Here is a 142,106-nt window from a genome sequence, read left to right on the forward strand (position 1 = left end):
TACAAATGGGACTGTATAACATTAATGACCACAGGTGTGAGTTCTTGAATTTGTGACTCTGCAATTATTCCTAAATCCCACAGGATTAATATTCCAGTTGATCAAGTGTTATTGGAATGCTTCTTCCTCTGGACTCTGTCAGCAGTTAGCTTGAAGATGAAGAGGAGATTCTGATGCGAAATCCCATCCTTTTATCATGCCCATGTTTAGGCAGTTTGTTGAGGTAAGACCAGGCTACCCACTCTTACAGGAATTCCTTTATGTTCTGCTGTTCTGTGAGGGGAGACCTACTTCCTACTCCATGTATTGTATGCTCTGTCACCCGTCTTGTGACCAAGGACTTTTTATGTAAAAGCTTGTTGATTCTGTGACATCCTGTTTCATTTTTCCCACAGCATAATGATCTTTGAGCTTCCAGGGGAAAAAACATTTCAGTAATGCTGGTGGTAGGGAACAAGGTAGTATGCAAAAAAACCAAAAGAGAAGGTGGCACCTCCATTTTAAGTTTCTTGCTGTTTCCGTGTAATTATGTTAGCTGTTGCACAATACCCATTGCTCCAGATACTCATACTACAGTGTCATCTTGTAATTAACCTGCTGTGCCTTTGGATCATTGTGCTCACAAAGCACTGTCAGGTTTTGAACTGAAAGCTCAGCATCCTGGTCAGATTGCATTCTGCTCATAGACACTATACAGTGCGGTGGCAGTCTGTATGACTGCATATACATACCTTTTGTGCCGTCTGACCAGCTGTAAAAATCAGTAGAGTCCTGTTTTAGTCAAACGGATTCCTAACTCTGCAAGGCTGCGGGTCAGGCGGGCTCCCGGTCTGAAAGGCGGGTGGCCTGTCAGGAGGTGGGTGGTCTGCAAGGCAGACGGACAGGCAGACAACAGGTTGCAAGGCGGCTGGTGAGGCGGGCAGTCGGTCTGCAAGGCAGCGGGTCAGTCGGGCAGCCAGTCTGCAAGGCAACCATTCTACAAGGTGGCTGGTCAGGCAGGTGGCTACTCAGGTAAGTTGGCCTGTCAGCAAAGTGGCTGGTCAGGCAAGGCAGCTGGTCAGGCAAGGCAGCCGGTCAGGCAAGGTGGCTCTCTCCCGGCTTCCCCCTGCCTTCTCCAGTTCTGCCAGTCTCCTGGCCTTCCGCTGGTTCCACTGCCCCCTCCTGACTTCCCACAGTTCCATTGGCCTCCCCCAGCCTCCCATGGCCTCCCCTGGTTCTGCCACTCTCACCCGGCCTTCTCCAGTTCTGCCAGCCTCTCCCAGCCTCCCAAAATTTCTGCCGACCTCCCCCAGTTCCTCCAGCCTGTCCTGACCTCCTGCCGGGTCTTCCATCCTCCCATGGCCTCCCACCGGTTTCTCCAATCTCCCCGGCCTCCCATGGCCTCCCCCAGGTCCGCAGGCCTTCCCGGCCTCCCTCAGCCTCTTGCTGGTTCTGCAGGCCTCCCCCAGCCTCCCCTTGTGCTGCCTGTCTCTACTGACCTCCCCCAGCTTGCCCCAGCTTTCTGCTGGTTCCACCGGCCTCTCCCAGCCTCCCCAGTTTGGCCAGTCTTCTCCGGCCTCCCCTGGTTCGTCAGACCACCCCTGGCTGCCCCCGGTTCTGACAGCCTGTTCCAGCCTCCCCCAGTTCCTCTGGCCTCTTCCAGCCTTCTGCCGGTTCCACCGGCCTCCCTTGGTCGCCCCCAGCCCCTCTGGCCTCCAACGGCCTCTGCCAGTTCTGCCAGCCTCCCTGGCATCCACTGGCCTCCCCCAACCTTTTCCGGTTCTGCCGGGCTCTCCTGGCCTCCAGCTGATTCCGCTGGCAAGAGGCTGGTCAGCAAGGCAGCCAGTCAGAAAGGTGGCTGGTCAGGCAAGGCAGCCGGTTGGGTAAGGCAGCCAGTCAGGCAACACAGCTGCTCAGGCAGTGGCGTCCAGTCAGGGCAGGCAGCCATCAACAAGGTGGCCGCACTGCAAGGCGGCCGGTCAGGCAAGGCCGGTCAGGCATGCAGCCGGACTGCAAGTTGGCTGGTCAGAGGTCCTGTCACAGGAGAGCTGTGAAGAAAGCAAACTCACAATTCAGGGACCTTCTGAGTTGTAGACATATCTTCATATTTTACAGCTTGTCTTCCATGAGTTTATCTAGCTGCTTTTTGAGAGAATTTATACTTTCCATAGAGTGTACTCGAGCATAATATAATTTCACACATAAACATGATACCTGGTTTACTTCAAAGCCATTTTCCCAAGGGTAGGGAACAATGCATAGCATTCCCTGTTAGCTTTTGCATACCAGCCATGATCTTCTACACCTCTGTTGCACATTCTCCATTATTGTCTTTTGTCCAAGCTGAAGATCCCAAATCTGTTTATCCTGTCTTCATCCAGAAATAATTTCATAACTTTGAGCTTTTTTTGCAGCCCTTCAGTGTACATCTCATACTGCTGCAACATCTCCTCTTGAGCTTCCTTTTTCCTACCTGGGGGTACCAGGTGTTCACTCAATACTAGCAGCTGGCTTCATAATACTTCTGGTTTATCAGGGCTTTGGGGATGGCGAAAATGTTTTTCTGAATGTTGCTTTCATGCAGAGAGAGATATTTGTTGATATTTTTTTTTCACATTTCAGCACATTCATCCCAGCCTTGGCAGTGCTTAGAGGTTCTAAATTATTTTCAGATGTTTACTATGCACATAGGACCACACAGCCTACACAAGGGCTGAAGAGACTGCAGATGGGTGTATGGGCCAACTAGCAGGGCAGAAAGCAATTTAGACTCCTTGTGCAGCTTGCTGACAAGGAGGAAGGGAAGGATATGATTCATAAGTATCCAGAAAATTACTATTTCTTGGAATGTTTTAATTTGAGGATGTGCCCAAAAGTAGAAGATGCTCCTGTTTAAACAGTGGACAGGGACTGCTGCTATTTTATGAGAAATCAGTAGAGATGCTACTAATGTAGACAAACCTGAGAAAACTATATTTGTATTCTCTATCTCTGTATTATCCACAGAGAAGTATTTTCCTCATCCCGAGATCGAGTTGTTGTGCCTTATTCTCTCATGATCCAGCATGTGGGAAGTGAGGTCCCTTCCCATGTTGTGGCACAAGTTTAGACTCTGTGCCTGTTCTCAGAAAAGCAGTTCTCCTGTTTGTGCCTTGCAGTAACTAGACAGCCCTGTGTGCACATTTCCCAGAGAGAACTGAAGTCCAGAAGGCACACCTTCTCACTAACCAGGAGCAGCTCACATGTATATGCTGCAACCACAAAGGCCACCAGCTGGCTGCAGATCAGAATTTAAATTGAGACATTTCACCACCAGCAAGGAGCAAGTAATGACCACCACAAAGGAACATCCCAGCAGGTAGGTGACATACTTGTTAAGGAACATGTTCCTACTGTGGAAGATAAACCTCTTCACCTACAACCCCACTCTGAAGCCAGCACTATAACCAGGGGTTAAGACAGTGGATGATTTGCATAGAAAGGCAATCAAGACACCTTGGCACAAAAGAAATTGTGTAACATGCAGCTGATCTTGAGAGAAATCTAAATACCTCATTACATGGAAACAGAGGATAAACTATTTGAAAAATGCTGTTACAGGTATTTGTTCTGTAATTTCTGTCAAACAAAAGCATCTCTTTTGGTTGTAACTCCTTTGATTACTGAGGAATGTGCTGCTCATGACAGGTGCAGAAGGCTGCAGATGAAGGCGTGTGTGCACCTAGCCCTGTGTTCAGCAGTGTAGGGTTACAGGGATCCCTTAGCCCAGGTCCCGGAAGGGCTGGCATCTGGAATGCTGAAGTCCACACCTGCACTCTGGCTCAGGGCCAGCTACCTCCAATGCACTGGACTCACCTCCCTGTTGGACCTTTGGTGCCAAGGCTTACGCTGTCACTCACACATTGAGTTGTGCTGGCTTTGTGCCTGTCACCAAAGGCTGTGTGGGATCCGAGTGCTTTCTGATCAGTCTGGTACCCGTTCCTGTGGCACTGCTAACAAACTGGGTGACTCCTGAGTTGCAGCTGTGGCGAGGAGAGGAGGACCGTGTCCGACTTCCATATAGCACTCTGGTTAGAGCACTCTCGAGAGGTGGGTACTGGAGAATGGGACCCAGGGGCCTCCAGTGGCTCCTGTGAGCCCTAACTCCCCTTTTCCACATCTTCGGGAGGGGGATGACTGACACGGTGCCCTGTCTGGGACCCTTCTCAAAGCCTCCCTCCCCAGCTGCACCCCCAACACCCAAAATTCCCGGGAGCAGAGGGGATGCTGCCCTGCATTGGGACCTCAGCGTCCTAAGGACGCTCGGGGACGGCATCCCACAGCGGCTTTGCCCGGCTTCACCCCGCGCGAGCAAATCGAGCACCTTGCTGTCGCAAGAGCCGGCGCGGGGGCGCGGGGTGCGCGGAGCGGGCAGCGGGGCGCCGCGCAGGACGCCGGCGAGGCTCCGCGCCCCGCTCCCGGCCCGCCCCCAGCGGGGCAGCCCGGCCCCTGCGGCCGCCCGCGGCCATGTGCGCGAGGGCGGAGCGGCGCCGCCGGCCAGAGAGAGCCGCAGTCAGCGGCAGCCGGCGGCCCGCGGGGATGCTGCGGTACAGCTCGGGGCTCACGGTCACCGCCACCACCCCCCGGAGGCCGTCCGGCGACGGCGGCCGCGCCCGGCGGAAGGTGTGCGGGGCAGCGCGGCGGGGGGGCTGGGGGGGGGGGGCGGCGGGGAGGTCAGCGGGCTGTGTCGGGGGGCGAGGCGGCGGCTTGACACACACACCCCACCGTGTAGTTGACCTGAGGAGGGATTTTGGGGTTTTTTTTTTTAGTATTGAATGTTTCCAGGTGAACGCTGGTGCGGTGAAAACGTCCTTTTGCGCGTTCGTACTCGCTGCTGGGGAAAGAAGAGCTGCTGGGGTGTCCTGCAAGGCTGGTGTTAGTGCTAGTCTGGCTGTGCCGGAAACTTGAGGGGCAGGTGTGCTTGTGGGGGAGGCTTCTCATCCCTGACCCCCCCTGAAACGCGCCTCGGTATTTATTTGCTACTGAGAACAACGTGCCTATCCAGGCGCGGAGAGGAAGCTCAGCGGGACGATTAGGTGGCAATAGTTGTTTATTTTTATAATCAGTTCCTCAAATACAGCAACGTTACCGTGTTTTTTATTGTTTTCCAGAAATCAGTTAAATCATAATGATGCATTAATCTGTTGGGAAATGTTTCTAAAAAGTTAAAGCTCTGGCAGATGTTAGAGGAACATCTCTACAGCCACCCTGCTTTAAATAGCCCTTTTTTGGCTGCTGTGACCATACTGCTATCACTGTGAGTGCACATTCCATGTGTGGTGAAGAAATGAATCAAAAAATGAGGGAGAAGCTTGTCCTTACAAAGAAATACAGTTGTGTAATCATGATGCTTTGTGAATTACTTAGTGATTGTTTCGATACTCAAAAAATGTGAGTTCTTAATTGAAACACTGAAGAATGTCATGTTGCCATGTTTTATATGACAACATGAGGGTCAAGCTCTTCTGTAGAGAAAAACCCCACTGGCCTTTATAAAAGTAAAATTGCAAATGGACGTAGAAAAATTAAGAGGACTTGAAAATCATAGTTGTTTTCCTTACATGTCTTGGGGATCCCATCGAGATTTTCCTATGTTAGTATTTCTTAAAGGACTTAAAGCTAAGAGAATTTTTGTTTAAGTGGTAATTTTCTTATTTTCACCCCCGTGATCTGTTTCCCTGGGATGATGTAAAACCAGATGTATTTGATACATTTTCCAAAGGAAACTGTTAAAAGTCTAGTTTGCAAGTAAAACCCTCTGGGAAGAGGCTGTTCCCTTTTTTTAGTGAAATGTGACTCCTTTACCATGAGTAGTCAGAAGAGGGGAGGAAGACAGTTAGAATAACTGCTAAATAAATGAAAGATGGGTGTCACATTCCTGTGTGCCTGTGGTCACAGGAAAACTGCCCTTTAATTGTGTGGGAAATCACAGCAGAGATCTCATAAATGGAGCGGGCCAATCAACAGATAAATGACCAAAGAAAGTAACTTTCTTCTTTGCTCTTTAGGACTGACCGAAACGAAACACCCACTCCCTTTCTGCTTTCACCTTCAAAAGTCTAAAACTAACATTGGGTCTTAAGCAAAGGGAATGACTTTTTGGCCACTGACCTGGTAGATGAGCAGATACAGCTACTCAACTAACATGTAATCCCCAACCCTTTTTATTATCAGACATTAGAAAGATGAACAATATTAAATTCTGGTGATGGTAATTCAAAAGTTGATTTGCAACTAAATCAATATTGAACAGCGTCTTTCCTGTGGGGCACTGTAAAAATTTCAGAGTGGGACTGCCAGTAGAACAGCTCATATTTTTCTATTGCTGTAGTAGTAACTTTGTTCATTATTTTAATGCTTGCCCTGCAGTTATTTCAATATAGAGTTAGCTATCATCACTGCCTTTCTGGGTGCCTTGGGTTTTAGAAGGGGGGAAGAAGAGGCTGAAGAACATTACTCAAGCTGAATCTGTCATCTGTATTTGTTTTAAGTTGCACCCTAGTGATTTGAGTAGGATGGTAAACATGGATGTGGATTGTGGATCTGGGCCATGAATTCTTAACATTTTTAACTAACCTAGATCAGCTTTTTCCTGAACTGCCCTATTGCAGTAGCTTCCACCTATGCCGTCCCACTAGCCTCTCAGAAATGTGCTTAAAGTGTGTTTTCACCTGATAAATTCCACTGCACTCAGTAAACTTCAGCTGTGTGGTGTTGTGCTGGCATGAACCTGCCTGTCTTTGTTTCCCTGTCTGCATATTTGTTTCACAAATTATGTCAGATGAACTTTGGAAATACCACTCCTGGGCTGTGGGTGTCAAAAAGCTAGGAGCAAACACAAGATGTTGGCACAGTTCAGGTTATTTATGTTGCTGGCTTGCTAAAGCTGCAGATGCTGTAAATATAAACTAAAATGTGATGGTCTGCAAAACCTGGTACCTGATATGTTTTTAAAGATCCTTATTTGTTTGAACAGTTAGGCTCCCAAAGTTAGTGCTGGAAAGGTAGGGTGGAAGCCATGTCTGTCCCTTGTTGTGCTCACTTGTTCTTACTGCCCGTCAGCAGTTGAAGGAAATGAAATCACAGCCTTTTCCCTGCTAGGGAAGTTCTGTTCATTCTTCTCTCTGCATAACCCAGTTTATGTCTGAAAATGACTCTTCACCCTCAGTTGCACATTATTCTGCCCCTGTTTGGCACCGAGTCGAGGCTCTTCCTGCTATTATCCCGTTTCCATTTTAAGGCATCAGTGCAGCAGTGTTTTGCTGTTGGAGGAGGGCTTGCTGTGATTGCCATCTGAGCCTGTTCATTTGTTTGGTCCAGTAAATGTGCTGACAAATGGTACTGCATGTTGTTTCTTGAGGAAACACTGCACAGCAAGAACACTATAGGTACAGTATTCATGAATGTTAAAGGTAAAAGTGGTGCCAGTCATTTTTTCCTTCCATCCTCTATAGAGTGTTCTTGAATTCTAAAAGATTGGTCTGTAGTTCTGTCTGTAGATAGAGTGCATCATCTCTGTCCTGGGAGGAGCAGGAGTGAATGGCCACTTTCTATATTTATTGCTGTTTCTCCAGGGATGCTGAGGAACTCCTGTTTTATAAACAATACCAAGAGTACAGCGTGTCTAACTTTGTCCTAGCAAGGAATTGGGAGGTACTTTACTACTTCTGTACAAGCCTCACTGGACTTTGAGGCTGGAATCCTTTAGACAATTGCTAATGCCACCCTCTGTTTGGCACTTGCAGGCAACAGGCTGCAAAGTAAAGCATTAAAACTTTATTTCACATCAGAAATACTGCCAGAAATACTGTGTTTTAAAAGTAAGGAGCTAGTGTGGAAATGAGGGAGTGGGGTGGAGGGTAGAGGTGATTCGGGGGTAGTAGTGAAGACAATGTGAAAAGGGCAAGAAAACCAGTTTAAATTATAACAGCCCTGTGATTGTACAGTGGTTTTAGTCTCCACTTATTACTGTTATTAATTTGCATTTCCAACCTAGTTATGATTTGACTGCCATCCGTACTGGGCTTTTATGATTTCCTTCATAGTAACCCAGTAACACACCAGTTGCTGTAATGGGACAGGCAGTCATGATTCACTAACCAGTATACAGGTACTGGGATAATTAATTAATTATTTGCAATCACTATTAATATGTTGGCTATAATTAATCCCATACTGACTAACAGGCAAGACATCTGCCAGCTTCAGAGAATCATACACAACTCTCTCTCACCTAAATTTGGGATGCCAGTCATTATCTGTTTCTATTTGAGGTATGTTACAGGTTTTCTTCTAACAATCTTTTCATTTCTTTTAGTCCAATTTTCCTTCATTTGAAATTACTATAAAGAGAAAGTTGGCCTCCTCTATCACTTCCTGCACAACACACATTCAGTCCTATTTCCTATGTATGGGTCTGGTCTTTTTTTTTGTTTGCCTGCATGTAGGATTGCCAGACTGTTTCCTTTCTTGTAAGCAGGTTTAAGGAGGGAAGAGCATTGCTAAGCTAACAGGGAGAGTGGAAATGAAATAGGTGAGAAAAAATGGGATTAACAAACTCCAAAGTTGAGTTTTATTACTATAACTTGATTACTAACTTGTAAGGAGGAAGCACCTCCAGCTTCTGCAATACATGGGGAGACTCTGGTGTTCTCAAGAAGAACACCCATAGCAGCCAATCAGTGCTGGAAGCTAATGTGGAAAGATTCATCATTTTAAAATGCATTTCATTGTTTCAGAGTTCTTTAGCAAGTATGAAAGCATCATCTGCTTTTATACTAAATTTTGAGAGGTTTATGTCACTTTTCCTGTGGCTTCTTGTTCTGGATTTGGTAGCATATGGGTGAATGATGAATTAATGTCAAGGAGCCCACTGCACAAAAAGTAGACTCCACAGATGTGTCTGAAGAGTAGGCTGTATTTCACCTTGATCTTATTGTAGGCTTTTTTTTCCCCTCCTCCCTTCTTTATAATACAGGTACAGCTCATACATTTTATGGGAACTTTATCTGTACCTCAGGACACTATTCCTTATTCTAGAAGGCACTGCAGACCCAGAAGACCAAGCTGAGAGGGGAAGATGGAAGGCACATTTTTAATACAGTTTCCAGCATACCAGTAGTCTAAACACCATTCACCTGTCCTCTCAGGGAAGTTAGAGAAGGGCTGAAAGGAAAATAGTAAAGCTGCTGCAGATATTTGCAGATAGTTCTTCCAACTGCTTTTGCTTGGGAAGAAGAAAAAGTTAAACCTGGTTTGAAAAGTTGAAAAAGGTCCAGTGTTTGAAAACGGGCATCTTTGTTGTGATTCTGAACAGCAGTGCTCTGAGGAGGTCATGTGGTGGAGGGCTTGAAAGTGAAAGTTAGCTTAATTGATAGGAGAAACAGTTGGATGAAGTGAAATATAAAATGGTAAAATCTGGGGGGGTCTATGAAAACCAGTTTGCTGCTGTGCTCTGAATGCCTGTGAGCAGAACACGACTGATGTTTGCAAGGCAAAGGAAGCGCTGTACTGACAGACACGAGCAGTGAGCTTGGGCAAGGGGAACAGAAAGGGGTATTTCAGAGAGAAGGTACACATCCAGCATGGAACTAGAGACAGCTAGATCAGGTGGGATGCTGGGCTGTAGAAGAACAGTGTGATGGCCCACATGAATAATGAAAAAGAGATTTTGGACATTTTGAGGAAGAGCTCTCAGGACCCTGTTTGTTGTCAACAGACAGCTGGGATTTCACAGGAAGGTATTGTGCAGCTTCAGGTTTGGATAGACAAATTTCTGGTGTCATCATTTGCAATGTTGTGGTTGGGGCTTAGAGTTATTGTCCACAAATAAACCTCATGAATAGGACTGAAAGTCTTAACCAAGTTCCTTGTATGAAATATGTTACATTGAATACATCATTACACCAAAGATCTCTCATCTGAAAGCAAGACAGACTGCAACTGGGGACAGAAAGGTATCAACCCTGTTGGTTTGTTTCCACAGCAAGGGAATAGCTTTTCTGAAATCAGATAGGAAAAAAAGGGCCTCTTAAAATTTATATGAAGCTTAATTTTTACAAAGAACTTGGATGTATGAGATTTAAACAATATTCCTATTCACATGCAGTGGAATTGCAGTACTGAGATATCCTTGGAGTAAAGACTTGGATATATACTGAACAAAAAAGAAGCACTCACTTCAGAATGCACTTTCTGTTTCTAAATAATCCCTTTTGAAGATAAAAGAATGCCAAATCTGCAAACAAAACTGAGAAAGTAGAAAATGATGTTCATTGTTCTGTTATCTCAGCTCTCAATGTCATTTATGAGTGCATAAGAACATGTTGATTGAAATGGATTTTTGCTATTTCAGGTATATAATAGTGGGGATGCCCTTGAATTATTTCTTGCCAGCTAAAAACCCTTCCAACCTTTAAAAAAGAATCTGTTGTCAGCTACGTGGTCAAAGTTAATTAATAGGAAACTAGAAGGTGCATCTTAGTGCAGCTCATTTTGTAAAGCAAGTTATTAAAATTAATTTTTGTAACACTTAAATCTAAAAGCAAGGCTTTGTTTTTATTTCAGATGAATGTCTGTAGGTTACGCTTAACGGTGCCACCTGATGAAGGCTCACAGTCTGACCCGGGGGCAAAGGAGCCAGAGAGAAAGAAAAACGTAAGTGTCGAGAATCAAAGTTAAATTCTGTATAAACTAGGAGTGAATCTTGCCATCCACAGAAGCTCTTATCAGTTGTTTTGGGAGCTCACAGCCCAGTCCTCTTGGAAGATTAAAGAACATATGGGAGCTGAAGAAATCAGCTGTGAGATTTGAGCCTGAGCCCTTTGGAGCTGGGGACAGCAAAACTGCGTGTAGAATAGGACAGTAGTGGAGAAACAGCACAGACATTGTAGATGATTTGTGACTGAGGTACCTTTAAGACTTGGGTATTTAACATTTATCTATTAAAGAGTAGGAAACTGCTATCAAGAGCAGCATCTTGCATTAAACAGCGTCCTGATCCTCACCCAAAGAGGATTTTATCTTTCATGTAGGCTTGACAGTGTGCAGGATTTGAGTATTAATGTGTATGGGAGCTGGCTTGCCAGGGACTTTGATGTTTTTCTGTGTTAGCTAATTCTGGTACCAGGTGATGTATCAATGAGAAATACACAAAGGAGAATTCAAGATTGTTCTGAAGTGGAAGTGATTCAAAGGTCATGTGTGTAGAAGGGTTTAGAAGGGCAACTTTTTTTTGGGAAGCAAGTAGCATATACAGACAAAATAATCTTACAGCTGCTTTGATGCAGGACTTCTTTAGGAGCTGTTTCAGAGTGGCACATGATGTTTAATTTGTCTTTAGGATGGAGTCTAGTAAGGAAGGCTGAGCAGGCTCTGCACCTTTACCACATTTACGTTTTGATAAACCAAAATCAAACAAGAAGTTGGCAGAGTTTACCAGACTCAATGTCTAGAGAGCAATATGACAATAGGAAGCAAAACAACAATAGGAAGTATTTGAAATCATTTCTTAGTGGTACTAAGAAGTAAAAGTAACTGTAAAATGACCCAGAAAGACAAACATTTTAAAGCAATAAAAATAAATGCAAACTAAAATGGTCAAGATAAAGATCCCTTATCAGAGATTTCTTGTACAGGAATCTTGTACACACTCAGCTTTTCATACACTGCTCTGGCAGAGTAATAGGTCCTTGAGCCTCTATAAATGTTACTTAAAGAATGGATTAAAGAGGCCTTAATGCAAGCTAAATTTTGGCCGCCATTGAATAGTAATTGTTCATTCCTTACAGAGGTATTTGGTAGCTTCCCCCACCGCTTTGTCAGTGTTTTGTCAGTTCATATCTGATCACAGAAACTCTCAGACTGGCCTAAGAGTACTGGAAGTTTGTTTTTGAGGAGGATAGATACTTGACTCATGGCTTACTCACTTTACTGTGCTGAGTGGTGTAATAATAATAAGTATGAATGATCAGGGCTTGGAAAATCTGTAGTGACTTTCTTACGTGGCTGGTTTTTTTCTCTGTGGGACCGACACTTTTAGCAGGCTTTTAGAGAGCATACATACAACCCTGAGAACTAGATGGAATCTAATTAGTCCATTTCACAACAATTAAGAAACACAGAGTAATTGTGCCATCTACTTCTTTTTTATGGTCTTTGTGTCATTAAACGAAATAGCCCTACAGATTGTATAGTCATAGTGGTTAGAAGCAGCTACAAAAAGTCACTGGTTGTGAACTGCTTTTTCCCCATGTCTCTGAAGACAGTAATCCATTATCTGTAGATTTTTACTGTCTCTCCAATGTATTGCTTTATGGGTGTGAATTTACTTATGCAGTAACTTAAGTGCACACAGGACTCTTGACTAGTTGTGATATTTTTGTCTTACTGCAAAATTTATTTTAAAAAAAGAAGCATCTCCTAAAAGAAGTGATCAGGTATCTATGCTGATCCCACCATGTTCAACTGACTCAATGAAATTGCTTGAAGCACCATGAGAATAACAGGTTTTACAGATGTTATATAATCTTTACACAACCCTGGGGGAGCTGTGCCACCTTGTTGGAAACAAGGATAACAGAACTTAGGGAACTGCTAGGATTTTTGCTTTGCACTTTACCATTTCAGGTCAAAACCCACAGCTTACAGCTTCACCAAGAATCCATTTTAGCAGCAGGTGTCTGGTTGGAACCTAGAGTTGTGTGTTTGGTATTTGAGATGTGTTGGTGTGATTTACAGGTTACCCTGTAGCTCACTGCTGTGGGGCTGTGCAGTTTCTGTTGGAGCACTCGGGCAGCTCAGGCGATCTGAGCGCGGCTGCCAGGCGCTCTCCTGTTCCCAAAGGACAAGTGCTGGAGAGACTCTTCTCTGCCTCTGCCCACTGCTGGTGAGGGAGGATAGCAGGGACCTTGCTCTGTCCAAGGGAATGCCAGAACACTATAAATACACCCTGGCATGACATTGGGTTGTAGTCTCCTCTCTCACATCTTTCATTGGAAGGAGGTGCTTCTGAGCTGTGCTAATGCCAGGCGGTGATGGCTCGCTGGCTGTTCGTTTTCTGTGGCTTTCTGTGGCTCGGCACCATTACGAGGTGTTTCAGTTGCACAATCAGCTGGTGAACTGCACAGAAGCTTCCACTAGCATAAATCCTTCCAATAACTTCTTTTGGAGATTGATATCAGATCAAAAATGACTATGTAGTAGCTGTTAGCTTAGTCTGTTTCATGTAGTTGAGCAGAAAACGTATGTTGTATTTAATTACCTCTGTAGCAATGCATTAAGTTTCTAGATTGATATGTTTGGGGTTTGGTGAGGGTTTTTTACTGCTCTACATCCATGAAATAAAAATGAACCGTTGTAAGAGATACAAAGTGATGGAGCTCCTCAGTTTTGTTGCAACAAAATTGCTGCAGGCATTACTGTGCCAGGGTGGCCTCTTACCATCCTTTGTGAAAGGCTGGCAGATGGTACACAGAAGTTGATCCCAAAAACTGAAGCAGGAGTGAGCTTGTGTTCCAGTGTGTCAGGTTGGATTTTTTATAATCATATTTAGGCTGTGATACCTTGAAGGAACTGTATGAGAACTGTGAGAACTGAAGTCAAGAAAAGGTTGGTTGTTTTGTTTGCTTTTTACACCCTAAAAGCCTACTGCAAAATATCTCTGAATTGCTAGGCAGAGAGAATCCCAAACTACCCTGGTAGTGTTCCATTACTTCTGTTAATGACAGACAATGGATGACAGCAGTGTGAGGCTGTTTACCATGAAGTACAAAGGAATACTGTGCTGGCAGATTGCATGCAAAATCTGCATGTCCTGAAGCCTGCCTCCTCTTGCATAATAAAGACCTACCAGACAATCGTATTGTCCCTGTTTGGGATGGGGTTTATTTTTATCCATCAGTCCCTTTCTTCACTGTCCTGGCCAACTCCAGAAGTGTCACTGGAAGCTGCAGCTGGGCATTTGAGGGCAGAATATGGAGACATGTACAGACAGATTTTTCTTTTTCATTTGGAGACATGGATAAGAAAATGAGATGACTTTCTAGAAATTTGTAGCTTTCAACAGAGATTAAGCAATATTTAGTCTTAAACTCTAATGGGTACTGTGGCTGTGTACATCCTCCAATCCTTCCATTTTCTTAGTTTTTCATGTGATGAAACTCTGTGCTTCCTAAACAGGAATAGATGTATAGCAAATATTTTTTCCTCCAGAAAAAAAGTAGGCTGCAAGGAAGCCAAAAGGGCAATTTGCTCATGCATGTGATAGAGAGAATCAAGCAGAAACTTCTGTCAGGTCTGGATCAAAGAATATGAGTGGAATGAACATGGGGCTGTTGTGCACATTGAATCTAGGACAGTGCCTATTTTCTCTGCTGATCTGCTGCTACCAGCCCACTCCCATCAACATAGCAGAAGTTGTGTCATAACAAATGTGGTTCACCTGCTACAGGTGGCTGATGTTACTCCTTCTCAGCCTCTCCAGTACACTATTTTTTTTTGATGTGTACTAATTAAGAGACATCTTCATTAAAAACTGAACTGCATAAAAACTACAGAAAGAATTCCACTGGCTTTTGTGGTTACTGCTGTATTTATTGTATCTTATTTTCTTAGTGTATAAATACTGGTGTTCTGTGTACAGATTTCACTGGTTAGATATAACTTTGTATATAATGCTTCTGATATTTGAGACAGGCACCTCAGTTCTACATTTCAAGGAGCTTAGAAGTTGGAATGTGTTAAATGATGCTTCTTATTTAGTGTCATGAATTTAAGAACACCTGTGTCTATGTCTTGGCATATTTCCCCTATTTTAATACTATTTATATATGAAACATCCCTAAATGTAGCATGAGTTTCTTGGGTTATAGAGGAATCTGAAAAAACCCCACCAAAACGAAGCTACCTTTTGTCAGAGCACAATAACTTTCCTTGCTGAGCTCAATATTACTAATTTGTCATTTTACTGAGCAGAAAATGTGTTACCTAATTAACAGTGTGAATGCTCTTGTTCCTGGTATAACTAGTGAAGAAGCAAAAGGTAACTGGGTATTTCAGAAACCTCAGGAATGTGGCTGTTGAGGGAAAGATAAAGCCTCACTGCACTGATACAGTTCTGGATGAAAGCAGTTTTGGGATGGTGGAGGTAAACAGAAGAATTTGCAAAATGTTAAGGCCCTAAGCCTAATCCAGGACAGGACTGAGCCCAGAATTGTGCCAATCATGACATAAGATACCTCTTCTGTACTTCTGTTTCCAGTTCTGGGGCAGGGAGAAGTATGAAGTGTGGGGGTATCTGACTCTCATTTCAAGAGCTGATGGAGATAGATTAGGAAGGAACTCATCCTTCAGTGTTATTTACATAATGGCAATTAAAACGTGGGCAGTAAAAAAGCACCTAACAACTATTTCAGGTTTGCTTTTATAGTCTCTGTGCTTCACCTGTTTCGTGCTACTTCCTTGGACAGAGGCATAAACAGGATGCATGGCAATTACCAAGACTTTTGCAACACTGGAGTGTAGGCTTCTGCTTTAAATATTTGTTAATTAAGTAAACACAGTCTGCTTTTCTTTGGTACATGCTGTGTGAACACACACCAAGTGAGACATGACTTTTGCTGCAACACAGTCAAAGCATGTTCCTGGAAGCTCCTGTAGTATTCATGTGCATCAGCATGACGTGTTCTTGCTGTTACCTTGGGCTGGCATATTATTGACTGCAGGTACAAAGAAATATTTGTAAATTGCTTAAGCAAAGTCTGTCTTTTTCAGATCAGCAGCTCACATGAGAAGGGATTTTGATGACAGTTGGGAGCAATAAGCAGGTGGGGAATGAGAACTGGGTGATATTTTAACCTTAAACAACAACAGTTAACTAGTCTAGCAAAACCTTCCATCTTCAAGCACTTTTCTGGTTAGCCTTACAATATTTACTTACTCTCTTATCACTGAGATGCCTCACTGCAGATCAGAAGGTGATGGCCTTCTCAGAAAACTGTGAGTTCTAGAGTGGCTGTATATGGGACATAGAGGAAAACAATGAAATGTATTTGACTTTAAAAAAAACATTCTGTAGTCCTTGGGGAGGTGGAAAATCCAGGATGTGTGGAAAAGGAAACATGGGAGAGAGGATGTGACACAGGAAGAACAGAGGACAAGGCAGAAAAGGAAAAAAACACTGCCAGGAGGAAAATAAACAAAGGTGGGTGGAAGTAGCTTAAGAGAGGAGACAAACTGACAGGAAGTATACTGATGCAGTTCTGTGGAGCAGTTTGAGAACTGGGCCATTTAGTAAGGCCTCTTTTAGAGGCCAAGGTGTATTAAGAAAGTAGTCAACAAGCAAAGCAACCCATCTTACCTCTCTAAACCCTGCACTGAGCAGTTCTGGTTGTAACCCTTCTTCTAAGAGGCAACTGCATCAGGTTAGCCCTTTTTTTGTCATGGCATATGCTGAACCCTGAAAGAAGGGGTCATTGAGTAGAAAACAGAGTTATCAACCTGAGAAAGGGAGGACTAGAAAGTAAGCATAGCTAGAATAGAACAGGGAATAAAAGAGAAACCAAAGAAATATGAGAGCAGTTATTTGTATAGCTGTTGGTTCACACAGCTTTTAATCAAGCAAGAACTGTACTGAAATTTTCACAGGTGCTTGCCAGGAGATTGTGATAGAGGAGGAGTAAGGAGGGGGTAAAGCCACGTCCTGTATTTAAAGTAGCATGCAGGAGAACTGGAACACTCAACAGATGATGGAGATCCTGCTAATCTGGGAGAGAAGTGACAAAGGTGTCTTGTGAGGCTTGTGCATATATAGACCACAGGCAAGTTTAGCATGGTTGCAAGAGGCATCAAACCAGGCTGGCTTTGTGCATACTCCATCCTGCCTGTGCTGCCCATTCGGATGTAAATTTAAGTCTGTTGGACTGTGAAATAATGTGCCATGGGTGATTCTCCAGCTGCAGACCCATTGCTGTGAGTTTGCAGCTCTGACATAGAGGGGGAAAAATTCCTTCAAAGCATTTCTTGTAATATTCTGTAAATAAGGGACTTGGTCATAATTTCAAACAATTCTGCTAATGTTTCCAAGGCACAGAGGAGCTTGTTAGTCAATGGCATTCAGCTGGTCATCTCATTAAAAAATGAGTGATGATGGGTAAAGGGTATGGATATATGAATGCAGTGCTTGGTGCCTTAGCAACCTTTAGACAATTCAAGTGATTATTCATTTGTTATCAGGAAGATGGAAACTTGTGTGTAATCTCTTTATCCAGATGCAGGGGAGGAGCACTGTCAGTGAAACTGTACAGCCCTAGAAGCAAACACACACCAAAATGTTTTGAGTCATTTTCTCTACTTGATTATTTTCTCTGCTCTAAAAAATCAGCTGTACACATCTAAAGAGCAAAATTATATCATGTATAAGTAAGACTGTTTGCCTGATGTTTTTTCTTAAGTGGTTTTAAGGCTTTGTTTTTAAATGTTTCTCAGAGCTTTGTTGTTCTTTACCTGAAATCTTCTTTATCAGGTGTCTGCTCCGTGTTTGTTCCCCTCCCAGCCCTGTACACACACACACAGAGCTTCAGCAAGATGGTTAGGCTATTACTGATACAGTTAAGGAAGATGTGTAAGATTTACAGTGTTGAGAGAAATCTGTCAGTGCCATGCAGGAGGAACACAATATACACCAACTCTCTTCACTCATTCTTCTTCATTCAAGTAGATTTTCCTGTTCATGTTTCCCTTACCCAAGGAAGTGTTTATCCTTACATTGCCACCAGAGTTGTGTTAGTTACGCTGCTAAAAACTGAACGTGCTACTGCTTTGGACTACAGATGCTGTCATTGCTCTTTATTGTCGTAAGGTCTGAAGACTCCAGGATACAGCTGCAGGTGAATACAAGATGCTGAGCATCACCTCTTTCAGCCTCTGGTGTCAGAGTGTTGAGACACTGCTTAATTTAGTGAAAAAAAAATCTCAAATGTTGTCAGTTTTCATACTGAACAACAAAACAAACCCAAACGTATTCTAAGGTCAATGTAGTAAACATTCTCAAATTTACCTGTATCCTCATATGTCTGGTGTGAGAAAGAAGGTTCAGTGAAATTACCAAGAACTGATCTGTCCTCAGCACTTGCCTTTCAAAAGCAGTGTGCAGAGCTAAGCAGGAACAGCTGTGTTTCCAAGACTATGTTTATCTAACTGTCCATTCAGAAAAAAATCACTAATTTTAGGTTCCTAGTTCCCAAATATTCAAAGTTAGGTAAGAATATTTTTTCCCTTCTTGCTAAAAAGTCTTCATCTAAGCTGGTTGTTGAAATTCTTTGTAATCAAGAAGAGAAATTAGTCCTTCTGGAGACTGACTCATTTGAGATGATTACTACAGAAGGATGTTTCTCTGGGCTGATTAGAAGGGATGCTGTGTGAGTAGTCAGGTCAGGTAGTTACATCTGACCTTGCAGATACTTATTTATACATGAAGGAAATGATTTCTGCTGTTCACATGAATATTTTGCTTACTAAGTGTAGTGATGAGGTGAATAAGAGTAGTCTGCTGCAGAGAGGGCCTTAAAGTAAAGCATGCAATTAATAGAAGTACATTTTATGAATTTCTGCAGCTCATTAACAAATGCAGGCACTTTATTTACCTATCAAGACCTGATGTCAAAGTTTTATCCTCCTACAATAGTTAATAAGACTGGAACACCCCCATGAATGCTGTTTCATAGCTTTGCTTTTGCTCTTAGAATACCACCTCTACAATTGCTTTTGAGGCCCTTAGTTAACTTTAAATGCAAACTGAAATTCTACCTTGCTTATCTCCAAGATAAACATACATTTTCTGAGCTCTGCTAAAGGACACTTTTGCCTAAAATGTTTTCATTTCAGTTTCTTCTGAGAAGTTCCTGAATTTTTTGATTAAACTTGTGAATTTTTATATTTCCTGCCAGAGGGAGCTTGGGGCTTGAGGGGCAATTCTGTGGTTGCAGAAGTTTAAAGGGAACTGTGAGAGCTAACAATGCTCTGGAAGAATGCAGAAGAGTAGCATATGTTGGTGAATGAAAATTAACCCAAATGACTTTTTCTTTACCTTTTCTTGCACAAATCCAGTCTGTTATCTCTAGCTGTGCCTGTATCACTTTCATTAAAGGTAGTGGAAAATAGACCTTTCTACCAATTCTATATCAATATATTAAACGTGAAGGTTGACAGTTTGGCCTCAAGCTATAGGGGATCCAGTGTTCTGGGGTACTGTTGGGCTCTCACACAGCTGTCTGTCCTGGCCCTGTGCTACTGGCTTTTGGTTTTTGATTCTAGTGCTGATTTTGAAATACCTTATTTTTTCCTTTCTTCCTTTTAAGGAGCTCTACCATGTCCCAAATGGCATGTCTCCAGGGAAGCTGTCTCATGGAATGGTGTATGGCGTCGTGCACAGAACTGACAACAACCATAAGAGAGAAATGGTGGTTTATGGCTGGTCAGCTGATCAACTGAAGGAGGAGATGAATTACATTAAAGAAGTGAGTTATGCTTTCACCTTAAAAATTTACCAGATATCCTTTCCATATATTCACGTAGAGCAGTGGAGTGTATATGAGATGACTGGTTTGTAGCTGAACACCTGAATTTGAACTGGGAACCCACTCTAAAGCTAAAGGCTTGCCTTCTTTAGTATTCAAGCTGGGGGAAAAAAGCATGCTATATACCTGGGAACTGCATGGTCCAGACTCAAGGCTTCTGTACCAAGTGGCACAGGTTAATGCTTGCTGACTGTGCTTGAGCTGGGCAAGCAAACTGCTGAGCAGATCTTGGGGTTCCTGTCATGAAGCCTTTGCCATTTCAAAGATGATAGAGAAGAAACTATGTAAGCAGACACTTGAGAGGATAAACTCTCTCCTCTCTTCCTCTGCTTCCCCTGTCCCCAAGCCCCCCAGTTTTGAACAGGCTCCTAAATTAGGTGACATAGTAAAATCACTTGGGTATATTTTGGGGCAGCCTTAAAATAGTCAGCCTAATAAGGATGACTTTGTACTACTTTCTGTGTGCGTGCTCATTTATCATAATTGGCAGAAGCTCTCCTGAAAAAAAAAGCATTTCTGAGGGAAAAAAAGCATTTCTGATGCTCCTGGTTTCTGTGCTTGAGACTCAGCATCTCTTTGCCTGTCAGTCCTTGGCACTCTGGCTTTGGCAATAACCTCCAACTCAGCCCAGAACAAATAATTTGACCTTCGATTTGCATCCAGCTTCACCACCCAGGAAGCTATTGGTCAACTGTTATCATGTTACACTGATTCAGTTGCAACCTGAGTTGATATGAAAGGGAGGAACGCTTGACTCAAGCAGGCAGTGTACCACACTGTAATTATGTGTCCTAACGTCTGTCTGGTCTCTAGCTATCAGCACTTGTGTCTCTCCTTTATTACTCACAGTTTGTTAGGCCCCAGCATTCGCCACACTCAAGTTCCTGCACTCAGACTTAGGGTTGGTATGCCATCACTGCAGTGGAGGTGAGGCACAGGAGCTGCCTCAGCTGCTGTCTTCCTGCCTGGGTAGGTTATCCACCCTGCTGGGGTGGTGTCAGGGGTGGATGGAGCATGGAGCAGTGTGTGGCAGGACCAGCTCCCTGGGTTGTGCTGTTTCTGGTAGCTGGCAGAGATTACTTGGACCAGGACCATTGCCTTGCCTTTTTCTGTTGTTCACAGCCACGTTGTGGTGTGGAGGGATGTGTGCTGCAGGTGTGCTGCATGTCCTGCACGTGTGTTTAGGGTACTGATCCTTTCAGTAAGCTGTGGGAAAGACATAGGAAGAGACACACTGGCCACTGCTGTCCCATCTTCTGGAAGCTGTACACAGCTGTGCCAATTTGTGAACCTTGGTCTGGCAGACACGTTTTGTCTTTAAAAGTAGAGTCATAGAAACAAGAGTCCTCAGCTTGTGCCACGATGTGTTGGCTTGAATAGCCCAGAAATGATGGGTAGGTTAGAACTGGATGGTTTCCTCTGCAGCTGAGTCAAGTTTGCACCTTGCAAAAGGGTGTGTGCGAGTGCCGGTGTGTGGGTAAGGACAGGGTGAGCAGGGCTTTCCTGAGGTGAATGAAGTGCAGGAGGCAGCTTCCTTATGTGTTTCTCAGCCTGAAAGGCGCACGTAATTTGGGGAAGGTGTATGCCTACTCCTGGCTTAGATTTGGTTGCCAGTGCCCCTCTTTCTGGGAAGGAGCGAGTATACTGCAGAGCTGCTAAAAACAACCCCTCTTGTGTAAGGCCCTAGTAATGTTTTCCCCTTGCTCCTTCCCCAAGCCACACAGAGATGAGGTAAGCTCACTCCCCTAGACTATCTGCTATCAGTCTTTATTTGACAGAGGTGTTTGAACTATGTAGCTGGCAGGTAGGCTGTGGGCAAACATTTAGGCAGTGTTTACAATGTGTGCTCTTGAGAAGATCGGTTCCATGCGTGACTGCCATGGCATGTAAACCTCAGCTGGCTTCCAGCATGCTTTTTCTTCTTCCACCTCCCCCCCTTTTTTTTTTAAAAGGCAAAGTATAATTTGCATCCATAGTTCTTAACTAAAACTGAGTGCTCTGTTCTTCAGATTTGAAATGACATTGGTAAATTTATGCCAGTATACCATTTAGCTTGATACGAGCCTAAAAGTCCAAAAGGGTTTATTCTCAAAAGATATTCAAAGAAAACTAATGAATCACTTTTAAAAGAATGAAAAAGTATTAAATTCATGTGTAGATGCTATTTTCCAGAAAGAAAACATCACGTGTTCAAATTAAATTACATTCCTTTAGTAATCAGGTTAGAATGATTTATAATTTAATAGAAACTAATCATTCAAATTATTAATTTACAAGCATTTAAGTTTGTACAGAGAAGCTTAGGATTACTCAGAGATGCTTATGTATATCATCCCTATGTCAACAAGCCTTGAGACTTAAGGTTTTGCTTTTTCTTAAGAGTAAGTTGCTGTTGATGAAAAGGTAGATTAATAGAAATTTCTGAAAGTAATAACAAAGAGTGTAAGAAAACAGAATCACATCCTTGTATAACCAGTATCATCAATAAGTTTGATAAAGGCATTTGACTTTTCTGACATCAGGTGAGAGCAACTCTGGAAAAAGTAAGAAAGAAAATGTATGGTGAATACGATGAAATGAAACGAAAAATCCAGCAGCTTACAAATGAGCTGAAGGTAAGTGTGTGCTCCTGTGTGGGGAAAGCCTGTGAGAACAACTCTGCCCATGTTATCTGGAAACTTTAGTTCCAGGAATAGAAATTCAAACCACTCCAGTCTGTTGGTTTAGATGACATCTGTATTTTTTGTTCGTTTATTTATATATTTACTCCCTGCCTCCCTTGCCCCTGAAGGTAAAGTAGGACAGGGATGCTTTTCATACACAGTTACTAATTGTCTGCTCCTTCCAAATAAGGGAATGATCTCAATAGCATTGTCTGTGCCTGTTGGTACCTAGCAGAGATGCTTTACCAGTAAGCTGCCAGGTGAACTGAATTAATAACTTGCATAATTAGCAGCAGTGTGCAACTTGGTTGCTGTCATCTCAACTTTGCTCTGTTTCACTGATTGAATTTTTCAAATGCTATAGTAGAAGAGGAAGCACTATTCATGAGTATTGAGGTGCATGTCAGTTCTAAAAACATCTTACCTTTCAATTCTTAAGTGAACCTTTCAATGATCATTCAGTGACCTCCCATTTCTTCAGACATGCTGCTTTAGCAGGAAAAGCTGCTGCAGTCTGTTGAAGTATCCTTCACATTGCCCTACAGAGTTCTTTGGTCCAAAAAATCTCCCAGAACACTTGCTGCAGATTTTATATTCAACATTGATTTTCACAGCCCTGGTTCAGATGGAGCTTTGGCAATTAAATGTATTCTGACTTAAAGTGACTGGGACCCTGACTGGTGCCCTTCTGCCATTCTCATTTGGAGACTGTCAGTTCCCTGCAGGCTGTGTTATGTGTAAAGATCAGAACATCTGTTAAGCTGTTACTTTTATTCAGTGGCACCTAGTCTCAAAAACAAACAACCCCCTCCCCAAACAAAAACCAGCCTGACTTGAAGGGGGAGAGAAAACTGAATTTCTGTGAGCTATTCAGTAGTCTTAATGAATCCAACAAAGTGAGTCCCTGCCCCAGTATGCATGTAGCTAAATGCTGATTCAGACACAGTTTTGTCATCTTTGCTGCTGATCCTTCCTGAATAGCAGTGGTGATATCCTGTATTTCCAGATCTTCTGTCAGACCAGTGGAAATCCTGCATGAGTCTAAACTTCAATCTTAGTTAAGGGTTTCTGCCCAGCTCCAACAAAATCTCTGGTTCTGAAGCGAATCAGCAGTTTATGAAGCACTGCACCTGGCATAAGTGGCACAGTATTAGGAAACGCCGTGGCCCCCACCCTCTTTTTGAGTACCTCAGACAGCCTGAACAAGTGTTCTCTGCCTAATAATGTATTTGCTTTTAGTTTGGTTGGTTGTGATTTGGTTTTGGTTTTCCATGTCTGCCACCACTCATGCTATTTGGGGATCCTTTACACATTCTTTGCTTCAGCTTTGAATCACTATGCTTTTTTCCCCCATCAACTTCTAGGACTGCTTTGTGTTTATAAAGTCGATCTGAAGTTTGTACTTCCAATGTCCCTCCCTGGGCAATACGCTTCTTCACACAATTCTTATCTTGACTTTCTTAATCCATCCAAAGCATTTCTGCTTTGTTTGTTTCTATATTAGCACATGTTTATATAGGGTTAACAGTAACTACTTGGCTTCTGCTTCCTATGCTGACCTAATCTCTGTATGACTTGGTTACTAAGCACTAATTGTTCTCTACATCAGTCCCTAGTGTTTTGATGTTTTTACCAGGAAACAAAGCTGGTCCATCTAAGAGTGTGTGTTGGGCTGGCCTCCACTAGTAACTCCATTTTTTTCTCTTTATCACTGGACAGTTCATAATAATTTATGCTGTTTGGGTTTTTATCTCTTCTTAAATTATGTCATTTTTCCTTTTTTTTTCCCCTCCAGTTTTAAGTGTCTGTTGGTACATAACAGAAGATGGCGAATTTTCACACACTGCTTTGAATTCTCCTACCTGCTTTGTATTGTTTCATCCTTAAGTCTTCTCAGTGCTGCTTCTTTACATACCTGATGAGTCAGTTCCTTCTTTAGGCTACTCTACAGTTCACTCAAACCTTTCTAGATTTCCTCATTTCTGGCATTCTTTTGCTTTTCACTCTTTTTACAGTTTGCCCACTCTGTGTATATAAACTTTCTGAACAGACATCTGTCAAGTGTCCTCTTGTCCTTTCAAAAAGAACAGCTTTTACAGTGATTGCAGAATACCAATAAACATAGATATTTGTGTCTTGTTTCTGTTAGCATATTTGGATTATAAGCTTTGTTTGTTTGTGAGGTGTGAGACTATGGTTTGAGGTCTGTGTCTTGTAAGCATCCGACTACTGTGGAAATTAACCGTGGAGTCTTTCCCTTCTGCAGCTCCCTTTGAAAGAATAGGTAAACTTGATCAATATTCTATATAAAACTTTCTTTTTTCTTCCTGCTCAGGTGACAAATGCTCATCAGGAATCCTTAGAGAATCATGTGCGAGTGCAGGCTGCAGCCTTAGATAGCTTTAGTGAAATGAACAGCTCCTTGACATCAGCATCAATAGACTTGCAGGTACATTTTAATAGCTGTTTCACAGCTGACAACTGCCTTTTCTGACATGGATTTAAAAACATACATAAAACATGGATGGCAAATACAGATTCTAACACTAAACAAGCCCTTGAAGTGCTGTCTTGGATATCTAAGGCAGCTAATTTAGGAAACTAAGAAAAAAATTCCAACCCTTTTTTGTTTTAAAAACCCTGTTAAAAATAGTGTGGAATACAGACATCTTGATCTGCAGCAAACTAATGCCACTAGTCATGTCCTAACAAAATATCTAAGGTGAAAATGTGATTTATTCTGTTTTTCTCTTTTATTGTGCAAAATGGTACATCTCCTGACTCATTCCTACCTTTGCTGGTTAACAGAAATGGAAGTGGCATGTTTGGATGCGAAGCACTTGTGAGACTGTGAAATGTAGGGGGAGGGAGAGAATGGGAATGAATTTTCTGTTTTAAAGACTTCCAAATGCACATGTATCTGAGCTGAACAGATTAATGTTCTGCTTTCATGCATGTCAGCTTTTCTCAGTCTGGTGCATTTATGTGTATAGCATGGCCCTTGGAGAGAAGAATGGAAGATTGTTGGGAGTAGCATTCATACTGAAATGTATCCATGTTCCTTTTTTTGGGGGGTGTTGTTTTGTTTTAATAGTGTTCCAGGACATTATTTCACTGAGCATGTTCCTCATGGAAATACCTTCTAGCAAACTAAATACAACAAAAGCCATAATTTTAATTATTAAGACTTGCAAAACTGTTGATACTGCATTGACACATCAGGAAACTTTTAAATGTTCTGTACATTCAGTAATCACTTCACTATGTTAATTCACCAAATTATTTGTGATTTTTAATATGTTGTTTACATCTTTCTTCTAGAAAACTCTAGTGGATGTTACATTGGAGAACACTGATATAAGGGAACAGATAAGGAATTTAAAACATACACATGAACAATCTATGGAAAAGCTGAGAGAGAAGCAAAAGCAACTGGAAACAGCACAAATTGAAAATCAGTTGCTGAAATTAAAGGTATGGTATATAAACTGCCCTAAAAATATTGCCCCTTAAGGGCATTAGGAGTATGTTAAATTAACTCCTTGACCCAGTTTGTAAAGGATTCCCTAGAGCTGACTTACTCCTTTGAATCAACACTGTCTTAATAATAACAAATCTCAGGTGGCAACAGTCAGTCTTCCCATGACATGGAATTACCATTCAGGGATGTGGCAAGTGAAAATTTAAACCATTAAATGCTTTATTAGTGTGCATGGCTGTAAGTAAAGGAATATTAAAACTCTGCAGGGTGCTGTAAGAGTTTCTTGATGTTGAATTTGTTTATTTGGTATTGCACAACTTTAAAAAGGTAATGTGTTAAGTCTTATGAGCACATGGTCAGCAGGTATGTGCTGTAATAGCAAGTGTCTTGGAAAGAGAATTAAGCTATTTCTTTCAAAGAAAAGCAAGTGATTAAAATGCAAACTGGAAGGGTATATATCTGCCAGAAAGCTTGACCGATTTCTCTTCTGCCAAATATATTCCTTTAATCTTATTAAAAAAGCCCCACACAACAAAACAACCAAAAAACCTCCTCTGGAAACTTTGTCTCTCTTAAAATTGCTCAAAATAGACTCATTTGGATATAGTACTGTATCATGATTTGTCACTGTGAAGTGAAGGTGACTGCTGGTTTGTGCACGTTTGATTTTGTCAGAATAGCTGATTATTTTTGGCTGTCTAGTGACTTGCATGTGGAGAATTGGATTGAATGAAAAGACGATGAAGTCCAACCGTTGCCCGAGCCCTGCCAAGTCCTCCACTGAACATCTCCCCAAGCGCCACGTCTACGTGTCTTTTTTTATAATTCCAGGAATGGTGACTCAGCCACTTCCCTGGGCAGCTGGTTCCAGTGCTTGACAACCCTTTCAGTGAAGACATTTTTCCTAATATCCAATATAAACCTCCCCTGGTGCCACTGGAGGCCATTTCCTCTGCTCTTACTGCTTGTTACTTGGGCCAGGAGACCAACACCTACCTGGCTACAACCTCCTTTCAGGTGGCTGTACAGAGCGATGAGGTCTCCCCTCAGCCTCCTTTTCTCCAGGCTAAAATACCCCAGTTCCTTCAGCCACTCCTCATAAGATTTTGCTCTGGGCCCTTCACCAGCTTTGTTGCTCTTATTTGAACATGCATCAGGTATAATGACAAATGGCTAAGAGGAAACATTAATGTAAGGGTATTTCAACTTAGAATTCATGTTCTAGTTCTCTCTAGAAAATCAGTGTGAAGTGAAGCTTTACACTATAAAAAGTGGAATGCTATGAAAGTTGCTGTATTTTGTCCCTGCTATAGTCAACAGGAAATAAAAAGAGGGGAAAACCAATTAAAAGCAGAAAGGAAAGCTGATGCCAATTAAGATTTCAAAACAGAAATTTGGACTTTACCATAATCTTAAGGACATGCACCAACAGGTCCAGGAAAGGTATGTCTGCTTCTACAGGCAGAGAAAACTCCAGGTTAAGTCTCACTTCAACTGAATGCTTAAGGATTTGTATGTGTTCAAAGCATGTCATGGGCTGCAGATTCATGCCCTGCCAGAATGAAAAAAAAGTTTAAACGTTGTCCTCAAAGTTGCAGTTTGATTACAGAGTTAGTGGATAATATACCTCATTGCTGTCTTTGAAAGTTAAACATAAAATTGTGTATCAAAGATGCTGAGCCTTAACTCCAGAGGTGAATGTGTGAGGATGGTTTAGAATCTGGGAGTTCAGCAGTTGAAAAGCAGTAACTGTTGTATGACCTAACCATTTTCTGGGTAGGAGAACACATCCGTGTAGCACATTAAGTAGGCTCACTTTATTCATATAATCATAACAATAACTGAGGCTGTAGGTGTTGCTTAAGAGCACTACAACAGCTGCCCTGATGCACCTACCTTTTTCTGCCTGTTTTTACTCTCCTTGTTGCTCAAGCTATAAGCAAAGGAATGATGGAGAGATGGTGCCAGAGATCATATTCCAGTTCACTGTATCTTAAGGACTCTGGGGTTTGATTGTTGACTTTTTCTGAATTATATGATTCTTTCAGGCCTCCTGAAATGTGAAAGGTTCCACGCTGTACTGAAACTTAACTCCTCTCACAAAGTGCAGGTTGCTGCCCCTGCCCCAGTGTTGGTCTAGATGAGATGCCAAAGGGGACAATGCGGTACAAGTGAAGTCCTTCAGAGCTCAGCCCCTCTTCGAAGGATGAAATACACTGTTGTTATCCTAAATGGTAGTAAAACAGCTTGTTCCCACCATGCAAGATAAACACAGGGCTTAATAAATCTTTCAGTCCTTGAAATGAGAAAGGAACCCCAGCCCCCAAAACCTTAATCACCAGAGCCAGGTGTCTTGTAGCTGTTTAAACTGTAGTGATCAGCAGGGAACACTTTATTCTTCTCCCAGATGACTCTATATTCCACCCCTTCCTGACATTTCTGTAGTGCTCACAGCATTCCACGATAACATTGTCTGATTTATAGCCTCTCTACTAAAAGACCAGGACAGGCTATTTTACTTTGCTTTTGTTGTGGTTTACAGAGTAGATAGGTTTACGCTGTGAATGTCCTATCTGGTGTTTAATCACTGAGGGTGTGGTTCAGTCAGTGTTTTGAGCCACGGTCAGGGGGAAATCCTGCCTCTGAATTACCATTCCTGTCCTCTTCCCTGTAGCAGTAGTAAAGTTTCTGGTCCTGTGGTTAAAAATTAACTCTTCCACACCCCTGAGTATATTTTAAGTCTGATTGTTCTCTGACCTGCGTTGCTACACAGTCACCCCAGTTCTTGTGCCTACACAAAGAGCAGTGAGGGAACAGCTGTGTCTTCTAGTTAACAGCACATACTCAGGCCTAGCTTAGAGTAATTATTGTGTTGAGTGCTCATGGTCGTTTAGAACCAGGAGCTAAGTCTAGACCATCTCTAATTGATGCTTCTGTAGAATGGGAGAAGTATCTTTTCAGTGGGGAAACAAGCCAAGTGACTTGCAGGCTGTTACAGAAGGGTCTCTGTAAAGAGTCATAGTCTGGTCTTGGATAAAGAATGACTGGTTCAATTCAGACAACCTGACACTTGATGAAATGGTAATTTCTACAAATTCAAATTACTTGTAAGCTGGCAGGGTGTTGTAAATGGCCTTAATGAAAATCCACTTCAGCAGTGCCAAATTTATAGCAAGGTGGATCTGAGTCCAAAGTGTACTCTCTCATCACGTGAACTCCATTTCTCCTGCTGTCAGCAGGGCTGTACTGACTGATGGGTCAACTGTGACTTTCTTTCTTTCCCTTCTCATAGGTGGAATCATCACAGGAAGCCAATGCTGAAGTCATGAGGGAGATGACGAGGAAACTGTATAGTCAGTATGAGGAGAAAATGCGAGAAGAGGAGCAGAAACATAAAGCTGAGAAAGAAATCCTCCTAGTATGTATAGCAGTCTGTAGGGTGCTGTTTTATCATCACTTACTACTCCAGAGTTGACGTGTTCCTTTACTCCTGTCTCTCTGACTAGCTATGCCACAGTTAATAAGCTTTCCAAGATTTTGGGGTTGTAGGGCTGAGAAAATAATAGCCTCAAACACCTTAGCAGTAATGATAATGTAGACTTCATCATTTCAAATGGAGTAAGTTGGGCTTTTTAATTACTGGTTCTCTGAAAATAAATAGAAATACAATGTCCAATTTTAGTGATAGTTTAGGAAGGGACAGGGTAGCAACTTCACTGGATGCTATTGGAACAAGAACTCTTCCTGTCCTATTTACCCTCCACCCCCAAATAAAAACTTCCCATGAGCAGTTTTCCATTACATTTTTCTAACTGATAAAGATAGAAAATTATTTACATGAAATGTAGATGCCCCAGTCTCTTTCTATTAATATTGTTGTATATGTGAGGAAAGTACAAAGCTGAGCATAGCAACGTTTGTGGTGTTTAAAATGCTGTCTTGTGCAACAGCATAGTTTTTCTTGTGCTGTTACTTCACAGCATCCACAGAAAGGAAAACAAATATCTAAGAAATGGCTAAAAGCTTTTCTTAGATTTTCATAATGATGTTTTACAAATACCTGTGCACTTCAACGTGCCTCAAATCTCTTGTTCTATACAATTTACATTTGGGGTCACAACTTTTCCAGGCTTCTGGGCAAAGCCTTGAACTCTGCTTAAAATATAATAACCTGCCTTTATGGACTAAAACACAATCCCTCATTAATATACTATATATTAACATGTCTGTAACTGTTCATATCTGAAGGAGGAAACAAATCGGCTTCTGAAGGCGATTGAAGAGGCCAATAAGAAGATGCAGGTTACAGAAACGAGCATACAAGAGAAAGACCAGAGGATCGGGGAGCTGGATCGGCTGATCGAACGCATGGAAGAGGTAGGGGAGTTAGCTGGCTGCCACCTCTAAAGAAAATGCAGAAATGCCTGGAGGAAACTTGATTTTTAGATTTGGGGGGGGGGAATGACTGGTGTTCAATCACACACACCACCCACACCTGACCATGGCTCAGGAACTAGCAGGGGTGAGCAATTGTGCTATGCATCACTTGTTTTGTATGTTCTGTTGTTGCTATAATGATATCTTCCTTTTCTGTTCTATTTGTCTATCTCAACCTTTGACTTTTACCTTTATTTATTACCACCACCACCACCTCCTCCATCCCACTGCGGGGGGGATGGGACAGGGGGAGTGAGTGTACAGCTATATGGTTGTTTTAGCTGCCTGCCAGGTGAAACCGCAACAAGTAGTAACTATACACAATCCAAAGTCTCTTAGAAATGTTGTTGATAGGTCCACTAAAATGTGTTTTAGTTAGGAATAGACCTGACTCTTTAGCTATTTATAGTCCTGATTGGAATTGTGTCTCCAAATTTTTCTACATGTGGGTGACATTCTAAACTGAAAGCTTCAGGCTAAAATGTTTTGAGGGCTTTTTTGGTGGGTACATAGCGGCCATTTAACCTTCCATGAAGGTATCTATCTTACTTAGATTATGGCTTAGAATATTTTGAGAAGAAAAAATGTTTACTGCCTTTTAATCCAAACCTTAGGTTCCTCCTTTCCTGCTAGCATAAAAAACCGTTTCATTATTACTTTCTTTAGCTAAATATTCCCTACCAAATTGTAATTGAGAACAGTTTTTTTGACAGCTTACTTTTAAAGCTCTGGAAGCAGAAATGCTTTAAGACATTTACCTCTTGTGACACTGGCAGCAGTACTCTAAAACTGGTTGTAGCAGGTCTTGCATTGCTTCTTTTTATTTCCTGCTTTTCTTCCTCTTTTATGGACTTTGCTCCAGGGCAAAACTCAGACTAGTAGTCAGATGGTTATTATTTTAATGTATTGTTAAACCTAGGAGTATCACAGTACCTCTCCTTGCATTGTATGCTGCATCTGAACCTCATTTGTTAAACCTTTTCAGATATCTTAGAAAGCTTTATACCTTCTGTCTGTGAAAGCATTCTAGTAAGTGGAGGGAATGTGATCATCTGTTCTTACAAATGAAGTATTTTTTCACTGACTTTTGGTTAGTACAGTAAATATTTGTCACTCATAGATTTTTATATGCCAGTCTGGTTGGCATGTCTGGTTGGAGCATTTGTATTGAGTCCCTTTTGTCTTATGCTAGCAAATCTATTAATAGACTTACTGATTACACTGAGAAATCTTTCAGTGTAATATACCCCTTTAGTAGCTTGCTCAATTTCAGCTGGGCTTCAGCCTTTAACTTGTAAGTGTTATGCAGTGAAAAAAGGACTGCAATATTGGTCTCAAATACAGATGAGTTTCTTCACGTTGGTTATTTGATTTGCTCTTATCTGGCTGGTACTTATGGAGTAGAACTGAATGCCTCTCTTAAATTCTGACTATGGCAGATAGCAGACTCCTCTGTTCATTTCTGTTGACTGAGTCCCCAAGTCCTCATAGATTTTTCATGAGCCTGGTGCTGGTGGACACCTAAAAATAAACGGGAATATTTTGGGAAAGAAAACAGGGCAATACCTTTTATATCAGCCTTGGATTAAGAGATCTTTATGGAGGGATAGCATGGGAAATTTGATGGTTATGTAGTTAAAGATGGTGATGATTCATGTTTTGATTCAAAAACTTCAGTTTCAAGTGCAACTGTACAGCTTTGATAGGAAGTTGAAAACTCTTATTTCTGTGCATAGCTGGGAATTTGATTTTCTTATTATGCATTCTGTGCTCCTTGGCTTAGGAAATGCATGAATTTTGTTTAATTGGTTTCTATTTTAATTTCACAAATTATCTTTTGAATTGCAATGAAATATGCTTTGTGAAGCCTTTTACATTTTGACACATGGATAAATGAAGGATAACACTTCTTGTTTAGGAACGTCACCAGCTGCAAAAACAACTTGAATTAAATGAAATGCAAATATCTGGAGCAAAATCTGAAAACAGCTCTGACAGTGAAAGGTAAGGCATGTCTGCAGAAATGATAGTATTGCTAGGAAACTATAGGGAATCTTTCTTGAAAAGTTGTTTGCAAACATGCAGAGTACATTTGGAATGGAACAAGTGGATTGCATTTTTCTTAAATCTGCATTCCCAAGTTCAGCACAGTATGATCCTGACTATGAATACTTCCCTTATCTCCTTCTAGGCTGCTCAGTTCAGAGAGTATCTATATCCTCTATTAAGCTGTAGGATATCCCCTTTGAAAAGCTGAACTCTGGAAGTGAGCAGGAGTTTTGCATGCAGCTGCCAGAGTTGTCTTTTTTGTGTGAAAGAGGGAAAGTGGGGAATATATGTGAGGCTTGGAGGGACAGCTCTATGTGGTGCATGTTAACATAAGCACATGACCAAAAGGAAGGTGTGGAAGGAATCTGTTGTGTAGTGTCACAATGCAGAAATAAGCCATTATTTTTTGGGGGAAGTGAGGGTGATTTATTGCAAGTGAGACCTTTGACGATGGTTGGTTTTGAAAGCATGAGGCTTAAAAGAAAGATGTGGTGTTGTGGTGGTACCTGGATGTGCTGTTTCTGCCCATGGGTGGCACAGGCATCCATTACTACTTCTTTGAGACAGAGCACGATGTCCAGCTTCAAGAAAAGCCAGAGGCAAAGGCTCAAGAGAAACCATCCAGCACTGAAATAGCATAAATACCATCGGAGTGAAAATGACATCTGCCACTCAACAGCTTATATGACACTACTTGAGTGGTAAAGATTAATTGTAAGCACAGACAGAATAATTGTACTTGATTACTACATATATTTCTGTGGCACCCAGAAATTCAGTTGTAAAGTTGTGGCACCCTGCTGTTCTGTAGGAAGGGGCTCTGCCGAGAGCATCTCAGTGCCTAGTTGAATTGATCTCTGACCACCTTATCTGGCTTCAGCAGCCTGTTAAAATAATAATAACTTAAAGTGAGCAGATGTTGCATGCAGGGTAGAATATGGAGATGAAAGATAATTGCTTTCTTACTTTACAACTCTGGGTAACAGATAATCTTCATGCTTTGGTGAATCCTGCCCATGAAAAGTCATGCTGCAGGAATTTACTGCAGTGTTTAGGAACTTATGCAATGCAAGCAAGCACACAGAGACAGTTAATGCAAGCAGTGAATCTGTGCTCAGATGCTCCACAGAAGGAAGGACCTCTTGTGTTGCTCTATTGCTGTCGGTGCTTAAAATTCTGAATCTTTCAATCAACACCAAATACATGTTACAGTTGCAATCCAAATGTAAACTGCAGTTCTGTGAGACCTTAATATGCAGGATTAAAAAAACCTGTGCCAGTCCTGGGATTCTTTTGAGTCCTGAAGTGCCACAGTTCCTGTTCTGTAGAGTGCTTCACTGTTAATAGAGACTCTTCTGGGGCAAACCACATACAATTCAGCTATTCACTGGACACATGTCATATGCAGTTTGCCATCTGCCGGTTTGCCTTAGAATGTTGTTCTGTTTGCAGTTTCTTCTGCTTTGCACAGACCAAGATGAATAAAAGACCCCTTCTTTTTTATTTATTGCCCTCTTTCACTTTGCAAATTCTGTCCAGTCCTGAACCTGGGAGCATGGAAGTTTATTTCATACAGAAGCATTTGTTTTCTTTGAAAACCTCCAGGAGCTGTAGACTCAGATGAAAATGGAGGCCCCCATGGCCAACATGACACAAATGTATTGAAAATCTTCCCTCCTGTTTCTTTACATATTGTAAAACTACTTTTCTGTCAAGCTGCCAAGCCCATTGGAGGCAGGAATTCTAAGGGTGTTCAATTTTTGCCTTAAACAGATTGGAAAAAATACAGACTCTACCTAAAGAGTCATACATTCAAAATCATAACATCTGCAACAATTCCTGCTGACTGATGAGTTAATACTACTCCAGGTAGCATTCTGCTACTGTTGGCAACTATGCCAAATCCTCTACTCAAGGCTTCCCTGTAGCTGGAGGGCTTTTAAAAGCAGATCGGCTTCCTGGCTTTTATTTAGCATATATTTCCAAAATGTTTGCAGGCAGGACAAATGTCCTTTTAATGGTAAAGACCTAGTTTTCTAAAAGCCTTTCACTTCAAGAAAAAACAGACATCTTAAGGAAATGAGCTTTGTCACCTGTCAGCACTTCAGGCTCTGAGTAAGCATGCCACTGTGCAAGACAAAGGTGAATTAACTTGGGTGGAGGCACTTTGACTAAAAGACTACCATTAAAATGTACTTTAGACAAATTGACATCTGTCAGTGGAATTTGACTTGCCTACCTCTTGACCTAGTCTTTCTGATTCCTGGTGGGATTGTGGGGTTTTCCTGTTTTGCTTGTACTGCACAGCTCCTCAGGTGCTTAATTCTTACCCGTTCTGCTAGGTCGCAGCACTTGGAGGAGGTAGCGGCCAGCCTAAGGGAGCGAATCAAACACCTGGATGACATGGTCCACTGCCAACAGAAGAAAGTCAAGCACATGGTTGAGGAGGTGAGATCTAGTAAAACAATTCTGAGTCTTTTGGGAACACTGATTCTTTTAGTACATAATCCAGAGGGCTCTGTTCTGTGTGCAGTTTCCCTATGCCACTTTAGTAACAAACACGCTGGGAGATGAGTGAAGCCATCTGGAGCTGCTGAAGCAGAAAGACTAGGTGAAAGCAGCTTGATCCAGTGGCTGTGGTTATATACTGTGATCTTTAGGCTCACGCTGATTCTGAACTCTTCATGGTGGTCCAGAACATACAACATTCAACTTGCAACTTCCTTTAAGCACTCAGAGGATAACTGAAGCAATGCAGACTAGTCACAGAATAGTCATTAAGGCTACCAATGTGCCCAGAAACTACTTAGCAGTCAGAAGACTGACTGCAGACATTTCTGTTCCTCCAAGTAGACAAAATTATGACATGGGAAACAGGTAAATTAAGGTTAAATCGGAGCTTTACAAGCAGGCTGACACTACAATTACACTGAGCCTTGTGCTGTGCAGAGGACAGGCATTTGTGAAATATCTTTTACTTGTGTTTAGACATTGCACAGTCACAAAATCAAATGTTTGGAAGCCATTCTGACCTCAGGCATTCTTTCTGCATTTACAATGTGCTGTCATTGGATTTCTGATTAGACATAGTTTTTCCATGTTTATCAAGGTGATACTTTTGGTTTTATATATATATATTAAAATATTAACCCCCCACATTTGTTTTATAAGATTCTGATATAGTCCTGCTGTATGATCATCTGTGTGATACTAAGTGTCTTACACAGAGGGATGCAAAAGTATCTGTCTCATTCTTCTGTCATACGATCAGTATAGAAGACTGGTATGCAAGGTTTGAGGTTTTGTTTCTAGTTCAGCTTCCCATTTTCACTGTTTCCAAGCATCATAGTAGGTGGTAAAACCGAGCTAACAGTATTTATACCGTGTTATTCTAGTAAGGAATAGTTCTTTAATAATCCTGTCCATCTAATTAATGACTTATGGGAACAATTATTTAATCTGGTTTGTACCTCTGTATGCTAGCTATCATATTAGGAGCTTTTCTGGTTCTAACCAAAAGTACTAAAGGACTTGTCACTTTGTGACACAGCTATATGTGCAACCCAGGTGATTCTAGTAATATCAAAGAGAATGGTGGCCTAAACTTTTGTCCCTTATTACTAAATATATTTTAAACCACTTGATGTAATTTGATCTGTAGTGGGCTGCGTTGGTATAATAAATACCTTCAGCTCCAGGGAGTGTTTTGGCAAAATCATGTATAAAACTTGGGCTGATGATGATTATTTCATAAGTATTAGGTTTAATGGAGGACTTCAGCTTGCCAATTCCATGTAGTATATTTCTGCTGGTGCCTTCAGATATACAGAAAGCCCTTCTAGATCTTTTGGTTATCTTCTGATAAACTTATATGACCGATTCATTACTTATCTGTCACATATGTCTGCTTTAAATTGATGTCTGACTACCTGCTTTTCAAAATCAATTCAATCTCTGTATGAGTCCATGAATGCCACGTAGCCATCTCTTCAGTCCTTGTGTGTCTTAGTTTTCCTTTTAGTTCAGTTTCTTTGGAAACTGCACAAACACCTGTGGCTACACCTGTATTTTCACTGATGAGCTACCTAAAGATTCCTGTAACAGAGGTTTGATCAGTCAGATGGTACCACATATATTTGGCAGGTAGTGGTGTGGGATCTTTTTACATTTTCTGTGGTTTGTGTTCAAACTGTGTCGGTGGAAATACCTAGTGTGGTTGGCATGTACTATTTTAAACTGGACTTTTGTAATTAAAGGCTTAAGAATAGCAGCTTTAATAGTACAGAGAGGAGTAGCTCTCCACCGTGGGAGAAGATAAAAAGCATTGCAGATGTGTATGCCCTGAGCTAGCCACACTTGTGGTATCTTTCATGATTTTGTGCTTTTCGTTGCATAAATACTAGAAAAGGATTTTTAGGCTCACTTTGAGCAATGCTTACTAACTATGCCACACAAGTAGAGAAGTTATCAACAAAAATGCTTCTTAAAAAGTAGACTGTTGAAATGGAATGTTATCTGAAGAGATTGTTCCAGAGTTAGATTAAAAACTAGTGAGAAGCAACACTGAGTATAAACAAGGGGTTTATTCTTTCAGTGTAAACCACAATGGGTTTATGCTGTTACTATCCCCAGTGTAGACAAAGTACAGCTCTAGAGATGACTGTCATGTCAAAGGGATGCTGAACAAACAAGATACGTCAGACTCATGGAGAATTGTCAAAATTGGACGAGTACTGAGATGAATCTGCTGGCTGAAGCATCACCAAGTAGATCGTTCTTCAGGCCTTTTAAGGGAAGATGATGGATCATTTACAACTAATAGATGCAGGGCATTCTGTAAGTGAACAGCAAGCAGTCAGGAGGAAGTGAAAGAAAAGCTTTACAGTGGAGTTGTTTGATGCAGCAGGCAGCTCTAACTTAGGAGACTGTCACCAGTTCAAATCAGGGCATGCATGGTGGCAGAGGAGCACCAAATGTTAGGAGGCCATGGAGGAAAAGAGTATTAAAGCCTTCCTTTTCACAGGACCATCCTGTTGGTACTGAGTGAAGTAGGTATGTGACCTGTGGAACTGAGCCTGGGCAGAGGACAGTCAAAGTCCAGTGTGGTTGTACTCCTCAGCAAAGAAATCATTTGCGTTGGATTTTTTTTTTTTTCTCTGAAAATAATTACTCCCATCTTGGGCATTAATAAAATGTTTTTCAACTTGACCTAGTCAGACCAGTAAGAAATTAAATAGGAGCCTGGAAAATAACTTTCAGAAGAAAATAAATGGAAGAAATAAAATGCAAGTTTGCTGGAGTCAGTGACCTTCAATATTGCTGTGTGTTAGGTCCCACGCACACCCATTTGTCATCCTTGTAGGGATTCTCTGCTGTGATGTGAGAGCCAAGATCGCAGCCCATTAGAGCACCATCTGAGCAGAAAGTTATCCTGCATAGACTTAAAGCCATGGAAAGAGCTTGCAGATGATTTTATCATGCTATTTGTACATAGCAGGCTTTCAAAAAAAGAGTGTGGAACTGGGCAAGCAGGTGCAGGCACAGAAACACTATGGGAGGCATGGGAAGCTGCTGCCACATTGAAATTGCTGCTGTTCTGTGAGAGGGGAAAGCTTGTCTCTTCAGTTATCTGTTCAATATGGCCAACAATAAGTTTATCCCATCTGTGCTAGTGTAGGACATGGCAGAGCATTTAGTATAAGATACAACTTGAAGTCTTCACATGAAATAAAAAGCATTGATTTCAAATAGGCAACAAAAGTATTTATCTTCATTTCAAACCTAAAGCTATTTAAGAGACCTTTAGTTTTTGAGATTTGTGCAATTGACATTGAAATGGATTGCCATTTCATGGCACAATGAACATATTTTATACGTAATAGTGTTTCACTGTTCAGAGTCAGGGAAGGAAATAAGCATTTACATTTCCTGAGCAAGGTGAGTGGGTTGGTGCAGATATAGGGAGCTGTTTTGAAGGGGACTGAGGAAAGGATATATGATTCCTTGCCAAGAAATTATCTACAGAACTCAGATTTCACATGAAATTCCCCTAACTACTGAATTGAACTGTCTCTAGGTCATGGCCCATGAGCTGTTCTCCAGCTTTAGTCTCAGATTCGTTGGATAATAAATGGTGACCAAACACCAGGGAGAAGCTGTATCCTGTTCTCTTGTGGAAGACACTTGCATGAAAGGACAAAGTGCTAATGAACAAATGCTTTCCCAAATACAGAAGATACTTTGTATTGCACAAGTGGGTAATAAAGAAGACATTTTCCCACCAAATACTTATTAACCAGCTGAAAAATTCTGTATCAAGATACTCCAGTTCCAGATACACAGCAAAGAATCCCAATTTTAATATGGAAGAACAATTCCAATTTTAGGTCAAGTAAAAGAAGCCACACAGAAGCATAGAGGATGAGAAGATGGAATTACGAGCCACAGACATGCCAGATTTTTACTAACCAAAACCTGCATTGCATAGTACCTACAGTGAAACCAAAACAACAGCAAATCAAATGTAGAAAGAGAAGCCCTGCCTTGGGACGTTGGAGGAAGAAGATAAATGCAGGACATAAATAACTTGCCACCCCTGCAACTCAAGTGTTTGGCATGCCTCAGTGGGCTTGCGCAATGCGGTACATTGCTTATCTATTGGCAGTAGGAGAATCACGGCTGGTGGTTGGTGAGAGTGTTTATATGTGCACAGCATCAGCTCTTCCAGCTGGGAATTGCCTGGCCAAGTCATTAATTGGAAAATTTGCACATTACTTGGGTAGGTTTTAATAATGTGGGTTGAACCATGTGCCAATGTTTGTAGCTCGTTAGGACATTCAGGCCCTGCCGGCCTGCTTTAGCAATAGGTGTACATCAGAGACTGGTGCAGTGTGTGCCTACAAGCTCCTTAGTTTAGGGAGCTCTCTAAGCTGGTGCATTAACTTAGATCAATCAGTTGTGACTTTTTGTTTATATACAATATGTTTAAAATAGAACAAGTATTGAAGGGTCGCTCACAGGATTTAAGGAGTATTAAAAGGCAAAGGTGCTCATTCCTGGTTACTGTATTACCTTCCCTGAGAAACCTCCAACACTCCTGTCTGGCCTCTGATAAATACCACTTGAGGTCCAGTGGAATATTGGACTCGGTGAAACCTTGTTCTCTGTACAGCAGTTACCTCTCAGAGTTCAGACTGATGTTGCAATGTCTTGTCTGTCTTGTTTTGCATCATATAGTATGTGTTTGTCCTGTGTTTAGTTACATTTGTGGCGTTTGTTCATGTGTCTGTATCAGTGTTACAGAAGCCAAATCCATTAGTAGTAGATAAATAGGGAATATATACAATACTTGAATAATATATAATACTGAAATATATTTAACACTGTCATGTTCTGATAAATATTTTAAACTAACAGATGATAACATCAAGTAGTAAATGTTGACTGAGTTTACCTAACAGCTAGATCTCTCCAATCCACTGATGACTCTCTATTTCCAGCCTCCAGAACTGAGTCTGAGTACACAAAATATAAGTTTTCTATTTCAGACTTTCTTACAAAGGCTCTACAATTGGACACAACTTTAATTCTCTCTGAAGATGCTTCTCTCCTTGTGCTTTAATTGCTTATAACTTTGTTGACTTCCCTTCTAATACACACATCTTCAGCATTTCTTTACAGAATCTTTCTTTTAGGCCTCCTGATTCTCCTCTTGACTGTTCTTCTTGGGCGTTCTAGCTATGAGATGAATTTAATGCTGTTGACTCATACAACTAGCATTCTATTTACTGAAGCAGAGCTTAGTGGCTTGGTGGAGCAACAGAAATTCAGAAGTGCAGCTCTTCCTAAAAAGTATTTACACAGTCCACTCAAGTATCATGCCAATTTTGTTTGGTATTTCAGGAGATGTACTGGAGATTTTGTAAGGTGCAGTAGTGAGAAAGAAACAGCTCCTGAGTGGTGTGTCTGTGCTGAATGACTGACTGGGGAGTTTGTCTGTCCTGCTTGCTCTATAGCACTGGGGCAATGTGCTCTGCTCCCCAGCCCCTGGGATGGCCTGAGAGTACATGGTGTCCCTCCGTCACTGGCAGACCAGAGAAATTACAAACTATAGCTTTGGCCTTGTAGTTCTTCCCTTCCTGGTTTTGGAATAGTCAGATGTCTCCTGACAGAAGGGAAGGCAGGAACAGAATACAGTGGGGTGGGGGGAGGTAATAAAAGAGAACGAAGTGATGGAAAAAAGGGTGATGGCGTGGCTCAGGGTTGCTAAATTCACGTTTTTATTATTAGCAGAACTATTTTGAAAGCAATGAATAGGTCATTGATGTAAAATGATATTGCCAAGCAAGTACCTGAATTGTGCTTGTGGAAAAGGATGGAGAAATCTGAGAGGGTCCTTGTGCAAAAGCCAGGTTTGAGAGCAAGTTGCTGGGTTGGCAGTGAGCTGAAGTCCTAAAGTCTGCAGATAAACTAAGGACGAGGTGGATTACAGGCCTTGGGCATTGAGCAAAGGAAATGTAGGAACATCTTGGTGATAATTCTGTCTTGGAATCCAGAAGTGACTCAGATACAAGAGTCAATAAGTAGAAGTGGAGAGTCTTCAGCTTGCACTGTTTTTTCCTGACCCAACACTATTCTGGCCATCTCTTAGGCCCTCAGCTCAGTATTGTGTTTGACCTACCTTGCTTTTCCTCTCCTTTTCCTTACCTTATATTCAACCAAAAGTCAAAAGCTGTTGGGTTCTCACCTGCTAGTTGTTCTCTTGCTCTATGCAGCTCATTTAAACAAAGACCTGGGCTTGTGCAATACAAGTTTATGGTGCTGTGTTATATTATTTACTTCGCCATAAATTTGATTTTTCCATAAAAATGTTAACAACATTAAGCAGCATTTTTATTTTTGAAGTGTTTTTACCCAGTATCAACATAATGATCTAGTGTCTTGTTACATTCCTCTCTCCAAGGAAGCCATCGCTTTTACTTTACGCAGCGTGACTTACAGAAATGTATTGAATTAAGGTTGCATTGTAAAAATATAATACTATATTCATATAATCCTCTAAAATTCTTCCTGTTTTTCTTGGTTTTCTGTGACATATCCCCTCAAGGGTTCATTGAATAGGGTTAACCAAATAGGTTTGCTCACTCCTGGTGCTAATGGCATAAGCTGATGTATACCCAAGGCCTTATTTGGTAAATAAACTTTTTTGTAGTAAACTCTTCTGGTGAGATGTGTCATCTATGTCAGGCCTGTATGTAGGTTTAAATGGTGTGTCACACTTTTGGAAGGTGTTTCAGCCCTTGGACTGCAGTAGCAGCTGAGACAACCAGTTGGCCAGGAGTGCAGGGGTGAGTGTGCCTGCAGGAAGTACAACAGAAACCCTGCTGCACTCCCGTCTTGCTCTTCTTCTACAGCAGCCTCAAAGGGTGGCTCCACTGCATCTGTGAGCAGGGACTGCAGGGCCTTGTTCCTCTCACATTTTAGCCACTGCTGCATTTATTCCTCATGGAATGTATCTGGTCTATGTGGCTGTGCCTTTGAGTTCATACGTCTTCAAGATCCACCAAAAGGTTTTGTATGTTTCCCAGCCCACAGCCTTACCGTGTCTTAATCTGCATGGTCCAGTCACTCCATTCTGCTTCACTGCTGGGCTAAGGCTTTCTGCATGTGATGATACAGTTCCACATTGTCTCTTCTCCAGCCTGCAGAAGAGCAGGTGAATTTTAGAATTCTGGCATAATTCTTCAGTAGACTGTTTAATGTGTTCTGGCTGGTACTAAATAACCATGCAGGGAAGGTTCTTAGAGGATGGACAGACGTACACACACCCATCCCCCACACCCCAAAAGCAGTAACATTCCTGCCCTGGCCCTGCACACCCCCACACCCCCCCAAAAAAAAAAAAAACACAAAAAAGCAGTAACATTCCTGCCAAATTCAAAATTTTTTCTTTGGAGTTCAAGTTTCTCTTAGATTTTAAGGTGTCCATACTTGTTTTTGCTTCTAGTGAACTCTAGTTCAAATAACTCAAACACATCCGTAGGGAGCCTGTGTCTCTGGAGCCAATGTGAAGAATAAACAAATGTAGGTTTAATTTTCACTTACAGTCAATCTATTGATACATAATACTGTAAACAAAATGGCTACAGTCACAGTTTATTTCACATCTTAGACCCTTTGTATCCTCCAGTGAATATAATTTAAGGTAAATGGCTGTGAAGCAGCTATGAAGAGTTTGGCCTTGCTTTTGGATAACAGATAATTTGATCACTTATTTGGAAACAGAAATATTTTGTATTTGATGTAAAAAGCAGAGTAGGCAGCTGGTGAGGTATATATAATCTTTGATAACAGGAATGGGTATCTGTCAGGGCAAAACCCTCCTCTGACCACACTGATGTCTTCGGTTGTCTTTGTGTCGTACTGATTCCTTGTGCTAAAATTACTTCCTTGTATTCATAGTAGGAGAGCAGAATACATGGAGAAGACACACTGGAGAGTCCTAAAAGAGCAGTTTATCTTTTCTGAAGTGGAATTTATTGGCAGGACTGAAGCTATTGAACCAGTGAAGATACAGCTGACTTAATTTAGTCATACTATTAAACAAATTGTAATTAAATATGAAGATCAAAATATGTTCATAATTTTCTGAAAATGCCATAAGCTTTGTGTTTCTGTGATTTGAGATGTGAAATGATAATAGCTTTAGATGACGTGGGAGTTTTTACATGCAGTACATGAAATACCTGATTGTGAGAAAGACAGATGATGATAGCACTTATATTCTGTAACGGTTCAGCTGAAAAAGCTTACTGTTTGGAGTTGATATTTTAGTTTTTCCAAGTTATAACTGGTCATGGTGTCAATGAGATGTGATAACTGAAGAGCATGAAGACTAAATTAAAGTTCAGTTGGTTTTCTAACTTTTCTTCTTTTTTTGGTTTAACTTGTTGCTTCATTTTTTTCAGTTCTGTATGTTTTGGTTGCAATGCTTTATAATATACCTACCAGTAACTTTGGGGAAGGTGATTGTTGTTTTCATTATTGTACCTTTGAGGGGTTTTTTTTCTTTTGGCAGGATGGGAATATTCCTACTAATCGTTGTTTGCAGGCATCCTGAAAAGCTTAACATGGCAGTTTTGGAGGAGTTTGATGTTCTTTCACAAAATTGATTTTAATATATAGAGTCAGAAAATGACTGGTGAGAGTGCATGGAAAATTTGACCCAAGTACTTAGAAATGGTGTTTCTTGCATATCAACGTAACAACAACTGCCAGGAAAAACTCTGAACTTCCCTTGATTTCAGTTTGGCTGTTCTACAAAATTAATTCATTTTGATAAAAGTCCACTAACTTCGTTACTAACAAATACTTTTTACTTTTTTAGTTAAAATTGTATCAATAAAGCCCACTGCCAATCAATAATGTGACAAAAATAAGGCTACCTTGCTTAATGTGAGGTTTTATAGAAAAACATCCATTTTTATTATGCATAGCTATTTTTATAGCTTTCTTGTGATAATAAATCTATAGGCATAGATCTGGGTTTTTTCCACTGTTGGCATATTGCCCCAAAATGTGAAGGAATGTGCAGTATACACACTCTTCTAGTGCTGTAATGACAGTCTGAATATCTTCCTTTCCTGATCTCACAGCTCTAAGGGGTGTGCTTTTTAAATACAGATACAGGACAAGAGAGTCCCCAAAGCAGCGTGTGGCAGATGCCACCATTCCATTGGTGATGTGCAACATCCATTCACTGACTTGGTTTTCTTCTGGTTCAGGTTTAAGACTTTTTCTGTCTTTAATTTACTTTTAATGAATTGTAGAGGTAATTGCCTTAGTGCACTGGTTGGTAAAGCTCAAGTTGTTGCTTGGGCTCTGCCCTAGTTAAAAAGAGCTAGCATGGAGTAGGGTTTGGCTAATGATGTTGCCAGCTGAGAGACAGAAAATTCAACATGTTCTAGTCCTGTGGTATCTAGGTCTTTTTCCTCCTTCTCCCATCCCCATTAGACTAAAAGTCTTTGTTTTATTTTTCTTCATAGATTGAAATGCTAAGGAAGAAAGTAAAAGAAAAGGAAGTATTTATAATACAGCTTTTAGAAAAAATCTCTTTCTTAGAATGTGAGGTAAGGCATTACCTTTTGTGTTCATATTAATGGGATTATTTTATGAAACCAAATAGAATTTGAAGGAATGTCATCTGATGTTATCTGGATGCATATTTACTATAGGTATTCGCTGGTCTTCATTATGGAAATCAAACTTAGGATACCAATTACATCAGGAATGCAGTCTCAACATCCATGCTGAGTTTCTTAACGTGCAATTTTACAACAGGATTACAATTCCTTTAAGCAGAAGCTTCTGAATGAAACTTTATTTTCTCAGTAAATACGTTTACATTATTTCTTGTGGGGATAAGCCAATGTGCAATTTTCTTTCCTTGTTTAATTAACATAGTTTAAATAAAATAGCCTGATGAAAATTACTGTTTTCCAGAATAAAGAATTACAAGACAAATTAGACTACTTAATGGAAAACCAACCAAAGAACAATGTAGAAACCAGAGATACTGGTGTAGGATGTGATCTTCCATACAGGTATTTACTTTACTTTTTCTGCTTGTTCATGGGAAAGATCTTCATGATGTGCTGTATTAATAAACCATTGTGCTAATAAATTGTGAGAGTGGATTGTGGAGTTGTGCAAAATTTTCCTAAGTGTAAAGGAGCACATCTACTAAGTGTAGTGTACTTCAGTGACTTATGGAGTGGGATTTTTGTGTTTTTAAAGAAACAAACATATTGCAAGCCCTTGAGGAGTACTTATTTATAGTAACATGATGAAAGCAGGGAGTAAAGCTAGAGTCCAGAGATCTGACTTTGTGAAATATGGGGAATACTGATGAAATGTGTCTGCTGGCAGTGAAACAGAAGACAATGGACAACTCTACCCCGAGGCTGGTTAATGCTGGCTTCATGCATGCTTTATTATTTGTGTTCTGGGAGATGCATCCAGGGCTGTTTTCAAGGGCTGGTAACACCAACAGTAATAGTTTAGGCCTGCAGCAATTTCTGGAGATAGCTTAGCCCTAGGTACAAGATTGCCAGGTAAATAGTGTGGTAACACTAACCACTTCTGTGCTGGAATAGTTGTCTCTTACCTGTGGTGGCCAGTGGCTCTGCAGCCTGGCTTTGTAAAGATCCAGGTATGGTGCCTCCCCTTTCTCTGCCCTGAACACTGCAGCAGGGCTGCACTGAGCCCTGGGGAGCCAGGCTGTGGATGGCACTTGAATCTTCCTTCTGCCCTGGCAAGTCACCACAGAGAAGGGCAAAACAGAAAACAAAACAGTAAGATAAGAAGGACCCTTGCACATTAATTTTACTACCAACGAGTAAACTTGTTCATCTTAACTGACCTGCATATTGATTCATGTAGCTTGAGGAATGCACATTAGCATGAGAAATCAGCAAGCTGCCTTCCAAACTAAGATTTCCTTCCCAGTTTCAAAACACACTCATTTCAGTGCTCAGCCTAGATCATGTTTTAACAGCATGAGCTTGAAACCTCAAACCCCGTGTTCAGATTTTATGGAATTACTCTCCACAGTTAATTGTGATCTCAAAAGTAAGAGTGCTGTCTTTATTGTGGGAGATCCTTAGTTCTAGTAGCTGTACTGTTGGACATCCCAGTATGAGCTCCAGCAGATGCCTGCATGTAAACTTGTATTTGCCACATTTTATCCAATATTCTTTGTGACATTATAGAAAAGAAATATGACACGTACCAAGTACACTGAATAGTTTAATTTTAGCCTGTCAGTAGCAAGGCACAAGTTCATTGCTGTGGCATTTCCAGCCCAGCTGTGTCTGTCTGATACTCTGACATTAACTATGTAAGCTTTTTCTTGTCTCCTTAACAGTACAAGTACTGAGAACAGAAGATCTCCTGAAAGTGCAAGGCCGGTGAGGACATACACCCCGTTCAAGAGAGTGTTGGAATTCAGCACAAAGAACAGTACATCTTGAGCATTCAAGTCAACATGCTTTCTAAATATGAGCAAACATATTGCGCCTTTGCAGCTTGATTAGATAATTTTTTATCAAGTTCTAGAGAAGAACAGCAGCATGGAGTCTTGCTAAATTTATCCTGAAAGCAGCTTTTTAGTAACTTCCTATCTGGAGTTGCTACTGGCATTCACTGTGAGGGGGGATACAGAAGAGGCGGGGTGAGCAAAACAGCAGTCAGTGCTGCTGCTTTAGAAGCTGTCTAGTGCAATGTTCCATTTCAAACGCCTGTAAGGAAGGAGTTGTATAGCTGTACAGTTTTCCTTCAGTTGTGTTGTAATTCTGTGTAATGAAGCTCTAATATATTTTATTATCAATACTACTAGAAGCAGCATCTGAAACCGTGCTGGCAGAGGGCATTAGTCAGTCATGGAGACTGACATAATGGAGGGCTCTGTTCTCCTGGAAGAAGTTCGCTTGTAGCAGCACTCCTGCTGGGCTGGGGGAGAGATGCAACTCAGCTGTTTCAAACAGTTTCCTCAGTGCATGCAGCTGGATGTGGTGCTTGATACTCAAAAGAGTTAGCAACGGAGCAGAATAGAATGGATTTTGCTTTGTTGGACTGACACACTGGCTTGCACTCCCTCAGTCATGGGCTAAAGTGACTGTTGGTGATACACTGAACAAGAATTGTGTAGGAAAATCCCTGTCACTTTTTAAAATTTTCTATTAGAGGAAGAATTTAATGACGTTTTTAGCCTGCTGCAATTCTTACAGCAATAGCAAACCTGAGTCAGGAGTTTGAGGCTTTGGTTTTTTGGTGGGTGCTTTGTTTGTGGTTTGGTCTTTTTTTCCCAAAGCACTTAAAATCTTATCCTTGGTTTTGAAGCACCAGCTGGAAAGAGTGAATCTAACACTGAGCTTAGTTAAATATATAACTAGGGTATATTTTTTCACAACTTGTTTTCATCTCCCAATCTTAGTGAGCAAAAATTAATTAGGAATATTTTCTTGTAGTTCTATTAACATAGAACCTTTTCTGTTACAGTAACTGCTGTAGAAAACCAAGAACTTATGTTTTTTATGATTAACATTGTCCTTGCACTGAATGTCAATCCCAGGAGGTACTCACCTTGCCACAGAGCTTCACAAAGTGGTTGCTTTTACCTCCAGTCCAATGCAAATTCTTAAACTCAGTACTGTCTGTTCAAATGAAGTATACTTAGTAGAGCTGTAAGTAAAACAATACTGACCTCATGATCTGGATCTTATACATGCATTATTTCATGGGTTTCTGAATTTGTTAGAGAGCTTCTGTTTATTCTGTAGCTGCACTGCTTAACTAGTAAATAAAGAAGCCTGTTCTGATGTGGTACAGGTATCTGTATTATATCTGGATATAATCAAAGCATATACAAAACAAAAGGGGAAGTGCAAACTTCAGCTTCTGTGCTCAGATCACTCTCTGTTTGCACATAAGCTGTTCTTTTTCTTGTGATCTGTTCAACTCCTGAGAACTTAAAATGGCCATTTTTGTAAAAGGTCAAAGAAAATATTATGGATTGTGTTATTATTAGGATGATGATGATGATAATATGCAATATCCAACAAATAATTGCAGTCAAAGCCACTAACAAGAAGGTAAATTATCTACTGTATGAAGGAAGCTTGAAATCTTTACTGGTATAGTGATAGAGAAGTTGCAAATGTTAACAGCTGCTCAGTTTCTCTTAGATGGTAATTAAAAAAATGCATCACCCTAACAGCTCTAAAAGGAAACTCTGTTTACCTTGCATGTGATAAAGGAGTGCAAAAGATCTCATAGCTATCAACAGGGGCACAGGAAACCCTCCAGCTGTCACTTTAGTAAACTTGCATAATGCCATCCATAGGTTTGCTTCAACTGCTTCTCCAGAGAAGAGGTGCAGAGCTTCACGAGTGGTACAGAGCCTGAAGAGAAGGTCCCTGCGAGTGAAGTCTGCTCCCTATAGAAACAGTCTCAGCCCACACACACACTCATGATGTAAAGCAGAGAACTGTCTTGTAGCTGAATACCAAAGACATGGAAGCAGCTGACGTGTGTCAGCCTTGCATAGAGCATTTCTGATTGAATGAACTTTTGATGCTTGAGTGAATTTGGGAGACCGAGTTTGCTGAACGAAGTTCCCAAATAACAGTTAATTTGGTCGTTAACTAAATGAATTATGGTTATGAACGACTTAAGAACCTGAAGTGAAGCTCTAAATGAGAAATCATTTAAACTGGAAGTGTCTGTTGAACCCAACAGGTGATGGGGTAACAACCCAGCTCGGTGTCGGACAAGCCTTGCACTTGTGTAATCCTGTCTCCCTCTGGTGGCTGATCCCCCGCGTGTTCGGACAGGACCTGAAGCTGGAGAGCCACTGAACACTAATCCCAGCTGCCCGTATTCACGGCAGTTAAGGATGCAGCTTTAGTTCATTACATAATGCCTTTTAGCATTCTTTTGTACCCAACCAGTCCCTCTGTGTTTCAGGAATTTGATAGCGAAGCTTAAGATGAATGCATGAAGGTGGTATTTGTGGATAAATGGAAACGCATGTTGTTGTAAAAGGCATTAAGTGGTAAGTAAAAATACTTTACCCCTCTGGTTTTAGCCAAAATTCAGAAAACAGAACCTGATGGGGTGCTTAAAGGTATGAGAGGGCAGGATGAAGTATCAAAATGCTTCAAACTTCCAAAGGAAGTTCATTTTACTTTTAATACACTCCTGAGGATCTCCTGTGAATATGCTGTGAGCTGTTTTAACTCTGAGACTTCCAATATGATGATCATCTGCTCAAGGCTTTGCCAGGACTGCAGCACTGTAAAGGTTTTCTGTGTAAATTCTATCTTAACTATACGATGAGATGATACTTGTTTTCTAAACCAAATAACGTGCTATATTTGAAGAGCATTTTGACATGCAGTGAGCTGGATGACCACCATTTGATTGGACTATTGGTCTAAATTTGCTAACTGTGAAGAACAGGAGAGGAACAGGATTTGTAGAATTGTGTTGTATGAAGGGGTAGAGCTTTCCAGTTGAATCAGAAGCAATGTAAATTAGCATAGATAATAACAAATCTGACTGAAAAGCCTAACACTTTGGTATAAATTTTGGCAATTTAAGATTGGGTTTATTAGTACTGTAACATTAGAAACTAGTAAAATTTCTTTAACATCAGTAAAAGCCATATAGATAGGTTCCAGAAAGTGCATTAAATATAAGTCAATTGTATGACTACATTTGTACCATGGTAAGTATTCTTTTGTGATTTATTCCAGATACTCTGGAAAGTGTTTTGGGATACAGTTTTCATATATGCTGTATAAGTAATGCAGTTACATTGTATGCTTTTAATACAGCCTGTACGTAGGACTTGAAAAGGATAAATTGCAATAAATACTGTATTTAAACTTTCTATTCTGTTGTGCCAACATTCATTTAGAAATAAACTTACCTTAAACCTTGAAAACTCTTGCTCTACATAATCTTTGTTTGTTCAAAACATGAATGCACAAGCGGTTCCTCCGGTGCCTTGATGTTCTTGTCAGTGTTTCCTTTGGCAGACTTGCTCTTGAGAACAGGAAGACACTCCCTGGCTGAAGACTGAAGCCAAGTAACAAAAGTAGATGAACTCTTTCATGAAATAAAGAACTATTGACTTAAAAAGGATAAACAAGAACTGGGCAGCACAGCTCTTGCAAAAAAAACCCCAACAATTCAGGCTCCCGCAGATAACATCTGAATTCATCTGGGATGGTGCTCTGCAGGCTCCAGCATGACGAGGTTGGGATGAGCATGGCCCATCTTTTCTTACACTTTATATCCACTAACTGATAATAAGACATCTATCTTTAAGATTGTCACAATGAAACAATCTACATGTCAAATAAGGAGGGGTCATCCAAACATGACAATCGTGGCGTTACTGGTTTGCAATGCTCAGCTTAAGGATGTGAAAGCTTTTACCTGAGTAATGCTTTTCTGTCTACGTGTACTCAGTACAGATTGCCAAAAGGGCCTCATAAAATCTTCCTGGGATCAGCAGTGCTCCATGCTGGACCTACAACACAGGATTCTGGGAGCTGGATACTAGCGCTGTTTGGAGCGGCTTTAAATCCTTGTTTTGGCATCTGGGGACTTAAGATGTGGACAGATGAGCAAATAGGTAAGCAGTAAGTTCTCTCCACATTAAGTTTGTAGCTCTATACAGGAATCCCCTGCTCCACAGAACAGAGACATAGTTTCATTCCACTTACATGTCATTTCATTCCCACTCAGCACCTGGGGCGGTTGGCATAGGTAAAGGAAGAGATGTGCTTAAGAGATCTGAGGAGTTAAGACCTTTCCAGCACTACCAAGCCCTAGAACATGGGACAAATACAGGAAAACAAGGTGATAGCAGCCATCTGCAACTTAAGGTATGTGACAGCTGTCAAAACCAGCCCTGGTGGATTGAAGAGAAGCTAACAGCTGTGAGGTTACAACATTGGGTAACGGTGTGTGTGGTACATAGGCATAATACAGTGGTCTGATGTATGTAAAATGCTGTGTTGATAGGTGTAAGCATATATAGGGTTGCTTTTAAACTGTTCAGGGCTTTTTTAGAGAAATAAGGTTAAAGGGGGAGTAGTTTTCTTTAAGGAAAATAAAGATCCTACAAAGGGGCATCATGCTGATTAAACCTGTGGGGTTTTTAAAAAAAGAAATGACTAATTTTAATTCTAATATTCATATTACTTTTTCTGTAATTTTGTGGGTTTATTTGGTACATCTAGATTGATTCCTCTTCTCCTGCCTCTCTGTATTTCCACCTAGGAGCAGAGAAATTAAATGCAGGTGTGTTTTCCCCCTCAAAACCTACTTTCTGAAGTCTCTTTTGCCCCTTTTTCTAGTGAAAACAAGTAAGATTTTAGAACACTGAAAAAAGGGGGGAAAGGACAATAGAAATGATAGTTTTTACAGAAAAAGACATAGTTTTAATACCAATTTTGGGCAGACTTGGCTATTTCTGACAGGAAATTTTACACCTGGAAAAATTCAGCCAGTTCCACTTCATGGCCATTGCCTCCAAAATATCATGTGACAAGAATACTTTAGCTTAGTCATAACCAGCACTGATAAAACAGAAATACTAAAAATTTACTCAAATCTGTGTTGCAATGTTCCTTTTAATTAGTGTAATCTATTAAGAGAGGGAAAAAAAGTATGCTAGAATAAGTTACTTAGTTATTTGGATGTCTTTCTTTTTAGCTATACTATATAGGAAGGTGAATGTTCCTGGCTCACACCTTGTTTTGTGTTGGTTTATTCCTTTTTGTTAGTAGACCTGATTTTCTTCTTCTCATTCTAATGATTCAGTTTTCTTGGAGGAATAATGCTAAATTGCATAGTAGTTCCAGCCATGCTATTGCAGAAGAAATTCTGTTTAACTCTACGTATCTCGTGACAGAAAACAGACTGACTGAAAAATGTATCTAATAATAGCTCTTGAGATAACATCCTAAGTGAGGAACAGAGGAGAGCCTGGTATGTAAGGCATAAAATCCAGTTTTGTTATATACTTGGCTTAAATGATTAGTCAAAATACTCAAGGAAGTGATACAAAATAAAGCCTCTAGTCAAAAAGGCCAAGCATGCTATGAGAAAACAATAAAAATATTACTGTGCACAGCAAATACTGACAGTGTACCAGTCTCCCAAGAGAAGCAAAGACTAAACTCACAGTAGGAATTGCTGGATGATGATTCCTTGTGTTCAGTATGTGGCTAGTGAGGATTTTCCTACATACCTGTACTTTGCCTCAGGAAGCAATGCCTGAGGGGTGTGATTTTCCTCAGACCCACAAGTGCTCCATACCTACCCCTTCACTGAGAAAACTTAAATCTGTATTTTCCTTCTTCACATTTGTATCTCAAATGATGCTGCCTAGACTGCATCGTGTCTAGGTGCCACCCATGTCTCCATAAACAAGAATATGTCTGTCCCAGCACCATCCACACTTTGGCTAATTGTTCATCATTCTGGAACTGTGTGCCACCTGTAAACTGACTGTAGCATTCATACATAACAGCCCCAAACTGTAAGGATGAACAGTGTTCCTTCCCAACGATAGAGAGCTGGTGAATGGTATTTCAAGTGGGGCTACAGAATGAACAGTGGTGATTCCCAGCAGTCATGTTATTAGGCCTTTATTCTCATTTTTTGCTCTATTTGTCTGTATTTATGAGTTTAGCAGAAAGCTGAAACCCACTGTAAATACCAGCATTACTTTTCTGTGTAAGTGATAATACGATTTGAACTGAGATGAACCACAGTGACCTAAGTGAAGAGTAGTAGTCTCATGAGATTGTTCATCCTTAGGTCCACCTTCCACGTGCCAGGCCTTCCCACCTTCTCCAGCCTGCACAGGAAGAGGAGGCTGAAAAGCAAGACAAGTGTCTTTCTGGCAAGACACAGAAATTTCACATAGACGGCCTAACCTAAGCCAGCACTACAGCAGCAGCAATACACAGAACTTGTTTCTTAGAACAGTGGGTCACCTCCTGGTGAGAGAAACTCCTGGTGCTCTCTCCTTCCCTGAGCTCTTCAGGGAAACTCCCTCAGGGCTTTTCCATGAGAGATGTTCCAGGTTGTGCTGGGTAACACACAGTGAAACCGTCTCTTCAGCTGGTTGCTTGACTTGGCTTTTCTCTCCCCAGTCACAGTCATTTTTCCCACGGGTAGCTGCCCACCTGAGTGATCCTGTTTCCCCTGGCCCTGGGTCTTCACTCACGTTCCAGCTGAGTAAACAAAGGGGGAGCGGACATTTTAAAGCCTCCGGGCCCCTGGGGTGGGCCCTCTACTCCCGGAACACAGCGGTTCTAACAGCCTCTGACAAAGATGCCTCTTCACTGTTACTTGGACCACGCAACCCCCACCGGGATCAGCTTTCAAGGGCTGACATCTGCCGCCTGACAACCACCCTTCAGCCAGCGACAGGGCGTGTGGCTGCTGGGCCGAGCGGGCAGGGAGAAACGGCGCACGCCCGCAGCCCGGCACTACAGCCCAGCCCGCGTTTCTGCGAGCAGGCTCTGCCCCGTGCTCTGGAAGCAAGCGCCGTGCCAGGAAAACTACGGCACATCTCTGGAAAGGAAACCCCGGTCCCAGGGAGCCACCGGCGCTGTGCCGAACGCGGCTCCAAGGCGGGGCAGCAGCGCGGCTGCCGTCAGGGAGGCACCGAGGCCAGGCACGCCTCACCGCGCGCTCCTCCCGCCCTACGCCAGGGCTGCTCGACTCACAGAACTCATGCCTGACGCCACCTTCGAGGTGTGTGAACGCACCGCGCCAGCCCCGTGGAGCCCAGCGCGCGGGCGGGGCGGCCGGCCCGGCTCCCCCCTCCCCTCACGGGGCGGGCTCTTCCGCCCTTCGCGGGCCGCCCCGAGGGGCGGGGGCGGTGCCGATCGCCTCACACTCGTGTCGGCCTTCGCGCTCCGACCAAGTCGGGCTCTGCCGCCTTGCCGTCGTTTCCGGTAAGATGGCGGCCTGCAGGCAGCTGCGGAAGCGGCACCGGAGCCAGGCGGCCGCCCCGGTGACAGGCGGCGCGGGGCGGCATGGCGGCGGCGGCGGGCGGCGGCAGCCTGAGGGGCCGCAGCCTGCCCGAGCTGCGGGAGATGCTGAAGAGACAGGAGCGGCTGCTGGCTGACCGGTGAGGAGAAGCGGGGCGCGGGCGCCCGGGAGCGGGCCAGGCCTCCCGCGGCTTTGCCCGACCTCTCCTTCCTGTTTAACCCCTTTCGGGGCCGGCGGGGGCTTCCCGCTTCGGCCGCAGCAGCAGCGGCGCTGTCCGGAGCCGTGCGGCTGCCGCCGCTTCCCTGCCGCCGCCTCGGGCCGCGCAGCCCCTGCCCGCCCGGGCCGCCAGCGTCGCAGCCGGGGGCAGCCGCGGCCCGTGCCCCCGCGTGGTTTCACAGGCGGCTGCGCGGCCGTTTCTGGGCGCACGGGCAGAAGAACCCGCTCGGCTCTGCCGGCGGCCTGTCTGAAAGCTGCTCAGAGCAGCACAAACCCCGTGCGGGGTGTTCTGTCGCGGTGTGCCTGAGGCGGCGAGGGCTCGGCCTGGTACCGCCGCCGGCGTAGCTGGTGTGTCAGTAGGGAACCGAATGCCGGAGTCAGAGACCCGGCGCGTTAGCTGCTACACCAGCCCGGCCCTGTGCCATCAGGCTGAACCGGCAGTGTTTGTACCCGGTAAGATAACCTTTGTTTTGTCCTAGGAAGTTCACTGCTAGGCTTCCAGATAAGGGCAAGAAGATCTCAGACTGTGTTGAAAAGCTGAGGCTTGCCATTTTGCAAGAGGAAGAACTGGCAAGGACGACTGAGCTGTTATCTGCTGTGAGGTTGGAGTTTCAGGTGAAACAGGAGGAGATTAATACAGCCAAACAGCAAGCTGCCCTAAACAGGGACACACCAGACCAGGGAGATTCTGCGGGCTCTAATGAGAAAGCTGACATTGAAGCAGTTCCTGAGGCAGAATGTGTTGCCACAAATACAGCCTTGGAAAATCAAAGGACTCAGAGGAAAAACGATAAAGTAGAGACTGTTACTAAAGCTCAAAATACTTTTCATGATGTGACCTCCAAGCCAGCCACAAGCAGTCATCTGAAAAATGATCAGCAGGTATCTGGGAGCGATGCAAAGGATGGCACAGCAAGTACAGCTGCTTTAGACAACAGTAAAGACACATTGGTTGATGCCTTTCAAAAAGTCACCCTTGTAGATGGGGATAGTGAAAAAGTACTGGGGAAAAAACAGGATGTGGCTAACCATAAGGGCAATATCTTTGGAAGCCTGTGCCCCAAGACACCACATTATATTGAAGTTCTGGAGTCCAGAGCCAAGAATCCAGTCATAAGAAAGCCCAAATTCAAAACAAATGTGTAAGTATTACAAAAACCTTTTGTGAAATAATTCACTTGTATAAAGTTGGAAATAGTGGAGAACAAGCATGATGTGAGGACTAAAGAGGTTTAAAGTCATGTGACATCTGAGGTTAATATATTAAAGTGCCACAGAATCTCAGTACTGAGCAGTGGTCTAATCCAACCCGTTTGAGGCAGTTGTCATGAATCTTCATAGAGTTTCATAGCTTAAGCTACAAAACTATCAAACAATTGGTGAAACTTTCTTGTGGACTGATTCTAGAACTTTGCCTGTGACTCCCAAAGCATTGCTGTTTCAGGTTTGCTAACTAATTGTCATACCTTTTCTGTTCACTGTGAGGAGTAACTTGAGATGCCCTCTGTGCAGAGAAATCTCTTTAGCTTTTCTCAAGTGCTAGTTATATGTTTTAATTCATTTATGGTGTCATAACACTTCAGAATTCAACTCTTACCTACTGGAAATAACACAGTTTGAAACTGAAGTTGTTCAACCTCGTGCTGCAAATCTGAGTCATAACTTTTATCTTATATCTGTTCCAGATTGTCAGGAGAGCAAAGTGGATCATCACGTGGATCCTCACCCAGTCAGTCCCCTGGGGGGGTTGGCTCTGCAGTTACCCCTGAAGAAAGACGACTTAGGGATAAGAAACACCTGAATGACATCACAGCGGCTCGGCAGCCACCCCTTCACCACTCCCCTGCTAAGCTGCTGTCCATAGAGGAATCCATAGCGATCCAGGTGCAGCAAAAAGAAGCTTATGAGGTATGAACTTCAGATTCCTCTGGAAAGCGATTGTGTAATTGGGATTGCTCCTAAACCAAGAAAGCATCAGTTCATCCTGATGGAGATGGAGGGCCTTTGAAGAAAGGCGCTTTTTTTCTTGCATTTGAGTCTGTTAATGATATAATTAATGTATTCATCCCTTCTGAAACTGTTTTCCTGCATTAGACAAAATCTAAGGTCATACTTTTGAGTGTTGGTGTGCTAACCTTATTGTGCCCACTTCTCCTCCAACTAGAAATTTAAATGCATACCTTGCCTACCAGTCTTTGAGGCGTTTTTGGCCCTTGCACAAATGAAGGCCTGGCAGTATTTGTTATTCTTAATGGTATTCTTAATGTGGGTATCTGCATTAGCTTTTATTTATGCTGTGCCTAAGAAGTCCAGGTTCTGGGGCTCTCCAAATTCTGCTGAGATGAATTCTGATTTGTGACTTCCCAGGCGGTACCGAGCTAATGTTTAAAGTAGTGTTGCAAAAAAGTGTTTGCTGCTTGCTGCTTACTGCTTTAGAAACACTTGCTAGTTTAGTCATCTTGGCACTTTAGGGAGGGAATTAATTTGGAAAACGGGGCATATTTGTTGTGGAGGTTGCTGAATGCCAAGCATTGCTATTGCTGTGTGCTTACTGTGCACAGCTGCTCTCTTATGTGGACAGATTTTGCTCTGTTAAAGCTGTCATTGGGCTCTCACAGGTGAGCACTGCCACACAGGCAATTCCAGCCTTTATGGAAAGGTCTTCAGATATTAATGGCACACTTCAATCCTGTATTATTATTCCATGTGTGTGAAAAGAAACCTGAACGTGCTTTGCTAGTTACTAAAACTTCTAATTGCTCTGGAATTACTATTATAACTCTTATGTCAAGTTTATACTTTATTATATTAAGGTTTTTGTAACCAGGATAAAGATGGCAAATGAACGTTTGTTTCTAACTTGTGTCTTTCCCTTTTCCTTTTATGTAGGCAATGCAGGCCAAGCTTGCAGCACAGAAGCTTGCAGAGAGGTTGAACATAAAGATGCTCCGATTTGAACCGGAGGGGGAGGCCTCAATGCAGTACAGAGAAGTGAGAGATGAAGATTATTTTTCAGCAGAGGATTGACTTCAAGAAGGGATGGATATCTGAGGAGGAGCCACGTAACTGATCTTTATGCAGTATTAGTTAAAAACCCGGCCCTGGATATGGAGAATGTTTCATCTAGTCAGTTTATAGCGTTACAGCTATGGTAAGGGTTTAGTATAAACATCATGAACACAAGTGTTGCTCAGTGGTAACCCCAGTGTTATTTGGGGACTGCTTTTTGAGCACTTGGGGCAGTTGATCCTTGTGGAAAGCCCCGTGGTTTTCAGCTACAGCAAGGTGAGCTCTCTAATCCACTCTTGCAGGCTGTGAGGAGTTACCTACCAGAGGAGGGTTCTACTGTGCAGAAATGTGATTGCAGAGGGCATAAAGTAAACTAAGGTGCCTGTGAGCTGCTCACTGGTATGAAAGCTCTTGCCTTGTAGAAATGTGAGATGCTTTTATCTATTTAAGTTTATCTAGCTTTTACCATGTGGTGAAAGTACATGCCTGGAGAGCTGCAATAAATATGTGATAGTCAGGCTGCAAGTTAGCTTCTTATCACATAAGAAATAATTTGTTTCTGTGCCCACACCTTAAAATAACACTTTCTGCCCTTATCTTGTAAATAGGTTAAGTAACTCAGATCCTGCTGTTTAATTTTTGGCAATTGCTGCAAAGCACATCAAGAGATCAAGTCAGTCTGAAGACTTCTAATATTTTTATTAAAGGTCTTGGTGTCTTTCCATATTTTTGTACAATGCTTTCACACTTTGGAATACTATTTTTTCATAGTCTGATATTGTAAATTAAGAGATCCACCCTCTGGTTTTCTTGGAGAAAATGTTCTGTGTATTTTGCAGTTTTAGCTGTTCTTTGAAGAAAAAAAAAATCTCAACAATAATATTTTCTGTCTTTTAATGTAAGTTTTGAAAGATAAAGATCCCACTGATAGGATAATCCAGCCCTGGTATGACTTTAGTTGTAAGAAACAAACCTCAGAGATTCCTTTGTCATTCAGAAAGCTTCACAATACCATCTAGAACTGGGGTGCCACACAGCACTGTGCTAGCAGGCAGTAACTCTCCCAAATGCTCCACAGGCTGTCCCTGTGGCACAGTCCATATCCTGACAGTGCAGCTGGACTGGTGGAGCTGCTAAGCTAGTATGTGGTATTTTATTAGCTCATCTGTTGCTCAGCTGCAATGCCTTTTTCTGTGCCCTTTCCTCTCCCAGGTTTCTTCTCTCACTGTCCATTGGTTTCTCCTCAGCTGTCTGCTCTAACATTCTCCTCATAAGCCTTACCTCCTGTCCCTAAAGCAAATTCACATTCTGCATCCCTGCACAACCCATTCCCTTTTGTATGACACATCACTCCCTGTATCTGCATTTCACTTCTGTCACAAGTCACTCATCCTCCTGCTGTTGCTGTCTTCTCTTGCATTCTCTAACACCCTTTTAATACCAGCTGTGCACCTGGGCACCCTCTCCATACCTCAGCCACTTCAGTATCTTGCAGAGACCTGAATGTATTTTTGCTGCAGCTGCACTCCTACTGAGGCTTTCCTTTCTTACCTCCGATTTTTGTTTCAGACTGCACAGCTGTTTACCACTTCCAGGCCCTATAGCCTCCTTTTTACCACTTTGCCCTGCCTTTTTTCCCCATCTTTAGTTTGTGCTCCTGCATCATCCTCCCAGCTTTTCGCCATCCCTTGTCTCTGTCAGCATTATTTTTGGCACCCTTTCAGTCATTTGCATTCCTCCCTCAGCATCCATGTTATATGGATATGTATCCCTCAGTTATATGTGTTTCTGCCCTCAGCACCTTCTTTCACCACGTGGCTCTGGCTCTATGGGTCGGCTGAGTGTTGCTCTCTTGTGGGTGCAGTTCATCCCTTGGATCACCACTGTCCAATGCTGTCACCTGCTTGTCTGGTTGGGTCTTGTCATCAGGTCTCCCATTACATCAGTCTGTTGTTGTGTTTAAGGACAAGAGGCCTCAGAAGAAGGCTTTTCCTTTGCTGCCACGTGAAGCCTGCTTTGCACCTCTCCCCCTGGTGAGGGCATTGCCTTTGTCCCTGTACCAACTGTGCTGTTACGATGTTTAAAGGGTTTTTTTAAACTTTTGTATGCTAAAGCAATTTACACAAAGCTACACAGCCAAGACTCTTCTAGATTACCCAAATCTAGTTCAGTAGTCAGTGGCCTGCCGACCACTCCTACATGAACTAAAATTAGCCCCTTTCTTTGTGCTTCTAAGGCTTACTTTTGCTCTCTGAACTTTGTGAAGCAGAGGCAGTTTTCTTGACCTGAACTGTGATAGCATTCAGCATGTTGGGACTTCTCCAGAGTGGATCCCCTGAAAGGGTGAGCTTTGCCTTTAAGGAAGCACACTCCTAATTACTGTAGCCACAGGTGAAACACATTACACATTTGTTAGACAATTAGCTGCTGTTCAGCACAGTGCTGGGGGAGCCTTGTGGAGGAGAGTGTTGTGTGAACACAAACCCAAGCTGAAGGTAGGATTTTTAAAGTTCTTGTTAAAGGGTTTGTGCTACTGCAAAATGTGGAAACTTTCATGGGGGCTTGTTGGTCATAACTCCTCAGCTCAGGTATGTGCTTTGAATTAAGGCTTTGTGAGTGATAAGAAGGCAGAGTGGCAGGTGTAGCGTGTCCTGTGTTAAGGAGCATGTGCAGTCCAGAAGCTTGTAAAAGGTCAGGGAATAAGAGGATGGATCTTTGAATGCTTTAGTTGCACTGAATTAAGTTTCTGACTGAGTATGGTGTTGTTGTTGTGTATTGCATCTTTCTCTGGTTCCAGAACATTTCAAATCCTACACTGAGACTTGAGGATGTTGCTCTTTTTTTTTTTTTTTTTTGGGGGGGGGGTGAACTGATTTATTGGAGTGGGGCTGTTAACTCCATAGAAAATAAAGAACTGAAAACTTGTTTCTGAACTTCCTCGTGTGAATAATGTTTTGACCATGTAACATTTCCAGTCAAATTCTGGGGAAACTTCAGTGCTCTGCAAGGGAAGCACTGGGGATGGAGTTAGGAAACAAAACTCCTGGGAATGCAAATCACCACGTTCTGTAAGGCCTAAAGCTGGGCAAAGCTGCAGGCCTGGAAGATGGCAGAGAGACAGAGCTTAAAGGGTGTGCTGCACAGCAGCCCCTGGAGCTCTGCATCCTGAGGGGCACCGGGTCCCAAGCTGCACCCAAGAAAAGCACTTGTAATTGAGTTTCTGTTCCCAGCTGTAACCTCTCCTGAGGGAGAGGGCATGCAATCTGCTTTGCCAGCTGTGGTGGTAATATCATCTAGAGGATTTAGCAGGCTAAAAATTTATGTTAAGTGTTTGGGAAATAACATTTGAAAGAAGAAAGACCTAACTGCTGCTGTGCATAGCTATTTTTGGAGGCTATAGGAGTACCTAAAGGTAGAAAAGATTTTCCTGGGTTTTAGAGTTAGACCAGCAGTTCTGCTAGTAGGTTTCTGTCTGATGGCTTGTGGACTGTTTCTGAGGGCTATGAAATAATAAAAGCCAGTGGCAGTAAGCTGCAAGTTCCTGTCTGGAGAAAATGGGGCCTGCCAACTGAGAGAATTTGCTGTGGAGTGTGTGAGCCTGCCACAGGGATGCAATATCAGGAGTCAAAGAATACCTTGACTCTACAGAGTGGTGAACTGAAACTTGGCTGGGAAGCCGTGGCAAAAGCTGTTTGTGCTTGGAGAGCAGCCCCTGGGCAGTAGTGTGGGGGTTTCTGTCCAGAACTCGCAGACAATTCCCATATCCCGGACACGCCACAAGCTGGCAGCCTTCAGCAGTCTAGGGAGGAGGTGGAAGATCTCTCTGGCTGGTGTTTTTGCACAGGTCCATCACAGAGCTGGTTCCCTGGCTCAAGGAGCCTGACTGTAACCTCACTGTGTACTGTGCTGGGTTTTGCCTGTGAAAGTGATCTGTAGTGGAAGCCCACTTCTTGGCCTAATTTGAATGGCATTTGGCTCATCATCTGCCTTTAGCAAGTTACTGCCAGCACCAAGTAGTATTGGCCCAGGGGAACTGTGGTGCATTCTTGGCCTTTTATATCAAATGAATGGCACACAGCAGGCAAGGAATGGGAGTTCTGCGTTGGAAGCACCTGTGCCTTAGCCCGTGGATGCTGCTGTAGCAGAAGGTGGCTTTCCTCTGCTTTTTCAGAGCAGTGTAGTTTCTCAGAAGTGTCTTGTAAGGAGAAACTTTTCAGGTTTTTTCAAACCTTTCTTGGGTGGTGTGGTCTTGATCCAGGGAGGTGCTAAATGAACAGTGTTAGTTTCCTGAGTTTGTGGTTCATGTTTTGTTGCAAGTCCTCTGCTCTTAGGGTGGTATGTGTGGAGATCACCACTGAGATTTCCTGGCTTCCTAATGTTTGTGTTTTGGGTTGTGAACTCCCACATTCTGGGAGGGAAAGGGAAGTGGAAAAGACAGCTGTGTGAAAACAACATTTATTTTGCTGTGGTATTTTTTTCTTTTTCAGTAAGCTAATGATTGCTTTTTATTCTCACACTTCTGCTGACATTGTGGCAGGCAAATGTTAGCCGACTGTAGTCCAAACATTTTACACTCACACTGACTTTCCATGGGATATGAGTGCTTACCTCCATTTGCCTCCTTTGTAAATCCTGTATTATTATTCCATATGCATGCAAAGCTTTAGGGGCATTTAGTCATCTCTTGTCTAAAGCAACTATTTTGATTGCTTGGTTATTAGGATTTTATTAAATCAGCCCTTGATTTGGTGAGGCATGAAAGCATGTACTGAAGTCAAAGCTTGATTCCTCTAGGAGTGTTTATGTGCAAGTGCTCTGTTGAACTGGGATACTGGCTCTGTGTTTTGTTTCATCTTTGTGTGCGAGGGAATTTGTGAGTAAGAGTCGTGAACCAATTGCTAACTGTGGGGAGATGACAGAAATGAGCACAGTGAAATGCGTGTGGGAAGCAAATTGATTTTCAGCTCGCTAGAATGGTGGAACTGAGCATTTTGCTTTTAATCATTCAAGTATGAGTGAATGTGGTCTCCAGCAGAAAGCATAAGGGAGATTTCTTGATGGGGAGATCTGTAAAAATTTGTACCAAGTGGTACAAATTGCTTTCCTTTCAGGTTGGGTATCGGGGGGCGTAATCGCATCCTGCATTAATTGACACATCTCCACTGAAGTCATGAGGGAGATAAGTGGGGCCCTAAGGCTTAATGAACATCTTCATATTTCCTCCCTCTATCCACACAGCTGGCATTAATACAGTTGCTTATTAGATCAAGGCAGTGATATAATGTGGCAAGTAGTCGTAGTCCAAGGCTTTGCTGAGTGTCTGAAGCTGAGCACTTGGTAGGAAATTCTCCTTGGGACGCTGCTCCTGAACAGAAATCTCAGATGCAGAATTTCTCTACGTGTTTTACTCCTGTTGTTGGGGGGTTGGTTTTCGGTTTTCTTCTGAAAAAAATGTTTTCTTGATGCTAGTAACATACATAGGTAATTTATTCAGGGATTAGTCAGAGTACTGTAGGTCTGGTTATGACAGCATGTGTTGTCCTGCAGCCGCCTCTGCGCTGATGCTGTCGTTTGCCCTGCCCTCCCAGCGCGTGCAGGTTGCTCGCACCCTGTGCTGCCCTCAGCACAACCTGTCTGACAAAACGTGCAATTTTATATGCAGCAAAGAAGACCCAGAGCTTCTTGTACAGAATCACAACCGAATCTGGAGGTGCTTTGTGAGGTGAGGGAGGATGGCTCTCAGCAAGGCCGAAGGCTTAGCTGCTAGGGCTTTGTGTGGTAGGTGGATGCACCTTCCCAAAGCACCAGTGGAGGGAGGGAAGTAAATGAAATAATCCATGAGATTTACATTCCCAAATTGTTCAGGCTGTTATCCATGGAGTTGCAAGGTGTCTGCCTCTTGCTGATCAATTAGTGCTGGGATGGGTGGCATTCCTCACCAAAAGAGGAACCCAGTATATCTGGTATCAGCGTGAAGACACAAAGTGGCATCAGCACTCTTCTCCAGCCATCTGATATCTCTACTTCCACTTGTATTAAGCTAGCAATTTTTTTCCTGTTTTCTTACACATATTTAAAAGTCTGAGTCTTCTTGTATTTGCCTACAAACCAAATGAACACACAGACACAGAGACAGACAGACCCCCACCTCACCCACCCCCAAAGAGCTGTGTTAGCCAACTATTTGCATTTCAGTGTAGGAAATCTTCAGAGACTGTGTGATAAGCTCTTTCTGTTTAAGTCACTGTTATGAGTGGCCTGTGTTGTCTCCTGGTTACTATAAAAGTCTGGATGTAATTGTGGTTTCCAGAGTTACAGATCTATCAATTCCATTTGTAATTATGTGTGAAATTACTTTGTCATTGGCTTTCCCCTTGCTTTTTCCTGAAGGGACAAAAAAACCCCAACCCTCAACAACACAGATTCACAAATTCTTCACTACATGCAATAATATTTTCTTTACTCACCCAAGTTATTTCATGTTGGTTAGAAGTTCTTATTCCCTGGTTTCACATGTATTTCTCTGAGCTGCTTTAAATTGACATTGTACTGATTATAGTACTGCTTAAATGATAGCTGATGATAAATATTATCCTTGCACAGACATTGGGCATCATCATATGTCATGTCTGCTGACCATTTTTTTGCCTGCACAGCAGATTTTTGTGGCTATGAGCCAGGAATTTTAATGAAAGAAAACATCAAAGATGCAGAAAAATGAGAATATTAGTCAAGGAAGATACACAGTGATGCTCTCTGATAACCCCTGGTAATTGACATTAGAACTATGTGGGAGCAACTTAAATAAACATCTGGACACTGAGTTTAGACATTTCCAGTGACAAAACCCAGACAGATCTTCTGGACTTGCAATAATAAATATTTCAGCGCAGTCCACATGAATCAACTTAGAATTCTGTTTTCAATTATTCTAGTTTTATAAATATATCATAGTTAATTATTCAGGGATAGAATTTCTTTTGAAGATTAAGGAATTTGATGTTTGCCTCATTCACATAAAGTTCCTTTTTTTTATTTATATCAAATTTACTTCTGTTTGTACAAAAACAATAGCGCAAGCTTGCCAAAAGCCATTAAAGCAGAATGCAACTGAACTTCTCCTGGGGTGGAAGGGCCTTTTCTGAAAACCCTGGCAGTGCACTGTAATTCATTCCAGCTATAGTAACCATTTAAATTGTGCTGAAAAGAAAATGATAAATAATTTTTAGAAGTTATTCTCAATATTTTAAAAGATTTTTTTTTTCCCCTGCATTTTATACTTTTGGTGATGTGGTGTCCCTTACAGGCTGTGAAGAGATGTTTATATGGGCTGAGGTATTTAAAAGAGGTGGCAATGGAGGTACAAGACTGAATGAAATGCTGATTGCAGTTCAGATCTGGTCCTGATGTTACAACTACGTGTAAAAGCATGTTCAGTTTCTGTGCTACTTTTATATTAGAAAAGCCTCTAATGTTTTATATCCAAATCATTTATTTCAGGAATGAGTGATGTCTCTCAGGTTGCAGAGTTATTTACACATTATATTTCAATGGCTATGTTCATGTATTTTAATTTTCTTTAAATTATTATTATTATTATTTTGAGACAATCTGTACCTTTGTTGCCAGGGGCCCTGGACAAACTGAAGGATTCTTCTGGAGAGTATTCAGGCTTCACTGCCACTTTCAGTTTAATTTATGCTTCTCCACAGCCCTGGCTGTAAATGTCAGCACATGTTCCTACAGTTTCTTACCTTGGCTGTCACTAGCAGGAGCACTACTGTAAGCTGGTTGCCAGTGTTGTTGAGCCAGTGGTTGAGTTGTGCTATACCAACACAGGAAGAAATTTTTAGGGAACTGCAGCGTTCACCTGACCTCCAGGTCATTATCCCTTTCAGAGGTGGAAGAGGCAGAACTGTGTTTGAGTACAATCCAGAAGGTCTCTTCTATGCTAGCTGTCTTTCAATGACCTCCTTGTAGGTACTGGTAGGCTGCCTTCAAGTCTCCCGTTCCCCATGCTGAACAGGTACACCGCTGGCTTGTGCTGCTTCCTCTTCACCAAGACCCCCACAGCTCTTTTCAGCGGGGCAGCTCCCCAGCTTGTTTCTGGGAAATCATAGGCAAGCATATTTGGAAGCTGGAGGCTAAAAAGTGTGTTGTATATTCTGTCACAGCTCTCCCACGTGTTTTTTGCTTTCATGATTTGAAGGGGGGTGGGAAAACCCAACAAAAGTAACCTAGCCTGGTTATCTTAATCTGAGCCTATCTAAAACTTCAACATTAATTAATAAAAGACAATTTGTGCTTTGTAACCCTTTCTGTGTACTATAAAAATGATGGATAAGGAAGCAGAGGGAAAGTCATAAATCAGCCTTGAGTCTGATAATCTAATAAGAGCATCTCTTTGGCAGTTTCACCTCTTGCTCATTGATCTATAGCTTGGTAATTAATGTTGCCTAGTTTTAACCTCATATCTATTAGAATACGTGATTCTTATTGCTAAAACTATGCACCAGAAATTTGTAGTGTTACAGTTCAGACAGTGTAATCTATTCATTGTTACAGGAACACAGAGGAGGAGGACAAAATATTTAGAAGTTCATTTCTTGAAGAGATGCATTTGAGGAAAGGGAATAAAGCTGGATGGATTGTGACTGTTAAGAAAAATGTATGAAACAGAGGAATTATCTGTTGAATGATCTCATGGCAAGGTGCTGTGTCCTCATCTCCAGGTGCTTAAACCTTCTCTGGACAAAGTAGTGACTGCAGAGAACAGCTCTGTGCTGGGAAGTTGGGATGTGCTGATGCTGTTGTGTGAGCTGCCCCGTGCAGCACACCCACTCTTACAGGGAAGCCACTATTTTCAGTTCTATTTGTGATTAAAGCCTGAAAGTCTTTGCTACCTGGTTTTTGGCCACCTTCAGTCCCGTGGAATTTAATAGAAATTGCTCATCAGATCTTGAGTCCAAAATACACTGACAGTTGTGGTTACTTCCCCCAGTTTGTTTTTCTGCTCTTGCTGAGAGGAAGGGGCAGTCTGGGCAACTGCCTGACTTACCAGCCGTGCCCTGTTCCAACATGGTTTCTTTTTCCCAAGAATGAAAAATGCTGATCGAAAACAGAGATAAAATTAACTTCAATTTATTTGTAGCAGATGTAAATTCTCTTTGTGCTTGCTTTGTGTAAAGGCAAAAGAGCTCGAGCTGTATGTCTTGACCCCTCTTTTGATTCAAACTGCCATGCAGTAGAGAGGAAGTGAACTTTGTAGGTTTGTGCTTGATGGCTGTTGAGACACTTGATATATGTACATTTAAAATATAAAGTAATTCTTCTATTGGGGTATTTTGATTTCCTAAATTGTTACGAAGTTGTGTAGAGATCTGAAGATAAGAAACCTTTAAGTACATACACTACAATCTGACTTTCATATGTACCTATGTTATATGCAGAGAAAATTTAAAAAAGAAATAAAAACACAATGTAGAAAAAATGTTAAGTAAATATGGCACTAGGGGGTAAAGTTACAATTTCCTGCTTTTTATAAATAGCACTTGGTTTTAAAAAGAACACCCCACTATCAAAAATCCAGCCTAGCAAGCAGCATATATTGTTATTAGGGTATCAGAATCCTGCAAAACAGAGTGCAGGTCAGGTATATTAGCCAGATGTTCAGAGGAGATCTGATATCTATCTTCCAATTAGTTGTTCAGGGTTAGCAATTGTGTTAGGCTTTTAGCATAAAGGGAATCGTCAAACACCATTTCAGTTTTCACTGATTATGCCTGTCTTACGAGGTGCTGCACTGTTCTTCCACAGAGAAGGAGCTCTGCCTCTTGTTTTGTGCTACAGAGCCTGGACTGTGCTTTTACTGGTGGATTGAGAATCTGTGGGAGACTGTCACCCGGAATGCCCATTTCCTGCCTTTTAAAAGCAGGGAGAGGAGAGATAAAGTTTCACAGGTCTGGCTGGAATAGCAGCTTGTGTTTCAGCCTGTGTCACGTTTATCTAACCTGTGTATGTATGGGGTCCATGATTCTTTGCCACAGCTTGAGGCAAGTGCTCCAGAGAATTTGGTGTGCTGTATTTCAGGTGTTGGTATGTAAGCAAGCATAGATCCAAAATACTTGGAGGCTTTAAGATTCAATGATGCAGAGATCAGGGTGAAAGCCTAGAACACCTTTTCCAGCCAAGTGCCAAGGAGAGCATGACACTCATCCTTAAGCCCAGGCTATGCTTCATTTTGTGTTTGCTACTAAGGTCTAAGTGGTTTCACTGGTGGGAGTAGAGGAAACATGAGAATACACTTTATCATGGAACTTGATATGGAACATATATGACGTTCTTGTTTGGACAGTGTGGTGAGATGGATGTTTGTGGTAGTAATCTAAGAGGATGTTTGTAGGAGTGGTGTATGTTACAGAGCTGTCCTGGATCAGATCACATTTAAATACATTGCACATGGGCTTTGATCAAGGACCAACTGGTCATGTCCAGCCAGTGGAGACCCAGGGAACTTACTGAAGGACAGACTCACCCAAAAGTGGTTAGTTTGACCAGGATACCACATGGATATAAAACTTCATGTATTTATTTGAAGCAGCCAGTGTGCTGGTTATGCTGCCTTTATACAAGCTGTGTAATGACGGGCAGTACCTGATCCAGCACACAGCCTGACAGGAAAAGGAGTTTTTCAGACCAGCTGGAACAAATGTGAAACTCCTAGGATCAGTCTGAACCAGTGCAGCCTTTTGTTTCACCTGCTGAGTAGTGTTTTGTTTGTGGTTGGGGCTAGGTGCTCAAAACCGGGCTTGCCGTCTGACTGAGTCATCGCCTCAGTAAAACCCCAATTTGTGCTTCTGGCTGGAGAGTAGATGTTCCCCCACAACTGCCCTGTTCTGGCTGCAGAGCTGAGCTGTGCCATACAAGGCATTTTGTGGGTTTTGTCATTGTGCCAATGGTTCAAGGCTGCCATAGCAATTTTCACTAAAATGTCCTTGTTGGGAACTTGCTTCAGGGTTTGAAAATTGTAACTAGTTTTCTATATAAGTTGCAAGTGCATTCCTGGCATAAGGTCATTAAAGACATCAACATGGCACCAGTCAGCACCCCAGAAAGCTGGCAGGCTTGTCAGGGCACTGGAGGCAATACAGCCTCGTTAGCAATGAGCTCTGCCTGGGTTAATGAAGCCATGCTAATGAACACCATTGTGCTAAGTCGTGTACCTTTGTGTCAGCAGAGTAACCAAGCAAGATACATTTTTAATGTTTAATACTTCAGAGGATTTTCAAATGTATTTTGATATTTTTACTGACAAATACAGGTGTGTGCAACACTGCCTGGTACTACCTCTGTTCCCATTGCTTGAAGAATGTAACTGCCCTGTTTGCAATTTCTGAGTAAAAGCTTAACACCAACAGTAAAACATTTTTCTGTGGATTTATGATGTTCTGTCAAGCTAGGCTATCTGACATAATCAGGTAATTAAATATCAGGTTCTTTCATGATACTTAAATTAAATATCAGCCCTCCTTAGGGAGCTTAAAAAGAAGGGAAGCACAGAAAGCTGGAGTAACTCTCTGCAGATCACCCTCCTAGCCAGGGGCCAGGGCTCTGGGGAAAATCCCAGCCTCGGGTGCTGGCTGGGGGTTTTATTTGTGAGGGTGTGGAAAAAGCCAGGGTGACAGAAATCAGGATGGCAGCTGAGCGGCAGCTCAGGCCTTGGGCTGCTCAGGTGAGCTGTGTGCCAGCAGGCCCAGGCAGGTGATTCCCGCGCCCTGTAGGGGCGCGCGCGCCAGGCCCTGTGAGGCGGCCCGGGTCCTGTGAGGCACCCCGCGGCCTGGCAGCCATGGCGGCTGCGTGGCAAGGCAGCCCTGAGCTGCAGGGAAAGCTCGGTGAGAGCTGAGGAAAAACTTTAAATGGGCCATAGCCTGAAGATATTATACTCTCCCTGGCTGACAGCCTGGGTCTGGAGACCAGCCAGGGAGGACGAGAATGGGGCCCTTGGGGTACAAAGATATTAACAAAATAAATAACTCCGACCGCAGCGCCCCCTTCCACTCCCCTCAGCACATTCCACGGAGGAGCCGGCAGCACCCTTCCTCTCCCGCTGCCTCCTGAGGTAAATCAGACCCACCGCGTCTGCTTCGTATTATTAAAAGAGGGAAATGAAAAAAACCAATGTAAACACTCTTACAATTGCTGCGGAAACTGGATATAACCAGGTTATTCAAAGAGAAAAAATCAAGCCATCCATATATGCCAAGTTTGCCTTCACATCTGTTAATTGTAAGGGGATGATTTTAAAACAAGAGAAGTTATGGTTTAGGGCCTGGTTCTACAAAGCCTGCAAATGTGTACTTCACAAAAACAGGCTTAAATCTATCCCTTTCCAATGAAGCCCTCACACATGCTGGTGCTCATGGAAATAAAACATGTTTTTCAGGGCTGTGCTGCAGGAGGAGAGACGGCCTCCATGACAGGGCTGGAGCTTGGCAGACTGCGTCCTGCAAAGCTATGCGGGCACCCCAGTCTGCCCTTAGCCAAGAAATTGTTGTTGTTGTAGTTGTCGTGTTGTTGTATTGTGTCTCTATTATCTGGTCAGCATTATACGGTAAGAAGAAATGAGTGGTGTTTTTAAAACTTTAAAGAACAGGAAATATCACTGTTGTTGCTATTGCATTACGATTGTATTAGTTTATTATGATGTTATTACATTACTCTCTTATATCATTCACAACATCACATTTCTGAGTTCAGTAGAGTCATTTTAACATCAAATAGTTAATCTTTTACTTCAGAAAATCCTTACTTTACTTTAGCATGCACACAGGTTTTAACTTTAAAGACAAGTCTTGTCCAGCTCTGCTCAAGCGAATGCAAGTTTGTGGCATATTTTATAGAGCTTGATCCACTTCTTACTGAAATTACTGATTTCAGTAAGAAAAAATAAAATCAAAATCATTAGCTCAGACTGCTCTGTTAGGTTTTGTGGTTGTGGATTTAAAAATATCATCCCAGAAGAAACATTGTTATTGCCTGTTATTTAAGGTATTCAGTAGGGTTTGGGGGGGGATTTTTTTTGTTGGGTTTGGGGGGGGGGGGGGGAGGGTTGGTTTGTTTGGTTTTTTTAATACTCCATCACCTGAATCTGTTGTATATGAAAATTTGCTTCACACTTCTGTAAGGTGATTTTTCTATGCCTAAAATCTGGAAACATCTGTTCTAGAGGTAAAATCTTTTCTTATTTTTGCAATTAAAAATATCCAGTATTTCCTGTGTTTACAAAATAAATAAGAAAATTGGCCTATCCCAATGATTTTGTTTGGAAACTGGCTTAATTTTTACTGTGTGGAACTGGCAGTGCTGAAAATAACTAGAGCAGAGGATGAAAGCTAGTTCTGTGCCTGCTCAAATAAACTCTCAATATATTTAGGTCTTCTAAGTACTCTTTAGATTAGTTTCATTAATAGGAGATTTTTTTTTTAAACTTCCTTTGTCAGAATAATAATTAAAATGTACATAAATGAATATTCAATAACTGGAAAACCTTGCACTCTTCCTCTCAAACAGAACAAAGTAGTTTAAAGAACAGAATATAAAAAGTAGTATTTGATGTGGTATTGAACTGCTAATCCTCTATATTTTAAGATACAAATCCATTATTAAATTATGACACAATCTTCCTTTCTAGCACCCTTAAGTGATCATAATTTCCAAGTAACTTTACATGCACATACAGCATTTGGAAGCATGTGGACAAAATGCATTTATTTTGTCTTTCATGAGCGTCTGTACATCTTTGCCTTGCAAAGTACTTAGGGAGCATGAGTATTTTTGAAGATATCTGTGACATCTGTTCTTAATATTCTAACATCTTTCTTCCATGTACGTTTGATAGACAACATGCTTTTGGCAGTCTTTGTTATTAGAATTGCCAAAATGTTGATATTAATTTGAGTGCCTTGGTTTTCAATGAGTGCAAGCCAGAATGAGCTTTTCAGAGACTCATCTTTGGAACCAAGTTATTTCTAGAAAGCCAAATGTTTTAACATTCTTTTTTAGGAAATCAGAAATAGATTTATAATAGAATAAGGAAATTATTTCTGTTCAGATACAGTTGTTCAAATATATCTGCTCCCTCATCTTTATTTCTGATCTGTGTATTTTTAAATATAACACTGTGGTAGAACTCTATCCAGGTACCGGGCCATGGGATTTTGCTTTCCTAGATACTTAACCCTCCTAAATGCCAATTTAAAGTCCATTAATATGAATGTATAAATGACATTTCATTAAGAGATTTTCTGAGGCTTAGATGTTACAGTGTTGAGTGCTGTGCTGTTTTTAGAGGTCTGAACACAGAGTAAAAGGCACAGCCATGAGTTAAGTGCCAGGGCTTCTTATACAACATGTGACAAACCCACTCTGAAAGAGCCATGCAAAGTCCAGATCACACCAGAAAGTAAAAAGGGAGCCAAAAATGAAGTACTTCAAGTACTCTGGACTTGTAGTCTGGGTCTTAACAGGAGAAAAGATTCCTAGGTATTTCTTTTCAGAAATTAAGTGAAGTTAAGTTTCTCTGAAATCACACCACCCAGTGATTATGTGATTGTAGAATTCACTGGGCATAAAATCCATGTATTGCAGAGAGCCTATCCCTTCAAATGTATTTCTTGTATATCTCTGAAGAATTCATTAGCCCCAGATCTGCAAACTTTTTTGTACTGGTGTAAGCTTATCTCCTCTGGGGAAGCTGTTACCCAGATTAGCAAGCCTCAGGGAGAGGGAGAACATGACCTGGGTTTCTAACCTGACATATGAAAGGGAAAGGTTAGGTTCCAGGCAGTCTCTGAAGGATTATTGTGGTGGACAAGCTATATAACCCACCTTTTTCTACTCCAGAAAGAACGATGAGGCTGCGACTACTTTTGCTGAGCAATGAGAATGTATACTGGACCAGGCATGAATTGACGACTGCGTGAATCCTGATGGACACTGGTGTTGGAAATAAGTGCTGAGTTGTGTAGCCTTCCCAAGACTGTGGCATGTCAGAATGTGTGTAGGAGCCAGGCTTTAGGTACCAAGAAAATTTCAAGGTGACAACTGAAATATAGATGGAAATGAGGTATCTTCAGTTAGAGAACAAGTGTGAGAAGGTTTTCAGTGCTCTGCTGCAGGTTTTAATCTGTGTGATACTGAAAGCAGAACTTAAGTGGGAGTTGTCTGTCTATCAGCTTTATCCATTGGACCTATTCATGTAAAGAAGCAGGACATTAGCCCCGGATGACCAAGAATTAATACAGGGGATATTTTATACATCAGATACATGACCCAAAGACCTTATCTTCTGTTTACATCCATTTTGGAATCTGCAGAAACAAATGTGAAAAGCATGCAGACAGTGAACTCCCATCCATGTCAAGGTAAGAGGGGCATTTCATAACTTCATCACAGATCAAATCCTGTAATGTGGTATTTAGTTTTGACTCTGGATGTTTACTATTACAAAAAGCAAATCAATTAAGCTGCTTTATTGATAGTGTTGCCAATATTACAGATATTTATTGTCCATATTAGGTTTTATTTATAATCTTGTAAATTCAGTGTAACTTCAGTGATGAGAAATCTGCCCAGAAGTGTAGAAGCACAAATCCATTCACAATCAGTATAGCCCTGAGTCATTCCAACTCTATGAGAATTTTCTATTTTTTTTTTGTTTTGTTTTTTTTTCCCCCCCATAAAATAGCTTCACTATTACTCAAAATGAGTTACAGAGACCTTTCCTCCTAACTTTGTAGAATGGAGTCCCTAGACATGAGCTCTGTAGTGATGGTTATTGTAGCTGTAAGAATAGCTGTGGATTCTTCTCTGTTCAGTGTAGTGAAAGATTGAGCTTTACGATGCATGAGATACCATCAAACTTTTTTCCTGAACTGAGTAGTGTAACCGCTATATGTCATCGTGACAACAGACACACAGATCAGAAAGTATTTCTGAACTGTTATTTTGAGTATCATTCTCTGATATTTTAATTTCTACTGTAGTTCAGCTAAATGATTCATTTCCTGTAGGAAAAAAAGGATATTATACATTTTCAATATCACTTGTGCAGCGTGGTTTCCTAAACCCAGTGTTTTGTACTATGTGGATGTGTAGTCCTGCTACAATTTGAGGGCTTCATGTGCAGTCAGTATGAACGAGGGATGTGTTCCCATATACCTGCTGCTGTGTGTCAGTCTGGGCATTCAGTCTTTTCCATCCCTAAGATCAAGTCTGCTGTATTTTTGTAAGGGATACAGCCATCTCCTGAATGTCCCTTATAGGGAACGTTTAAGAGGAAATCTAACATACCTGTTGACTCACTGACCTTAAATGAAGCAAGCGAATATTGATACAAGATAAGCAGTAAATAAACAAGCAAGCATGCACAAAATGTGGCTGAAAGCTAAAATGGCCAGCAAGAAGTAAGGGCCGAGTCTCCCCACATCCCTTTACTGAGACGTGCAATTTTGCTTTCTCTCAGTAGATGTCAGCAATACTACAAACTTGCCCAGTTTACTGCTTCGAAAGTCCTGTTTACAATTTTAATTAGTTTTCCAATTTCAATTTTGCCTGTCTTAAACCAGTGGAATCTGTTGGCCTCCGAGACAGGATTAGAGACAGCTATTCAGCATCTTAGAATAATATTATATTCTCAGTAATGCAGAACTCAGTAGAAGGGGCTTATTGCTACATTTTTAGAATTTTCTGAACATTTACCTCACATTTGCCCTGCAGGCGAATGTGAAGTAATATAAGATGTCTAATATTTTGCTTCTTTCTGTGAAGTAAATCAAAACCGTGGGAATGTTTTCATATAATTTGATTTACTCCTGTCTCCTGCAATACATCTTCAACTCTGTTCAATTAACTCTCTGCCTGCTGCAAGAAAGAAGCACAATCATATTCTGACAGAAAGCAATGGCAAGTGTTCTGTTGGCTCTGCTGGGAGTTGTGTTAGCCCCAGAGGAGTTCATAACCACAAAGGAAGGATGTGGAAGGAAGTTTCTTACTAGAATTGTGTGTGTGTGTGCATGGCAGGGAGAAAGGGGGTAATTTTTTTCTGTTTGTAAGGAACATTCATTTTGCTGCATATTATAAAATAAATAGAAATACTTCAAAATCAATGAAATGGGGACCAGAGAACAAATGTTTCAGTGTTTATTTGGTTAGACATTTTGTTATCTCATTATTCTCACTATAGTCTTTTGCTTCCTCTGATCTCTGGAGATCAGATTTTTTTTTTTTTTTTGGTGATATATTGGGTACTTATGAAGAGTGGCAGACTTGCACTTTTGGAAGTGAAGATCATACCCCCAGAAACAGTATCAGCTCAGAAAGTAGCAGTGAGCATCTCTCCATGTGCCTGTCACCATTTCATTGGTGAGGGCACCAAAACAGGCAGCACTAAGAACTGGAGGTCTGTTCAGCCACAGGCAGTGCTGGGGACGTTTTGTATGGTCATCACTTGTCTGTAGAGAAATGGGCTGTGATTCTTTTATCTTGGCTGCAGAGTGTACCTACATGTGCTGTAGCCAGCTAGACCTAGCTGGCTCCAGAGCCGAATTCCCCCAACCAGGGGTGCAGCCATAAAAAAAAAAAAATGAAGGGGAATCAGGTGGAATAAGTTTAACTTCCAGTTAAGGGAGACAAAGCTGTGCTTCCAGACCTGCGCTGGCTTATCAACAACATGGAACAAGCATCATGCTACTGGCAACATCATATTTTGTTTTCCATTTTCTCCTCGGAACGCTTTAATTTCCTGTGTCAGAAGCAAGGTTACAGTGATTCCCTTTACGTTCTTCTTCCTTAAATTCTCTGTCCCTTCCCATGATACGTCCCTTTTGGTGTCCTCTCCTTCAGTGTTCTCTCCTGCCTCGCTGTCTTCTGTTCCTATGCTTATCAAGTGGTCTTTGATCCTGTTCTGCTTGCCAGTTGACCCATCAATCCTTTTCTCAGCTGCACTTTTCTCATAACCCCCCCAGGGATGGGCTGGGACATGCTCTCTGGCAGGCAAGGGCTGCCAAAGGAATAATTACCAGTTCTAGGGATAGATCCAAAACACAGGGGAGCCAATGGAGTTTGGGCCCCCTACGTGGGCCATTCAGTATTGGGGTCTTAGCCTGGGTAGATGAAGCAGACAAGGAAAAGCAGTTTGCCAAACTGAGCGTGGGGTATGTGGCTCCAGGGTGATGAGGGGAGCAGCAACACAGAGCAAATTTTACTTCTAGGCATCTGTTAGCAGCCATTTGGGAACTAAACCAAATGCCCCCAGTGTAATCCTGTTTTGTTGCCTCCATTGTTCTGGGCTCCTTTCTTACTTGCATAACCAGCAGGAGGAAGCTGGTGGCTTTGGCACTCTTTCTGACTCCTCCTTTGGCTCTCCATGCTGAATGGATCTGTCTCTGCCTCTGTTGTTCAAGTGTTGAACAAGTCTGTTTCTTAGGTTTTGGCTTGTTCAACAGGGTATGAAGTAGGGAATGCTGAATCTGCTGCTGTTTTGCAGAACATTTGATTTGGAAGGGCAATTTTTGTCCACCTCAGTCTGAAACTGGATGGAAATGGAAAGACTGTGTCTAGTGTCTGCCTAAATGTGTTGGGGAAAATGTCTTTCTATCCCTTTCTGGGGTTACCTGTATCACTAATAATGTTCTGAACTTTTATCTGGGACTCTCGAGAGGGCCATGAGCTAAACATGCATCTGTGTAAAGTTAGGAAGAGTCGCCTCTTTTACAGCAGTTGAAATCAAGGTGCAAAAATAGTTAGCCCAGAGTTGACAGAAAGACTCAAGCAATTCAGTGGCAGAGTGACAGGAAATCTCCCCATCTTCAGGGCTGTGTGTAATGACAGAGCCAGAACTACTCAAAAAGAGTTGTGCTGAATGCTCTGTTAGGTTTCATTGTCTTCGTGTAGGTCTGCTAAGAAGCTTCTGAAAGATGGGTTTTTGCAATGAGATTGCATAGAGCATAGAGCTATGCTGCTGGGTAATTTGGGATGGTAAGTAATTGGTGCTGAAGTCACAGCATGAATAAAAATTGAATGTTCCTGACTTCTTACACGCTGCAGTATGAAAGAAGAGATGTGTAGCTTTGTGCTTATGATAACTTAAGTCATGAATAATGCGCCGGTGGGTCGGCGTTGAAACGGAAGGTGGTGACAGGTCTGAGTTGTCCTTTAAATATGACTTGAGCAGAAGAGCTGGCATACGTTTTTGCTAATACTAACAACATTGAGCATAACATTGAAGCAAGGTTTAACTGTTATACAGTTGCATAGCTAAATATGAAAAATAAGACCATGAGTCTTTCTGCAAGTACACTTATTTCCTGAAACTGATTTTCAGGCCTTATGTACATCAACAATAATGGATCAATCCAGCCAAAATTTGCTTCCACAGCTGCTGGCCTTAGGACGTTCCCTGGGCCTCTTGTGTTCTGCAGCTGTGGAGGCTATTCCCTGCTCTGAGCAAAAGAATCTCCCCTCTCCTGTGACTGCAAATGCTGAATGAGACATCCTGTAACACCCTGTCCAGTGGAGCAGAGCTGACAGCTGAAGGCCATCCTTGGCATTTTAGTCTTTGTAGATAAGGACAGATGGTGCATAACAATAAGCAAGGAAACCCTTAGGTCCTAAAATAAGAGAGGACATTTCTAGGGAATTATTATAAAAGTTCATTGCCCAGAGATCTTGGTGCTGGTTCTGCTCCAGAGAGAGTAACGAGGTTTAAAGAAAAGATAATCTGACATGTTAGAATGTTGCAACATCTTAGGCAAATACAGAGCACATTTCTCCACTAAGAACATTTCACTACACTAAGAGTTAAGCCCAGAACTGCTTCATGAAATGTTTCTTACAGAAGCACACAAAACTTGCCTATTTTCAGGTTTTGCTCTGTTTAGATATTAAACTGTCTGTTGTAAGTGTCACGTAAATTCCTTAATTTGCACCTTTCAAATGGCTTAAAGCCCACTTAGGGTTTTGCAAATGAAACCTGATGGTTTCAAGTGAGTTTCAATTTAAGCGTTAACATTCTTGTTCAGACCTGAAACTCAAAGCAAAATTCAGGGTTTGCAACAACACATCTATGGAAAAGTCAAAGGAAAATCTCTCAAGAACCCATGCAAATCAAACTTGTAAAATCTCCTACAGCCTAGGCTCTGTTTATGCAGATCACTTTAGTCTCTTCTTTGCTGTGTGGCTGTGGGGGTCAGAGGGTCTGATGGTGGTAGCTGTAAGGAGCAGTACTTCCAAAGAACTGTGATGTCTTTCCATCGTTAGCTGCTGTATGGGGACAGCAGTTCATACAAATCTAAATTTGTCTACAGGTTCCAAACATGCACCAGTGAGGCAAGAACAGTTTAAGTTCTGTTGATGTGTAACTGAAGCTGAAGAAACGAAGTTTGAAGCCGATTTGGAACAAGGAAAAGTTTTAGTAACTGAGCTGCAACAAATGGGTAATTACAAAGAGAGCGAGGTGGTGGGGGTGGGAAACTAGATGAATTATGAGGTTTTATCTGATTTCCATCCCTGCTGTGCTTTTGGTTGGAAAACAGAAATTAAATGTGCCTTGTTATTGCATGAAATAAATAAAACAAAACCACAATGCTGTGGTGGCTTCTTGATCTGTAAAGCATGCAAAACTAAAACCACCACATGCAAAAACGATCACAAGAAGAGTGAGTGCAAGCTGAAGGGTTGGTGATACTTGCTCTTTGCAATGCACACAGCTCACAATTCTCAGCCCAGCTGACCTCTTGGGAACTGATAGGAAGTCCTGGCTCTGCTTGAGTCAATGGGAATTTTGCTGTGGACTTCAGGGAAGCTGGAACTCCACAGCAACCCATGTTGTGCAATATATTGTTCCTAGCTCTTAGAACCTTGCAAAATCTCATAGGTGGGCAAATATGCATTTATAGAGCTCTGGGTCTTCTGTTTAGCAAAAACGGGAAATTAAAGGCAACCCACTTCCACTACAGCTCTCTGGGCCCCTGGTAGTGTTAATGTTCAACCACATTACTAAGACACTTTAAAACACTTTCTGTCAAGTAAACTGGATCCTCTGAATGTAACATTAACAACAGAGAAAGGCCAAGTTCAACAAGCAAATAGGGATTAAGTTTTGAGTCTTGTTTGTGGATATCCTTAGGGATAATAAACTATCCCTAGGGAAAACAGGAAGATTTTTTTTTTCTTAAGAATATCTTTTTATCAGCTTTGAATATAGAGTACTATAGGGCTGCCATTACTGTTACACAAGTTTTTATCCTGCTCACTCCATTTGTTGAGTTCTTCCTGACAAATCATAGAAAACGTTATTTTCACTGTATGTGAAAGATCTGTCTGTTTTCAATAGTTTATGTTTGAGGGCAGGGCAAATTGAATTCATTGACCACCTAAAAGCTGTGTATTCATAACTGAAATAGCTGGGGTTCCTTGTGTCTCCTTCATTCTCATCTCTGCAAGGGTTAGGTACAAGGATGAGATCTAGAGTCCTCTGAAGAACTTATAAATGGAAAAGCAACATACCAAAATTTTTTTCATGAAAGTCTACCTAAATAAATGTGCAGACAAAATGGCAAAAAGCTGGCAATAGTGTGAAGCCTGAGGTATGTGTTTCTTGTATAGCACATTGGTAGGGGTCCCAAAGCAGGTGGGTGAATTTAGGACTGAAATAACACCACTAGTAGCTTCAGAAATCTGTTCTCATGGTGGGAAAGGTAACACGAAGGAAAAGCACTTACTTAAAGGAGAGTTTGAAAATCACTTCAGCTGATCACAATATTCATAAGGTGATGTGCCAGGATTAATTGACCTTATAGGGTCCACTTCAGGAGTTATTATGGTATTATTTCCTAATATTTTGAACCTTGGGCTTTTCCTATGGAAACTCCAAAAAGTTTTAATGTCTGTGGAGGAAGCAGCTGAGATCTTAACAGTAGAGAAGCTTGCTACTCCAGTCAATTGATATTCTAGTTAAAATGCCACACCAAGACTGTTTCCTTTCAGGAAAAACAAAACAAAATAAAGGAGGTTTATTTCTGTGGTGGGTCATCTGGAGAAACCCTGTAAAGATTGTATTGTGTTCATAAGTATGACACACAATCAGCAGGGTGTAGCTAGTTGTGTAGGACTTGGAACATTAATTTAAGACAGAAAAATAAGCAGGAAGAGAACTGGTTGCCAAGGGTGTGTGAGAATCAGGGTAGGATTTGCTTTGTCAGTGTTGTAACCACCCTGTGAGTGCTCCTTCTGAAGTCTGCAGAGTGGGCACATAATATAGCTGCCCACACACTATGGGTTTAATGCCATCTGTGGTTGGTTCTTTTTTCTTTTTTTTTAAAGTAAAAATGAATAAGGAAAACTATATTTAAGCTTGGTTTTGTTGGGCAAAAACAAATGCCAGCTTATTTTCCCAGCCTTGCTTTCTGCAAGAGCCCATATAGCTTCAGTTGCTTCATAAATTCACAGTGATTACACTTACTATTATCTATGAAGACACAAAATTGCCTCAGCAACGAGGATGCTAAAACAATTCCTTGATTTTGGGAGAAAAAATATTCAGTTCCCATCTCTCTTCCACCCACAGACTCCTCCTGGGGTCTGTAACTTTGTCTTATGCTTCAGCAGGAAATGTGTTTTTGGCTGTTTGAACTCTCTAGACTGTGTGGAACTTTACAGGTATACAATCAAATAGAGTTTGTAGTGGACATGAGGTGCTTCACTTGAGTACATTGAAGTGCTAAGGTTTCCTCTAAACCATGGTTTTCTATAGGACTAGTTATTTATGTTTTGTTATTACACTATTTCAAATATTGTAAAAAGTCAGGTGTAGACCTCAAATTTTGGAAACTGGCAGTTTAGGAATATCTTGTGGTGGGTTGTTGTGTTTAATAGAGATGGTGTATGTATCGTTCATGAACTGATCAAATCCTTTTCATAAGACATTCTTCTTTTTGACTTCCACATATCATAGAACCCCAGAATCACCTGGGTTGAAAGGGACCTTAAAGACAACCTAGTGCCAACTCCCTGCCATGGGCAGGGACACCTTCTTCTAGCCCAGGTTGCCCAAAGCCCCATCCAGCCTGGCCTTGAACACTGCCAGGGGGAGGTTAGCAACAGCTTTTCTGGGCATCCTGTGTCAGGGCCTCATCCCCCTCATTGTGAAGAATTTCTTCCTCATGTCTAATCTAAACCTCCCTCCTTTAGCTGAAGGCCATTCCCCCTTGTCTCATCACTCCATGCCCTTGTGAACATTCCCTCTCATTTTCCTGTAGGCCCCTTTAGGTACTGGAAGGCTGCAATAAGGTGTCCCTGGAGCCTTCTCTTCCTCAGGCTGACTGAACAACCCCAACCCTCCAGCCTGCCTTCACAAGGGAGATGGTCCAGCCCTCCGATCCTCTTCATGGCCCTACTCTGGAGTCACTGCAGCAGATTGATGTCCTCTTTGTACTGGGGACCCCAGAGCTGGATGCAGTACTTGAGGTGGGGTCTCATGAGAGCAGAGTAGAGGGGAAAAATCACCTCCTTCAATCTGCTGGTCACACTTCTTGGGATGTAGCCCAGGACACAGTTGGCTTTCTGGGCTGCAAGTGCACATTGCCAGCCCATGTTGAGCTTCTTGTCCACCAACACCCCCAAGTCCTTCTCCCTCAGGGCTGCTCTCAATCTCTTCTCCACCCAGCCTGTAGTTGTACTTGGGATTGTCCCTACCCATGTGCCCGACCTTGCCCTTGGCCTTGTTGAACCTCTTGAGGTGTGCAAGGACTGCCTCTCAAACCTGTCAATGTCGGTCCATCATATTGGCTGCGCTGCAGTTTGGTGTCACTGGCAAACTTGCTGAAGGTCCACTCGATCCCACTCTCTGTGCCACTGCTGACAAAGATCTTAAGCAGCACCAGTCCTGATACAAATCCCCAAGGAACACCATTCCCATGACAACAAATTCTTTCTTTTGTTTGTTTTGCATCATTTTAGGTGGTATTCCTGCTGTGTTACCTTGTTGTGAACAATAATGACTAGTCTTTCCCTCGTCAATCACCTTTCCTTCAAGTTACATTTCTTTTCAGCTAAAATGGTACTTTGTTTCACACTTAGAAGCTTTTTTGTATCTGTTGTCTCTTTCCTAGTAAAGATCTGAAACAAATCATCTAGAATGAGAAAATAACAAATCTCTGTGTAATACACTCCATCCACTTGCAGAAAAACAGAGGAGAATGAAAAATTATTTTTAAATATTCTTCAGAACTAGCTACAGTTCAGGATCTGAATCTACCACTCATAGTCCCTCCTGTAGTGGATATAATATGCTTTCAAGGCTTGAGAACACATGCTAAAGTATAATTAAGATGGGGATTTAAAAAAAAAAAGAAAAAGGAAGTGACAACGTGTGGAATGTGCTTGCCAAAGTTCATCCCATTAATGTTGCCCATTCAACAGGTATTAGAAGAAGCATACCTGTTCTAGATATTTTGCAGCAAAACATTCACTGAAAACAGAGCTCCTTGTGTTAGCGTGTCAGTGGGGATAGTACAGGCACTGCAGGTAAGGAACTGCCTGGAAACAGGAGAGTGGGTTCTGGTGAGTGGGGGAGTATTGGGCAGGAAGGAAGGTTATAAATGAAGTTCCTTGGCGATCAGTTAGGGGCTGGGCACGTTTTATACATTTATTAATGACTTAAGCATAAAAAGACAGAGAATGTTGAGGAAATTTGAGGATAATATAGAGTTGGGACCCATTGCTAATGCGGAAAGGGCAGGAATATCTTACAGGAAGGAATGGATGACCTCTAGGTTTGGAGTAATAGAAACAGGGTGAAAATTAATGGAATACAGTGCAAGGCCAAGCACTCTGGGATCACTGACAATTTCTGACATAAACTGGAAGTGCGTGGTTGGAAACAACAGAGGAGACAGACCTGAGTATATTAGTTGATCACAGGATAGCAAATTGCCATCCATACCTTCAAGGCAGAAAAGGGCAAACAGCATTTGAAATCAAGTCTTTCCGATTGAAATAAGGAAGTATTTGTGCCCAACAAGGACTAATACAGCTGTATCTGAATACCATGTACAACTCCCAATTTCCCTTGTTGAAAAAAAGGGGAACTCAAGACAGCAAATCCACAGAAGAGTTACCAGGATCATGGGAATGATAAGCTTATCTGTAAGAAGAAACTAAATTGGCAATGGTTTATTTAGCCTAGCAAAATGAAATCTGAGATGTGACTTACAAATATATCCATGGGAGAAAATACCAGAAAAGCACTGCTATTGAAAAGACAACAGTTAAATACAAACAAATGGATATAAACTGACCTTGAGGAAATTTGAGCTGCAGTTTAGATTTCTAACAGAAAAGCCAGGTTCTGGAACAAGCATAGTTGGACAGAGTTGGAAGAACTGAATATTTTTATTACAGACCTGAATTTGTTATTAAAAGGATAGTACAGTGTGCTCTTCTGTGGATAAAGCTGATGGCATGACCCAAAAGTCTTATGCTCATAATTTCTTGCTCGATTGTAAGTTACTCCCCCTTGGTTAGCACTTGGAGGGCAGTGTTTTAAGAAGTGTGTGGAAATTGCATGAGATTTTATTTTTGATTCAGTGGTTAAACTTGAGAACTGGTAATGGCTTAAAATCACTGCAGTAGATCAAACCTTGATGCTGCAGGGAAAACATCCCTTTCTAGAAGGCCACAAAATTCAACAAATCCATATGGTTTTGGAAGGGAAGGCATTAAAGCTGCACTAAAGGTCATCTGTCATTACCTCCCTGAAAGACTAGCAAATCAGTGAAGATTGCTCAACAGTGCCAACATTTACTCCAAATTTCACGGATTTCCAGTTTTTCGTATGGTCTGTGTATTTTTTATAACATTCATTTTTCACCAATTAGTAAAAATGGTATATTCATTCCACCTGATGTGCTTAGATGGACCAGGCATTTTTACGTCCCAATAAAGAAAATATTTCACATTCCTAGTTTAACTTGTATTTATAATTTGCTCAAGAATACCTCTGTTACAGTTCCTTCTTACCTGCTCCCATCTCTGAGCACCCAGTGAAGGAGGGTATCACGAAACCAGAGTAATTTTCTTCTCATTAAAAGGACATATGTATGGTCAAAATCTTGTTGATATAATTATCAACGTATTTGAGTTCGAACCAGAATGTCATGGTATTCAAAGAAGAATCTTTCTGAAGCATTTCCTATTCATAACAATAGAATTCAGCAGAGTATGAAAATAAATATAATGTGTAGAAATTTATAGAGATATCAATCAGTGTTTTATGTTCTCTGGTCAAGATAAGTTGCATTTTTAAAATCCTCTACAAGCTGCTGTAATACTTAAATTCCAGAATAAAAACAATTGTCCTGCTGGTAGGATTAAGCCCATGACAGCTTTTCTCCTTAATTTTTCTCCTTTTGATGTGCATGTCACTGTAGGTTCATATATGTAGGACTTTTAAAGCACACCATTTCCAAAGCTTTTCCTTTTAACCAGATGTTTCATTTTAGAAACATCTTTTTCAATGAAAATAAAGTTGATTCAAACTTTTGGAAAGTGGATTGCCATAAAATAAATAGACCAGAATAGTTGCAATTGAAATTTAAGTTGTTCTGACTGAAACAAAAAAATTACACCAAAGGGGCTTTTAAATGATGATTCTATGGTTCTAATTGGCTAAAATTCTTTTTTTCATATGCTAACGTTTGCACAGCTGTGTTTGTAATATAGCCTGAAAAATTTAAGATGCATTAGTTAAGATATATTTCTATGCTCCTTGTGGTTTTAGGAGCACTACTCTTGAAAGAAGGGCTTTTGTTCAGGCAACTTGCAATGCTCATTACTCACAGGAAGGATGGTGGTGTTTTCCTCAATGTTATGTCCTAACAAAAATAACCATAGAACCCACAGTCTCAGAGTTTGCATACTGGTTTGATACAGTAACAGTTTTCCACATGAAGCTTTTATTTTGTATGACTTCTGCAGTTGGGACAATTACTGAATTTTGAAATTAAAAACTCTTTATTTTTTATATATATATATATAAAATCTAGTGGGCTTTACTCCAGATAAAAATGAGTAACATAGGTGCTCAGATCTTCCAAATCAAATATAGAAAGAACATGTTTCCAAATAATCTGACCTCTGTGTGGCTATCTTCATTTTTGGTATATGGGTCAGGTAGTATTTCCTTAGAGAATAGTTAAATAAAGTGACTGTTTTCTTAAGATGATTAAATAAGAAGGTAAGAAATGCCTTACTGGATCAGAGGAGCTCTGTGGCTCCGACTGTTGCAACAGGAAAGACTCTATAGGGAGTGCACATGAGCTAGCCACTTGATGTGGTCCATTCTCTTTGGACTCCCCAGCATCTGCACTTGTTATATGGAAATATCAGTGTGTACAGACCAGCAATAATCATTGTATATTATCCCCTTATGGACCTACTGTCCATGAATTTGTATAAACCATTTCTGAAGCCCCTGGTATTCTCTGTCCTCACCACCTCCTGTGGCAGCAAAGTCAGGCAGTATACTGCCCACTGTGTAAAGATGTACTTCAGCACCTTCTAATAGCCTGATGATTACAAGGGGTTTGTGTCTAAAATTTCTACATTAATTTTTTCATAATTCCTTCATAATTTTGGGAATCCTGATTGTATACTCCTTTGATCTTTCTCTCCAGATTGGTAAAACTTTTGCTTTTTGGTCTCTTCTGGTAAGCCAACTGCTGCAAACCGTTGATCACTTGAGCCACTCTCCTCCTATATTCTCTAATTGTACTATTTCTTTTTCAAGATGCAAAGACCAGAACTCATATAATTTCTGATGCTGAGTTGACACCTGACATTGCTGATTTCCCTACAGCCTTATTTCATCCTGATGGGCTTAATAGTATCTTATTTTTTGGCACTTAAAGGTAATGGTAGATTCACTGAATTTCAATTCTCTAGGAAATGGACGTTGCAGTAGAAGGATTAAAAGCAAATTGCATATCTGTTGGCAAAATAAACCCAGAGAGCTAAGCATAGATTTGCTTAGGCTTTCCAGAAGGAATCAAATTTGACTGGATATGGAACTAAACTAACTGAACTTGATAAAATGCATGAGTTGATTCTGAACATGTGAAAATACAGTGAGAGTTTGATAAAGCTGCCTATAACTTCAAAATTTATTTTAAAATTGACCTTACATTGGTTCTATCTTAGTGAGAAATCTGTGGCCATCAGTATAAAACATAGAAATAACAATTATTTTCAACTGTTTGATAAAGTAGTTGCAGACTAGCTCATTAAAGTATTTTTCTAGTGCCATGGTCCTGTGACATGAAATGGTGACAAAGAATTTAGCGGGTTTGAGTGTGGCCTTATCAACTGTGGCATCTTTATTGATGGTTTAGGACAAAGTGTGGACATAGTGCTGTTAGGGCTGGTGCACACCACAGTTTATACCTGTGTGGACTAATCAGTCCTTCTACTGACTTCCTGTGCAATTTAAAATAAAATTTAAAAATCCCATCATTTTCTTTTGGTTAGTACCAAAGGTTGCAAAGGTTTCCTGAATGGAAATTTCCTTCTGGCTTAAGAAGCTGATTCTGCTCTTAACTCCAATAAAATTACTTTAATAAACTTTTTTCATCCAAAAGCTCTAGATCTAACCAATAGTCTTCTGTAAGAGTTACTTTACTAAACTCAAAATATATACTTACTTGGTCTCTCCTTCCCACCCCCCCCCCGCCACCCCCCACCCCGATTTCTTTCCTAATTTCTGTTCTTGTAAAATAGCCAAGTTAACTCACAACAGTAGTGTAGCTACAATGGCATGGCAGACATTTGAAGTGTGTATATATGTCACTACAGATATAACCTAGCTTTCAGGTTACCTCCTGGTAGTCTGTGAGGAATGCAGATAACTCTCTGTTGGATTGATCCAGCTCCAGTTGCCAACCTGATTGCACCAATGTAGAGAGTGCCTTTACTGGGCAAGTAATAGAGCAAAATAGAAAAGGCTGACTATAACTTTGAGTTGCTTTCTTTCAGCGTTTTAAAGATGGTGCATTTTTTGGCCTACACCTGCATCTTGCACTGATGAAGCCATGTAGGCAGCTTCACTGCCCTGTCTCCTTTAAATTTCAGCTATCGTTTCCTCAACTGTTCTATGTTATATTCCTTCCTTCTCCCGTGACTTGCTTGTCTTCTAAGCTTAATGTAAACTGACTATATTTCTCTAACCAAGCCTGGAAAGCAGAAAAGAAATGAGCAAATTCTGCCTCTATAGAGAAAGAATTAAGGGCAGTAAGCAAGGAAAATTAATAACAAATCATGAACAAATAAAATTTTTCTTTTCTCCCTATTTTCTTGTTCATTTCTTGGAGAGTAGGAATAACCAATTTCCACTGGTAAGAAATGCTGCTAGCACTTTAAATTCAAGACCACATAGTCCCATGGTTCCCCAGGGCATTTCCCAGGAGTACAAGAAACACCTCAGAGGTTTTGAGAAGGCTCTTTCTAGGAAAATGTTTAGCTGAGGTAGGACTGTTTTTCCTCCTGCATTTTTGTTCTGTGATAAGTGTGAGATAATGCCCTTCACTGATGTTGATAACATTGAGGTGATCTGTGCTAATCCTTCAAACATCTCTGCTACCTTTCCATCTCTTTTACTCCATAATGATGTATGTGTTTTCCTCCAAGTTACTGATAGGCTTTACTGTAGTCCTGTCTGACAATGTGGGGTTAGAGGGACAACTCTCAATAGTAATAGAGTAATTTCTGATTTTGTGTTCTAGGTACTGAAATACAGGACTGTCCATCTATCTACCAGTTGAAATCCTTGATACTCGGGTGGTAGGTGAGTGCATAAACACACATTTCTCCAGTGCTTTGTCGTGGGCTAAGAGCAGTGCTGTGCACCAGATAGAAGTAACTTCTTTCTAATTTATTTGTGTAGGCTGTGGGATCTGATACAGTTATAATGTGCATAAGTGCAAAGATTATTTACTGGTAATACACTTACCTAGTTCTGTTTCTGTTAACTGCCAAAACATTATCTATTTCAGTAACTCTATGTAGCAGCGGTTTTTGCACGTTGTATGAAGAAATGTTTCCTTCTCTTAGTTGTAAACATAACTAAATGAAACTGGGCTCTAAATGTGTGTATATAACTCTTGACCTTGCATTCTGAAAAGTAGAGCAGGTCCTCTTTTTTCTTCAAAAGATCTTCACTTGATTAAAAAGTTTTCATTACCTAAGTTCTGCTAGTCACATCACATAAAGGAAAAATAAACACACCACCTGATGAATGGAGAACAAGTTACAAGTCGGGGCAGGGGGTAGGTTGCCACCTACATCTGCCCAGGAAAATGAAGATTTGTTCTTGGTTTGTTTCTGTATGCAGTATGGTTTTTTGCAGCCAGGCTGAACTTCTGCATTTAAACGCGTACATTTTGTATATACTTAATTTTAAATACAAGGATAATCCCATCACTTACATTTAGTTAATGTGTAAAGCTTTGCTGAGTCAAACCTTTAATTGCATACATGTTACTTTTTAAATCCTGCAACACTTCAAACAATTATTCAGGAATAGGTTCTTTGCATTAACGTCCTAATGTGACAGGAGAAGCATTTCACAATATTATTTTACTTAACAGATTTGAAAATTATATAAAAAATAACTATGAAAAGTTTTCATCAACAGATGTCTAAGTGCACTTTAAATTACAGTAAGCATCATAGCTGTCTCTTTACACCTGAGGAAACTGAAAGACATGGAAGTTAAGTGCTTGAAAGAGTATTAAAACCAGGGAAATTTATGAAAGTTCATCCTCTGAATCCAGATCAGAGACCAGGCCCAGACTACTTCAAAATTCTGGCTAAACATACTGCCATATGTTTTCATAGTTTCAGTCAAATTAAATATAAGAACTAGAGGCCTAGTCATATATGCCCTGAAGATTGGAAAGGTAAGTGAGCCTTCAGTTCCCAGAAATTAGCTATCATTTATTCTGTTTACCTTGTTTCAGGTGTGTTCTGTTTCCCAAGCCTTTTTCAATGGACCTATAAAAGAAATAAGTCTACTATTTAACAGTGTGACTACAGGAAAGTTAACCTGGGGGGTTAAGTTTATTCAGTACACGTCTTTTTAGTCAGAGTTGTTGATTCTTTATGTGTTTATCTGGATGGACCACTGTTTCTTCATTCAGGACTAGTTTATATACTGAGGGGAAAAAACCAGACATGCTGGAAACAAATATATATATATATTTTTTAACACCATGGCTAATTTAACAAAAGCAGGCTGTGAATGGAAGCAAAAATATTCACATGTTAGTTGGACCTACATATATTTGAATTATTCCGTTGAAAGGAGTTGAAGGCCAGGATTTGAGGCTCAGTAGTGACAGAACATGATTGCACTCTGTTTAGGTATTTCTTCAAGTTACTCAAAGGCATAATATTTGCACCCCCACTTAAATACCCGATGAAATTAATTTAATTGTAAGGAATCTATTTCATATTGTTATGGCACTTTATGCCTTCTTCACATTTGACAAGTGCCAGCATTTAACCATTTAATTGAAAATTACTTTGGGGATCCTGCCAGAAACTGCTAACTGAAAACACTAACTCCTATTACTGAGTTGTGTGCTACAATAGGTACAAAGTCAGATGTGCTTGATGGGCAGACACAGGGGCTGTGTGGGTGCAAAGTTCTGTGTTCTACCAGAATGAACTCCCTTCTGCTACGACTACTAAACCATACAGTCTAAGTATGGTTTTATTACTTCTATATACAGATACTTGTAAGAAGATGAATTGTTATTCCCCTATACAGAAGTGCTTTTACTTGATGTTGTTTAAGGCAGCAGTGCTTCAAGGGGAAGAAAAGTTTGAGTATTTTCTTTATGTCTGGATTTTTTGAATCTGTGGATTTTTATATAAGGTGGTTGTGGGGAGGGAGGGAAACAGGAAGGAGAAGTATTCCTTTATGGCTTCCAAAAAAGTGGATTTGGAAGCTGCAATAACATATGGGGTTAGTGAAGATCTCCAGTAGTAAAGGCTGTGCACAGCTCAGGTCATACGGTCCCAGAAGTTTCTAAGAGGGGATGAGTGCATCTCCAGACCACTCCACAGACTGTGTAGGGATTTCATTTAGTGCTGTGAAAGATTCTTAGTTAAAAGCTGCTCTGTGTTACTATCTTCTCCTATTTTCTCTGCAATTCATTGTCTTGAGGAGTTGGGAGGACAGGACCCAGGTCGTATCTGAGCTAGGAATAGGAACTGAAGGTTGATGTGAGGAAAAGAGACCTGATGACAGATTTGCTGTTCTCTGGTGCTTTGAAGATGGTGACTGCTGTTGCTTCTTGGAAGCTTCTTCACACCTTTGATGAAAATGAGAGGGAACAAGGCCAGATTCTTATGGGTTTGCCTTAGAAAGCAGGTCTCAGTTATAGCTGTTTTGCCTTCATTGCAATTAGTTGAAATGAGTGAATGGGTTCAAAATTTAATGGCAGATGGAGAGAGAATGTGATTGTGTAAGCTTCCTCCCCCTAGGAGACCAGCTTGAACTGAAGAAAAGTTAGTTTTAACTCAACATATTTAAAATTAGCATTGTGCTCCTTAAAAACCTATGTTACTGAGAGCTCTTTGAAGTAGAGACAGCATGCATGGGCGCTGGAAAAGTTTTTGTGTCTAAATGTGAGGCCTGGTGAAACTAGAGTGTATATAGGCTGGACACATGCAGATTGTCTTGCAAAAGAGTGCGTTGGTGTAAGCCCTTTCCAGAAGGGAAACTCAGGCACAGTGAGGGATTGTAGCGATGCTGTTCTGTGGAGGGTAGGGGCCCATACTGCAGGTTGAAGTGACTGGTGTTGGTAGCTCCACTTTCCACAGCTAAGCTTCACAGAGTCCCATAGCCACTGGGTTGTTATGTGTTAAAGTTGGAATCCTGGTTTCTAAATACATTCAAATCCACAGTAGTGTTTATCTAGGAATATAAGAGATTTATAAAAAATGTCTTGTCAAGTAAGAATTCAGTGTGGTGATAAACTGAACGTGTTTAAATACTCTGTGAATGGGAACTAATAGGGGATATTGTGTAGAATTAGGGATTAAGATGCAATTGTAAGAATAGGGAGGAATATACAAAACTTGGTTCTGTGTGTGTGTGTGCACTGCAGAAGTACCTGTGCCAACCTAAAGGAATTTAGAGCCTATGGAATTAGATCTGGAAACAAGCTGTTATTACTGTTATTTGCATAGGCCTGTTTTGTGCATGTCATATGCAGATAATGTTTCTGAAAGGCTCTATGTATATAAACAGTTTGTCATGCTAGTAACTTTTGTTAACCCCTTGTCCTCAGTCAGATCGCTTGTGTGCTATAGCAGAATTAGTCCACAAGCTAGTGCCGGTCAGCTTCTTTTTTCAAATCTGGGTAGCTTAGTCTTGTGGACAAAATGAAAATGGAGTGCTTCCTGCCACCCCAGCTTTACTCAAAATTTCAGTTTTGTGAAAGGTCAGCACATGAATGTGTCTTGTAACATTACACGTTGTCTTTACTCAAAAATTCACATGCACAGGGAAACTGACAGAACAGTTTATTTTGGAAAATTAGTAAATCCAAGTGATGGATCCCATGTGTCAAAATAATCCTTGGTGCACGTGCTTGCATTTTCACATAGACATTTTAAAAATTATACTGTGGAAAATTCATAGAAAATCAGTTTGCTAGGGAGCAGGCTTAAGCCACTTTTCTGTCCAGACTGCAAGATGTGGTCTCTCTTACTAAACATGGAAGCAAAAGCAGTTCCATCTTTACCTCAGGCCTTTGCTATTGCTCTCCGGAGACGCCAAACAAGATCTAAAGGATCAGTTAGTGAAGTCAGGCAGAGAAGGATTAAGGCTGAAATTTCAAAACTAAAGATGTGAGAATAGCTAAATGGTCTTGAGGATTCATTTCACATCCCTTGAGCACTCTAAAAACTTTGTGCTTACTTGAAGCTGGTTCAGTTCTAGAGCCAGTGGAGAGCGACATACAAGCATCTCTGGCAGAAGTTCCTTTGATGTTCATCCTGTGTATTCTGAAAGGGAAGAGGTGATGGAGGATATTACAGAAAAAGTTCTCAGCCTCTAAATGCAGGCAAATATCGCATTGTTTAAACAAGTGAATAGAGTTTCTCTTACCTGTTTGCTTTAAAACCTTGAGTGAATGTCAATGTGAAGCAGTTACTAACTTTCACCTTGGTCAAATGTGAATGGAGAATGATTTTTTGGAGATGTTGAGTCGGTGCTGCTGTGTTTGTTTACATTTCATTGAGCTTTAAGGACAGGTTTAGTTGGGTGGGGATTTTTTTGGTTGGTTGATTAGTTTTTGTTTGTTTTGGTTTGGTTTTTTCCCCTTCAATAGGCCAAATACAAAAGTGCATGTATGCTCTTTGCTGAACCTGTCCAGAGAGATACATAGCAAATCTTGGGTAATTAATGCAGAGTTCCTGAGTTCCAGGACTTTGAAATAACCAAGGAGGTCATTAGCTGGGAATAGAAGGCTATGGGCTTGTTTGGGTTAGTTTCTTAGGTGTTTTGAATATAGTTAGTGGGACATTTCTGCACATACAAGTATTGTGAAGTAGTAGCAGTCTGCTTCCCCTGCACTGTGTTCTACATGGGGAAATACATGTGGAAGAGAGGTTGAGGTCTTTTGGTAACAAGGCCCTAGCCTGCTTTTATTTTGATTCTGGTTAATGCTTGCTCAGTGAACTGGGAATGTTAAAATCCACCTTTGAAAGCATCATACTAGTATCATGCTGATGATGAAAATCTCTTTTGTGGAGACTTGAGTTTGTTCAAGCATTTTAAAAGTTTGGTAGAGTTGGGTTTTCAGTCCTCTTCCTAAAGCATAAACAGGCTTACTACTGTCAGTCTACACTGTTGCCATGAGAACAGGACATTGCTTGCCATTTTTTTTTCTTATATATGCCTTAAGAAAGATGCTGGAACTGTAAAATAAATTACTGTTTCATAATTTAGCTTTAAGCAAAAGGAATATTTCAATGGTGACAGTTCTGGAAATGCTTTAACTTTTAAATGCTGACACCAAATAATAAGTAAAGCCTTGTGATTAATGTTTCCAGAAGGGACTATTAACATTGTCCTACATCTGTTCATGATATAATCTCCAAATGAAAAACACTCACTGGGAAAGAATGAAAAAAAAAGAAGAAACCCTGAAGTAGTATATGTTTATGCAGCATTTCAGTGCGGACTTAACTCTAATGTGTGGACATCCTTGGTAAGAATTAACCAACTAATTTTTCATCTGATCATTATTTAGTCAAACCTCAATGGTACTCCTGAGGTTGCTTAAATTTCATCAACAAGATGTGGTTTCGTTTGCTGAAAAATATGGTAATTTTCAAATTTTACATGAAAGAACTTTTTATTACTTAAAGTAAAATTAGCCATCATATTTGATGAAAATACTTAATGGTAGATCAGGCATAAAGTTCTGTGAAACGCGTTTTCATTACTAGTTCCTTGTGATTTAAATATTTGAGATTGTATAAGAGGGTTGTTTTTTATGACTAGGAAGAATTTGCAGGAGTCCCACCATTTTTTAGGAAACATTTAGGAGTGCTGAAGCAGAATTTATGGAACATATGGCAGCAACTCATTCAGAATAATAATTATTCTGTAAATAATTACCTGTATAGGATCGGTATAATTTGCTCATTTAAAATAAACCCCCAAATAGATATATTGTCACCAAGATAGCTATGTGCATGTCTTGATCTCAAATTATTTTACTTAATAAATAGAATAGAAAATGCATGCTGAAAAGTAATCCTTTTTTAATGCAAGATGGTGTTTGTATTCGTATTAAACTACAGTTTGCACCATATTTTCTGAAATGTATAAATTAGCATTTCTGATATCTTTTTGAAACTCCAGTTGAAGAGTGATTTTGATTTCTGTTGAGTGCTATTTGCCATGAGCAACTGATTCCCGGTTTCACAATTTTCTTGATTTAGCTGGCATAAGAAATCAATGAGAACAGGCAGGTTCAGATTGGAGGCTATGAAAAAATTTTTACTGAAAGAGTTGTCAGGGCTGGAACAGGCTGCCCAGGGAGGGGGTTGAATCACCATCCCTGGATGCCTTTCAAAAAAGGGTAGATGAGGTACTTAGGGATATGGTTTAGCTTAGGACAGGAATGGTTGGACTCATGATATTAAAGGTCTTTTCCAACCTTGTGATTCTGTGCTAAGCTAAGAGTTACAGGTAGTCTCACTTAAAGGCTAACCGAAGGCTGATTGATTTTTTTATTGGGCTTTTTTTGTTTGGTTGGTTTGAGTTTTTGATGATGCATCTTCTAATTGATGCTGTTTCCTGCTAGCATACCTAAGTTTCAACAAAGAAGTCTGTTGTTTGGCTACAGAAGTGAGGTGCAAGTTGAGAGGCATGGAACACAGGGTGCGTATTGCTAGGTGCCTTACTACCTTTAACATCTGTGTGTGGTAGAGATAGTGTTGAGTAGCCATGAAATAAATGAATATATCTTCAAAATACTGATTATATCTTTAAAAACTGATTGAACAGGAGCAACAGGTTAAGAATCTCAAAAGCCCCATTCCAGTGTTCAAAGTGAAATTAATGCCTTTTCTTGTGCTGGCCAAGCTTCAGACTAATCTCACATTGATAGAAACCAAGCAAGTCCCCTTTTAAAGTCGAGTTCAAGGTTGTTCCATAATGTATCTTGCAGTACCATTGTTCCAAACTTTATAAATTGATCCAGATATATTCCAAGTAATTTTTGACAAACAATATCCAGGCAACTCTGGCCATAGGGCTGTCCATTGTAATTAAGCTGCCTGAAATTACCTTCATGGCATCGATATTTGAACAATGAAATCTAAATTTCAAATTAGCAAATTATTTGTTTAACCATTTATATAAGACATACTGGGTGTTTTTATTTCTCTGTTAACACATACATACACACAAACTGCATATACTATATGCACGCAGTTTGGTAAGAACAGATTTCATCACTTGTCTTTCCAGTAAAGAATATGTAATACACTCGATTTATGTCAGTAAGAAAAAGTTAAAACACCAATTAAAAGAAAATTTATTCACATTTTTCACATATTATCTATGAATTGATATTAGTTATTGAATTAGAACAGAATGAAGACACTGGCATTTGGGGAAATATACTTCATATATAGGTATAGAACTCCATTGAAGAAAACATAGTGTTGTTTTACTTCAGCTGCAAAGTAACATCTCCTATCTCTTTAGCTTTGTGTGAATGAATGAACATATACTGATCCTATGCGATAACATTCAAGTTACTCAGGTTGTTCATACCTGCAGGAAACATCTAAAGAGGAACCTTCTGTTTTCTGTCCGTTCTGACCAGACTGTTTTGCTGTGTGGTGTGGCTCAGGTTGTCGTCCTGTAAACTGTAGGAATGTTGTGTTGCTTTTCATGCTTCCTCATCTGTCCTGTCCTATTTAGAAAAAACTTAAAGATCTCATATGAGCTAATATGGGTGTATATATTATTTTTAAATTTTTTTTAAAGTAAGAAAATGAGCCAGAACAAGGAAGAATTTTAGCAAAATACATATTTTATGACTGCCTCTCCCAGTGTGAAGGTGTAGCTTGTTGTTTTGTATTCAGTCTAGTGTACTTGTTTCTGTGGTTTAGAGACTTGTCTATTGTGTCAGATTGTAATATGTCATATTTTGCACAGCTTTGGGTTTTTTTTTTCTTTAGTATGGGATTATATAACGCATCTTTTGTGTTAGCATAAAAGATTGGGTATAACTGACTCCTTTCTGTTGTCTCATCATTCTGTTTTGACATATTTCTCTCGGTGTGTGAGCTCTGATGATGTGTGACATTTGCCTTCCTGAGGTGGCCCTTTCCATTGCTATTTGCGTTGTTGCGTTAAACCTGTTCCTGAAACCAGTTTGTTGCTTGAAGTATAGACAAAACATTGTTCCACACGTGCAACACAAGCAACTGCCAAACTTCAAACTTGTATGTTCATGTCAGACTTTTTAGCCAACAATATTGAAACAGCTGTGTATGCTAAGCTTCTTTATACCCATGATTACTGAACGAACTTGGAATGAGTTAGCAGGGGGAAGGGAGACTCCAGTGAATATATACGGCAAGTTTTTTGGCTTGGTTACTTATAAAAACGATTCTAATAATCTCTCAATCCGATGAGGGCTTAATAAATTGATTATCAACAGGATTTACTCAAAGAATCTTCATGGAAAAGAGGAACATTCCTGATGAGTAAACAGAAATGATTATTATTATATTTTCCTACAAACTATTTCTGCAACCAAGGCAGAAATAATATTATTGAGGTAGTTTAGGCTTAATACTCCATGCATTGGTTAAAAGAAAATTTCAGAGGGACTTTAAAAGGAATGGTTGAAGAGGACATTCACGTTTTTTCCTCCAAATCAGTTTAAGCAAAGGTATTTAGATACTAAAAAAGGGGTAATAAATTCATAGCTCTTTCTGCCAGTCTGGAGCCAGGGTTCATTTGGCATTGATATAGGGTACAGTTTGGTCAGTGTTAAGACTAGGTTGCTTCAGTTGACAGCTCTGACAGCACAGAGGATGTGAGAGAGAAAATGCTATATAGGAGCTATGAATGCAGACTAGCTTTCTGTTGCACATAAGGCTAAAGATATCATCATTGTCCTCAGAGCATGCTGGAAAACAAATGGCTCTCTTATATGAAAAGTACCGTGTAATACACCCACTCATGTGATAAACCCTATGCAGTGCAAATCTTTGAAGCCTAGATCTTGTATATAATAAGAATCAGCATTAAAAGATACTCTGAGTTAGATATAACCTTGGATTTGCAGTTGGTAGGTCTAGAAAGGAACTGTTTCACATAAATTGATTCACATGGATGGAATGAAAATTAGGATAGAGAATGAATGCCTGGGGAAAAACATTCTTAAAAGTGAGAGGAAATGTGCTGCAGAAGTAATGAGTACTTTGTTGCTTGGAAATTCTGGAATGAAATTAAGAAAAACACTTGGAAATATGACTGTGTAGGAACGATCCTCCAGAAGCCCTAAAAATGACAGATCTAGATAATCCAATAGGTCTTCTGAGCTGTCTTTACCTGTTTCAAGAACTCATTTCTTCAGTGGACAGATGGTAGATTACCCTCTGTCAGGACAGTCCCCATGCAAATGCCTGCTTTTTAGGGGCTTTTTTTCTCTTTCAAGAAAAAGGATTATCTTGGTGTGTTTGAAATTGCCTGGCACATCTTGAACTTGAATTCTATCTAGAGCAGCACTAGTAAAAGCCAAATATATGCACGTGTTTGTAGAAGGTACGCTTACACAGCCTTTGTGCATGTCAAGAAATAGAGAACGTGGCATCTTCTAAGCAGGCTCTGAGCAAATACTCTGTACCCAAACAAAGTGTGCTTTCCAGTCTGGGTAGGTGTCTTGTTCTCTCATGTCTTATACTTAATTTCTCTGCATGGTTTCCCTGAATACTGTTACAAATCTAGGTTTCCATTAATATAAACAAGAACTAAATTTGGCTTTTCATTCAGCAAGTCCAGCTTAAGTCAGTGGAAACCCATAACTGTATGTTTAGGGTAATTACTTCAGAATAGTAAAAGTAAGTAGAGTTTCATCCAAAATTTGATAACTGGAGTTTATTAACAGTTTGTATTTCTATGATGTGGACTGAAGGCCAATAAGGGTTAAGAAGATAGAAGTCCCAAATTCTTCTTCATTTTACCTTAGATAAATTTGAGCCCCAGCCTCCAGAGGTGAAAGGCTAGCACATTAACTAGGACCTTAAATGTGTGCTTCAGCACACAAACCTGCAGTATCTTTTGAAATCTATGCAGGTTTCTCCTGCCTGCTGTGCGTAATTTCAGAATACGCTGTCACCATTAAAGAGAAAAAACAAGTGTGCTCTTTCATCTGTGCACCCCACAGCACCGATTGGGGGAATCAGTCCCCAGGCTCCCCTAAAATTTGTGATCTTTGGCTCCTGCTGTAAATTGATTCCGTGCTGTGCCTCCTGACATGTGAACTGGGTAAAATCCATTTTGAAGTCTTTTAAAACCTGGCATTAACCCTGTGGCATCCTCCTAAGTGCTGATGTTTTCTCATTATATTATTTACTGGGAAGAACTTGCCTTTAAAACTCTCTAGCAGCATTGCAAGCTAACTTGTTAAAATCTCAGTATTAAAGATAGACACTATGGTGTGCTTTGAATTTCTCCTGAGACCTGATGTTGGGAAAAGTGAGTTCAATTAGTCATGAGAGAGGTGAGTGCCTCACTACTGTGCAAATTGCTTTGGGACCATTTGGCCCATGTCTACTCATGATCCTCCCCCCTCATAAATACAGATGTGTAAAGTAGTCAATATTTTGTTTAAGCTTATCTTGGACTGATTATCTGAAAGCCTCGATTTTCTTTTTTTCTTTTTTTTTTTTTTTGCTTCAGAGCCATGTAATAAAAATGACTATTAAATTTTTCAGATTTTTTCCTCTGCTCTTTTATGGAGAAAGTAGTAATGTCTTTTGTACACATATGTCTCTTTCTTTGCATCTATTCCGTATGACTTGGTTTGCTGCCCACTGAAATGAAGTGGCCTTTGGGATTCCACCATAGTAATGTTTTACTCAAGAGTTTGGGACAGGAAGTCCAAATGAAGAACTATTTGAACACTTCAGGGATTTTTAAGTAGCCAGAACTTAATTCCAAAGAGAAAATGGCTTTGGACAAAATAGCCAAAGCAATAGAAATTCTTTAATGTTAGAAATGAGATGTAGCCCTGGTGTTCTCTTAAGAGAACTGTACTGGCAGTGGAGTACCCTTGCACTATAAAATCATAACAAAAGGGATTTGAATTTGAACTGGTGGTCTTGCGTGCTGGCAGAAGGTACTTGCTTTTGTGCAAAGGACTAATTGTGAAAATTGTTCCTCACTCCTTTAAGCACTTACTTGCTTTGGTTCTGTTTTTAAAAGAAGAGCTGAGCTTCTTTTCCCTTCAAGGAAGCCATGCTCAAACCAACTGGACTCTCAGTAGAGCAGGAGTTGAGAACTCGCCAAAGTTACATATTTTCATCTCCATCTCCACACTGCTGTTTATGTAGATGTCTGGCATACAGTTTAGTTGGTAGCAACTGATAAGGCATAATACTGCTTGTTGTTGTATACTAAAAGTGAGGTGAAACTGTATTTCACTTTTCCTTTGAGAAAAAGGCTGGTAATATAGGACTTGTCAAGACCCTTTCCTGTGTTTGATAGCTTTATCACAGCCCTGGCTCGAAAGGTTAAATGTTTTGGATTACACAGAACGTACATTATATGGAGGGCTTACTATAAATCAACAAGGCAGGTATGTTAAACACAGAAAAATATCTACAGCTGTTCTCTTACTCATCCTGCTTGTTATTTAACTCTGTCTCTACCCAAAGGAATATTTTTAGTTGTACTGTCAACAGTTTCAAAACAAAGAAGCAACTACAACTGGTAAATGAGGAACCCAGCTGGTGCTATGTTTAGGCTCCCAATGAATATACTCTAATCCTGACACCTGCAAGCTATTTAATCAGGATTTACAATTGAACATGAAGGATGAGAGGTCCAGAGGGCTGTGTTCTTGGTGTTTTGATTGCAAATGATGGAGAAAAACTTTGTTATCGGATGTTGTAGTTATTTGAAGTTTGGTGCCCTCTAACCCATGGGGGACCAAGAATCATTTATCACTTCACAGCAAAAGCCAAAAAAAGCCACTATGACTTACACACTAGCATTCTCCTTTAGCTTTTCCTGTATTCCAGTGTAAACATGCCTGGGATTTATGAACAATGAAAAACAATTTCCAGCAGGCACATGGAAAGGAGAGGTTGTAAGGAAAGTATGCATTATCAGTTCTGCTTCAAATTGAAAAGATCGCTTTGAATTCCTCAGCACTGGTAATGTAACCTAAAGATGAGCAAAAAGAATGTGAAGGAAATTGAATAAAATAAGAATTTATTTTAAGCAAAGACCCTTTTGCATAGGGTGATTCTTGAATATCAAAGTGGCATTGTCAAGTGTGAATGACTCCTTTCACAGAAGTTTCCATTGCTCCTCCTAAAACCCTGTTTCCCCAAACAAGTGATGTAACATGGAGAAATAAGAAATTTCACTATGCTATCACATAGGAAGCCCAGATGTGCCATTATGTTGCTATGCTTATTTTCTTTACTTACTGACGGTATCTAAGTACTTCTAGCTGAGTTCATGACAAATTAAACACGTCATTCTGGCAGCAGCATTAGTGTGTGTATGTGGGAGGTAGCATGCTTTTCTCTTGCTGTCTTGTGCTGTCAACAACATAGTTATGAACAAGCAGGGTGTGGTGTAATTGACACCCTGCAAAAAGTGGTTAATCAGCTGTCTCAAGTTGTTAGGTAACAATGCTCTTGCTTCTGGGCCCGTTTGGATGATGTCATGCATGTAAGTTATTTTTTGTTGGTTGAGGCTATTGTGTAACTCAGTATCCTGCAGAGGATTTGTATGGCCAGAGTCGCAGAATAAGTCGGAATTTATTTCTAACTTGATTACACTGTTTTATTTTGTTCTTAATTTAAAAGGGGGAGGGGGAAGTATTTCTTACTTTTCAAGGCATGTAACTAGTGGGGACAGCAAAAAAGGCCTCAAAGCAATCATCTTCATGGATTCTGTCATCAGCTGGAGACAGACTTGGGGCAGAGAACTTTTGTCCAGAGCATCATGTATTCTGGGCTGCTACAGGTTGTGCTGGCCAGGATGACCACATAAAGGCTCTTGTGCTATATGACCTCTCTCTTTCACTCCTTCAGCCATCCTGGACTGAGTTGTCCAGCAGGCAGTCTTTTGGGCTTTAAAGTTTTACTTTACAGTGTTGACTACATAAAGGAACTTTAATCTCGGGTCTCTTCAAACTTGCAGTTATAACTGTGAAAGCAAATATTTTGGCAGAATGACAGCACTGCCCCTTTCTAGTGAAATGCTGTCATCTCTTGGCATATGGATGGATGATGTCACTTAACGTTGTCCTACTGATACAGGATCTTCAGTGCTTGTGAAGTGTTGCACTGAAAAGAAATTAAAACTGCTCCCTGAATTCTTTCTCAGCTTTATTGACCTGGTCATATATTGCAGTTTCTTTATTCTCACATTTCTTTAAGCAAGAGACTGTGTTTGCTCTGAGTATTCTTTCTCTCTCAACATCTTCACTCTGGTCCAGGCATTCAGATGTTGGTGGCACTGACCAAGTATTTCTTGTGGTGAATGCTCAGATTACAAGAAGTCCATTTCTCTTGAGGACCCGCCAGCTTTGCAGACTTGCACAAATTGCTTCCCTTAGGGAATTATCAGCTGTTGTCAGTCTCATGCCAGCTCACTTCCCACTGGAGAAGCTCTATTACAATCCCTCTGGTGTCTTTGGTACCTATTACAACATCACTTTCCCTTAGTTTGTTTGTTATATCTAATTCCTTCATTATGTATGCACTCGTTGTGCTTTTCTGTTAATTCCAGGGTTTAATTGCTCCCCCCAACTCTATCCCATTAATACAATACTGCCAAGTAACTCCTGCAAATAACTTTTTCCTGTGGAGTTATACATGCCATTGTTTCTATGGACAAAGGAAACAATGCTCAGTACTGTCTAGGGAACCATAATGTGAAGATACAATAAAGTCACACATTCTGTTCTGATTGCAGCTTTGGAGGGTGAACAGGTTTCTGCCCAGGGGCTCTCTTTGGTTTTCTTCTCCAGTCCTTAGAGATCTGCCATGATAACTTTGTGTGTAAATGCTCTCTAGACTATCTAAGAAAAAAAGCTATATTTTTAGTGTTAAGACTAGCCTAGTCTTTCTAACTGAACTAGATTAGGAAGCAAGTAATGAGGCAGTGATCTTGGATATCCTAGGGAGCGGTTTGGGACCAGTAACGTCTTCACTTGAATCAGCTGCAGCTGAACCCGAACTGCTGACTTCTGTATCTCTTGGCACTGAAGTAACAGCACTCACATTAACTTTTTGCACCCTTGAACCCTCATCCTGTTCATTGTGTCTGTGAGATCAGATATAAGATGTCTCGAGGTTGGTTGAGTAAAGAACTAGCATTCTCAATCCTAAAAATTGCATTTGTACAGTTGCATTGCCTATTTGAAAGCAGCAAGCAATGTTATTGCCTGGAGGTTTGCTTCTCCAAGGGCTCCATGAGGAATGCCATTCATGCTCAGAAGAGGCAAAAGTAGCATCTTTAGAATGCAGAAGTCATGATACGTGGGGAAAAAAAGGAGAAATGAGACACAGACAGGTTAATCAAGTGGGAAGCATGGCAGAATGTCAGAACTGCAGCACCTCTGACAAATAAGGAGCCTAAATGACACACACTCTCTGCCAAGAAGCAAAAACTTTCTTACTTCAAAGACTGGCCTCAGGCACACCTATTTGGTAAAATAGCAAATTCCTTGAGTCAGCATTTTGTAACTGAAAGGGGTGTTTAGTTCCACTGGCACTCTGCTGTAAAATATCAGTGAGGCAGTCAGATATCACATTAGCAGACTAACCTGCGTGCTTGAAATATTGTCTGTCCTTTCCAGCTCTATCTTTAATCCGATAGAAGGGATCGCTTCATTCTGGGAATGCAGCTTTGCTTACCACAGTTAACAGCAACATTACTCCACAGCTTGAAATATATACACTTTGACACAGTTGTAAGATCTCCAGTACTAGCTGGAGTATTCCAATAGATAGTATCCCTCAAAAAAAGTACTTTGGGAATAATTTGTGTTAATTCTTGTGCAAACACAATTGCTTATAAAGCAAAGCATTTATACATTATCTTAATTCCCACTGGTCTGCCATTAGGGTGATGGAAGGCTCAACACAGGGATTGTTATCTCTGGGCTCAAATTTGAAGATGTGAGAATGTTATGTTTTTTCTTCTGCAACCCCTAGTAAGGAGAGGAAATCTTCAGTGTTTGACTTAGTAAATGCGCTACAGTACTGCATAAAATGAGAAAATTTATTAAAGACTCAGCAAAACACTGAGTTTATCAATTGTATTCTCCATTGTAATAATGTAGCTGCTTTGGTATGTAGATATACATTTCCCTTTTTGAATAACGTTTTTGAAAATTATTAATGGGAATGGTGAAATATGTTACATACCACATCCCATTTAAAGGGATGACTTCTGTTTTAATGTAGAGTTTCAGATTTAGCATTATGGACAATCATCAGGTCAATTATTTAGATCCTCAAGTAAACGCACAAGTCAGGAATAAATCCCTTTTTCACTAAAGCTTGTTAATTGCAGCCTGTTTCAGCATATGAAAATGAACTTGGCTTTTTCTTTTGAACTCTATCTTTAGAAGTTCAGGGTGGGGAATTAATTACAGTGTTTATTCAAGAAGGCTGTGAATCTATGTACCTCAGCTAGATTATCACTTTGCAACATTGACAGGTAGTTAACAAAACAAATGGCTTAGTTATGCATCAGCTGGGTTCTGCAGTTTCTTCTCAACTGCCCAATGATAGAATCTGTTAGCACTGTGAAAAAGGAACCTCTGTGCCTCAGATTTATTTTTTTAGAAGATGAAACATGGAGGAAATTCAAATACATGGCTCTTGTGGTATCTCATGTTGAACTGAATAAGTTTAATACAGGAGTTGAGATCCTTTTCTCACAGGTATTCCTGTTGATGCGTGTCTCTGGATGGAATCTATTCTGGTTTGTAGATATCTGAGGAAAGTTTTGGAAGATTAGGTCCAAATTCATGATGGGAAAAATAAACTTAAGGAAATTATTTTCTTGTGGCACACGAGAAAACATACTGCTGAGTTGCTCTCATTCTAAAACCTCCTGACAGACAAAGCAGTGCTGCTGAGACAACTCAAATGCTTGAAGTCTAAAGAAAGGCGTTTCTGTGAAGATTTTTGTAATGTCTAAGTACTACTCAACATATAATTTCTCATGGCAGTGACAGCAATGCTCACAGTTGTGAGTTGTGTAGAGCCACAGTTGGCTTTATTTTCTTTCTAATCCTAACAGGAAGTGAGACATCAGTATGTATTACTTTGGAAAAAAGAGAAAATTCTGGAGTGATACTGAAGCTGCATGTGGGTACCAGGTGGTTTCAGGTTTCCGAAGGTAAATCGCATAAAGTTGCAGAAAGGCTCAAGTTGTCCCTCCCAAGCTGGATGAAAAGGAGTGCCTTCTCACAGGCTGGACAAGGCAAGGCAGCTGGATGTGGTGTTAGCCGAACTGTAACTTGTTGCCGTCACAAAGTACCATAACCTAATTGCTCTGTTAATGAAATCAAATAAACCCAGGCAGAACTTGCGTTTTTAGCTCATTAGGTACAAGGTTATGGTTTAGTCTAGGGACAAGTAGATAAATTAACCACATGGGCTAATTACCTGTACAGACAGCGTAGCTCTCAAAGGTTTAAAGTACAAATGTTTTGACTTGAGATTTTCCATGCTTAGAAAACTGTATGTATAAACTGTAACTGTTGGGATGGGTGTGGGCATATACACTTTCTCTCTCTCTCTCTCTGAATGGCACATAGATATTTTCTCTTCCATAGAAGAACACAAACAGACAAAAACTTGTTCCATGCTTTATCCTCCCTGCTTTTTCTCTTCATTTTTTTTCCAAAAGCAGAGAGAGAAATAGCAGTACAAAATTAAAATTTCAGAATAATTTTAATACAAATTTTAAATTAATGATTAAATTAAAAACTTGCTTTGACATCAAGTTGTTTTGAAAACTTCAAAATCAATTTGAAATATTTTTTGTTTGCTAATTAATTTTTAAACTGATCTTTAGATATATCCTTTAAAACTTTTCCAAGCTCTAAATGACTTGAATGAAGGTCAAGTTATTCTGTGTTCACTTCCTATTTCACATCAGGTGGGATAACTCATGATCAAGCCTTTTTGAAATTTTTATGGCTTTCTGTGCTTCACTTCTTGAGTGACTAGTTCAGAATATCTTGCAGACTCCTGACTTCAGTAAAAAGCATAATGCACGTTTCCTAAGAATCCAGTTTGATCAGCATGATCTTTCCAGGTCCCTTCCAACCCCTAACATTCGGTGATTCTGTAACTCCTCCTACTGGAGGAGTTTCAATGATGTTACTTCTCAGTATGTTGAAATGCCTGAAAGTAATCCATACATTCTATTAACATGCCATGTAAATTGCAAAGCGAAACAATAATTTGATTTGCATATCTTGTGCTATTTTGATTAAGGGTTATTGTGTGCAGAACACTGGCAGATCCAAAGGCAATGTGCTTCTCACAACTACCAGTGCCTGTAAAACCTGCTCGTAGTATGAAGATCCTGATACAGCCTCTAATTGATGGCATGAGATATTTTTGTGGACAGATAGATCTGAGTTAGATCATACAGAGAATTCAAAAGAAAAAAAACAAAATTTCATTAAAAGCTTAAATATACAGTTAGAATTTAGGCAGGTGCAGATATAAAAGCAAAATTCAAATACAGGGTAGGTGAACACTGCTGTTTTGCCTGTAGCAGGTGGGATTGCATGTTCCAGGGGCAGTTCACTTGAGTTTCTTTTTTCTTTAAGTAGTGTAATAGTAACAGATTAACTTCTGCTACATTGGGGAGCTAGTATTTTGATGGACAAATGAGGAAGAATCTTTACATCTCTATACTCCAAAAATACTTAATTTTCTATGAATATGAAATAAAGGGAAACAATTGCACATCACTGTGTTTCAGTGGCTAACTTGAGTTGAATTAAATTAATATTAGGCTACCAGAACAAAGACACAGTACATTTGATTTTAACTTTTTTTCTTGTGTGATATGATGATGATGATGATGGATGACATTTTGTGTGTCAGTTCAGATGTTGCTCGACTACATTTTGGACTGTCAGTATGGAGTCATTTTTTTTTGATTTTCATTGTGGCACCAGCTGCAGAAAAATGTGGGCTAGTTTCCAAAGTGGCTGTTCCTTGGCATATACCTTTTAAGCAACTATGCTTAATATAACATGTCTCATTTTGAAGTAATGTCTCTCAAATTGTTAATCTCTGGTTATTTGGATTCAATATATTTTTATAAAGATTTGAGGAATTTATTTATTTTTTTAAACTTTGTAATGGATTATTTATTACTTGACCTGTTAGAACATGGGAAAAAACCAGGGCAAATAAGCTATTTGTTAATCATCTCAATAGCATGGGAATTTAAACAAATGTTACATATGCTTGCAAGCAAATGGTCAGCTTCTGAACCATGTGTTTAGTTAGTGAACTTCTGGTTCTCTGATGATGTTCTTTCATGTGCTTGCTGAGGACATGACTATGCCTGCATTTCTTCTAAAGATGTTAACTTAAAAGCAGCATGACACTGAAGAGAAGTTGTCAATCCTGAGATTGCAACTATTCTTCATTATTCCAATGACATTCAAAAACAAAATTCACTTCTTTCCTGAGAAGAAATGACAGCCTGAGACCATATGGATCTGCATCACGTACTTCTTGGCCTTGTTCCCATGGTACCTGAATTTGACAAAGTGCTGCTGAGCTCCATCCTGGCTTTTAAAGAGAACACTTTGTGCTTCTGGTTTTGCATCCTCTTATGAAACAAACATCAAGCTTTGAATCAGGGAAGGCAACCCGAGTTTGCTTTATTAGAATGTGCACTGCTATATCTCTGCATGTCAGGGAAGGACTGGAGAGTTGGGTTCTGGACAACCCTGCTTCATTACTAGCTGTGAGGAATACTCCTGCCAGCAGGAGAGCTTTCACAATGTAGTCATCTGCAGCAGCTTCTATAATTAATTTTCTGGTATGTTCTCCCCTGTCACTGTGGTCTTCCCCCAACAAGACACAATTTGTCTGAGCTGATAGTATGAACTGAAGCTCCAAGAAACTTTCAGCTAAGCCTGAGCAAGCCTGCATAATGCTCTGGGCCCACACCTAGCATCAAGCTGATGGTCTGTCTTCTCATGGCTTCACTGCTGTTGTGGGAGACTGGTTTGATGAGAGTTGGTCTTGGCGAGTTATCACAGACTGCAATCATGCCTTGCTCTTGCAGGGCAGGCACGTTGCTGTTGACTCAGTGTGGAAAGTACATGGCTAATAAATGACAATAATGTTTCACAGATTCATGTGAGTAGCAGGGATGATAGTTTTTCTAATAGAGAAAAGTAATTTTTCTGGTTTTATGTTAAAGATGCTTGGAAAATGCTGAAAGAGTTTGATGCTGAAGAACACTCAAAGCTGGAAGTCCCTATTCATAAGGCTGTTAAGTTGCCTAATCCTTCAGAAACTCTTAAGGAGTGGGTAACCAGAACTATAACTGTGGTAAAGACTGTAAACCCAGGATCTTATCTATCACCAAAATGAGAAATGAAACTAGAAATCGTTATTCCTGAATAATTTTTAATCATTCTGAATCCTGTATTTCCCATTCTTTTCTCAAGAGCCTTTAGAATAGCATAGGAGTGAAATCTATACATTTCTCTGAAAAGGGCTCTTGAAAACACACATGTGGTAAAGAATGCCAAATTGAACCTCATGCCCCCTTGTAGCTTTTGTATGTTCTTTGGGAAATAGTCTATATGGAGTATTTTTAGTATCAACTCTACAGGATAGCTGAAGAAAAAGGAATACAATGATATTTCCTATTGTGTTGTAGAAAACTTCCATAAGCATTTTCTTTCTTATGTTTATCCCACTAAAAGTAAATAACATACCTGGAGGGCAGTGCTGAGGTGACATGGCTTGGGTTGCTGGCTGCACCAAACACAGCTGTTGGTGTTTGCAGACAACTTGGCCCCACACCTCTATTCAACATGTAGTCTGGAGGTGATGAGAAACTGCTGAGATCCCTGCTGAGGAACAGAAGAAAGGAGCATCTTCTCCTTCACAGCTTTTATCTAAAAACAAGTTAATCAATATGCTAAACACTGATAGCAAAATACACTCACTTAGACTGATGTTTTGAGGAGGTCTGGAAGCCACCATTTGTCCACAGAAAAGCTTTGTCAAAGGCAAAATTATCTGTGGAAGGGATGGAAGGACTAATAAGCTGAAAATATATTTGTATCTTTGCTTTGGGGGTAGGAGATGAAAAATAGTGATGACTAGAAAAGCATGTCCCCACTGACACTTGAATATCTTTACCACAGTTCAGTAAAGGAGGCAGACAAGAATAGCTAGAGAAATTGTTCTTCAGCTTTGCATTGTAACAGCGACTGAAATTATCCTGTCTTGGACCACAGAAAAGGAATCTACTACTCCTACTAAATTTGTTTTCATAATCACTTCTAGCTCTGAATGGATTAATAAACCTGCACATTAATGTAGTAGCTCTTATTTGGGGTAAAAGCGATATACAATACTTAGCCAGGACTGTTTTCCACTAGTTAAGTGTTGTGCCTAAAAGGACACAGTTGTAAGACAGCCAAAGGTGTTATTTTGCCATCATGGATAATTTCCATCATTACAGGCCAATTATTTCAGCATCATAACCTGTTACCTTCATAAGAATCAATCAATGCACATTTCGACCATCCCCTGTGTAGCTAGCAGTTGGCTGACCTGTTCTCAACGTTGTTCATTTAGACTGCACATATAATACTTTGAGGTATGATGATCCTTTATTGGTTCTTGTTTTGTTTCTGATGACTGTTACAAATCCATTTCCTTGAAGTTGTATTGAGCTGATATGAACAGGTTTTGAAGGAAAAAAAAAAAGCATCTCAGAGATCTTTTTACTGAGAGGTTGTAGCTCTTGATTAACACGCAGAGTTAAGGTTGGGTTTAACTTTTCTGCATTTCCTTGCACTTAATCAGCACTGAATTTCTCCTGTTACTTTATTTGCTCAAACATTGAGTATCATGTCACGAACACTTTTTTCAGCTCTTCATAGTTATTTTTATTTTTGTTTATTCTGGGTTCTGTGCTGTCAGTAGTCTGTGCCACCTTACCATTCTCTCTGGTTTCTGCATAATTTGGAACAGGTTAAATGGGACTGGTCTCAGCTGTTTGGGACCAGCTTGTACTGCTGATTGTGGTGCAAAATGACCGTTTAATATTTACTTTTTGCTTTCTCTCTTTTAAAGGAAAGGATCTTTTTTTGTCCAAAACATGAGGTTCCTGAAGAGTCTTTTTCCTGAGGAGCCTAGTGTCTTGTGAAAAGTTTTTGGTTTGATTTCTGAGACTCAGCTTGGTCTTCCATTTCATTTTTACCTGTGTATACCATTCTCACAGTGTCATTTCACTTTCTCAGTGTGGAAGAAAGACCTGCTTATCTGTACCTATTCAGATTTATCCTCTACCTTTCTTAAAAGCCAATGAGCAAGACTACTTTAATCCTTGATGAGAGTCTCTCCTTCATGCCTCCTCTCCTGAAGAGAATCTATGCAAGCATGACTTTCAAGAGAGGTAAACAAGGACAGGATGGAGATGGTTAAATGTGAAACAGTGCATTGATCCTGTGGAAAGCTGTCTCTGGGGATCCCTTTGAGTGTGAGATCCAGTGTGTTCAGTTGAGTTCCATATACTTAAAGCCGACCTAAATGAATTAGTGATGGTAGTACCTCTTGAGGAGACTGTAACCTAATTAGCTAGTATCTGTCATAGTTTGAGACCACTTACTCATACTTAGCATTACAACTATACCCATCTGTAGTTTAAAGATTTCTATATAATCTGTGCACCATCTCTCTTATGTATATTGTGTCCACAAATGAGGGTGTCTGAACAGTAATCATTGGAGAAAAAGAAGTTAAGCAATTATCAGAAGTTCATACTTCAGGTCCCCTTAAGTGTGGCCCGACACTGCCATTGCTTTTCACTACTGCTCCTGAGGTAACTCTGGAGACTGTGAATTGGGTAAAAAAATTACTTAATTTGCAAGACAAAGCTCTCCAACCATCCTTTTTCATGTGCCAGCATTACAGGGCTACTTTTCACATAGAAACTTAAATTGTGACCTGATGGGGTTTTTTAAGGTGGGAAGCTGATTTTAATTATTTGTCTTTCTAGCTCTGCATTTCCCTCCCTGCCTCCCACCCGCTGCAAGCTGCCTCCTCAGCTGGGCCTCATGCATTTGTTATGGACATGCTAACCAAAAGCTGAAGTTACTGTCTCATGTGGGTGCCCATCATTTACTCATTCTTCCTCAGGAGAAAGAGGGAGTCCCTGAGTCTCTTTTCTTAGTAACAAATGCCAGTTTTCTACACAGCAGAGACACTGAAGAGATTATGAGATCTGAGAAAAAACACTCTGCATGGATTCCTGTTCTGCAAATCAGTTTCAGGCTTAATCAGGAGATTTTTAGCATGGGTTCAGTGCTGCACTAACATGGCTGTAGGAAACATTGGTATAGACCCTAGAAGTTTCATTTATATAAGAAGTTGTTTAAGTATTACAGCCTTTAGAGGTCTGCTGCTGCTTCTGTGCATTCATTTAAGATTCTCTAAACAACCAAAAATTACAAAGTCAAGTCTCTTTAAACTTGAAAAAAGCTTTACAAAAATAAAACCAACACTGAAAGAACCAGCATCTTACTATGAATTTCAGCCATTAGGATATAAAATGGAAGTCAGTTGTTACTAATGCTCCCTCTATTTAAAGATGCATCAGCAATTTTGTGGATTCATGCTCGTCCTGTTGTCTGTTGCACTGCCTAAGACGTGACTTGCTCTGTGCTCTTGACTGGAAGCGGTCTGACAGCAGGCTGCTTTTTCCCTTGCATATTCAGGTTTTAAGTAAAAATGGAATATGGAAGCAGTCAGGTTTTGCAGCACGTTTGTCACAGTGTCAGCATAGGAGAGGAATGTCATTCCCCAGCTGTTGTATAACAAAAACTGTGCATCTGGCTGGCCTGATAGGTATTTTAAAAACTATTGAGTTTCCACCTGTGGGGTGCATGTCTCACCCTTCCTTCACAGCTCCCTGGAACACCCACGGCGTTAATACGTTTTCTTGACCAGGGCGTTCACAACACTCAGATCTGGACAGGCCCAGATGCTGACTAGGTGAGTCACCACATCAACTGATCCTGCTCTGGCACCAGCAGCTGCTAAGGAGAAAGGGATGGAATAAAAGAATGCATAGCATACGAGCAAACAATTGCTGACTGTTTCAGAGAAAAGGAAGAGTTTTCCTGATACCAGTAGTATCGGGAAGGTATTGTGGGGATTTGTTAAGTGGTTGAGTAGCAGTCCTAGAAGGCTGGTGATCTATTTGATCTGTGTCTTAGGTGGTTATAGCTAGATTGCCCAAAAACCTGGAGAGTTTGCTACTGGAGGCAAAAGTGCAATGGCAAGCAGATAGATGCTATAACCAAATAGATCTCGTTTCTTGCTGTTACTTGACTACCAGTTTTTAAAAATGAACAGTGTTTGTAAATGTTTGAATACGAGTTAGGCTTTTCTTCCTAATCATAAGAACTCACTGAGGATCTTAAGTATATTATTTGTTTGGACACTTTGTAGAAGTTCTTCTTGGATTAAATTATTATAGAACGCTTATCAAAGAACAGAGGAATGCAACTGAGGTGGGTTCATTTGCCATGTTACTATGGCTATGCCATCTGCATGACATAGAACCACTTTAGTGGTGAATGCTTGTTCTTAGCAAGAAAAGAACACTGAGAAGCCCTGATTATAAGACCACCACAATCTAATCTGTCTCCTTTCCCTAAGTTTCTGGTTAAAATCTGTTGGCATACAGCCCACAACATATTGCCTCTCTTACAGCAGAGCAAAAGTATGCAGAAGTATTTCCTCTAACAATCAAAGCTTCAGTGCAGAAGTAGTGACCCAAATTAACTGTTTGGAAGAAGAAGGTTAAAGGTGTTTTAAGAAAGCATTCCTGACCAAACGGAAATAAATCAGCAAACTTCACCCACACATCCTCCAAACCTGCAATCAGCAATAATTTTGTAGAAATAAAACAAATGGATTGCCACATTCCTTCATGTCTATTACACTTCTGTCTTCATTGCAGAAATTACTCAGAAATGAAAAGTTGGAAGGAAACTTGGCTGTTGGTAATAGCTTTATCACTTGTGCTACAGCAAACGTACTCTCAACAGAAATTTCTAGGACGCACTGTTTCTGGTTCTAATAAGTATTCTCAAAATCTTCATATAGAAGCTCTAATGCTGTATGTATAGTAATGAAATAGGCCTCTGGGTAAAACAGTGTATCAGAGCTACGGTTCAATTACACCTAACAAATTTTAGCCCCACCCAAGAATGGAGCTAATATGCATGTGAACTGTATTTTATATGAGGTGAAGGTACTCTCTGGATTTGGGACTTACCTTTAGAACAGGTTTTTAGATGCCCTCTTTAGATGAAAAGATCAGTCAAGTGGATCTTTCATTAAATTCTGTGTTTAGCTACAAAACAAACATGAAATTGGATAACACAGCAGCATATTTAGTGCTTAGTATTATAAGACATGAGATGGGGGTAAGTGGAGAGCATTTTGCATTGTAGCAGCATTAGAAAAGTATGCCAACTCTCACCTTTATTTACTTCAAACTTATAGGAAGGGGATGAAGTGAGAAACTTATTAAAGCTACAAGGAAATCATCAACTTTTCCTTCACAAACACTAGCAAGGAAGAGAAAAGAACAACTTGAGACTTGTCTGGAAGTAGGACTGTGGCAATTGAAGTCAGTTTGCCTATGTTAGGTTTTGTCTTTTAACAAAAGATGAATGTGAATGAGAGATTATTTGTAAAGTGTTTTACAAGAGATTTTGATGTACTTTTACCTTTTTGCTAGGGAGGTATCTTTGGCTCTGAGAAAAGTGGATTTGAAGATCTCTGTCCTGAACCAATGGTCTTGTCAGCTTTGACAGGAGAGGTAGTTGGTGTTGCATGTGGTAAAAAACAGGGTGAGAAGTTGAGACTTTTGGACAGGAGAGGTGATATTTATTAGGAAGAAACCAAGTAGTGTGCAATCACTTCTCTCAAAGTAAATGGAGAGTTCCTGAAGAAGATCTGGTTACAGGAAATTTTGGTACAGGCAATACTGGGAGTGGAATATAGAAAGAGCTTGGAAGGCATTGCTGAAGAGGTTATCGTGCTCGGAGGACTTAAGAGCATAGGACAGAATCCTCTCCCAAGAAGGACTCTTCAAGAAACCTCTTATTTTCCTTAACATTGTGATATAAAATATGAAAGGCTTTAAACTATAGAGTACACCAATATTTTTATTTTTCAAAGCAAATAAAACCATGTATTAATGTGTGTGAGGAGCTCTGATACATTCTTCTCCCCCTCACCTGTTGCTTGAAAACACGTACAGTGGCATTGTAAATACACTAGAAACACAGCATTTCAGGTTGACATTTTGTTCACTTAGACAGCATTGTGCTCCATGCCAGTGCTACCTTCTTGGAAATAAGTTGTGCAGCAGACTATTAGCATTGTATTTTGGCTGTTGGCACAGAAATGATGACTGAAATGGACCAATAGGATAATGTAGTGATTCCTAATAGCAGCAGAACTGAAGAAAAGTCAGTTAGTAGGTGCTGATTCTGTGATACTTGTTTTGTGCCCAGACCACACTGTGTCTGGCACCCAGACTGATCCTGCTCTGTGTTTGACACCAATGACATTTCTCAATACGGTTTAATAGCATTGAGATTCTTAGTAAAATCATGGATTCATCAAATAGGTACATGCATCAAATGGCATAAGAAAGTCTGTACAAAAATATTCACTTCTTCCTTAAATTGAAATCCTGCGTGTGCTGTAGTAAGGAAAGAAATTGATTATTAATGATTTGACTAGTTTAGTAACAAGGTTCTCCTGAGAGAAACTTGAATCTCAATTACCTGTGAGAAAGGTTTATTTCAGAAGTTACTCTAAAGAGTCCTCAGAACTGATGCTAATTCTCTTCTGACAAAATATATATCCCTTGTGTAAATTGCTTAAAGATATACTGACAAATATTGCCTCTTACGTCAGCCACTCCTATAATATTGAGGAATGTGGTAATGTGGTGTTATTTGACACTATGACATTTACTCCCTACTAACTGCATATGGCACAATGGATATTAGCTCTTGCACACCACGACTAAGACCATTTAATTGTTTCCCTAGATTCTTCTCTGTGTAAAAGCTAAAGAGTAAATTTAGGCTTGTTTCCACTTACTCCTTCATCTCCCAACCACATAATCCAGAAGACAAAAGCTTAAAACTCCAGCTGTTTATGTTCTGCAAAATGCACATCAGTCAGAAGAGAGCAGGACTTTGGCATTTCCATTTTAGTAATGTACCTTTTATGGGGAGGAACACCAGCTGTAACTGAAAAAAGCCCATGTGAAAGATAAATGATAAGGAGAGGGATAGGTGGCAACACTAAAGAGCCAGAGGTGGAACAATTGGAGGAAGCACATACATCCGAGCAGCATCCCTTTAGGTATTCTCCACTTTCACCAGAGTCTTTCTTAGTGTCTGCCCCATGTTTCCCAAGATTTCATTGGGTATCATTGACAAGGAGCCAACTAAGCATTAAAAACAACCCCATTCCCCCAAAGAATAACAGCAAAATTCACAACAGGTGCAGTGACATAATGGCCTCATCCTCCATAAGAGGCAGTAGATAGTACCTGAAGCTTTGGCTATAAAGTATAAACAAAACAGATGTGAAATGAGTCAATACTGAAGCTCATGAAATTCCTGCAAGATTCATATCTTTTAGATAACTTTTTTCTATCTGGATAGAAAGAACAGATTCAGTGTGTATGTGCTGTGCTTTTAGTGCTTATTTTGGGCAGACGGTCAATGTCAATGCAGTGGCAAGGGTGAGAAATGCTGTAATTTGCTTTTGGCAGCACAGGTTGCATTATCATTGTTCTATCAGTTTCCCTCATGCTGTATATGTTCACATTCACACTGACCTGAAACTCGGACTCAAAAAATTAGTGCAATAGGTGAATTTTTCTTACTGCTGAAATCCAATTGAGAGCAGAAAAATGGATCTATACTGCTTGGTTGTTGCTTTCATTTAGGGGAAAAAAAAGGATTTGGAGGGTACTGGTGATAAAGGTTTAAAATATGTGTCTTGGATTGCAGAGATTATATCTAGTCACAATGGAAACAATAATCCAGTAAATATGCTGTTTCATGTGTATGGTTGTGACATGAAAAAGAAACCTGTCTTTACTAATGCCAACTCTGACTTTCAACATGCTTGAACCAAACTGTCTCATGTTTTGCACTGCAACTGTTTTTCCAAGTTAACCAAACCTGTATTGGAACTCTTTGTTATTAAGCCACATACAGCTTTTATCCTAAGATTTTAATTTATTTCTGCCTTCTGTGGCTGCCTTATAGGTAAAAATACCAAAGCATGACTAGAGTTACTAGCTGTAGTCTTTTACATGGTTAGGACCTTGGTATGTATGCTACTGGAACTTGATTTTCCGGGCTAGAATTTCAGTGACATTTCAAGCATTGTAGCCAGCTCTAGTTAATGGAAGCATTTGAGATTTGGCCATCCTTTATGATGCAACAGTGGTACTTGGGTTCATGCAGCTCAGTCCATTTTCTGTTGCTGGCTTATAACTATCATAAATTTTCATGCTATTACAAGTGAGTAAATTGAATCTTGAGTATCCGTTTTCTTGTCTGACGTTTCACGTCCAGACTACCTAGAAAGTTATATGTAAAAAAACTTGTCTTCCTCAGGGACTGATTCTTTTGGAAAGGTGAATGAATTTGTTTCTGTTAGAACAGGTGTGAGTCTTTCAGCAAACAGTCATTTCCTCTTCTCCCTTCCCTCATAATACTTATCTCTGTACAGATCTGCCCATCCACAGGTCTCAAAACAGAGCAATTTTTGCCTTTTCCCAGTAGTTTGTTCCTTCTTCAATTGTCTTACTTTTCTCGGACTCCAAACTCTTTTCTTACCTCTCCTTCTTTTTTAACCCAAAACAATGAAAGAGAAGAAGCTAAGCCACAACAGATCCCAGTTTTGCCCTATAGTGGGTTTTAAAAACCCCCCACTAAACAACCCAAACTGTGTACAATAGCATAGACCTTCCTTTTGTGAGGCTGACTTCTACTGGTGGCAGGAAAATTTTGCAACTGTGGGAATATTTTACAACTAGTACCTTTGGACTGATGGTCTTTAGACTTATGGTTGGACTAGATGATATTGGAGGTCTTTTCCAACCTTGACAATTCTATGATACGATTCTATCAAGTCTTGTTTCCTGATTTGATAAGTTGAGAACTTATGGAAATGTACAAGAACTTCAATTCCATGAAATGTTCTTTATGCTCATGGCAAAGGCTAATACAGTAGAAAATGTAAAAACAGTGGTCCAACTTCAAGATATAAAAAGGCTTTATTCGATCTGTCCTTTGGATGAGATGCAATGCCAGGATTTTGCACCCTTTGTGGAAGTACTTTTCCAACTGTAACAGGAGTTACTTCTGTCCGAGTTTATAATCAGCCTAGTTCTTGCAACAGGCTATTTCAAATTCATTGCTGTCTTCTGAGCTTATTGTGCAGTGTTGCTGTGCAGCAGTTAATGGTAACTGTGCTTCTGCCCCAGATGGTTTTCTTCATCTGTGAGAGGGATGAATCTTACTTTATGGCCCAAGTCTGGAAGTTTTGAAGCAGCTAGCTTTACACAAGTGGTTGGTATTCCTGTTAGCTAATTTAAAGCTAACTCCGATATGGCCACAGTGCACTGCAGTCATTACAGATATCTTGCAGCTGTCAAGCTATTAGGTCCTACCAATGTCAAAACAATTATGCAACTGGAGTCTGGAAGAACACTGCTGTCCTGTGATTGTCCTCCAGAGTACTTGTTTGGAGGCCACTTAACGATGTATCATGTTGTGTCACTGTTAAATTTTCAGCATACTATCATAGAGCTTCTCATTCATACAGGGAACTAATAACACAATTTAGGTATGTGGTATCTTTATCTCTTTGATCCAGACATATCATAGCTGTAACATTTTCCATATATAGCAGTATTCTTAGACTACATAAATCTGCTTCTATCAGGATAACCACCTTGTATGGTTAAGGAGACGATAAAGAATGGCTGTTGCTAAATAGAGAAGGACAGTAGAAGGGACCAACAATAGAACTGGTATGGAAATTGTTACCATAGCAATCTCTTCAGATGAGCTAGAGAATGTTTAATTGCCAAGCCGATCATGGTATGGTTTATAACTTGATTACTCAACTCACAGAGGGGAAGTAGTCATGGGGCATGCCTCAGAAATCTCATTCTCATCTGGGCTCCAAATGTGAACAGCCAGATTCAGCTTGGTATGATTAGGAATAGCAGAGATGTTTTTGTCTAGACTGCAAGGTCTCTGGGATAGGAACCAGGCTCTTTATTATTTGTCTATAAAGCACCTATTTAGGGTGTTGTCCCTGAGCATCTAGTATAAGTAATTACTTGAAGAGAATTAAAACTAGCACAATATAAATCTGTGCATTGGTGACCAAACCATCACAGTTTATGTGGAAGGGTTTTGCAAACCAAGGTCACCGTATGGGCACACCATGCTAATTTACTATGTGATATTTTCTTCCCCCCCTGTTTCTGACACCCATAGTCTTGCACCATTCAGATCCCCTCAAAGTAAAGCTATGAGGCTCCTTTCTTATCCTCCAGGTGATTCCTACTTTCTAACTATCTCAGATTTTGTTTTCACAGCCTAGCCTTTCTGTATCCAGAGGACAATTTCTGTCTCTGGTTTTAGATCCCTAATAACATCATCTGTTGAATATCCTCTGATGCTTCTCCTACATGTGGCAGGTACTCCAGAAACATCTGCAACAATATCTCATTTCTGTCCTTCTACACCATCTCTTAACATTTCCCCTTGCTTATATCTACTGAAAACATGGCAGTGAGTGGCCCGTAGGGGTGGTCTTGAGGTGAAGCTTGTATTCAGTTTTCAAGCTTCGCTCCATAGTCAATTGTCTGTCTTTCAATGTATGGACTTTTTGGGGCATGGATTATCCTTGTTTAGGCCGGTATAGACTATCTTGACACCTTGCAGAGATAAGGCCTAACTGGTGTATGTATTCTGGGAGTATGTGTTACATAATGACAGAGAAATACAAGTAGTGTTCAGCCTTTATGTAAAATTCCAGGAGGAGTCTGTTCTATGTGACAGTGAAGACTTGTTAGATTTATTTAGATGCAGTCTGAAAAGTTAATAGGAATCAGGCTGGTTGGCTCAGCTTGCTGACAAAGTCAAATCAGGCTTCCCTAATCTGCCACAATTCAACAGTAAAGAGAAGCACAGTTTTCAAGTGTCAGGTAATTAATATGCAGTCAAAACACAGTAGTAGTGATTATGTGTGGTGGCATGAGGCAGAAACAATCTGCAGCTGATGCACATTATCCACATCCCATGAAGTATCATGCACCACACCCTCCAGGATTTCTGTACCTGAGCATGCTCAGTTGCTCATAGCTTTTCATCAGCTATTTGGACTCCTTGGTTTTTGTAGTTGCAATTTGAAAAAGCCCTGTTTGTTTTGCTTGCTAGATTTTCTAAAATCCCAACGATCAAGGTGTGTGACCAAAATTGAAAGAGTTTTTTACGTTTTTGCATCACATTTTTACAAGACTTTTATATCTCCTGGACTCGTCCTTTGTTACGTCAGTGAACGCACAATTCACTGTAGCACTGGGAGCAAGTCCCACCTGTGCTAAGAGCACATCTGCTGCATACCAGTTTACTGCTTTCACCACCTGCATCCATGTTACAGAGGAACATCTGGATACTATTACAATTATAAAAGGTGCGGGTTTTATTCTCAGTGCAGGAGTGGACTCTGGTTTCACAACCTTCCTCGAAGAGTGAAGCTCAAGTAAATACATCCTGTCCCATTTATAATCAACATACACTTAACATCAATAAAACATAATGGATCTTTATGTTGATTATATCTTCATCATCATCAAGCATAATTGAAGTCCTATTAATGATCACTCACTGGCGAGTAAAGGCTATGAATTCAGCTCTCATCGCCTGGGACAGAATTGTGCTCTTTTTGTCCTTTTTTTCAAGTAGCAAATTGGTTGTACATTTCTTTCTCTGACAGAGAGGAGAGATGGAAGGCAGAAGGTGCTTGCTGACTTGGATTCTGCCACACAGAACAGAAGCAGACTTTACATATAATCCTTCAGAATTGTTTATAGAATCTATTCCTACCCTCCCCACCCAAAAAACAGTAAGAAAATGTCCACTGTCCTTTATTTCCATATGAGACTGAGTATTTGCATGGGCAGCAAGGTACAAATCCGTTCAACAACCGTGGCCATGTGAGGGAACAGACTGCAAGATGAATATGTGAATAAGGATATGGAGTGGAAAACTAAAAGGCAAAAGTGATTTAACAAGTTCCAACTGGGAAGGAGTATGAAGCTGTACCTGCTGCATGTGCTTCCTGCCTCTTTATGGCAGTACTTCAGAAATGTGAGAGACTGTTACTTTGCCAGAATGGACAGGGAAGTATAAGTGTAACCACAATGCAAAATCCTTCAGGCATTTTAGCTCGTTTACAAATGTGTTCACACCATTTTATCAGTCAGGCATTGCTAAACAGGTGTGACCATTTCCTTCTCTCATGCTTTCTCTGTTTCCTCCTCAGATGAAGGAACTCAAGACTCCTTACTTCTGGCTATGGTAACTTAAAAACATAGAAGAGTCACAGCAGTTTGTGCAGTACAACTGTGTATCTGCTGAATAAACCCCGTGTACTATATGTAGGCAGAAATTAGGTTTTGTAATACTGTGTCACTGCAGAGGGAGAACAGTCTTCAGAAAAAACCTTTTCTGCATGTAAAGACCAAATCCTGAGCTTTCAGAAATGTCTGTACTCAAGCTGGAGAGATATATTTTAGTCTGGTACTGATCTTTTTATCCGCCATAATTTTCAGTTAAGGGTTTTATTATACGGAAGATAATGCTAGTGCATATATTCTGCTTTCAAATACATTCACCCTTCGGAGCTGTTTCAGCTGTCCTTTTCCTTCCAAGGTTTTATGTACATCACCCAGACATCTCTCTCCCTTTTCTCTTCTTCATGTAATGATTAAGTTCTACTATGTTATGTACCTTTATACTGCCTAGGCCTCTGTCTTTCCCACTGTTTTCTGTCTCTCAGGTGTCTTATCTTTACAGTTATTCCAAAACATGGATTGTGTTATATCTGTATGGAACGTGAAGAGGAAATTCTCTATTTGAGATACGTTTATTTTTTTAATTACATCAATGAGGTCTACATCAGTTACATGTAATAAAAGGTGCTCGTCTTGCCTGTGAACTGTGCCTTAATTGTCATGTCTTTAGTGACACATCCTAATGAAGTCCAACTGTAAATAGTTAATGTGTTCAGATCCTTCGGTAACAAATATTTTGGCTAATTTCTTCAGCTAAATACCTCTCAAAAGCAGAGCAACTTCCTCTACCTGACCCCATATCATCTGCCTCCTTTGACTGTTCAGATGTTGTGATTACTTCCACTGCCTACAAGTCTGGTCTTCTCTTTGAACTCTGGACTCATTCCTCCTCTCAGTATCTATCATATTTCTGCCATACCAGATATGTATGCCAGAATTCAGATTTGCTTCAGCCATACTCCTATGTGTGGTTGGTTTTGTCTTCCCACCTTTGTTAATGCAGTTTCTTTTTATGTGGCTTTCCATGCTTCCCCTCCTTCATATTCTAGTTTGTGTAGAGCAGTGCTGTCTAGACTCATATGCAAGAGAACATAACCATATCACCCACGTGCTCAACCAACACAAATGGTTCCCCACTGAACTCATAAGCTGCTTCAAAAAAAGTATTGCTTGATTTCAAAATTACCTTGGGATCATTCCAGCCTTCTGCATGGACCTCTTTTTCTCCCTTCTTTCCTCTATTCTATTAATAGAATCCTGTTATCTACTCTTGCACTCTTCCATATTTATCTTTTCCTCATTTAATTTCTCTGGATCGTGGATTTCCACCCACTTTCAAAAGGTCTTTCAGTGCTGATGAAAACAAAACTATATTAATTTATACCACTTTCTTTACATCTTTGCCTCAGATTTTCTCATGTGGTTTTCCATTTCTGAAGCCTCAGTATTTTCACAGTAACACCTATTGTTATGAAGCACCATCTGGGATATGACTCTAATGAAAAAGGAGATACAAAATTACTTGGGTTTGGAGATATGCTGGTGAGAAACATTTGCTTAACCATATGGAAATTGCATTTCTCTAGAGCACAGACCTAAAGCTGAAACAGTAGGGATGTCAAGGCAACTCCCCAGAAAGTTCTTAAGAACTCGCACAATATCTCTTAAAAAGTCTGTATCTTTTTCCTTTTTTAATGGAGAATTCATTAGCAAGTTAATGAGAAACAGCACTTTAAAGATGCTCTGCTGTAGCTTCACTGTGTTCCCATTTAAGTCCTTAGTAAACTGTAAACTGTATAACTTTGAGAAGTGTTATGCAAGTGTGATATTTTTGATAACTCCACCCTAGAAATATTATAGATCATTGCTATTCTTTGTGAATTAGATGGGGGATATAAATGGTGTGCATAAATGTTGCTGTTTCACATCAAGAATTGTGAAATCCTAATCAGTAAAAGTTTGAATGATTTTTTTTAAAAAAACCCCAAAGTCTTTATTGAGTTAGATATAAGAACTGAGTGACAATTTGCTTTTCAGGGTAGGAAGGGTTGTGGGTTTTGTTTGTAAATAGAATTTAATTTCACCCACTGGAGGTAGAATTATGCAATTAAACTTATAAAAAAGCTTCTGGCACAAGGATATTGCAGCACTGTAAAAAAGAGAAGGGACGTTTCACACCCAGAAGTTATCCATATGGCCACTGACCACATGTTTGGTAGAGATGTGAACAATATGTCATTGGTATTTACAATTCCAGGTAGTTTTCTTGTATGCCATAAAAAGTAAATACTTAAGCAACAGTCTTTGCTGTGTAGATCTTTAATGGGTGTGGGAAATTCTCTTTATTTAGCCAGGAATGCCCATCATTTGCTGTCTTGGGAGATGTGTTGGCAACAGATGGGCTCTCAAGAGCATTGTTTCACTGTTATTCTGATTGTTAAAGTGCAGTTCATTTCATTCCTTTTATTTTTTTTTCCTTTCTTACAGGGGTGAGAGGGACTGTGGAAAATATGGGAAAGTAAAGAATGTTAGAGAGAAAAAGAGAGAAGAAAATGAAATTTGAAAGAAACAATGGGATGAGAATCCCAAGAGAAGTGTTGAAAAATATGGGAGAACTGAGAGCAATAAGTTTGGGTGGAGAATCCTGGCAAATATGCAGCACGAACAGGGTACTGTAATGGTGAAGAGGGAAGAAATAAGAAAAACATACTGCTCTGAGTTTAGTGGTGTTTTTCCCCCATTTTCTTCTCCTTTACCTAACGTGCTAGGGATCAATAGACGTGGGGTAGTGGAAAAGATACTGTGAGATCATGGTAATGCATCTAAAGACAGGAAGTGGCAGCTGACTTGGTCTTCCATGCAGCTGGACAGATATGGTACCCACTCAGCTTAGTGCAGCCAAGGTACCATGTGCAGCTTAGCAAAACAAATTTTTGGTTGAAGACCTTTGATTTCATTCTTCTTCAGGAATTTTATTTAAGGATGTCCTGGGAGGATGTTTGGAGATTCTATTGTTGTTCAGAATATGGCATGCTGCCCACATCTGTGTGAGGTTTTTCAGCAGGACCTTAACACTTCCAAACAGATGTTTCAAAAAAAGACTTTTCTGAAATACAATATCCACAGGTCTGACTATATATATATTTTTTTTACAAAAGTCAAACAGATTGACATGTAGAATGAGGCAGATAATGTTTTGAATCTAACATGAGAGGTAATCAAGAGCATTAGTTTAAATGTCCTGTCTACCTCTTTTTCTTGTTTTAGCCCATAAGCCTTGTGGAGAGACCTCTTTCCCTCTCTTCTCCCCAGGAAAAGTCAAGAGTAATTTTGCATCAGACAACATGAAAAGAGATAATACCTGAGCTAAAGTGAATGTGGCCTCACTATTTCAAAGCTGTGTTAGTTGCACAGAAGATTATGGCTGTGATTTCTCAGTATGGGAAGTGATTTGAGGACACATACAAATGCAATCTGTCCTTCACTGTTGAATTGATTTTCTGGGGTTTTTTTTTACTCCAGATTGCCTTTCAAGACATGTCAATAACTTCTCTTTTTTGTTCTTCCAAAGCCATTTGCTAATTTGGGTGTCTGGCAACAGGGGGATTTAAATATGAGCGTTACCAGAATTCCAGTGGTGTTTCCCTGTCCAGAGATGAGGGTTCTGCATAAGACACACCAGCTGACTGACCAATACAATGAAAAATTTGAAAAATCGTTATACTGAACAAGCATCCAGCCTATCTCCTTTCCCAAGGGAGTGATGCAGTATACCTCAATCATTCCCAACAGATGTTTAACTATTCTTAAAGATGTCCAGTGATGATGACACCACAGGTTTTCAGGTGATCTAGAGCAGTATAATATTTTAACATTAGCTGGATTTTTCTTAATGCCTAACTTGAAATTCCATTGCCAGTTTAAATTTATGAAGGTCAGACTTTCTGTATAGTCCTTTACATCTTCAGAGGTTGTTATTATTCCTAACCTTCACACCTTCCATTGCTTTCTAAAGTGTTTTCACTGGGCTGTATACTTCATTGAGCCTTCCTGTGACAGTGCTTTCAGAATCACTGGGCAGCCTCATTACTTTCACTATCTGCAGCCTGTGGCTGTACTCTGTAAACATGTCTTCTTGCTTGTGCTGCTGTCTCTGCACTTTGGTATTTACAAGACTGATGTTCAGTTGGTGATTTATAATAAACCACAGATACTTTTCTGTAAGTTTCCATTTGCCTGGTGCATCCACATTTGATTTAGCTATCCCTATTTTGAACACCATCAGGTGTAGAAGTTCCACTGTGATATTTGCAACACACCTGGTTTATTTTTTCTAAAGCTTAGAAAGTAACAATGAAGTATTTTTGTGATCAGACATATTTTGATTCGTATCTGACTCCTTTCCTGACTTTGTCTCTCTGTTTTTTGCGTCCTGAGGCCATCAGTGCGTAATGGCTACAAATGAAGTTAAAATACGTGGAACAGAACCTGAGAAAAGGCTTATTAAGCATCTTTAAATTTACTCATTCTCCTTAAGGGATTTTATAGTGACATGCCTGAGGACCACTGAGAATAAAGGACCACCTCTGTTTTCTAAGTGCTTTAAATAGGCCACAATGATTAACGTACTCTGTCTTGTCCTAATTGTTTTCTCAGCTGATTGCTGCTGGGTATTATCATGTTTCGATCTTTATAGGTTGGAACCAAATAGTTTTAAAATAGGCACTCAGGATTGTGTGTGTCCTTCTGAGAGAAGCACACTCAATGGAAGTACCTCTGATTGCTTGTTTCTGTCATGGTTTCAGAAAACTTCTCCTTCCTGGTGTCAGGGTTCTGTAACTCTTTCTTTCATTTCCAACTGGCCATCTTAGACTGTTCAACAGCTTTGGATAAACATGCTACTTTGGTTTATGCTTTGAAGACAGGAGTCAGTGCTGCAGTAACTGCCAGTCGTTGCTAACCAGTTAATACAATTTCAGGGGAAATCATGAGGGCAAAGACTCAGCTATAGTTCTCAGCTATAGTCACAGCTCTTCTGCCTGGAGCTTGCATGATGCTTGGAGAACTGCATGACTGGCAGCTGGTCAGCTCAGGGCTACTTCTCTATGGTCTTGATGAGGAACGGCCTTTTAGTAGGGAAAGGTAATTACAGACATTTTTTTGCTTGGTATTTTGTATTATTTAGGGGGAAAATGTTGGTAGTAGTGAATTGTGCTGAAAGTCTTTTCAAAGAGAAAACTTCTCAGTTTAACAGATAGCCATCTCTCAAACACTGTGCCCTGCTGACCCAATATGAAAAAACCTTATGGCACAACTGCTGTTGGGTTGTGTAGACACCTGGCACCCTTTTACTAGCTACTAGCTTACTTTTCTGTTTAAATTTTAGCTGCACAGTCACTTTCTTTTTGCATCTGTACTGGAAAGTGCTTAATGAATACAGCATGCATAAACCAGATTTTCGTGCTCAGGTTTGGCTGGAAAACCTATGAGGAGTCAATGAGTTTGCACACACTCGAGGGTAGCATTTTAGCAAACTGTTTGCAGTAATATTTGGAGAATGTGAAGGTGAACCAAAGATGGTGTTAGAGTCCAAGGAGCAATTGGGTCCTACCTGGTGCTTGAGGTCACCTTTTCTCTAACAGCATGACAGTTCTGGCAGCTCTTGAGATGGTGAGAGCTTAACTAAAGCCAGTGCAGAGATTGAATGGAAGAAGGAAGAGAACTAGGCAAGTCAGAGATGTTCTGTATCAGCTGAACATAACCTGATCTTATCACCATCTCCACATGATCTGTAAATGGTAATGAATGCCACGTGTGTTTATCGCAGCCAGACAGTATGGTGGGGACGTAAAGGACCAATGTAGCAAACAGCAAATGTGAACTAACATTTGTATGCATATACAAAGGAAGCTTCCATCACTGTGGATGGAAGAGGCCATGGAATTCATACATTTCTAAACAATAAGCATAGTAGCATACACAGTATCTCCAGTTTCTTCCTATTCAACTCCTTGCAACTATAAAATAGAGGATAGGAGCTATCTGACCTGCTATTGACTCAGTTTGAGTCATTTCACTTACCTTTATTTCTGTTTTTCCTCAACTTCTTGAACTTTAAGCTTCTGAACAAGGAACTTTCTCTTCCTGTGCATGTTTATTGTGCCTAACACAGCAACCTTGATCTTTGTTGAGGCAATACCAGAATACAAGTAACAATAGCGGGAGCAGCAGAAGCAATAACAAAGTAGGTGGTTTAACCTTTGATGGTCTTTTCCTGAGACATCTCTAGGTACAGGAATACAGTCACTGATGCATTTATTTATTTTTCTCACTGTGATGACTATGAGTTGGCATATTGTCATACTATAGTGACAAGCCACCAGCAGTCCATGTATTGGCTGGCTCTTTCAGTCACTGATCATTTTTTATTCCATGTAATTGCCTTTCATTTGCAGTTGTTATTTTAAAGGTGACCCCTAACCCTACTCAGGGAAAGAAATAATGGATAGATTGAGGTCTGAGGCTTTCTTTGTATTACTACTCAGGGCAAGTGAATATTAGCAAGGGCTGGTACTACTGATCATCTGCACCTGCATGGAAGAAAAACTTCAAGGCTAGGGTGTGGAGGTGGTGGGTGTATTTTTTTTTCCTGCTCTCCCCCCCACCCTTCTCCAGCTGGTCCCTCATCCTGCTTCTCTCTTGTATTTCAGTTTCTCCTGTACTCATTTCTGTTGTGTGGAATTTGAGGTTTCTCAATATGCATTCCCTGCCCCCAGCCAGCACACTCCCCATGGACCTAGCTTCCTCTCACACATTCCACACTGGAGCGTACCACTCCCAAGGCAAAGTGGGCTCAGGGAAGAGTCCATATGAAGCCTCTCTGTCCCAGGCTCGCCCCGTCATCATCCTCACCGTGCGAGAGCACTTTCACTAGTGAAAATGGGAAGATAACAGTTCTCATGGCACTGCAAATTAGAAATTCCTGAAATATTTCCAACATCAGCCAGCAGAAAAGCAGGGTGATAGAAAACAAATGGTGACAGGAAGGCAACAGGGAAATAGGGAAGGGAAATTTAGGGCTGTCTAGGCTAAGGCAAAAAAAGAGAGAGAAGGAGACAATAAAGCCAGGAGACAGGAAAAAAGAAGCAGAAAGGGTTGAAAAGCTGAGAAAATGTGAGGGCAAATCAAAGAATGAACAAATGAACCGTGCATGCTGTAAAATGAAAGAGAATGAAATTAAGTGCATGGAACAAATACTCGGATAGTGATCAAGGATAGAGAGCAGATGCTGAACGTGAGTGAGAGCCAGAAACACAACAGGGATTAAAAAAACCTGTCAGAAGATTTGGGTTCAGTTCTTATTTGGTTTGATTTGAGTAACCCATCTCTTGTTTTCATTTCAGCTTGTCCACTAGGAATCTGGGGTATCCCACAGCAAATCATTTTATTGAGTGTTGTTGCTGGCGTTTTGCTTTTTATTGCTTTTTTGAATCAGTATTAATTGGGCCTGTCATCCAGGTAGGTCCAGGATATAAGTGTTGTGACCTTTGTGGGAGAGGGTTTCTTCTGTCACTTAATGTGTTTATGTTTGAAATCTATGCTCAAACACATGGTCATCCAAACCCGCCCGCATCTCAGAGTACACTGTTTCTGGGAAGTCTCCTCTTGCTGTGTATTGTACCATCACTCCCTGTACCCGTCCTGCAAGGGGGGGCAACCCATAGGAAAAAGAATCATTGTGCTGATCTGTAAGTTCTGCATTAGGAAAGGTTGTTATGTAGCCGTTCAGAGCGGTGCAATGAGCAGCAAAAAGAAACAGGCAGAAAGGAACCAAGCCAAATACAAAGGTTTCTCCCTCATAAAGTATTAAAGACAGATACCATATAAAACTTCATTTATGAGCTGCTCCCAGTTACAAACCATTTCTAGATTGGCAGCAGCACCTTTACCATACTGCTTTTAATAGAAGCTGTCTTCCTCTGGTACTGTACTTTTCCATACAAGCTTGAGGGGAAAGTAATTTAGTTTAATAGAAGCCACCCTCATTTTGAAGCAGGCCTTGATTTAAAGCCGGAAGCAATTAAATGTAATGAAGCCCTTAGCTTCTGCGCTAGGATCAGAGCCACGTTATTCACAGCCATACTTACACGTCCTTGTTGCTAATGTGTCACTAGTCTGATTTTTTCAATCACTGTGGCCTGTGTTTTTAATTCCTGCTGGCCAGCCTGTGGTACAGTATCTGTGAAGGTTAACGGCTCAGCAGTAATGGTCTGGAAACAGAGGGAAGGCTCATCTCAGGACTGGGGCGTTTATGAGATTTCTGTTTATGATCTAAACAGGGCTTTTTGAGCTCTATTTCTTTTATTGGTTTCTGTAGCAGTAGATCGTCAGTTCCCAACTCTAAACAAAAGCCTTTAAGGCAATAATTCCCAAATTTCCATTTCAACAGCAAAATTAAAAATGCAGCTTGCCTTTTATAGGAACTTGCATGCTGCTGACTGTTCCTTCTCCTTCCCCCCCTCAATAACTTCATCAGATTTCTCTGGGTGTTCCTTGGTCCCCCTGCTCAGCTTGGTCTCTACAGGGCTCCTTCTTTTGTTCAGCTTGTTAGCATTTTGGTCCAGGGAGTTTGGAAACTTCCTGAAGTCATCAGGAATTGTGCCATTGGCTTCAGTAGGAACAGACTTTTGAACCTTGTGTTAACTCACTGGTAACAGTAACCAAACAAACCTGGTGGTGTCCCTTTCAACTTACCAAGATCCAAATATCAGATGTAATGTGTGACAGAATCTGAAAAAGGGGGTCATCAAAACAATCGAAATCATACAGGAATGCTGTGGGATCCACCCGCCAGTGTAAATAACTCTGTGACCTCAGTTTCATTATTCTTCCTTTCTGATGTCAATAACTTCCCACCATAAAAGTGTACCATGAAATGGAAGACATTTGAGAAGTCTCCCTACCAGCATGGCTCTCATAGTCAGAGCTTAAGTAAAACTTTCTCTTTCTGCAATACACACGTGTGTGCGTTTATGTGCAGTGAGGCTGCAGACTGACTTTACAAACTACTGGCTTTAGGATTTTTAGAATGTTCTATTAAAACGGGATCACACAAAGGGCTTTTACTGCAGAGACTCAGGAGAGCACCCTCAGCTATCTTCCCCTTCCATCACCCAGTGAATCTTGACTAGTCAGTCCTAGGAAGGATTTTTTTTCCATATTGTAGTCATTAATAAGGCAGAAATATAGGTGCCACAAACTCTAATCTCATTGCTCCTCTAAATTGACTGTGTTGATTAGTTTCCCCTTACCAGGCTATCCTCTAAATAACACTGACATTCTTGATGCAATTACTAGAAAAGTATGGTCCCAATATTTTTAACAAGCAACTTTACCAAAATGACTCCATTAGGTTGAGGAGCTGGCTTAACAATATGTGATAATGCTGGGGTCAGCAACGTTTTATAAGTGGCCGGTACCCTATTATGGGGTCCAGGCCAAACCGGCTATTTCCTTCTAAAGTTAGGGGTAAAGTGTGCAAGTACATCAGAGCTAATCACAGCACCTTTCTCTTGCCAAGGCAGCACTTCCAGCTGCTACTGATTTCCAGATGGCCCAGCTGATGGGTGGTAGGGTGACTACGCAGAGCTGAACTCTGTGGTAGCTGCTACTTTCCATGGGTACCTCCCTCCCTTCAGCTTTTGTTACTCTCAGCTCTCAGCTACACACTACCTTCACATGGTGTTCAGACTTGATCCACGTGCTGACTGGGTTTTTTGGCTATGAGTGCCATGGGTTACTGGTCCCTGTTCTGCAACTAGTTAGTTTTGCTTACTAGTTGCTGGGGCAGTGTGTGTATTCTAGTGCCCTGTTTGAAAACAGTGACATTTTGGAGCAGTGTTAGTATGGGTTGGCATTCCTGGAGACTGCTTGTTATGCTGCAGGTGACTTTAGCAGCCCCGATGCTCTCATCTTGTATTCCTCTACCTTACTCCTATACCAAAACAGGCCAGTCTCTTTATTTGCCATTCTAGAGCGAAGCTGATCAAATGGTACTTACTTGTTTAGATGCTGATGGATAGCTAAGATCCTGCCCTCCACAGTAGCACAGTACTAGGACCAGTTTCACACGAAAATAGCTGTAATTATTGTACTGTGGGCCACATTTAAATAAGCTTTTGTCATTTACTTAGTGCCTGCTCGAGATTACAGCTCTTATAATGTAGGACTCTCAAAAGTGGCATAACTCTGCAAGGCATATATGTAGTTCCTAGATGCATATTCTATAGTATCGCTCATAGCAAATAAAGAGAATGTAATACTGTTCTATTTAGATTTTTTTCTTCTGGCATAAGCCAAGTACTTTAAATAGACTGTAAACTTTCTTTAGAAAACACATGTATAATGTTAATAAGGCATCCATGAAGCAAGATCGTTCTTCCTTTCTAGGTTCCAAATGATCCTTACAAAACCTTGTTTATTTCCCTGCAGACTTGTTTATCCTTTGCATACATGCAGAACCATTTTGTTTCAAGGAAAGAGCTGTATTATAGCTTTGTTACTTGACAGATCTTATTGTTTCTTCCACCATATGTAGAGATGCCTTTCCAATTCAGATCTTGAAAGATCATTCAGAGTAACATCAGCCTTGTGTAGCAAGAGAGCTATGGTCTCGACAGGAACACACATAATTGCTTATCTGACCTGCTGTAAATTACATGTCACCCCTAACAGGCCCATTTCCCTGTCCTCACTAAATATAGGAAGGATGTGGCGGTGGCCCCTGAGCGGCACCTGAGTGCCAGAGCCCCCTTCCCAGCAAGGCACCTCAGACACCTACACATTCACTGCATGCACAGCAGCGTACATGGCCTGATCTCACGGTACGTGAGCACTGTGAGTTTGTGAACAGGGTGAATGGAAATGGCACCCCAATGCATACTCCTTCAGTCCTGCTCGTTCTCTCCACAGCGCTGAACACATTTGGGATATTGTGGGAGCATCCTGCAGCCTCCTCTGCCCCCTCCAACACTGCAGAGGCTATTGCCTGAGTTATCAGGGGAAAACTCTGCTCTCTGGCACAGGCAGCAGCAGCCCAGCCCAACCCTGAGGTGCAGACTGCCCAGCCAGAGGCATGCATATGCATTCACAGTTTTTAAGTTTGTGGGTAGTGTTGAGCTTTCAACATAGTGTGCAAACTTTCACTGGTTTTATTAATGACTTGTTCTCAAGTTTGCACATTTTATTATATCATGTTAAAATTTCTGTAAGAAGAAAGTATGTTTTTTAAACCCCTGTGGCTTTTGACATTTTTAAACCCTTATAGATTACATATATATAATGATACGCCATTTATCAAGGTATAGTTCCTATAACATATTCCTCAAACCTGTCAAGAAATCCATACATTTTAATGAAGTATACATATAAAACAGGTAAAGACATACAGGAATGTAACAGCATATCCAGTCATACATTATTGTTTCACCTGAATAACTTTAAATGAAAAATGGTGTTTATTCAAAAGTGATGCAAGTTTTAATGAAACTGCTATATGCCTTTCATGAAATTTCTAAATTGCAGTATACACTGAATTTCACAGCAATATTTGTGATGATATATTTGTTATGACATTATTAGCTACAGTCTACTAAACAAAGAATTACAAATTGCAATCACAAATTTAATCTGTTAAAATTAAGCTTACTGCATATAAAAAGTTCTTAAAAATGAATGTATTGTCATATTTCACAGTTACCATGAACATCTATCTTTATTCCTCCAAACTGGAGAGCAGGAATGCAACCAAACCAAGTAGGGGAAAATAAACCCCAAACAGCTTCTGTTGTCAAAGTAGCAACACAAAGCACCTAAAAATACTCCTCCATATGAGCATATTTTCGCAGTTTGGAAAAGAATCGTCTCCCTCTGCGCCGTACATGTAGAGAGGTCTTTGCACTTCTCAAGTACTGCACAACTTTGCACCGGCTGCTGTAAACTTAGGTGGTTTTTGCTGCTTTAGCACAGGAAAGCACTGTATTTTGTTGAAGCCTCTCCTGTAAGGGCACTGCTGGGCTGCTTGGCAAGGGCTGCTATGCAGCCAGTGCCTCTGGCCTGCCAGGAGAAGGAGCATGAGGAGAGCAGGTCTGTGCCTGGGATTTCTGCTGCTGGGGAAAGCAGAAGGATGGGCATCAGTCCACCATGCCGCTGGCAGTGAGGCCGTGGCCAGCAAGCTCGTGGTGCTAGACCACAGTGGACCCTTCCTGCTGTGACCCTGACAGCAAGGGGTGGCTCTGAAAGTTCCAGAAGGTCCTGTCAGGTTCCCAGCCCCCTGCAGTGAGCGGCTGTGGGGGCCCAACTGCCAGCCCAGCAGTGCCTGGCCTGTCCCACACACTTCTTCACAGGCTGCTCCCTGTGCATGGCTACGGGGAAGGGGTCGGCCTGGCTCCAGGTGAGCTCTTGGGAGTGCTGTGGCTGTGAGGGCTGCGCTGCCTCGGCTGGCTGGCATTGTGGCTGGGAACAACGCCTGACTAGGGTGGCCTCGCAGCTTTGCTTTTTACCCATCTGGCTGCATCTAGAACCAGCCCGGGTAAACTCCCCTTCCACCCATGCTGCACCCCTCCTGTGCTAGAAGCATCATACCCACACAGTTGACATCACCCTTGTGTGTGGGGCTCACACCAGGGGTTTAATGCAGTGCTCTGGAAGCAGGAGGTGTGAAGGGGTGGGGAACACTGGCAAGCCCATCTTTTGCAGTCTGGCCCAGCTGAACTCCACTTTGCCACTTGCTCTCCAGAGGCCTGTTAGTGGGCCTGGAGCACATCGCTTCAGGAGTAGCTCCACCATGGTAGACAAAGGTGCAGGTGCTGGAGTTTTGCGCTTGGCTCAATGGCAGCGCAGGGGCCTCCAAACCTTGGGAGGTTTGTGTGGCTCAGGCAAGTGAGAGATTACAGAGGGGACCTTAACCTGGCATCTGCCTTCAGGCTAGGTTGTCCGTCTCCCGAATAAGCATGTGGTGATACCATATCGGCGCTGTAAGAGTACTAGGAAAGGGTTGTGTCTGTAGAGTAACTGGAAAGTGGGGGACCAGAAGGCTATGTTTGCTTCCACTGGGTAATTCTCTTTTTTCCAGCCTTCAAGGGCTGAAGAATATTTCTGAGAGGCTCCAGGGAGCCCCTCAGCAGTTGCTGGAGCTGTGTGCCAGGGGGCTGGGACTCAGAGGGGCAGGCAGGCTGAGCAGGTGCTTGACACCTGATCGGACACAGGGGCTGTATGAGGCAGATGGTGACAGAAGTGGTGATCTGTTCCAGCATTTTTAAAAAACCCCTGTAGATCATGTATTCTCTGACTGCATACGTTTTCTCAAAGCAAGATCATTCATCTTATACCTGGGTCAGCTTCAGCTTTCTAAAAGAATGTACTGAGTAGTAAATGTCTTAATAGCAGCTATATGCAACCTAACAACAGATATTTTCATGATGATACAAGGCTGTCAGACCTGTTAAAAAAATCCAATAATCTAATCCCCTTAATAAGTGATATTAAAGTCATATAAGTATATGATGGAAGCACTGTAGTTGTTTTCCCTGTTTATAGCAAACTTACAGCTGCTGCTTTGCTGGGATTAATTTGTCTCCAAGGGGTTTCAACACTATCCTCCCCAGTGCATTATGAGAGCCTGTAATGTCATGTAATCGGGGCCATATTATTTTTGTCGAAATCTCTGGGAGTGATGTAAGAGGAAAAAGGAAACTAGCTAACTCCCAACCATTTGACCAAAGGTTAAATTAGTCTTGGCCTTCTCCCAGCTGGACACGAAGCCTTTCAGTCAAACATTTGTTCTGCCCTGCTCAAAATAAAAAAAAGATGCATTTTCTTGTCTTTTCTCCCTCCCATGTTTTTTGGGTCTTGTTTTTCTTTTCCAATGTCATATGTTTTCTTTAGTGTTATGCCATTATTTGTTGTGGAGCACATCACTGGGACAACAGATGTCACCTACTGGAAAGACCAACCTTTGGTTAATAATTCCTGTAGATGCTATGGAATGCCATGGGCATTAAGACTAAATTTTAAGTAGATGCAAGAAAACTTTTTGTTATTTTTATTGTATATAGTAGCTGTACAAATTCAATCTAATCCAGTCTAAGTTGCCCCATGCATGGCCCTTGATAACACTGCAGAAACTGTCTATCTGCTTGAAAGATCCTAGAAAGTCTCACAGCAGTGATGTTTGGTAGGTGGTGTAAAAGTTTCCCTGCAGACTCTTCAGACCATGTATGGTCTGGTAGTACAGAACAGCTAGCATCTGCTATGTGTGCATTCTCATGTGAATTTCTATGGGCTGTGATATATTCTGTTTTGGATTTTTTTTTTAAACATTGAAGGCAAAAGGTTGTAAGTTTTTTTGAGGTTCTTTAGGCTGTTAGGTAAGAATCTTGATTTAATTGTGAAAGGCTGGTTTTAAAGTGTTTTGTTCTATGCTACAACTGAGTAGTGTATGAAAAGAGCAGAAGGAACATTGGCCTGGCCTTTAAGAAGTCTGGTTGCTTATCGTGGTTCTTTGGTGTGGAGAATGGGTTGGGCTGCCTCAAGAAGAAATTTCTAACTAGAGTCAGCTGGCCTGAGACAGCCACGACAAGAAAAATTAGCTGGTGCACTGAACTATAAAACATTTAGAATGGGAATGAAGCAAAACAATGAACAAGGAATGAGGTGTACTTGGATATTAAGCCTTGATGAGAATTAGTTGAAAGTATTTCTTAATGCATCTGACTTGCATGCCTTTGAAATGCTTTTCTGCTTGTGTCTAGTTATGAACTTGAAATACAGCTTGACTTTTATTTGTGTAATCTATTGTTTCAATCCTAGAAATTTTTAAAAACTGCTAAATGTCCAAATCCCATTAGGGGCCAACTGAGAGATACCTATTTTGACTACTTGAAGAAGAGAATTCTAGTGTTCTCTATTTCCACAGTGCTTTAAAAAGCAAGAAGCATAGATGTTATTTAGCTAGATGGTGGTGGTTTTCTTCTAGCTAAACCACTTTCAGAATAGTAGATTTGGATAGGAATTACCAGCAGCTCTTGTTAAGAATATAATTGAGGCTTGCATGTTTGGAGATTATATACAATGTACATGTTGATATGCTACCATCTTGTTTAAGCTTCCAAATAAAGTCACAGTACAGTGCTAGTCAAGAATCCTATACTTTTCAGATTATGTAGAACGTTTCAATCTCTGCAAGTGAAGCTGCAAGTAGTGTTATGTGTTGCTGTTTGCTAGTTCATGTGTATGAGCAAAATAATTCAGAGGTTAATTTTATTTTCCCTTTGTTTTGCTGGGCGGACCATGGCCACCCCATGGGAAGAAAGGGTTCAAAAGTGACCTTGCAAGTTGTTCTCCTTGGGAAGAAACAAGTTGAGAGTCTGGCTGGTGGGATGCTCTCCACCCTTGGGAGGAACACAGCTTGCATTTCATCACTTGTTTGCACTGGCTCGAGCATATTATTGTAGTTGTGAAGGCAGCTGAACTGTCTGTAGTACCTGGTACCTTCTAGGAGGGTGTTGCACTGTAAGAAAAAATACCAGCAGGCAGCTAGGATGACTACCTGCAGTTTGTTCAGCATTAGCAAAAAAGTATACTGAGACTAGTAATAAAAGAGCAGAGAAAAATAATGTCCAGGCTGCCAGAAATCCCACTGTGCAAGTGCTTTGGTGAATAAGGAACCAAAAGAATAAGCAGCAACAGTTTATTTAAAAATGTTTCATCATTTAATTATCTGATCAGTTTGCAAAATCATTGGCATTTAGGACAGTGATTATCAAGAAGTCAAGCTATTGTTTATGCTTAAGTTTATTCTATTTATTTTTTTCTAAAATTATATCTTTCTTTTACTTCAAAGCCTGGGGGTTTAGGGTGGGGGGTTTTAGTGCTTAGGCCCTCTGCAGGCTCACCTTCTTTTGTGGAAGAAAAATACAGGAATGGGGAGAGAAAGGGAATGTGAGGGATTGAACTGTATACATCCAAATAAAAAGCCTGCAGCCTGAACATGTGTGTAAAAATAAATAAGTAAATAGCAGCCATGTCTGAGCATGGAGCTTTGCCACTTGGCTGTGGAGAAACAGGAAACACACCAAAACCACAGTAAAGTGATACAAGTGCCGAAAAGCTTCTTTGTCTGTGGTCCAGCCCTGGTGAAGGTTGATGGTGTTGTTATTTATTAGCTGAGAGATTCTGCACTGAGCCTAGCCAGGTAGAAATGAACGGCTGGTGTGGCTGTTTGTAACAGGACACGTCAGACTGCCCTACCTAAATTCTTAAAAGATCATTCGCTCCAAAGAATTCGAAAGGCTTTTCCCAGCTCAGTTTGTCAGAAAAGTATTTAAATTCCACTCCTACAGATCTTTAGACAAACAGAATTCCTCTGTAAGAGTCTCATCAGTTCTCTGAGTACATGTTTGCATGTATTACTTTTTCCTTTACAAGGGTACACTTACAGTGTTTCTATGTGAAACACATGCCTGAGGGAAAAACCTGTACCAAGCAGGGCTCTCAGCTTGGTCTGAGCCTTTGCAGCATTTTCCTTTGTAATCTTGGGATGAGTTGCATTTGTTTCTTTCAATCAGTTCATAGAATCATAGACTGGTCTGGGTTGGAAGGGACCCCAGGGATCATAGAGCTCCAACCCCCCTGCCACAGGCAGGGACACCAACCTCCAGGCCTGGAGCTACACAAGGCTGCCCAGGGCCCCAGCCAACCTGGCCTTGAACACCTCCAGGGATGGGGAATCCACTACCTCTCTGGGCAGCCTGTTCCAGCCCCTCACCACTCTTTCTGTAAAAAACTTCCGCCTAATATCTAATCTAAACCTTCCCTCCTTTAGCTTTAGTCCAGTTCCTTGTCTGTAAAATGATAATCATAATTATTTTCTTTTTTCCTGGCTTTTTATTTTACTTTTAAAACCTTTGAGGCCTAGAGCAAGTCTGTGATGTTTGTAGAGGACAGTGGGGGCATGGTTTTGATTAACTGCAAACAAATAATCAGGTGATCAGTTAACACCTTTTTTATTTTTTTCTCTTTTTTTTTGTGCCATGAAGAAGTATTGACAAAGATGATGCAGAAGAAAGCAAATATTGTTGTCCCTGCAGGCAATTGCAGCTGAAATAACTTGATTTTATTAGAAGAGTTTCAAAATGGATGCTTACCTTGTAACTGTAACTCCCTCAGTTCTTGTAACTTTGGTTTGTAGACCATGCAAAGACTATTTGTGTTGTAAATATATTCCATATGAAGTGCCCATATCTGCAGCCTCATGAGGAGAGGACAAGTTTCTGTGTCTGAACTTCTGGAGCATCCCTGTTGTAAATATGCAGCTGAAGTAAATTTCTGGGTTTGGGTTCTGGAAATTCTGAATACTGTGTGAGGTGTATGTAGCTTGATTTCTTACATGCAGAGGAAGCTTTTCATTTAGATTCCTACAGTACTGCCACTTAAAAGGCAACTGCAGGAAGATTTAGAAGAGGAGCTGTGCAGGAGACGTGATCAAGTGCATGACTGGGTGTGAGGCATGAGGCTGTGTGAGGTGTGGGAAGGACTGTGGGGCAAAGTGAAACTTGAAAGCCCATTTAATCTGCAGCCCACCTCCACTGCCCCTTCAAATCTGTAAGTTTCATATTTGGTTTATAATTTTTTCTCTCTGCTCAGCAGCAGCTGCCATCGCTCAGATATTGATTTGTGTGTGATTGCAATGGAAGATGGTCTGGGACTCAAGCTAAAGCAAGCATGTCTTCCAGAGCTTTAATAACATTCAGAGTGGGGAAAAACTCAGCTGTGGATAGAAACCTAGCAAGTCTTTGTGATTGTTTATTTTTTATTTTAAAGGACATAAGCTGAGTTTGAACAATGAGTTCTGAACATACAGTACCTTTGCTGTTGCTTAATTTCCTGATAAAAATGAATTACAAAATTATTTGCTGTAATTGGAAAAAACCCATGTTGGCCTGGTGAAGATAGGCTGGTGCAGATGACACTAGTGATGAGTTCGAGAAACTCAGCCGAATATCCCCACCCAGGCAGATTCTGGGGTCTGTAGTATGAATTTTGCCTGAAAAAGGGTAGGGCCCCAAATGTTTGAAACTGTATGCTAGAAGGTGAGCTGGTAATTAGTCTTCCCAGAGAGGACATTGTGAAAACAAATCATTGAGCCATTTGTTGCTGTTCTACCTAAGAACACAGTTAGTTAGAAAAGTCTGCCAAAACCCTGAGAAAGAGCTGGGGCTGTTCTAGGCATTTTTAAAATAGAGATCAAGAAGCTGGAACTTTGCACCAGCCCTTTATAATACAGGGAAGAAAACAGGTGTGGCGTTTGCATATGAAGGATGATTTGAAATGCTGAGAAACAGTATCTGCTGTGATTTTGTCATTGTATCTTTTATGTCAGTTATAATGGAGTATGATAGTAACTTAAAACATTTGTCCCAGAACCTTGGCTATAAAGTTGCTGCAGATGCAGGAGATGCAGTAGATAAGGGAAGAGCAACTGATGTCATCTACCTGGACTTGTGCCCAGCATTTCATGCTGTCTTGCACAACATCCTTGTCTCTAAGTTGGAGAGACGTGGATTCAGTGGATGAACCATTAGGTTGACTGAATGAATGGTCACACTCAGAGTTGCAGTCAATGGCTCGATGGTCAGTTGGAGTCCAGTGATGAGTGGCATTCCTCAGAGGTTGATATTAGGACTGGTACTGTTTAACATCTTAGTGACATGCTCAGTGGGATGGAGTGGACCCTCAGCATGTTAGCCAGTGACACTAAACTGCGTGGTGTGGCCAACATGCTGAAGAGAAGGGATGCCACCCAGAGGGGCCTTGACATGCTTGAGAGGAAGGCCCATAAGAACCTCATGAATTTCAACAAGGCCAAGCGCGAAGTCATGCACGTGGGTTGGGGTAATCCCAGGGAAAAACTACAGGCTGGGCAGAGAAGAGATTGAGAGCAGCCCTGAGGAGAAGGACTTGAGGGTGTTGGTGGATGAGAAGCTCAACATGACCCAGCAGTGTGTGCTTGCCGCCCAGAAAGCCAACCGTGTCCTGGGCTGCATCATAAATACCGTGACAGCAGGTTGAGGGAAGTGATTCATACCAGGACAGAAGTGAGGTAGTGTTCTTAGCAGCCCCACTAGAATTGCTTCCTCCCTTACATTGGATGTGGCAATCCTGGTGCAATGCAACTTTGTAGTAATGTAGAAGCTTTCTTTGTCCTACTTGGCAGCCCCAGGCTACTCAGGAACCACAGATTGGTAGCTTTATGAATGCCCATTCCTTTGTTGACAATGTGTTTTTCTCCTTACCTTTACAGCCAGATTGTATTTAAAAGAGACTATAGATCTGATGCTGGAACAATAAGACTGATGAGTGTTTGATGACTTTTCTGGGCTTTTTGAAATGCTTGATTTGAATAAAAGCTGTCTGATTGGCCCTCATAGCTGTACAGTCTTGGGATGGAGCGTCTCAGTAGCCAGCCCTAAGTGAAAGCCACACTGGCATGTTGGTAAACAAACTGGGAGTTCTGACTAGTGGCAGGACCATCAGATGCAAGGGAAATGCTTTAGCAGTCACCCTTAATCTGCAGATTCTTGGTGGGAGCAAAAAGTACCTTTCCATTCAGCATCCTTCCTAGAAACCTGAGGGTTTGTGAAGTACAGAATTAAAAACGAAAAGGAAGCCTCACTTGCCAGGCACTGGCTGTGCTTTGAGATAGGATGAAAGTGACAAAGACTATGGGAGAGGTTTTGGACCAACAGAAAGCAGAAAACAACAGAAACTTCATAAGAGATCCAGCTCTGTGTTCCATTTTGTGATCCCAGGGAAGCCTGGGAGAACCAGTGGGCCATGAGCTGGAGCCCTTTTGCTAAGGGAGGCAGTGCAAACATACTTCTTTTTGTTGGGCAGCAGGAGTGAGCTGCACACAAATGTCTTGCTAATTAAGCTGCCATAGGAAATAGGAACTCACCCAAGTGTACAAAGAGCAGAGAAAACCCCCCAAATGAAACCAGTTAATATTAGCACAAGTTGCCCCAACCTCATCATGAGGAACCATAAGGGAGAAGGAACGGGCTAAGCAAAGTCTTGAAAAATGATCAAATTGTGTGTAAGTGCATATACCTAAGTGCATGAATACTTCAACAAAAGCTAGTGGTGGATTATTAAGAGGCCAATGCAGCTAAGTTCCTGCTTGGTTACATAGATAAATTGCCAAAGGAAACATTATCCAAACAGTTCTACTTCAAAGGCACAAGGACAAGCTTTGGGGAACTTGCGGTACTTTCAATCTGGCCAGTAACCAAGTGTAAAGTGTAAAATATACATGTTTAGGAAGTAGGACACATGCCGTTCAAGACAGGCCTTTCCCATGCTCTCAGACCAGTGCAGCTTCATTTGATGTGCAAATGCATGATGTGTGATCTGTCCTGGCAGTGTGCTGCCTGCCAGCAGCACAAACATTTCACAAGCACCCTTTTGGGTTACTTCAGCCTGCTGTGTGCACAGCCTCCTTGGCAGCCTCTGCAGCTGGAGTATTTCTACAGTCTATTGCTGTTGTGGTAGTGCAATCCAGGTTTATTTAGCAGGTCTCATCAAGAGACTCCAGGCAGACAAAACCAGTACAAAACCAGCCTGGAATCGTAGGGTTTGATGTTAGATTCTAGGGTTAAATGACCATACAAGAACTGGTTACAGTAACGCACTGGGGAGCATCATCAGTAATGCAGACTTCATCAATGCTTAGGCAAATTGTCCTGGCAGATGTCCAGCCTTTCTGGGCACTGGAGACATCGGGGCATTACAGCTGATGGCAAGTACCCTCCATAATGTGTTTACAAATGTCACCTGAGACTGGGTAAAATCATGTTCCCTGGAGTGCTTCCTGGCACTTGGAGGCACAACCAGCAATGTGTGTGCCTCTGCTCTTTGATGAAAGTCATCCTGTAAGCCCATGAAAAGTAACAGATGTTCACCATAGAAAAGCAGTGGATCGTGGGTACAGCCCCTCTTTCCAGTAGTGGCTTGAGTGGATTTAAATTTGTTGATATCAAAAAAAAGTAGTTGTGGTCTTTACAGTGCAACTGGGCTCTCGAGTACCTGTGCCAGGGGAATGAGCCTGGCTGAGGGTTCTAGGCCTCAGTCCCAGGTAACTGAGCACTTGGCATTGAGCACTACCCCAGTGTAGCAGTTGTGGCTACACAGACAGATTAACGTGCTCTTCACCACTAAAAGGACTGAACTTGCACTGCAACCAGCTGTAATAATCTGTTGCTTGTGTTAACCTTGAATTCCAGTGTGTCAGTTCCAGTCCTCTGAGAAAAATTAGGCAAGTGCTTATTGAAACCAGCATCCCAGCACTCCCCATTGTGCTGGGTGGAAGAGGAAAGTGGGACCCCAAGTCCAAGTAGTATATTCTAGCCACACTGTAGTCAGATGAGATTCTACCACTACTCTCAGGTCTATCCTTATAAATCACCAACTTCATGCACGCTAAAGTCAGGCACTTTGCTTCAGCAGTTCTTGAGCTTTCAGGCAGAGCTACACACAGTTCCCTGATACCTGTGCACGATCAGCGGACCCAGAAGGTACAGGGAAGATACTGAAAGATTCAATTCATTATGTGTTTAATGAGGATGAGGAGGAAAGATGAGATTTATGCAGCTGTAGTCTAATGTGTTGAGAGAAGTCTGTCTGAATGGGTTGAGAATGATGGTGGCATCTAATAGCCAGAGAGGCCTTTCCTGCATCCTGATAGATGTAGCACTGTGAGTATCAGTCATTGTGCTATGAAGTTGTTATGAGAAAAATAACTTCCTCTGTTGATTGACTTAGCATGCAGTAAACTGAGATGTAGGAATGCAAATGCAAGGTGCTTGTAAATGTCATAGCTCACCAGAGCTCTAGGTGTGACCATGCTGAGAGCTTTAAGAAAGCAGTATGGTGTGTGGCTTGGCGTTGACTTCCTCTCTAGCTGAATTGGTGCCCTGAGTTCAGTGTTACAGCGAGTCCTTTGTTCTTCAGGACAGAACAGAGAAATGAGAGGCCACTGTAACACAGTGCCTCTGCATATGCAAGGCAATCTTTTTCATCCTGGCCTCTGTGGGGAGGAAGAGGAAGGATATTATTTCTAACAGGGCACTAATAAATGCCTGAATGCTTATTGGGGTTGTATTGATATCCATTGCTTTGGCTGAAGGCTACAGAACTGGAATTCTTTCTGCCTTGCGTCACATCCTTTCCCAGGAGAAGCAAACAATTATTTACCAATCCCCCCTTTACTGTAACTGTATTCACATTGATTGATACGTGTACTTTCACTGGCTGAGGCTGCACAGAGTGTTTGTTTACTATGGAATCAGCTTTGCTTATTTCATTAGATGACAACACTCCTTATTTTCAGTGGGCTCCAAAACAATCTTCCTTCACTCATTTTGCTTTCAGGAAAGAACTCCAATGCTTGTGCCTATGTGATTGCTTGGAGTGGTGAGACAGGTTGCAAACAGGTCAGAGAGATGGGGAATATGGAAAGTGCTAATTGTCCACTTATGGTCCCATGACAGAGTGTTGTCAGTGCCACTACTTAAATAGAAATGAAGCTGTTTAATATATTCCCGATACCCCAGGCTTTCAGGAACAGCAGTCCTTTTTGAGAATGCAATTTCACTTCTGTTGTTAAGCTCTGTTCTCTTTTACCCCATCTGCTTTAGCCAACTTACTTTATCTATTGTGATTGCCTGTAGTGTGAGGATTAAATCAACAGTCTTATTCTGTGATGGTGAGGTATAGCCATTGCTTGCTATACAATGAAGTAACTTGGTCTTATTAACTGATTAGTTACCTTATCTAAATAGGCACTATTTCAAAAGAAGAATGCTGAATGCTGTCCTGGCAGTGAAAGTAACCCTGGAATAAAGGGATTGCTTGAGGGAGAGTTGTACCATGTGAATTTTATTGGCTGTCAAATAACGTTCAGTCTGTCCTTTCAGTCTGTTTTAGCATTTTGAAATGAAAGACAAGTACAATATCACTCCATAAAAGATCTGAGTGTTAATTTAATCATCTCTGTGACTCATCTACTAGAGAAAGAAAAGGCATCAGGATTTTTTTAAACATTATCCAAAACTCAAGCTGTGATGCAGCAGTTTGCAAGGGTGTCCCACTGGTTCTGATGATTTCAAACCTTCCCCAATAGCTAAACTTTATGACCATGAGGGTGAGGATGAACTTTGGCTATGACCTAGATC

At 40.9% G+C, this 142,106-nt stretch overlaps 2 protein-coding genes and 1 long non-coding RNA gene across 3 annotated transcripts; 2 read left to right on the plus strand and 1 right to left on the minus strand.

The window, feature by feature from the left end:
* Nucleotides 1-4,557: 4,557 nt before the first annotated feature.
* On the plus strand, nucleotides 4,558-46,252 carry MYZAP (myocardial zonula adherens protein; the record flags this gene model as incomplete). The annotated part of the gene is made up of 13 exons (XM_084267878.1): nucleotides 4,558-4,641; nucleotides 10,585-10,674; nucleotides 19,374-19,532; nucleotides 22,115-22,207; nucleotides 24,591-24,704; nucleotides 25,577-25,729; nucleotides 29,029-29,154; nucleotides 29,985-30,113; nucleotides 32,092-32,177; nucleotides 34,565-34,670; nucleotides 44,267-44,350; nucleotides 44,724-44,824; nucleotides 46,147-46,252. 13 exons carry the CDS (start codon nucleotides 4,558-4,560, stop codon nucleotides 46,250-46,252), a joined length of 1,431 nt encoding a protein of 476 aa, XP_084124004.1.
* On the minus strand, nucleotides 45,500-49,806 carry LOC311194676. The gene is made up of 3 exons (XR_014617459.1): nucleotides 49,714-49,806; nucleotides 47,364-47,462; nucleotides 45,500-45,526 (listed from the first exon to the last, which is right to left on the minus strand). It is a non-coding gene; the product is annotated as an uncharacterized lncRNA (long non-coding RNA).
* Nucleotides 49,807-53,848: 4,042 nt separating this feature from the next.
* On the plus strand, nucleotides 53,849-57,047 carry POLR2M (RNA polymerase II subunit M; the record flags this gene model as incomplete). The annotated part of the gene is made up of 4 exons (XM_084267879.1): nucleotides 53,849-53,943; nucleotides 54,500-55,162; nucleotides 55,706-55,928; nucleotides 56,910-57,047. The coding sequence occupies 4 exons, from the start codon at nucleotides 53,849-53,851 to the stop codon at nucleotides 57,045-57,047; spliced, it is 1,119 nt and encodes a 372-aa protein (XP_084124005.1).
* Nucleotides 57,048-142,106: the final 85,059 nt, after the last annotated feature.

The sequence above is a fragment of the Gallinula chloropus genome, assembly GCF_964237585.1.
Source record: "Gallinula chloropus genome assembly, chromosome: 9".
Classification (NCBI taxonomy): Eukaryota; Metazoa; Chordata; class Aves; order Gruiformes; family Rallidae; genus Gallinula; species Gallinula chloropus.